The sequence below is a fragment of the Myotis nattereri genome, assembly GCF_964212035.1.
Source record: "Myotis nattereri genome assembly, chromosome: 3".
Classification (NCBI taxonomy): Eukaryota; Metazoa; Chordata; class Mammalia; order Chiroptera; family Vespertilionidae; genus Myotis; species Myotis nattereri.
Window position 1 is genome coordinate 57256562 of NC_138077.1, and position 144179 is coordinate 57400740.

At 49.3% G+C, this 144179-nt stretch overlaps 1 protein-coding gene across 2 annotated transcripts; it reads right to left on the reverse strand.

Moving 5' to 3' along the window:
* Nucleotides 1–18112: 18112 nt before the first annotated feature.
* Nucleotides 18113–103469, reverse strand: PDIA5 (protein disulfide isomerase family A member 5). Of its 2 annotated transcripts, none has more exons than XM_081085282.1 (17): nucleotides 103313–103469; nucleotides 81466–81592; nucleotides 78460–78547; nucleotides 67509–67592; nucleotides 67211–67256; nucleotides 63297–63389; nucleotides 59554–59614; nucleotides 54566–54633; nucleotides 48223–48314; nucleotides 48058–48129; nucleotides 41594–41730; nucleotides 33225–33295; nucleotides 32535–32695; nucleotides 30087–30217; nucleotides 25547–25617; nucleotides 18754–18888; nucleotides 18113–18346 (listed from the first exon to the last, which is right to left on the reverse strand). In XM_081085282.1, the coding sequence occupies exons 1-17, from the start codon at nucleotides 103358–103360 to the stop codon at nucleotides 18266–18268; spliced, it is 1566 nt and encodes a 521-aa protein (XP_080941408.1). In that variant the 5' UTR covers nucleotides 103361–103469; the 3' UTR covers nucleotides 18113–18265. The 2 variants fall into 2 exon arrangements, with proteins under 2 accessions (XP_080941408.1, XP_080941409.1); XM_081085283.1 differs by lacking the exon at nucleotides 103313–103469 and adding an exon at nucleotides 100455–100899.
* Nucleotides 103470–144179: the final 40710 nt, after the last annotated feature.

Here is a 144179-nt window from a genome sequence, read left to right on the forward strand (position 1 = left end):
TGGAGTGTGAAGTTAGGGTGCAGTGAGAGAAGAGAGACCGTGGATGTGAGGAGGTCAGAGCTGAGATGGCTACAACGCCCACAGGCTGATAGAGGCCAGTGATCCAGAGGACTCTGGGTGCCAGTTAGCGCACATCAGAGGGATGGCGGAAGCCAGGGGGCACCAGAGGGAGCACCCCTTTCACACACTCAGCCTCAAGGTCAAGCAGAGAGCGTGTCCTTCTCAGAGTGCTTGCCCAGGTGGCAACAAGAGATGGGAAGGTGAGCTGAAGCAGGATATATAAGGAAGGCCAGGGAGGGAGTACCTGAAGCTACACTTCAGGTGTACAGAAGAGAATGTGCTCAGGAATGTCCACAGTCAGCAATGTTTGTCAGAATAAAAATAAAGTTTAGTCACACAGCAAAACGGATTCATTCACATTCCACTAATCAGCAGCGAGTGAATTAGAGCCACACACAGTAACACAAAAAGAAGTCTCCAAAAACATTAAATTAAAAAGGTAAGTTACAAAAGGATTCTAAGAGTATGATATTATGTATGTAAAGTGTATAACATGCAAAACAACACTATTGTTTTGGATGCATGTGTGAGTAGTAAATGTGTAAATTTCCATAAAAGTGATAAATACAAAATTCAGGTTAATGGTGATTTGGGGTGGAAGAATGGAGGGGAATGAAATCTGAGAAATGCCTTCAACTGTATTAGAAGGTCTTAAGTTGAGGAATAGACAGTGATGCTCTTTATATTATTTCAATGCCTTTTAAATAACTGAAATAAATTATTATTTAAAGAAGAAATTTGGAGGCATGTAGTTTTTTATATTTTTCTGGATTTGAAGTTATTTTCAAATAAATAAAATTTCATATTTTAATATAAACTCTCGATGCATAACTTGTCCTCTTTCGTCACCTATATTTAACTATTCAAATGAATTGAAGAGAAGATGGAATGCAATAGTGATATTATTTGAAAAGTAGTCAACCAAGGCCTCCTATGCTGAGAACTAGAACTTGAAATAAGTTGGTTCAGTCTGGAGTGTTAATAGGATTTAATTATTTATGAGCTAAGTGTCATAAGCGTTCATGATTTTAAAAGAATTAAGCACATTTGAAAGGACATTGAGAACCATATAAATGTAATAAAGTTACATAGTCGAATCATCAGCACGTTATGTGAAAGTCTGTGAGGAAGTGATCTATTTAATATTTGAGAAAGTAGCCCAGACTTTTGCATCAGATTTTGTACAATGTCATTTAATGATCATGGAAAAGAAGCAAATATTTTATACACACACACACACACACACACACACACAACTCCAACATATATTTCATAAGGATACATGCATAGTTAACAATATGTATCAGATACGTTGGTGGAGAGTGAAGATGAATGGGTAAAAATAAAATAAAATGACATAAAATCAGAAACGGGCCCTATATGGACTGATACTGATAATTTACTATGAACCTAGGAGTAAGATTAACCCCATTCTCAACACTTGAGATTAAACAATAACAACATAAACCTGGTTCCTTGTCCTTAAGGTGCTTATAAATTAGAGAGGGAAGAGGATTTTGTAATATAGATGTGATAGGTTGTAAGATGCCAGGAACTTCTGGATTCTTGGCAAAAGACACAGTATGATAATTTCTCACCTCATGAGCTTATGTTCCCTAATGCACTAGTAATTTGGTTACTAAACAATTTATTTCCCAAAAGGGGGAAAAGGCTCTCTTAACATGTTCATTGGAGGTGCATTCTTTATGCATTGATCTCTTTTGAACTGTTGCATTTGGCTACACATGAAGAACCAAGGCATTCAATTTGCAGAGAAGCCATAGGGTGAAAAGCAAGCTCTGCTGAAAGATGTCACATCCCTGGCCTGGGGTGAAAAAAATTTAAGGCAAATATCCATGTGATGCTACACATGAGGACACAGACTGCATAAACATTTGATCCTAGTTACATTACTGGAAGCAGATGATATATACCAAAATTAACGTGATGTGATATCAACCCTCTTGTGGGAGAATTCGGGAATTTTGTGTAAAATACAGTTTGTTTAGACAAGATAGGACAGGCTTGACACAATAAAGGCTTACTTATCACTCATTTCACAGTCTTGTGCCTTGCTTCCTCGGCGGCAACTCTCCAAAGACAACACAGAGCATCCAAGAGAGGAGGGAGCTGGAGAATCAAGCAGGATGTTTTAGGGAGGTAGCTTACCTGGCTTCTCCTCATTTCAGTGGGTAGAAGCCAGCCATGGAGCCTATAAGATAACAGCGAGGAGGCTGGGAAATGTAGTCTTTCCCAGTGCCCAAGAAGAGCAAACAGAATGAGGAACACACCAAATAATTGGTATCAGAAAAATGATTGAAGAAATCAAAAGTTGCTACCTTTTGATGCCGTGACAATAATCAGTACTATGAGATTTATAGACACAAAATGCACATCGGTAAGACAACTAATCCTGATCTTCAGATTGATCTTGACAGCAAATCTAAATGTAAAAGAGCAAAAGTCCAGCCTAATTTTTCCCTTGTTGTGCAAAAGCTCGGTGAAGTTGTTTATAGAATGAATGATGCTCCTGATGAGACAGATCTGATAGTGATGGATAAACCTCATATTCCATTAAGGTTCATTACTTTATATCTCTCAAAATGTGATTTTTTTTAACCCAATGTAATTTCATTTAGTTGAAAAAAAAATCAAAATCCAATTATTTTATTTGGATGTCAATTTTAAAAAGAAGAAAGAAAAGGCAAAAATTAATTGTACATAGTAGCAAAATTGAAAAAAAACATCTACAATTGCCTGGCCTCACTTTGGCCTCTACAAAGCTCAGAGGAAAAAAATAACCAGTATTAGGAATTCAAAATGCCCAGAAAACAGCAACAGCAGCAAAAATTTTCTCTCAACATTTTCTGCAAAAGCCCTGTGAGTTGGGGAGGTATCTTCCTTATCCTCATTTATAGCAACTGACCAAGCTGCAGAGAGAGGACCTTCTAACTGAGAATGGCAGCTCTTAACCTCTTTTGGCATTGTGGGTTCCTCATTACTACTGCCACAAGCACGAATGCCACTATCAGGGCTCCTATCACTAACTTGCATTTATTGAGCTTGCCACGCACCATGCACTGTGCTCTGCACTTAATACACTTTCTACGTTAATGTTCAAAACAACCCAGAATGGAGAATCATCATGAGATCCGTTGTGCAGAAGAAGAAACTAAAGCACAGAGAGGTCAGGTGACTTGCCTAAGGTCACACAGGTTAATAGCACCCTGGAGCAAAGACCTTGACTCAGGTCTGTCAGCAACAGAGCTCTCACTTAAGCCCTTAGCAGCTCTGCCTCACTGGCCCTCGGATGATATATCACAGTAATTATTAATACACTTTATTAGATAATGTCCATTATGAATACTGGTTAACACCAAAAAATAGGAAGAAAGTGAAAATCTCTTGTTATTCTAGTATTGAGAGATAATCATTATTAATTTATTGCTGTATTTTCTTCAAGCCTTTTTCTCATACCATTGGGTCAAAATAGAGGTGTCTTTTTTATTTTATTTTTAAATATAGGAGTAGCTTTCTTTTCTTTTCTTTTTTTTTTTTAAATTAAATCTTTATTGTTCAGATTATTACCGTTGTTCCTCTCCGCCCCCGCATAGCTCTCCTCCACCCAGTTCCCACCCCACCCTCTGCCCTTACCCCTCCCACTGTCCTCATCCATAGGTGTATGATTTTTGTCCAGTCTCTTCCTGCACCCCCACACCCCTTTCCCCCCAAGAATTGTCAGTCCACTCCCTTTCCATGCCCCTGGTTCTATTATATTCACCAGTTTATTCTGTTCACCAGATTTTTTATTCACTTGATTTTTAGATTCACTTGTTGATAGATATGTATTTGCTGTTCATAATTTTTATCTATACCTTTTTCTTCTACCTCTTCTTAAAGAATACCTTTCAGCATTTCATATAATACTGGTTTGGTGGTGATGAACTCCTTTAGCTTTTTCTTATCTGTGAAGCTCTTTATCTGACCTTCAATTCTGAATGATAGCTTTGCTGGGTAAAGTAATCTTGGTTGTAGGTTCTTGCTATTCATCACTTTGAATATTTCTTGCCACTCTCTTCTGGCCTGCATAGTTTCTGTTGAGAAATCAGCTGACAGTCATATGGGTACTCTCTTGTAGGTAACTGACTTTTTTTCTCTTGCTGCTTTTAAGATTCTCTCTTTGTCTTTTGCTCTTGGCATTTTGATTATGATGTGTCTTGGTGTGGTCCTCTTTGGATTCCTTTTGTTTGGGGTTCTCTGCGCTTCCTGGACTTTTAAGTCTATTTCTTTGACCAGGTAGGGGAAGTTTTCTGTCATTATTTCTTCAAATAGGTTTTCAATATCTTGCCCTCTCTCTTCTTCTGGCACCCCCATAATTCGGATGTTGGTATGCTTGAAGTTGTCCCAGAGGCTCCTTGTACTATCGTCATATTTTTAGATTCTTTTTTCTTTTTGCTTTTCCAGTTAGGTATTTTTTGTTTCTTTGTATTTCAAATCTTTGACTTGATTCTTGTGAACCTCTTGTCTGCTGTTGGATCTCTGTATATTATTCTTTATTTCAGTCAGTGTATGCTTAATTTCTAGTTGGTCTTTTTTCATATCCTCCAGGGTCTCACTAAATTTATTGGCGGTTTCCAGAAAATTCTTGAAAAACCTTATAACCGTGGTTTTGAACTCTATATCCAGTCGTTTGCTTTCCTCTATTTCTGTCATTTGTGACCTGTTTCTTTGTCTCCAAATTTTTTACACTTCCTTGTGTTGGTAGAGTGGCTTTGTGTGCTAGGTGTCCTATAGGGCCCAGTCGCTTAGCCTCCCCAATTACCTGAGGTGGACACTCTTGGTGCACCCCTTTGTGGGCTTTGTGCACAGTCTTGTTGTAGTCTTGTTGTAGTTAAGCCTTGATTGTTGTAGTTATCACTGGGAGGAATTGACCTCCAGGCCAATTGGCTGTGAGAATCAGCTGTGTCTGCAGTGGGAGAACTTCTGTGCTGAAGACACCCTTCTGGGGCAAGACTTGCTTCAGTGGGGCTTTGGTGCTCACTGAGTCTGCCCCCTGAGTGTGTCCCTTATGGATCTGAGGAGTTGTAATCTGGATGGTCCCCCTCTGACCACTGGGTGCACTGGCTCTTGGATCTAAGGAGGTACTAATTTAGCCTCTGCCTGAGGCGACCCAACAGGAGCTATGAAGAGATCTGCAGATTCCCCTTCTTTTTTGGGGGTTTGGAGGTGCCCAGATGAGGCCCAGCTGTGAAGCAATGCAAGCTGCTGTGGGGCCTTGGGCCTTCTCTTGGAAGTTCTGGGTCTGTCTGGCCCAGCTGCAATTTGTTAGGTAATTTTCAGATTGTAAAGGACCAGGGCATTCATATGCAAAAGCCTCTGCTGCAGCCTGGGTGGGGCGGGGTCTCACGGAATCAACAGGGCGGAGCAAGCAGCTATGGCTGATCTTCAGCCCTGCCCTAAGGGGTCCCGAGTCTCAGTGTCCCGGTAATTGCTGCAAGCACCTCTGAGAGAAAGCCGCCCTCAAGTTCCAAGTTCCACCTGCTGCCAGACAGTCCAGTTTCTCCCCATATGAGTCCCGGGTCCCCAGAGACTTCCCGGAACTGGAGTTCAGAGCAGTCGGGAGCTTGTGACTCCTTCCCAATTGAAAAAAACAGCCACGTCCTCAGGTGCCAGCCCCTTTCTGCGCACGCTTGAGCCTCCGTACCTCTGCACTTTACTTCCGCAGCTCCTCTGAGTCTCAGTGTGCTGTTCTCTTTCCTTCTAGTTGTAGAATTTCCACTCAGCCAGCCTTCCTGTAGTTCTGGATGATGTTCGTTTTGTCTTTTCGTTGTATTTTTGAAGTTGTTGTGGGAGGCAGCAATTTCTGGTGTTTACTTATGCCGCCATCTTGGTTTCTCAGAGGTGTCTTTTTTTAAACTGCATTATTGAAATATAATTCACATACCATATAATTCACCATTTTAAAGCATATGGATCCAGCAGCTTTTGGTATTTGTAGAGTTGTGCAATCACATTACCATCTAATTCTGGAATAGTTTCATCATTCCAAAAGGAAGGTCCATGTTCATTCTTCCATCTTCCTACATTCTCTGGGCAACCACTAATCTACTTTCTGCCCCTATAGATTTGACAATTGTGGTCATTAATATAAAGAGAATCATACAATATGTGTCATTCGTGACTGGCTTCTTTCACTTAACATGATGTTTTCAAAGTTCATTCATGTTGTAGCATGTGTCAGAACTTTACTCTATTGAATACTATTTCAAGGTATGTATATACCACTTTTGTTTATCTATTCATCTGTTTCCACTTGTTGGTATTATACTGCTTTGAATGTTCATATCTACGATTTTTTAAAATTTTGTATTGATTTTTTTTAAGAGGGGGGGGAGAGAGAGAAACATGAATGTGGGAGAGAGACTCTTCAGTTCATGGGATGATGCTCAACCAACTGAGCCACAATAGCCAGGGCTCATGTATAAGTTTGTGTGTTGCCGTATATTTTCATTTCTCTTAGGAGTGAAATTGTTGACTTATCTGGCAACTCTATGTTTAACTTTTTTAGGAATTTCCAAACTGTTTTCCAAAGCAGATTCACCATGTTACATTTCCACCACAATGAATGAGGGTCTGGGTGCTCCACATCCTCACCAACACTAGCTGTTGTCTGTCTTTGTTGATAGCCAACCTGTAATCAAAGGTGGTATTGCACTTTGGTTTTGAATTGCATTTCCCTAATGACTAGTGATGTTGAGCATCTTTTCTTGTGCTTGTTTGCCATTTGCATATCTGGTTTTAGAGAAATGTCTATCTAAATCCTTTGTCCATTTTAAAAATCAGATCGTCTTTTTACTGTTGAGTTATGTGTTGCTTATATGTTCAGGAAACAAATCACTTAGATATCTGATGTGCATTTATTTCCCTTCATTCTGTGGGTTGTTCTTTTACTTTCTTGGTGGTGTCTCTTGAAGAACAAAAGATTTTCATTTTGATGAAGTCCCATTTATTTCTTTTTCTCTTGTTACTTGTGCTTTTGATGTCATATGTATGAAGGTCAAGCCTTATTTTTAATAAAAATATGTTTAAAAACAGAATTATATTAGATAAAACATGTTTTATCCTGATTTTTTTCCCCATCATATTTTATCAGGAGCATTTTCACCTGTAATTTATTTAAACATTTTCCCCAACATTTTACTTTAAGGTTTGTGTTATCTGGTTATCAAGCCTTCAGAGACATAATGAGATTCCAGAAGCTGCTGGGAAAGAAAAAAATCTAAACTAGCAAATCTCCTATCCAAAAATTTAATACATGTTCATTTTTAAAGTTATATAATCACATTACAAAAATGTAGAAAGTAGAAAAAGAATCAAAAGCACTCATACTCTCATCACCCTAATAGCCCATTACTATTATTTTAATGTATTTTCTTCTGGTACAATTTTTAGCACATTTTTAAGAGTTGCAATCATACAGAGCATATAAATTTGCATTCAGCTGTTAAAAGTTAACCCACCGTAAGATTTCTTCCATGTTTCTCCCTATTTTTCATAACTATCATTTTACCAGCTACAGAATATATCAATGGGTGTACTATAATTTACAAAACTATTTTTATTAGATATTTGGCATTTTTTCAGGGACCTCTCTCACCTTCTTTTTTTTCCTGTTGTGAGTAATGCATAAATGAATATTTTCTTGCTTGTAGCTATTTCCATGCTTGCTGTTATTTCCTTAGGACACATTCCTAGTATTGGAATTAAATTTAAAGTTATAATCTTTTGTGTGCCTCTCAATAATATATTGTCAGATTTGAATGCTATTTCAAATTAAATTAAAATTCCGCTTTAAAATGCTGATTGATGATGATGCTTTGAGTACCATCATTTAAAAAAAAATACTTTGTTAATTTAAGTGAAAAAATAAAAGGCTTCTTGTTTTAGTCTGCATTTCAAATGTATTACCCTGAAGTTAAACATCTCTTCATAGGTGGGACTTCCTAGTTTTATTTCCTTTTAAATTAATTATTAATATGAGAAATATAGTCATACCTGTCATATATTAAGTATGTAGCTATCTCTATTTATAGACATATGAATATAAATTTATATTTCAGGAGATTCGTGACCTTCAAATTTTATTTCAATGATACATTTATGTTTATAACTTGGTCATAGAGAAACAACTCCAGTAAATTTCTTCTGTACCTGCTACAGAAGAAAGGTATATTCGTAAGGTTCCCCCCACCCTGGGCAGAAAGGCAAGTGGGGTGAAAAGATAGTTTTAAAATATTCATTTAAATAAGGTATTATTATGTCTTGATATCGCTCATGTTAAAATTTTACAGTTAAGTTCCCTTCATTTTGTATAATTTAAAATAATTAGAATGTAATTTATTTTAAATATAGTAGCCTATTATGTTAATTATCTCTAATTAAAAGAATTTTTACATATCGATGTGTGTTGAAGCACAATGGAACTTTGAATACCTTCCATTATATAATGCAGTGTCTCTTTCTCTCGTCAAAGTAATTTTATATGTAGGCAGTAAGTCCCAGGGAGCTCCTTTAGATAAGCTATGAATTTTAAACTGGCCCACATTTTTATTTTATTGTGCCACAAAAGTAAGTGTTAAAGGACTTGTCACTGTTTTTGTGTCTTTACTAAGTACTTTTCTTTTACCTGATTTCTCACATGCTGCTTCGATGAATACTAACTACTTCTGTTCGGCATTCCCTTTCACAGCGAGAAGGTGGTTTCGTGCGTCCTAATTATCATTATTATTCCATTATCCAGGTAGTCCTCAGGGTCCGCAAGAATGTGTCCTGCTATTTGCAGTTATGGTCAATCATCACCACCTGGAATTAATGCACAATTAAGACAAGTCATGAATATCCCGATTCAGATGCCTCTCTTAAAAAACTGGAGATATAAGGGCATTTGGGGCATTTCAGAATATATTTTTCCTTTACTGATTTTTAAAAGAGCTCATCAGAGGTTTATAAAATGATATCCATTAACTTACTACTGAACTTTGGATGTTCCCCCCCTAGTCACAGTCTTGTTAATGCATTATTATTATTATAGGACTGATTTAGGAAGCTCTGAAGGTGGGCACTTATTTGAATCAAAATGAGGGAAAAGTTCAACTTATTGAATTTGCAGGCCTTTCTCTTTTCCACTTCTCTGTTACTATCTTCATCTCTCCCTGTGGTTGGTTTTCTTCTTTCTTATCTTATTAACAGTTTTATCTTAATCTCATCAAGGTCCCCATTCCCACCGTATTCCCTCCTTTTGGACGCCCTGTGTTTTGCCTTCTCTTGCCCTTTTTCTGAGCACCACCAAATATCTAGCCACATCTCTAGTGAAGGGGATCTCATTTTTTATATAACTTCTGTTCTTTTTTATAGTGATACTTATTGTCTTGCTTTTCATGTACTATGAAAGTAATTCATGCCCATTTAAAAGCTGCAATAACGTAACAAAGTAGGAAGAAATGAAAACCACCTGTTATTCCAACATCCAGAGGAAGCCACTATTAATTTATTGTTGTATTTCTTTCGTCTTTTTTTAAAATATAAAACTAATTGATACATTTTGTATGAAGCTTTTCTCACTTCACATTTTATCATGAGCATTGTGCCTCTAACTTATCTAAAATTTTAAATACATCATTAAAAGAAATTGGAATATCTAGAAAAGCAAGATGAAGAAAATTAAAATCACCCATAATTTTATCATCCAGAGATAATCACTTATAATATTTTGATCTATTTGTTTCTGTTCTTTTTTTCTTATGCATATTATTATAATGCATATTATTATAAAAACTGGATTGGACTCTACAAAACTGTTGGTAAATATTGAAGTCTGTGTGAAAAGTTTCAACACTACACACAAACGTTCATTGAGCACTCACCATGATGTGGGTGTTAGGCATTATGGAGAAGTAAACAGAAAATGTCTTTGGCCTTGTAGCTTACATTCCACTGAAGAGGAGAGACAATAAGCAAACAAATAAGAACAGATGTGACACCCTCAAAGATTAAGAGCTATGAAATAAAAGAAAGCAGAGCAAGCCCTGGCCAACTGCTCAGTGGTTAGAGCGTTGGCCCTCGGGCCAGGTCCTGGATTCCATTCTGGTCAAGGGCACATACCTCAGTTGCAGGCTCCATCCCCAGTAGGGGGCATGCAGGAGGCATGTGCAGGAGGCAACCAATCGATGTGCTTCTCTCTCTGTCTCTCTCCGGCCCTTCCACTCTCTCTAAAAATCAATGGAAAAAATATCCTCAGGTGAGGATTAACAACAACGACAAAAGAAAGCAGAGCAAAGGGATGAAGATAGAGGAAAGGGGCACTGACTCGCAGTGTATGGTGCTCATCTCTGTGAGGAGATGCCATTTGTACAGACTCCTAAAGAAAAATACACATAGCCCAGCCGGCCTGGCTCAGTGATTGAGCATCAAACTGAACCAGGAGGCCACGGTTCGATTCCAGGCCAGGGCACATGCCTAGGTTGCCGGCTTGATTCCCAGTGGGGGTGGGGGAGGGAAACACCAATGATGTTTCTCTCTCATTGATATTTCTATTTCTCTCCCCCCTCCCTTCTTTTTTGAAAGCAATAAAAAATATATTTAAAAAAGAAAAAGAAATATTAAAAAACCTATTGTTTTTCTGGATTTTGTGTTATTTGTGGTAATTTCAGCTTTTAAAAAATATATTTTTTTATTTATTTCAGATAGCAAGGGAGAGGGAGAGAGAAATAGAAACATCAATGATGAGAGGGAATCATTGATCTGCTGCCTCTTGCACGCCCACTACTGGGGACTGAGCCTGGAACCTGAACAGGTGCCCTTGACCGGAATTGAACCTGGGACCCTTCAGTCTGCAGGCTGACACTCTATCCACTGAGCCAAACCAGCTAGGGCAATTTCAGCTTTTTAAGTGTTTAAATAAATATTTTCCTCTGTCCCTAATTTCATATTATTTTTCTAAAAGGGGGCCCTAAATTGCATGAGCTTCAGTCCTCACAGTTTGCAGCTTATGGCTACCAGCAGTCTCTGTGAGGGAGGCTAGGAGGTATCACCCTTAAGGGAAGAATGGTTGGGAGGCAGTCCTCAGACTCTGTCATGCTGGTGGGTGGTCGGTGGCTCAGCAGATCAGAAGCCCCACGTGGCCGTGGAAAAGCCCAGAAGCAGATTCACATTACAGAACTCTGTGTAGGTGAGGATTTGGAGGCCTCGTGTACATCTGAAAGTGAGGCTGAAAACAAGAGGACAGGTTGAATACATGCATGACAACAAGTCATATCCCCGGATTTCATTGCCAGCCCCCACATTCATCACTCAGCTGAAGACCTCCCTCCCACCCTGGCTGATGGAGCCTGGATCACTCCAATCTGTTCTCTGAGTTATCGCTATCAGCCATTTACTTTCTTCAGACATCTCTTTTATTTTTCAACTTCTGAAAACCCAGTTGTCTGCCTGCATTCAGATAAGCCCCTCTATGCTGTCACATGTTAGTTTATTTCATGACAGGAGAATTTTGAAACCCAGACCAACTTTTTTCCCCCGTGCTGTAGAAAGCAGAAGGCTTGAAAGCAGCCGGATGATGACGGGAATGAATGTCTGAGAGCGCTGAGGCCTCACCATCCTGCTAGAGGAGACTTCTGCTTGGCAGCCTCCCAGCCTAGATGCCGGGCTGGCACCCAGTGATGTGGCAGCATTTGAACGCCATGCTCTGTGAGTACTGCTCACTCTGCGGTCTGGACAAATATAGGGGTTTGTTACTGTGACTTACTTTGCTGTCTTTGAGTCTTAGAGCCAAAATATTTTTACTGCGTGGATCCTGGATGGCAATGATAACGTGGGCAGATTTACATATATAACTTCCTATCGAATGTTTTTTAGAAACAATTTTCAGGAGAGTAAAAGGTAGTAAGAGATCACATGCAACTTATTTACTTAATCCTAACAAAACATCTCAAGGTTTTGAAGAATAATGTTGTTGGAAAAACTTCTTTCCCTTGATTTTTCCCAAGGTTTTCTAGCCTTGCTTCCATATACACAAGTAAGCTCAGCATGGCACGCCAGTGAGTCTGCAGTGCTCTGCCCGCCGTCCTCACTCCACTGCCCATTAGAATAACCTGGAGATCGGTTATTCTGGGATGGGGCTCTGGCCCTGGTTGTTTTTAAAGCTCCCCGGGCGATTAATCATGCAACCAGGACTGAGAACCATCGGACCCGGGAAAAGATGGGCAAGGATGTTGATCTATCCTTTTCCCAGAGAGTGAAATAGCAGACAATCCCGGTGGTGGTAGGGAATTCAGCCTTTGGGTTTTTCCAATGATGAGAGCCCGAGGGCAGCCTTCCTTCCCCTCCCTCATTGCATGGGACTTGGAGCTTGAGACAGGAGGGCAGCTGGGATCTGTGGGCCATAGCTCTCAGCTCAGGCTGTGAAGGTGACTGTCATAGAAAGAATGCCCTCCCTCTAAGCTAAAATACTCAGTGCAGGAGATGTGGCCCAAGAGGATGAGGCAGTCCACGAGAATGAGTTTTTTGACTTTGCGATTGGAAGTGGTCCCGGTGAAAAGGAAAGGAGGACATACATAAAAGAATCTGTGGGGGCTGCCCTGGGGGGAGGAGGGGAGCTCAGACCATAAAGCACAGGAACAAGGAGGGGATGTGTAAATGACCTAGAAGGAGAGCAGCTCGGCTCGCTGAGCCTTGCAGCAAAAAAGCCACAGACAACAAAAAGGGCTGCTTTAATTAAGTCCAGAATGAGAGGTTCCAGGAAGGAGATTTGGGCTCACTGCTCGGAGCCAAGTACATAATGTTGATGGATGAGAAAAGAAAGTGAAAACTCCACAACTTTCATTTCTGTTTACTCCGTCAAAGGGAATGACCGCTGTACTGAAACGAGTAGGATGACCTTTGGTTGGAAGGACATGAAATCTAAGACAAAAAGTTTAACTGGGGAGGAAAAATGCAAAAAAAACCCCCCTAAAAAACTAGTAAAATTATAAAAATTTTAAAAAGTAATTAAAATCGGAATAAAAAAATAAAGTGAGAATACATAGATTAGTAGAACCAGGCAGAAAGTATGACACCCAAACACATTTTGAAATTCACTCTACGGTAAAGGGACATGCAGTGGAGAAAAGACGAATAGTGTTGGCTAGCCATTTTGATAGACAAAAAGCTGGACTTCTTTGTCATTCCTTACATCAAATAAGTTTAAGGTGCATTTTAAAACACCAGGAAAAAAATAAATTTATATGTGATCTTGGAGTGGAAAAGAGTTTTCTGAATCTGTATATCTACATATAGATGTATACACATACACACACACATAAATGGCCCCGCTATATATTTGTTTATGAACAACAACAACAAAAAACCAAAGTGCTTGGAAGGATACACACCAAACTTGACAGTAGTTATCAGTGGGGTGTGAAAATGAAGGGCAGAAAGTGAGATAGTTGCTTTCTCTCTCTACTCACCTGTGTGTGTCTGTGTAGGTACACATTTATATATATATATATATATATATATATATATATATATATATATAAAAACTAACACTAAGTTAATAACTAAGATTATAAATATATAATCTATTTTACGTATATTTAGACATTGGTATGTATTTGTTGGTATTTTTTTTACAGAGAAGGTACATATAGCCCGGCTGGCATGGCTCAGTGGTTGAGCAATGACCTATGAACCAGGAGGTCATGGTTTGATTCCTGGTCAGGGCACATGCCCAGGTTGTGGTCTCGGTCCCCAGCGGGGGGCATGCAGGAAGTAGCTGATCAATGATTCTCTCTCATCATTGATGTTTCTTTCTCTCTCTTCCTCTCCTTTCCTCTCTGAAAGCATTTTTTTTTTTTAAAAAGGTACGTATAACAAAAATAAATTTTAAAAAATCAATATTGGTTAAGAATTTGAAGAACAAACTTGCTTTAAAATAACTTCAGATTTTTTTTGCCCAGACAAATCTCTCCCCAGGGTCCTGAAAGAATGTGAGAACTGGCTAAGTCATAGTCCAGGAAAGGGAAGACTCATTAAGCAGGCATTGTGCTGTTTAGTACAATAATGATTAGCGGAGGCTTGGAAAGGAAGCAACAATCACTAGAGGGAAGCAGAGCCAACTCCAAATTCTGTCACTTGGACAACCTCTGTGACCTTGGACAAGGTACCTAATCTCCCAGAGCCTCAGCCTCTTCATTACAACACCATGGGGTTGTGTGAGCATTGAATGAAATGAGGCTAAAAATGCTTTCGAAGTGTAAAGGGCCATGCACAAATAAAGGTTTGCTATTCTTTTACAGGGTTATTACGTTGATTCATCAGAGGATTGTGGCAGACCCAGTATATCTGTACGCAAAAAAAATATTTGACACATTTCATTGCACATTTTAAGAAAGGTTGGAAAATGTGAGTCAGATGCTGGGATAATTGAGTGGGCTAGGAACTTGCTGAATGATCATTCATTGGAATGCTGAATGAATGGCTTGATGAGAAATTTCTATTGGCCTAATACAGGATTCACTACACTCTGTATTTTACAAAGCTTTAATTTTTATCAAATTTGCAAGTGACATGAAGTTTAAGACAGAAAACTTATGAGAGACAGAAACATAATCTAAAATATCCCAGCAGGCCAGAACAAAGATTATTTTTCAAGATAAAATGTAAATAGGATAATTGTATCTAAATGATATAAAAATTTTGCAAACATTTAAATATTATAATTCCTAGAGTTAGCAGGAGTTTAGAAAACCAGGTAATTTCATATTGTCTTGATAAGAGTATAAATAGGCACACCACCAAAGGAAAATAGACAATGTATAAAATGGGCCTTAAAAATAAGCATATTCTTTGACACAAAAAAACACTTCTGGAAATGCACAAATTGTGTAAAATAACCTAACCAGAGATAGCTATACAAAAGTATTATTAATGGCTGGGAATAACTATCAGTAACATATACATCTAATAGTACAGATTTTATAAGTAAACTAGAGGCCCGATGCATGAAAATTCATGCACTGGAGTGGGGTCCCTCAGGCCGGCCTGCACCCTCTCCAATCTGGGACCCCTCAGGGGATGTCCAACTGCCGGTTTAGGCCGGATCCCTGTGCCTAAACCGGCAGTCAGACATCCCTCTCGCAATCCAGGACTGCTGGCTCCTAACCGCTCACCTGCTTGCCTACCTGCCTGATCACCCCTAACCACTCTGCCTGATGGCCTGCTCACCCCCAACTGCTCCCCCTTGCTGGCCTGATTGCCCCCAACTGCCCCCCACTGCCAGCCTGCTTCCCCCAACTGCCCCCTCTGCCAGTCTGATCACCCCCAACTGCCCTCTCTCCTGGCCTGATCACCCCTAACCATCTCTGCCTTGGCCCCACCACCATAGCTTAGTCTGGAAGGACGTTCAGAAGGTCTCTTGGTCTAATTAGAGTATCACCCTTTTATTAGTATAGATCCGTGGTCGGCAAACCATGGCTTGCGAGCCACATGCGGCTCTTTGGCCCCTTGAGTGTGGCTCTTCCACAAAATACCATGTGGGGGTGCGCACGTACAGTGCGATTGAAACTTTGAGGCCCATGCTCAGAAGTTGGTATTTTGTGGAAGAGCCACACTCAAGGGGCCAAAGAGCTGCATGTGGCTCGTGAGCCACAGTTTGCCGAGCCGCAGTTTGCCAACCACTGGTATAGATGATGGTACTTACATAGCATGAAATACTATTTTGCAATGGTTCTCAGTGGGGGGGGGGGGGTGATTTTGCCACCCCTCCCTCCCAAGGGACAATTGGTAAAGTCTGAAAGCACCCCCCCTGCCCCCTGCCAACAAAGAATCATCTGCCCTCAAATGTCAATAGTGCCAAGAAACAGTCTTGAGAAACTCTACTATATAGTCTTTAAAAATTACGTTGAGGCAGAATAGTTAACGATATAGGGAAATGTTAAAATATCTTGTAAAAAATTTTAAAGTTATGAAATGCTGAGCAATTTCATGTGTGTGTGTGATAACAATGGGCTGCATTCAGTGGTAACTGATGATAGCAGTGTTAGGAGTGATTTTTCTTCTGCATTCTCTTCCGCATTTTTCAAAGTGTCTTATAACATGTATTACCTTGAACTTCAGTGAAGGAAAATATTTGATGAAGATTAATTTTCAAGGGTTGGTCTTTTCCATGAGCCGGGTGAAAAAGTTTTGATGGGTTTTGTTCATAATGAGCCTGCGGTCTTGGGCTAGATTAACCAAGATGCGTCTTATAAAATGTGGAATGAGGGACCTGTGGTCCTCTCCAGCCTGTGCTGGCCAGATCTCGCCTGGACTCTTGTGTTAAAGACTGGGCACCACATTTTATCAGTGTGTAGGAGTTGTATGTTTACACTGCACCTATTTATGCAGAGAAAAATGTGTTTTCTCTTGATTTAATGGAAGTGGTGATCTCAGTCTGACCCAATAAACTGAAAGTTCTCTTTGGGTGACTCTAGGATGACTCCCTAGGTAAATGTCCAGTCTTTCAGAGCTCCCCTCCTCCCTTCCACACAAGGTGTGGACAGTGGTTCACTTGGGACAGTACGGGAGAGAGGACCTAGACCTAGACCCACACCAGCTCCTGCAGATCCTGGCTCCCCCTGCTGGTCAATCCTGCACCCGGAGTGGTGGCAGCTGAGGGGGCAGTCTGTCACTGTCTGCTGCTGAAGCCGGGGGCTCAGCCACCTTCCTTCCTTCTCTAGTCCTGGTTGGGCACTACCTCATTCCTGCTGCTGGTGGATCTCTGGGGTCGGCCGGTGATCTCACACGTCTGTTAAGCTCATCAGCCAGACTCTCAGCCAACTTTGGCACCACTCTGTGGGGACACAGGAAAGCAGTATTGGCCACGCAGGAAGCAGCTCTGCCTAGAGTTGAACTCAGCCCTCCCTGCTAAACTGGGTCACTCAGTTATTTACTTAGGACATGCTCTTTTTCATGTGCAATATTTTCTTTGGGAGGCACTGCTAAGGAAAAGGGTGTTAGGGGGGAAAAGAAAGGCTGAACAGATGTGGGGATTGGAGATTAGGAAGTTGGGACATCGCACAAGAGCTCTCAAAACCTTCCATTTCACTGGACAGAGCCCCAAGCAGTGACACCCCCAGGAACTCCGTGGCTCCAATCCTCCCTCTCCATGAACCTGTCAGTGGGAAGGATGGAGACTATGAGGGAGGGGCCAGTGCAGGAAACAGGGCTGCACATTCCTGCAGGCAGCTCCTCCACAGGCTGCAGGACTGCGCCGGCTGCTCAATACCAGGACCACTGCTGACAACCAAAGTCACGGCAGCGGAGAAACACCGAGTGGACACAGGTGGGGCTCGGGCTCTGGTGCATCACTGGGCACAGGGCTGGTGTTAGCCACACAGCGATGCAGAAAGCAGGACTGGGGATGGTTAGGAAGATGTCACAGAAGCAGGAGGCAGTGAGGCAGTGAGGCACTGGAACAGAGTGCGGGCCTGGGGTGGCACTGTCCGCGGAGAATGGTGTGAAGGTGGGATGTGATTGTGGTTGGGGGCGAGCCGGTTAACAGATCCAACATCTGCACCCTGAGAATACATCACCATGTCCCCCACTCCACCCCTTCCAGGCAGGGTGCAGAGCAAACAGCCTCCAAGTCCCCTCCTCCACTCCACTGAGGGGCTGGAAAAAGGGAGAGAAGATAGAAATAGCTGGAGAAAGAGAAATATGTAAACATTTCCAGGAAAACACACCAAGATTGAAATCACAATGACCCAGAAAAAGCTAATGCTTGCTCATCGTTGGCTTCAGCACCCCATTTTCCCTGCTCATGCTAAGGTATTTCCTTTCAATACTAGTTATTGTCCAACAGGACATTTTGTGGTCCGACTTCCTTATTCTGCTCTTCAATGATTGAATGGGGCCAGCACCCATGCCACCCACTCACCCTGGGTTGTGGCTCTCACCTCCTGGAGGACGTGGAACGGGGGAACACAAGCATCCATTCTTTGTTAGCACAGGCTCCGAGGAAATAACCCACAGCACCAAACAATTGGTTTAATTTTATTTCAAAATTGTACAAAATGGCCATACGTGGCTCTAAAAAACTTTGTCTTCAGACACATGGAAATTCAGAAAGAACAATAAAACAGGTATCATTCACAGTGCAATGGAAAGGCTTTCTCTGAGGCAGAAGTTACAACTCTTCTTTCTTCTTCCCTAGTCTCTCGTGGTCTCCCTCCCGGAGGGTTCGAATAAAATTGGTAAATCCCAATTCCTGTGGGGAAGGGGAGCAGAGGAGGAAAAGAGGAATTTTAACCCCTGATGCAGATGTCATTCTCCCTCTCACTGCCCTTCTCTGACGCTCTGTGTACTCACTCCTCTGGGCAGAGAGACTGGCAGAACCCGCAGGGGCAGCTGGTGATGCAGGGTGGGTCTGCTTGCCTACGGAGAAGCCCTGAGAAGCGGGCGAGGAAACTCTCCCACCCTCTGTCTCCCTCCGGGCTCTGGAGACAGGATTTCTATGACAACCCCCTGAGACCCTCTTCCAGCCAGGCCCAGACCCTTGCCTCTCAGCTCTGATGGGCCAGCTGAGCCTTGAGGACTCCCTTTGCTGCCCCGCAGTGGCTGTTTCCCTGCCCATCAGCACAAAGAGCTCTGGGCAGGTTTCTCTCCCCAACTCACCGTCCGATCGCTGTCATATTTTTCTACAAACTTCCCATAGTGGTAGTAGTGGAAAGTGGGGTAGCCCTTGATGGCCTCCTGCTGACACAGGTCCTGGTTCTTCTCTTTGATGCAGTCAACAGCAGCGCAGCAGATCTACAGGGGAGAGAGGGAGGGTCAGCCCAGGGTCTCCAGTCCTGGAGCTGAGGCCTGGGCCTCCGCACACTGTGGCCCTTCCCCAACCGCAGGGAGGAGCTGCACCAGAGCACCCCCAGCCCGGAGCTCCCCGGAGCCTGGTGGTGCCTGTTTCCTATTTCCCACAGCCGGGTAAAGTTTGAGGGCCCGGCTTGGAGTGCCCTCAGACTGCCTTTTAAAATCAAGAGTACCGCAGCCCATTTGTACCCGCAGGTTTTGCATCTGTGGGGTCAACCAACTACAAATCAAAAATATTTGAACAAAGAAAAATCCCAGGAAGTTTCAAAAAGTGCAACTTGAATTTGCCACGTGCTAAGCTCTACGCTGAACCCACTGGAATGAAGTGATGTGTGGTGATCCCAAGGATACCGAGGGAGACGTCTGTATAATGACCACAAAGGAAACCTTGACGTGAAAGCAGTTGTAAACACGACAGGTTTTATGATACTTTCTGGGAGGCACTGTGGGATTCATTCATTTACCAACTAATATTCCTGAACATCTGCTTGGGAGGCAGTGTAGTTCCAAGGTTAAGAACAAGAGCTTTTTTTGTTTATTTTTAAAAAAGATTTTATTGATTTTTTACAGGGAGGAAGGGAGAGGGATAGAGAGTTAGAAACATCGATGAGAGAGAAACATTAATCAGCTGCCTCCTGCACACCCCCCACTGGGGATGTACCTGCAACCAAGGTACATGCCCTTGATCGGAATCGAACCTGGGACCCCTCGGTCTGCAGGCAGACGCTCGCTCTATCCACTGAGCCAAACCAGTTAGGGCAAGAACAAGAGCTTTGCAGTCCAGTTTCTCAAGTGTAAACCCTGGGTTGGCTGTATATTAAGACTTTAGGAAAATGACCTCACCTCCTGTGTCTCAATTCCCATCAGCACAGGGCCCTGGCACATAGTTAGTGGTCAGTGAATGCCGGCTGTTGTTATATTCACTCCTATGGGCCCCATACACAAGCCCTGTTCCCGCTAGAAGCTCAGTGTCTGTTCAGATAAAGGGAGTCAGAGAGAGACACTCCCAAAGCTAGTTAGGGGGTAGGGTGGAGGTGGTCCCGGGCGCCAAGAGAGTGCCAGCGAGTGGAGCAAAGGCACTGTGCATGGTTGCCATCCGAGCCGGGCCTGAAGGAGGAGGAAAGAAGGTTGGTTCCAGCCAGGAGGGCACAGTCCAGAAACTAGAAAAGAGTTCAGCAGGACCAAAGCAAGCAGAGTTTTGGGTCAGAAAGAGGTTCCCAAATTCCACAAGCTGGGTAGTATTTCCTTATTATTTATTGTTCTTTCAAAACAAGAGAGTCTAAGGCAGACACACAGAACGTTTTCCCCGTTCGGGGTCACAAAGCAGGGCAGGAGGGGAGAGGGCCCAGTGACGGCAACACGAGATACAAAAGCATCGCAGGGGAGCGGGGACCGATTCTGAGGCCAGGCGGCCTTGATCGAAGTCCCGCCATGTGTTCTAGATGCCAGGTCCAGGCTGACCTTGACAAAGTTCAGTCACTGAGCGACTGCTGCTCTCACTGCCAAGAGACACATAATAAGTGAGATCATTTTAGAGCCCAGTGCCTGCTCCGGAGGAATTAAAAGAGGGCGATTTGATAGGACAATAGCCAGAAGGGCTGCTTTTGCCAGATGGCCAAGGAGGCCTTCGCGAGGAGAGAGCATCTGACCTGAGCCCTGAGTGACGAGTGGGCAACCAGCTGCGTGATGAGCACCCAGACAGAGGCCAGCCCACACCAGGACCTGAGAAAGGAATGACCACGGGGTCTCTGAGAACCGAGCCCATTAAGGAATCCAGACTGAACTATCACCACAGCTTGAAGTGTTGAAGAACCACCACTCACACAGTTCTTCGGCTGCTGGCCACTGACATTTGAACGGAGGCTCCCTTTCCAGGTCGCAGAGCCCAGCAGGCCACCGACAGTCACATTTACTGGGTGAAGAGGGAGGTATGGCCTGCACTCTGGTCACCAGTGCGCCACACCTGTCCTCCCTCACCTGCCCTCACCCTGCTCTGCTACCTCTGTGGCTACACAACGTTCTCTACAGTACAACTTAATGGAGCAGAGTTTGCAAACTCACTGCACACAACCCCTATCTGGCTCTCATTCCTGTTCTATTTGGCCCACAGAGAATTTAAAAAAAAAAATCTGAATTAGCTGCCAACCTAAAAAAAGAGCCAAAAGATTTTTATATCAAAGTTTGGCTCGCCAACTTCTCCTTAAAAGCCAGATTTGATGGCACTTGCCCTGCGTTCTCACAGGCAACGCCTGGCTGGAGCAGAGGGCGTCTGTCTCCTTCAGGCGGGTCCAACCTGCCATTCCTGGCATCCACACGGAGCCCGATCCACCGGACCTGCAGGCCGGCCCCGGCAGGCTCCCGAACCCAGCTCACCCTCTTGAGCGCTTTCTGGGTTATTTAGAAACGCGAAGCAGATGCTCCTCTGGCCGGCTCTGGGTTCTGTTTCTCAGGGCAGGCAGGGAAGGGCCCGGCCCAGGGGAGACCCCACACCAGGGCTGGGCAGCTGTCCAGCCCCCCAGCCAGGGACCAGTGCTCCTCGCTATGCTGTGAAAGTGTTTGATGAGCGTTGCTCTGGGCTGCTGCTCTCCCTGCATCCACTTTAAATTATAAATTTAATTTGTATACATGCCCTGGAGCTGTGGGAAATGTAGTGTATGATTTTATAAATCTGCTAAATTAAAAATGTGTTCTCATTCGAAATCACCGAAACTCACTGCCAGCCGCACACACAGAGGGCGGCATCCAGCTGCAAAGGCTCCTCCACACTCAGTTTCCACGGGAGATGAGGGCGGCCCCCTCGGAAGGAAGTGGCATGGACTCTCGGAGGAAGGCAGCAAGCAAGCCTTTCTCATCCCTCCCAACCTCACCTGCCTAACGCCTCCCCCTTCACGCCCACTCAGGATGTGCACCGAACTCACCCGCAGCACCGAACGTACACCTCTAACTTCCAGATCTGCTCCCTGGTAGTTGGCTGTCAGTGCCTGGCTGTGTTCCCTTGGCCCAGCCCTTGCCACTGTCAGAGAGCAGGAAGTAAGGCCAGTGATGGGCAGGGCTGAAGGGCCTATCCCCCTGGCAAGGTCTCTCCAGGGACAGCCTAGTTACCCAAGAGGTAATCTGCTCATTAATGGCCCTGCTCTGGTTCCTTCCGTCTGCTCTCCCTTCCTCTATCCCCTCCCTCAGCAGCTTCCTGAGACCACCTCCCAAATACACCCCCTGCAGTCAAGTCCAGGCCCCCACTGGCTTTTGGGAGAACTCTGACAATTCCTGTTTATTGGATTCTGACTCTGCTTCTATCCGGCTGGGTAACTCTGGGCTAATCACTTAAACTCTCTAAGAGTTGATCTTTGAATGGGAAAGTAATAATACCTAGTTGATTAAGCTACTGTGAGGATTACATGACATACGCTTTTAAAGTATTAATGGGAGGCCCAGCTGGCATGGCTCAGTGGTTGAGTGTCAACCTATGAACCAGGAGGTCACAGTTCAATTCCTGGTTGGGGCACATGCCCGGGTTATGGGCTCGATCCCCAGTAGAGGGCATGTAGGAAGCAGCCTATCAATGATTCTCTGCCATCATTGATGTTTCTATCTCTCTCCTTCTCCCTCTTTGAAATCAATAAAAACATATTTAAAAAAAATAAAGCATTAATGGGCGAGGTACTCCCAAGAAATGTCAAATACATTATAGTTCCTTGATTCAATCAACATTTACAGAGGTCTCAGGAGTAAAGACTGCAGGGAATTCAAGGACAAATGAGGTCCCTGTCCTCAGAGAGCTTTTCCTTCTGATGGGCAGACAGTTTTGTAAACATGGGGTGAGGGGAACTATATACAACAGAGTCACAGCAGCCTCTGAGCCAATCAAGAGGAAGGGATGCCTCCTGGGATGACCCTCATACCTGGCCAAGAGCTGCACTGCGAGCCCTGCTCCACTACCAGGCTGGGCACACCTTGATGTACAGTGAGACGAGGCCCACCTTGCAGCCCAGTGGTCCCCTGACCTCTGCCTGTGTCCACCAACCTTGCACCTCGGATCCCTGTCCTCCATGGCCCCTGCCATAATGCCATCCATCCCAACACTAACAGTGTGCAGCCCTTTCTCCCCTCAGCCTGCCCACTGCTAAAGTCCCCCAGTAAGCTCCTGGGAAGGGGTGGAGGCTCCCCAGCTAAAATATGAGCTGCCTCACATGGCTTTATTGATTCAGTAAAATAAATCTCTGCAGGAGCTAATATTGACTTTGGCTATGAAAATGGAAGTGAGCGACCAGCTGCATATTGATTGGGGAAGAAACAGGGTCCAGCTTCTGGGTGGAAAAAAAATACAATTCTGGCTAAGAGGTGGATGTCAGAAGACCCAGTTCTGGCTGCAATAACCCACTGGGCACTCCACGGCTCCTCTCTGGGCCTTGGCCCCTCATGAGTAGAAGGAGAGAGCTGGACAGACCCGTGGTCATCAAATGCCAGCCTGTGGTCAGCACGAGAGCCAGCGGTTATGAATCACAAGTCCTGGAACCATCCCTAAGAGTCTGATTTGATAGCTCTAGGATGGCGCCCAGCAATAGGGCACCAGTAACATCGGTCCCCCAAGCCAGAGAGACAGATGCTTCCCTGAGGTTACTGAGAGCCACCTCCAGGAGCCCCATGCCTGGAGCAGCCTGGCACAGAGAGGTTACGTGTGCTTCTGAAACGAGGGGATTTCTGGCTTGGAATAAAGGAAGTTGGAAGGAGAGACAGAGGGAATGAGCCCAGAAAAAGGCCAGCAACATCACTGGCCCGCGTGAAGACAACTAAGCAAAAGGTGTATCAGTGTCTCAGAGGAGGAGGGGTCACCATGAAAATGGGGCTCCTGTGCATCAGTAGAGGGGAAAGGGGAAGAGGAGGGCTGGCCCTTGGCCGGCTGTGGGCACAGTCAGCCTGGCCTTGTCACAGACCTGGAGCCATGGAGACCTAAGCAGCCACCCGGGGGTAGGGCAGTGGGGGAGACCTCATATCCCCACCACGCTCCGATGTCCAGAGCACAGATTATTCTCCGGAGAGCAAAGGCTTCCCCATACAACCCAAAGCCCAGAGTGAGGGTGCCCTGCAGGGATGGGCCCTCCAGAGCGGGAGCAGCCATCCTGACGAATGCACAGGCCTCAGTGCAGAAACGGGATAGGTGGTGCGGGCGACGGGAGATGGGAAGCCCTTCCTGCCATGTCCCTCTCAATGCAGGCCAAGTGGCAAGAGCAGGAGAAAATGGTTCTGGTCCTATACCCCCTACGGGAGGGGTGAGGTGTACCTTCAAAGGCACAGCCAGGACTTGTGGGTGACGATGGGACTCCCTGAGTCTAGGGCAGGGTCCTGGGGTCTGAGTCCCCAGTGTGTCCCCACTCTTCACACATGTGCCTGTGCCCCAGCCTGGCTTCCTCTCACTTGCTGTCCCTCTAATCCAGTGGTTCTCAACCTTCTGGCCCTTTAAATATAGTTCCTCAGGTTGTGACCCAACCATAAAATTATTTTTGTTGCTACTTCATAACTGTAATGTTGTTACTGTTATGAATCGTAATGTAAATATCTGATATGCAGGATGGTCTTAGGCGACCCCTGTGAAAGGGTCGTTCGACCGCCAAAGGGGTCGTGACCCACCGGTTGAGAACCGCTGCTCTAAGCTCTCCCCATCCTGTTACTGCCCCTCTCGCAGGGCCGACTCAAGGTGATCCAGGCAGGCATCGGTGTCCAGCAGCCCCCACTTAGCCTGAGGCTTCTACAAGGAAGATGAGGCCCTACGGCAGAGATGCATGACCTTGGATTGGGTGTGTGGGGGTGCGTTTCTGGGACCCACCAGGAGACAGGTTCCTATGACGTTGTCCCAGGCTGGAAATGGTTGTCATGTTCATCTAGACCAGCACGCCAACTTTACAGAGGAGGGAACTCACAGCCTGGAGAGCTGATGGACTTCTCCCAGGTCACGCAGGTTAGCAGCAGCTAAGCTGCACCATCCTGAGTTCCGGGGTCTTCTCCTGGCCACACAACCCCTCGGCCCAGGGCCACACACCACCCTCACCAGGCAGCAGGTGGTAGCTTGTCCTGCCCTGCCTGCTGGAGCTGCTGGGGGGATGTGCCTGGGGGGCCCCCACTCCCCGAACACTAATCCAATCTGCAGGTCTAGCTTGTTAATTTTATGCTTCATCAGTCAGCCGCTGCAGGAGCCTTCCACTGACGAGGCTCCGTAGGCATAGCCTGCTCTCCTCCGCCCTGGATGCCTGTAGTCAACTTTTGTTGAATTTTTTTATTTGTATTTTTGATTATATAAGTAATGCACGACTACAGATCCTACTATAAAAAGGTTCAAGCTCTAAAAAAATAAACAGATAACCCCTCTTCTATCCTCTCCTCCAAGGAAGGGCTGCGACGGCTCAGTGTATCCCTTTTGGTTGATTTTGTAGCATAAATTCAGCGGCTCTATCCTGCCTTATGAAAAGAGAATGTCCCGGTTCCCAGGATCCCCAGGTCTCAGCAGATCCTATCTGGGAAGGGGACTGAATGGAAAGGAGGAAGGTGTGGGAATTGGAGACCGGGCAAAGTTGGAGGCAGGACAAGAGATGAAGAGGAGCACCCATACCTTTCGGTCATCTTTGAAGACGTCCGCAGTGGAGGTGAAGTATGGAATGACCTTCTTACAGTGCGGGCACCCTGTTGAGAGGGAGAGAGAGTGTTACACATGGGGGGCCAAAGCCCTTCCCAGGACCCCCAGAGAGGCCTTCCAGGGAGTGTCTCTCACTTAACAGACTGTGGGGCTCCTCTGACTCCCACCACCTGCACCCCCGACCGTCAGGGCCCATGCATCAACCCTGCCCCTCAAACCACCATCCTGTGTGTCTGCTGTTGGCATGAGGGCTTTGTCGGTGCCCTGTGCAAGCGGCAGGCCCACACCTACCCAGGACCTCCCATCCCACAGTTACCTTAGAGCAGTGGTTCTCAACCTTCCTAATGCAGTTCCTCATGTTGTGGTGACCCCCAATTTCATTGTTACAAATTGAACATAATTAAAGCATAGTGATTCATCACTAAAACAATATGTAATTATATATGTGTTTTCCGATGGTCTTAGGCGACCCCTGTGAAAGGGTCGTTCGACCCCCAAAGGGGTCGCGACCCACAGGTTGAGAACCACTGCCTTAGAAGGTGATGTGTGCTCAGGATTCTCTGAGCCTGTTACAAAGCCCCCTTCTCTTGCAAACCTCTCCATTTCATGACTGAGAAAGTAGGACTGGGAAAGGAAGGGGTGGAGGTGGGGGTGGCACAGGAGTAACCACACTGCCTGAGCCCCTGCTACTTCCGCTTTGGGGCTCACTTCCACATTCTCAGTAACCTCTACCCTCACCCCAGACCGAGCTGCCAAACCAGCTCCTGGTCCTCATGCTGTCCTTCTACCCTTCGCTCTACAATCCACCTGAACCTGGGATCCAGGAACGGGAAAGCCAAGGTCAGGCTAAGAGGACAAGCTGCATGGGGTCCTTAGGTTCCCAACCCCAGGAAGAGGCCCATCATGTAGACAAGGACCTGTGACTCCAGCGGCCCTGCAGGGGACAGGGGCATGCACACAGCCCCCCAGGCTCTGACGACAGCATCTCAGGCATAGACTGCACCTGTGTAGGGCCATTTTGTCCTTCTAGCCCAGTGAATCCAGGGCAGCATCCACTGAGGGGAGAGTCCGGGAAGATGCAGGCACTCTTGCCCAGACTCACTTTCTTGGCCCTTCCCTCAGCACCAGCAGATCAAAACCCAAGCCCACCTCCTCTTTCCACCATTGTCCTGACACTGAACACATGCCGAGAGAGCGAAATGCTTTCAGCGGAAGATCTCCCTGATGGTGGTAATTAATTCTCATCAAAACACAGGTGGGAGAGGCAAGATGCCCTGGCTCCAGCCAACTTCCTGACAGACAGCTGGGCCGGCCCTCCAGCCCGCCCTAGGCCTGGGGGGAGCCAAGGTGGCGAACAGAATGGCTCTGCTCATCTGCTTTCCCTCTTTTAAAAATAAGATAATAATGATTGGCATTTCAAAGGGTTTTGTGAAACCAAATTAAGCCTAAGCTACACTTTAGTCTGCAGTCAGCACTTGAAGGGCTCCCGAGATGGGCAGGACCACCCCTGTGGCCTGGCTGGTGGACTGGCCAGCTCGCCCCAGCACAGTGTGGTCCGTGATAGGGAGGGGGCTTAAAGGGATTTTCCATCCTCTGGACCAGGAGTAGAGAGGAAAGCTAGGCTGGTTATGGGTTACATTAGAACTAAATGAGACGAAGTGCCTAGCACGGCCTAACTCATGGCAGATACTAATAGATGTTTTTTAAATTGCCTCAATGGCAAATACAGGAATACCTCACTAATGTGACTCAACAGAGGTAAGAATAGCTCAAATTCATGAAAATTTCAGATTATGAAGACAGCATACAGTTTTTAAAACATTTATAGAGCTGAATGTATGTGCTGGCGGACAAGGCTTATCCAAGCTCACCTAGGTCACCTAGAGGTCCCTCATGAGCGGCCTGGATGCCTGCTAATAGCATCAGGCTGGCCAGGAATAAGCTACCCTCTTTCCCCAAATCTGGTATCACTAATTGTTCCTTTCTAACTTCTCTGCTTATGGAAAGTACAAAGGTAACTGTCGGCCTAGTGCAAACTCCTATTACCATCAATTTAAAGTCTCTAAGTCTCAGATTAATGGCCTCCTGTTGCATCTAATCTTTTCATTATCCAAGAGAAAGAGCATAGCAATTGAATGGCTGTAAGGGAGGCGGGTTTAGAAAGGGCATAAAGATGCTGCCAGGGTGTCAGGTGGGCGAGAGAAGCACAATTTTTTTGATCTGGATTCTTTTAAAAAAGGCACCACCACTGTATAGCAGGAAACCAGAGAAGTCTCCCAGAGAGAGGGAGAGAAACAAAGACTGAGGACAGAACAGAATTCCAGTTCTGGATACTCAGCCACACCGGCCTGAGAAGGGCAGTCACTGTGGCCAGACCATTCAGAGCAAATGGGGCTTGGCCTAGGGGAGAACAGTGAAACAGCAGGAGGAGGATCTGTGTGGAAGTTGGGGAGGTGGGGGTAGTGAGGGGGATGTGCAGGGAGGAGATGGGGGAGGGATATGGAGGTCAGATTTTGCTTTTTATTTTGTATCTACCTCTATCAGGTGTTTGACCTTTCTGCAGAATTTAGTCTTTGTATATGAATGAGTATATACTATAGACTATATCTATTATAAATAAATGTATAATATTATTATTATTGTTTATCCTCACCTGAGGATATTTTTCCATTGATTTTTAAAGAGAGTGGAAGGGGGAGAGCCACAGAGAAAAAAACATTAATGTGAGAGAGATACATCCATTGATTGCCTCCCACATGCCCCTGAGCTGCAACCAAGGTACATGCCCTTGACTGGAATCGAATCCAGGACGCTTGAGTACAAGGGATGATGCTCTATCCACTGTACCAAACTGGGTATTTTTATTATTAAAAACTAGAGACCCGATGCACGAAATTCATGCAAGGGGCTCGGCCCCCCCCCGCGGCAGCAGCTGCCTTGGCCCTCGCAGCCCTGGCTTCGTCCAGTCTAATTAGCATGTTACGCTTTTATTATTATAGATTGTTAACGGCTTGTTTGTCTTTGGATAGTTCCCCTCCCCCCAATATTGTTTAACCCCCTGATTAAAATGTCTTCGATCTGGAGCAGAGTCCAGAGATTATAGGCACCAAGCCCGTTGCCGCAAGTTGAGTCGCTCAGTGACTCACCCTACGTTTAAAGTTATCTCTTGCCAGGGTGAACTGTGAGTCCTTGAGGCCAGGCAGGGATCACGCCTCCTTCCCTTGCGTTCTGGGTCCAGGACTTCACTCAGCACACAGCTGGTATTTGAGGGAGGTCCTTAGCACCCCAACAGGGTAGGAGTCCCTGCCCCAGAGTCACAGGGTGAGAGGGGTGTTTCCAGGGGTAAGCCTGGTCTTTCTAACATCCACCCAGAGCTGGTCAAGGACTCCAACTTCTACAGCCAGGATGTCACTTGCTGCTGAGAAAGTCCCTACTCTCTGAATTGAATCTGTGACAGAAAAGGAGCATCAGGCTGCAGAACAGCTATCACGAACAAATCACCCATTGAATCTACCAGGACTCCGTTCTGCGCCCTCACTCTGCCTGGAAGGAAGCCGCTAACCTCTTAATCCCCAGTCCTCCAGGCTCACTCTAAGGACAGTGAGGACAGAGACAAGCTGTGTAAGGAACCCAGAGCACAGTCCCCCCCAGCGAGATGCGTTAGCCGCCTGAGGGCGGGGTCTGAGGCTGGGCCCAGGAGGCAGCCCCTTCCAGACAATGAGGGCTGAGGAGAGACCCTGCGGGTGATTGACACTTGACAAGTGGGGGTAGGAGGGGAGCAAACAGGAGGGCTGGCTGCCACCCAGCAGGGTTATGACCAGCTCAAGCTGCTGGCTTCTGCAGAGCCCGGCTTTGTTATCCCCCCCCTACCCCCCATGAAGCTGGGCATAACCTGGCGGAGAGAAGGGCGACAGGAAAGTGGGACGTTCAAGAGCCTGGCCTTTTATGGATCAATTAACTTCCAAATGGGAATACACAAAACCTGAGGTCACAAACACCCATGTTAGCAGGTGTGTCACTTCCTCAGCTCAGCTTAAGCTTTGATTTAAAGGGAATCGCAGGGTCTCAGGAGCTGGAGCGAATGTGGCTGCTTCACCACAGCTTCAAAGCCACTGGGAAGGTAACGCCAAATTCCCAGGTTTGAAGAAGTCAGTGTCGGGAGGGATGGAGGGAGCCGAGGGGCAGAGGGAGGAAGTGGCCGGTGGGAGGCAGCCAGCCTGGAAGATCCCGGGAACATGAGGAGACGGAGTACTCACATGGCACATCCCTGCCACAGCCAGCAGCGGAGGGCTTTAGGACTGATGTGAGGGAGGCTCCCAGGAGGGAGAGAACCTGACAGCTGACCGACACAAGGGGCCCTGGATTTGAAGGGCAGCCTGGAACGAAACTGGGGGCCTTGCTTACCGCAGAGGTGAGCCCCGACTCAACCTGCGGGTGCCCTGGTCCCAGGGGTGTCCTCGTGGTTCCGTCCGGCCCACCCCTCTCTCACCCCCAAGTGAGCACCCCAGCTACTTACAAGGGGCATAGAACATGACCAAGGTGTGTTTCTTCTTCTTCAGCGTCTCCCGGAAGTTGTCCCCCGTCAGATGCAGCACACTGGTCTGCTGCTCTTCCCAGGTGGGCTCTGGGGGTGGGGGGGCCTCGGGGCTGCAGGGAGCCGGGGTGGAGGGGACACAGTCATCAGGAGAGGCTCATGTACATGCAAGTGCTTCCGCCCCTCCCCCTCTCCCCCCACACCACGCAGGGGAGCACGAGAGAAACCCCTTTGCTTCCTTTCTAAAGTTTAATTTAAAACCTCTGTTTAAACATGAAAAAATCTGTACCATCAGCAAAGATTCCCGATTCCCTCGGAAAAGCCTGAGGGGAAGCCACTCTGTGAAGGTGCGGAAGAGCTGAGCCCCTTCAGGGCGGGGCCGCCTCGAGGGTATGGGCCCTCACTCCTGGCCATGGGCATAGCAGCTCCTCCACCCGGCTCCCCTCCCGCCCCGTTTCTTCTGGGACCCTGAAGGCCGCCCACTACTTCCTGTTCCTGAACCTTTGTTCTGGTGGAGAGAGCATGGGCCAAAGAGTGCAGTGGGTCTGGGTTCAAATCCAGATTACTTACCAACAATGTGACCTTAGGCAAGTTACTAACCTTCTCTGAGCTTCCATTTTCTTTTCTGTTAAATGAGTACAATGATACCTACTTCCTGGGATCCTTACAGAGAGCGGAGGGTGCATGTAAAGCACCTAGCCAGCCAAGCAACTAACAGCGGCTGAGAGTCTATATGCTCTGATAAGTGACCGGCACGTAGTGGGTGTTTATAATTTCTCATTCTCTGTCTGTCCACTGGTTCCCTCCCCCTGCCTCTCAAAAGTACAGATAGATCTCCAGGGTCTTTTAAAGCCTCTGTTGCCCTTGCCCCCTTCTCTACAGCCACGTCCTCTCTCCCTTCGCTGAGAAGTGTCTCTGGGGGGAGTTGGGGGGTTGGTCTGCTCCCAGTGCTGACACAGCCCCCTGCATTCTCTCCTTCGCCCCTGTACCCCGACACCCCATGGCCACCCTCACCTTTCAGAAGCTCTCTCTCTCTGGTTCTATGTCTCATCCCCTGCAATGCCCCAAAGCTCCCATTCTGCATAAGCTGGTGTTTCTCAAAACACTGGGGCTGAAGGTCCCACTCACACTTCCTGAATCAAAGCTTCAAGGACAGCAGCCCAGCATCTGCGCTTTAACTCAGCACCTCAACACCAGGTAATGCTGACATATATCCAAGCCTGAGGTTCAAGGTCCTAACAAAGTAACTCCATTCAGATGCTGCTGTTTTGCAGTTCTCGTGTCACTTTGTGACTTTAACTGGTTCCCAAATGGGCATCATTATAACATAGACCAGGGACCTTGCAGAGGCTGGAATAGGTCTTCTTTATCTCGCCCTCAGCAGAAATGAGGAAATAGTCTTGGATATTTAAGGTGTGTGTGTATGTGTGTGTGCGTGCGCACGTGTGTTGGGGGAGGGGTGTAGATAGCAGAAAGGCTCCTCAGTTGTGTCCTAACAATTCCTGCCTCTCAAGCAAGGCCCGAGGCTTCCTCCATTTCCCAGGGCACCTGTGTGACAGCTCAGTTAGTCCTTCACAGGACAGGGAAATGCTAAGAACTGTATGTTCTTAAGTCCTGGGGTGAGTTGGAGGGCCCTTGGGCCTGTAACTGCAAGGCTACTCAGGTTCTCTGGACTTCCTGACTGTTGTGGGAGGGACTGTGTCCCCCCAAGTTCCCATAGTGAAGTCCTAACCTCTAGTACCTCAGACCGTGACTGCATTTGGAGGCAGGGTCTATAGAGGCAATTAAGTTAAAATGAAGTCACGGGGTGGGCCCTACTCCAGTCTTACTGGTGTCCTTTTAAGACAGAAGAGGACACAGGGAGAAGACGGCCAAGGAGAGAGGCCTCAGAAGAAACTAACCCTGGAGACATCTGGTCTTGAACCTCTGGTCTCCATAGGTGTGAGAAAATAAACTACTTGCTCTCTGAAATCTTATTCTCAGCCCCAGAATGGCCCGGGCTGCACTGTGGACACTGAGGAGGTCCCGTGAGCCACCAGCGAACCTGGGTGCAAGTGAGTCCAGCTCTCCATACGAAGAGCCGTGTGTTTCCTTCATCCATTCACAGGGATGGGACAAAGTGCAGATGATGACACCTGGGGCCGAGACCTTGGGAAAGGGGGCGGGGGGGGGGGCGGGGCTCTAGAAAGAGAGTAGAAGGCTTACTGGAGCTGAGAAAACTGCATCCAGAAAGGCTACCAGCGGCCTCCTGGGTGAGGACCGTGGTGAACACACCAGACGTGGCTTTAGGATTGGGGAAGTCAAATTGGTCTTGGCTTGTGGCCCTGAGCCAAGGGCAGTAGCTGCTAAGGTTTAATTCTCCTCCTCAAGGCCGTCTCCGGTGGCCGACAGCCAGGAGTCGGGATGTACTACCAAGACCATCAAACTTACTTTCGAATCCACTCAATAAAGTTCTTCTTCGTTCTGAGCACGGGCACTGCATATTTCTCTCCGTTCTTAAAGTACTTCAGTGTGGGGAACTCGGAGATGTGGAATCTTTCTGCCAGGGCCTTGTTGACAGTGGCATCGACAGCTGCAAGGACACCAGAGCTCTGGGATGGGGGAGAGGCCAACCATGCACGACAGCCTCAGACACGGTGCAGGCAGAACAGAGGAGCCCAGACGACAGCCCCCTGCTCCCCTGCCCCCGGGCCTGCAGGGACTTCACTGTGGGGTGGCTGGCCCCAGGGAATGACCAAACACTGACACGGTCATCATTTCTCCTTATGGGCCGAGATGAGGCTTTTAAATCTGCCCACCAAGCAGGCTGGGCAGACAGACTGTGGCTGTTCCCAATAGCCAGCGACCCAGAGAAAAGAGGGAGAATCCTGGGGCTTCCCCTCAAGGCCATGACCTGACAGAAGCTACCTGGACAGGCTTGGGAATGTAACCCCAGTCTCTCTGCACCCCTCCATCCCTGGTAGGGCCCCACCCATCTGACTCGGAAACGTGGAAGTACTACAGATCTCCAGGGGCCGGGAGAGCTGCTGCAGAGCTGGCAGGGAAAAGCCATTGCAATGATTCATGTCACTGATTCTTCAGACAAGAATGTGGGGGGGAGGTTAGGGGAAGGATGCTTACGTCTGCTTCTCCGTGGAGGACTTCCGCTGCACTCTCAAACTCTGGCTTCATTTTCTTACAGTGTCCACACCCTGCGGGGAACAATCGAGAGAAACCATTCCCATGGCAGGGAGGCTCTGGGGATGTCCCCTGCCGCCACCTCTGCAGGACAGCTCGGCCCTGCTCCCAGGGGCGCCCGGGAGAAAAGAAGAATGAGGACAAAGAAATCGCGCCAAATCCACTGGGGAAGCTTCAGCGCCAACGAACCACCTATTTCTCTTCTATTCACAAAATACTTCTCATTCACATATTTCTATGGCATTGAATTCTGTACTGCCTTATTGTCTTCTGATATTTAGGAGCAGCCAGGGCATCTTTTTAAAACAGAAATCAGATTAAAAACAAACAAACAAAAACCCTGGTTAAACCTTTCCCATGGCAGGTACATTAAAATCCAAACTCCTTACCCCAGCCACAAGCCCACACCACCTGGCCCCTCCCATCTCAACCCCCTCCTGCCCTCTGCTCTGCAGCCGTGACCCCCTTTCTGCTCTCTCACTTCACCTCAGGGCTCTTACGCTGGTGCCTGGGACACGATCTTCCCCCAGGTCTTTGCATGCCTCACCCCTTTATTGCAATCACGCTTCAGTACAAATTTCACGTCTGCAGAGAAATTCCCTGGACACCTAACCCAAAAAAGCCTCACTCCATCATGATCTCTTCCAATGTCCTATTTATTTTCTCAATTGGACTCAAAACAGCTGGAGTCACTGCCTTACTTGTTCCCTGTCCATCCCCCCAACCGGACAGGCCTACCTGTCTGTCCAGCTCACCACCACACCCCTGCTATTAAGGACGGTGTTCCACACACTTTGTGAATGAATTAACCTCATAGCTATATTGTTCAGGCTTACATTTGTGGGTAACAGGATTTAATTGGACTAAATTCTTTTGGGGCAAGTCCTGTCTTATGCCCAAATAGTTGCTAGTTTGATAAACCTCCTCTATTTAGTAGAACTGGCCACCAAGGCAGTTACTGTGCAGGCACTTCCCCTCCCCAGCACCATTTATACATTCCCCTGCTCTTACCAGGTCTAGAACACATCTCTGGAAATCTCCAGCACCCAGGGATGTTGTTCTAAAGTGTCCCACACATACCCTAGCATTGACTTGATACCATGTGATTTTTGCTTCTAGCATTAATTCCCTCTGCTCCCTGAACAAAACACTGAGGCGAAGCAATAAACTTCTGTAGACAGTTTATGACGAGGAGACTGGCCAGGCCCCGAGAGGAGAAAGGGCTGGCTGGCACCCGCCTGTCCTGGGGAGCCGAGCTGTGGGTCATGGGCGGTGCTGGCCTGGACCCCAGCTCCAGCTTCCTGGGCCTGGCCTTCAGGACATCCTGGCGGCGGGAGAGCCCGAGGCGGAGGGTTACACGCCGGCCCGCTGCGTTTTAGTATCCTGATTGTGATTTGATAGGCCATTAAGTTTTATCACCAAACTCCTTGTTGGGTTTTTATCATCTGTGTAAGTGCACTTACGCTGATTTTCATGACCTGGCACAGAGGCTACGCATCAACGCCTCAATCACACTCTTCTCTGGCTGTGGGAATGTTGGCCTCCCATCAACCCCAAGCCTTCAGATGCCTCTGGTCTCCATGCTCTTCAATTACACTTATGATTTTATTATCATGGAGACTTTCCTGGACCCTGGGCCCAGAATTTTCCAGGGGACCAGATTAATTTGGGAAGCCGCCTGGGACCTGAGATTCGAGAGGAGCCTGGATGTTCCTATTCCCATTCCTGCTACCTATGGGAGCAGAAACATTGATGTCTTAACACCGTGAATGTTGTCCCTGCTCCCCCCCCCCCCCCCCGCCCAGCCCCCTGCCGCCAGACACCTGAGAGCTTTTTTGAGGCTTCCAGCTGTATACACACCAAAGCTGACTTGTGCACACTCACAGACACTCTGGGGCAAACCCCACACTGATGGATGCTTCCACCCGTCACATAGCCCTCTTCTTGTGCGAGGAAAGAGTTAGGGTTTTTTTCCTCCTTTATGTTAGTGTAAAACATAGATAACAAGCACTTAAGTATTTTCTTCCAGGCTTCTATCCTAAGGAAATAATCTGACATGTGGACAAATATTGATGATAAAAATGCTCTGTGCAGCATGATTTACAATGGGGAAATACGGTAAACAACTCCAACCTTCAACATAATGATGCTGGTTAAGTGATTTATGGTGCCATTTTACAATGGAATAGTATGTGACCTCAAAAAGCACGTACAAAAAAGCATTTTTAAATAACATTAAGAGAGAACATATAAGATAATGTTAAGAAAAATGAAAAAAAAAAAAAAAAGATATGCACAGGAAAAGGGACTTAAAGAAGTAAAATGAAAGCCCTTCTTTCCACCTGGCCCAACAAGCAAATGAAAAATCCAGATGAATTAAAGAACAAAATATAAAAGCAAAAATATTATAACAAAATACAGGGTGCTATTTTTGTATCTTGGGGGTAGATTTCCCAAGCAGCCCATGAATCCCAGAGATCAGGATGGGAAAAGCAGGCTATGGAAGGCTCACTGCCAAGACTGTGGCCTCTCGGGCTGCAGGGTTTTTAATCCTGCTTCCCTTTTTTGGCTAGGTGGCCTTTGGTGAGTTCCTCAACCTTCTGGTGCCTCCCCTCCCTAACCTGTAAAATGGGGATAATCTTGATATAGTCACAGGTTTTGTTATGAAGGTGAAATGAGTTAATATGTGGAAAGTGCTTAGAACAATGCCTGATTCATACAGTAAGTGCTCAAAAAAATTCTAGCTATTATTTAACGACTAAAACCATAGAGCTTTTGTACAATGAAAGGCACACCCTAAAGAACGTTAAAGCAAGCAACAGACTAGCAGAGAACACCTGCAACATGGATAACAAATAAAGATTAATAGCCCTAACCACAGAGCTCTAGGTCAAGAAGAAAAACAAACAAACTACCCACTAGAAAAATGGGCAAAGGGTATGAACAGGTGGCTGGCAGGAGAAGTGAGGGAAGCTGATAATCACAAGAAAAGAGGCCCGACTTCCCTGGAGTCCAGGGAGCTGCGGGCAAGTGGCCCTTTGGTCCAGGTTGGCAGGGTGAGAAAAGGCTGACAGCATCCATGCTGGCAAAGGTGCAGGCTCTGTCACACACAGTCAGGGGTGTGACACCTTCCTGGAGGGCGAGGTGGCAGGATCTACTGGTATCAAAGCTCAGGCACACATACCCCATGGCCCAGCAACGTCACAAATTTCAAGAATCAGTCATAAATATTTAGTCATATTTCCGAATACATATGTTTACACTTGTTCATTGCAATGCTTGAACAGCGAAAGGCTGGAGACAACCGTCTGTCATCAGGGGAATAGTTTGCAATTTACAGCATCTCTAAATTATAAAACGCTATTCAGTGGTTAAACGGATTGAGATAGATTCATATGCCCACACCTACGGTTACATGGGAAAATCTCTGAGACCTGCTGGTGAGTGAAAAAAAAGCAAATCACAGGAAAATGGACGGGGAATGACCCTATTTACATAAAAAATAAGATCCACTATTTAGGGAAAAGCACAGAAGGAGAAAGATATAGCAACGGTTCACAGCACTCAGCCCGGGAAGGAAGATGGGGTGGGGAGCACTATGTTCTAATGTATCCCCTGAACCTTGCACTGCCAGTAATGCAAACATCATTAATATTATGCTTAAACTATTTGTGCAATTAAAAAAATAAAAGTGATTGCATGAATGATTTTATGGCATGATAGTTATACAAAGCTCTACAGGTGCCAGAAAAGTCAATTTAACTGTATGTAAATATAATAAATAAAAGTTAAAGACAAGGGAAAAATAAAAGAAACTAGCAAGAATGATGCCAAAAAGAGAAATGCAGTTTCCTCTGAATCATGGGATCACAGGTTTGTTCTTCTTTTTTACCTTAGTCATTTATATTTCTCTATGCCTTCTAGATTTTCTACAAAGATCCCATATTACTTTGAGAATAAGATTGAAATAAAGAAACAAAGTCTGGATTCGGACAGGGACCAATGGACTGCCAGCTCCTGGAGGGCAGGCCAGGCGGGCACAGCACACACCTGCTGGTGGTGGGTTGTGGCAACGAGAACATCTCACGGGGCCTGTTGCCCAGGAAAGCGGGGGGTGGGGGGGGGGTGGGGGCCAGGGCAAAGCTGCTGGCTGGCCCCAGGGTCCTGGGAGGGGGCGGCAAGGGGGGGCTCTTGTTCCCCATTGGCTTCTTCTTTGGGGTCCCTGCTTGCCTCTCAGCACCCACAAGGGAGACAAGCTGCTCCCCAATGACACCCTTCCTGGGAAGTCTCACTTTGTCCCTTTTACCATCCCTACACATGGGCTGCTCATTAGGGTAGTGTTATCACAGCATCGAACCCTTCCCCGGCCTAAGACAGGGCTGGACTTACAGGGAGAGGGAGGAGCAGGTGGAGGTTATTGCAGTAAAACAGAAGGGACAAGAACAGAAGAGTGACAGCATATAATCTGACTTCTCCTCAGGAAGCTGCAGAAAGGAATGAAAGGCACCCAGGAGGGGCAGTCAATGTCCTGTTGCCACGCCCCTTCCAGACTCCATCTTTGTCCTCTGTGGGACGGGAGAGCTGGGCCGGGGGCTGCAGCCGCCCTCCCCACCCCCACCCCCCCTCCGAGATGGATGACAAAGGAGGAAGTGCTGAGCAGGGGAGAGGCTGGGGTCCAGGCTCAGGCCTCACTCTTCCTGGTGCACAGGCCCCTCTCAGAACCCACTGCTCACTCAGACTATCCTCCCTGGAGGCCTGGCCGCTCCTGGAGGGCAGGGTCCACGGGGCAAACCTGCTTTAAATTTCAGTTTCCCTGCTTCCCGCTGTGACCTGGGCAGGACTGGAGCTGACCGTGGAGGGCCCGGCACTGTGGCCCAGCCTATGCTCATTCGCTCAGTGACAACTCGGACGTCAAATGCGAGGCTGCAGAAGAATCTGTGGGGTTTCCACCACTGCAGCTGGGGGAGAGCAGAAGGCAGGCGAGGGGGTGAGGGAGAGGCGGAGGGGGAGTAAGGGGCAGGAGATCTAGGAGAGAGACTGAAGCAGGGCCAGTGGAATGTTTGATCATTTCAACAGCCACGGCCGTGCCTGTCCTGCCAAGAACCTCGGAGTGCAGCTCAGCGGGCACACACAGGCTCCAGGCAGAGAGCCCAGGGACTTGCCCGGGCACCCACAGGTGCGGGGAGCTTCCGCCTGGGGAAGGCACAGGTCAGGAGGAAGATGAAGACCCCGGCTCTCCCGGCCTTTCGAAGCTGGACCAGGAAAGAAACAACCATGGGGCACTTACTCTCCATGGAAACAGCCCAGCAGAGAGAGACCACGGCTCTGCCTGGCGTCGCCGTCAGGAGCAACGTTCATTTTCTTTCCGTACTTTCCTAGGCTAACTCTTGCTGACACCTACATGCATTCCGTTGTAATCAGCAAAAAACGCCATAAAAATTAATACAGCGTTTTGGTGTCAGCCCCATCATTGCCGTCCGTTGGGATCCTTTAAAATCTTGGTGCAAAGGAAGACGTGCTAACTCACCCACCTAGAAACAAACCAAGGACACCTGGCAATGCCTCGTAGAATCTACGGTCTTCTATGTCGGCAGAGCCTACCTTGTCTTTCCAAGTCTCCAAATGGTCTGTCTCTAAGCCAATCCCTCTTTGGCCTGGGACTGACACCTGCGATATTGTGATTTCCAGAATTCACCTTTTCTGTACTTGGGACACCTGGGACAGCACTGCCCATCTCTGGCCTCCTGGCATTTGTCCTTTTCTCTGGGTTCCTCAAACACCCCCAAAACGGACCCCTGGTCACTGCAGCAGCTGGTATGATACACAGCTGGGCCCCCAGGGGCGCTCTGCTCTCGGTTCACCCCTGGGCTCCGTGTTCTCTAAACCACATGTGCTCCATCTCAGCCCAGGCTGCGGGCCGTGCTCCTGGACAGGGAAGGAGGACTGTGTAGAGAGATTATTTGATGCAGAGCCACTCCCATCTGATGTGAACTTACACAAGCGGTTCATTAAGAAGCTTTACCTCCTGTTTTAGCCCTGAGCCCTCTCACTCTGCCAGCCCCCTGCCCCCCCGCCCCCACCCACACACACGTGCAGAGCCAGGCACTGACAGACACCTCATGGGGGAATGCAGGGTCCCCAGCTGGCAGACACCCACCAAGAGTTGCCTCTGACAGCTCTATTTGCTAAGTCTGAAATCAGAGCCCCTCAGCGGGGCTCTGCACAGAGCAGCGCATTCGTGGTAATATTCATTAGTAATGACGAATGGGGAAAACAAAAGCTGCCATCTGGCTTCTAGTTCTCACTCTGATTTCTAATTTGGTTCCAGAACAACTTCGTTTGTTCGTTTTCTCATTCCTTAAGCCCTGACTCTATTCTGTGCCTATGGGTGACTTGGGTCGGGGGCAGGGGCAATGAGTGATGTCCTTCCGGTTCAGGAAAGGAACAGAACACATAACAAGGGGGAGGGAAGGTGAGGGGCCCTACAGTCAGGCTCCTGGCCCCAAGACCCTATAAGCATCAGCTACTACAATGGATCCCTCACAACCTATGACTACAAAAAAACAACAGACAAAACAGATCTAGTTTGCAACCAGGGTTGTTAAAAAGAAAGTGCTTCTAACGTATCTGGTACATATTTTTGGATAATTTGCAGGACTCATAGAAGGGGACACCTACTCTTCACGCTGTGATCATAAACCACAAACCACTGCCCAAACCTAACGCAGGTCAGAAATTCCCAGGGGGACTGAACACAGCCAGCTTGCTTCTGCCTTTACTGCAGGGACAGGGATGCAGGCAGGATGATTTCAGCTCTAGCCCCCAGCTACAGGGACACACTCACGGAGGCCCCGGCAGGGCGGGGGGTGACCTGCTTCTAAGGCCGCTAATCAGGAGACTTTTTGAAACAAAGTTTTTTTGGGTTTTTTGCATGTGTCAATTTTTTAGAAATCAAGAAGGAAAAGGGCCAAAGGGAATATTTTTCCTTTGGATTCTCTGAAGAATTTGACACATAAGAAAAAAGGAGTTGGGGAAATCCCCAGTAGTAATCCATGTATGAAAAATTCCCACATAACCACACCCATCAGGGGTCAGCAGTACAAGACTCACAGAGCAGGGAACAATGTGTCACTTCTTTGTGTGTCAGTCTCCACATCTGTAAAATGGGGTTAATCATATTCACACTGTGGATAAGATAAAAGGAGCTGACCCTGCAGGAAGCCACTTTATCACCATAGAATGAAGCCCACTGTTATCATGAGGATTCCTATAACTAAGATGATAATAATATAGTCACTGAATATGGACTGGACAATTACGACACTGATTGGCAGTTATTTTTTGTTCTATTTTTCTCCTCCACAATCTCTTCTTCTCTATCATTGGGCCAAAGAACTGGTGAGAAGCTACAAAAGAAGAGCACCCACCACATATACACCCTGTGTCCTAGGGTGCCAAGGACCTACCTTCTTCACCCATCAGGATGGGCCCGCCCTGAATGGGCCCACCCTCTCCCAGTACTACTCCCAGGAGCTCTGTGCCCCAGGCTGTCATCCCTTGCTCTCACACCGTCCCTGCTCACTTTACAAGAGCAGCCTTCTTCCTCTTGGAAATGAATCACAACCAATTTCCATTCTTCATGGGCATGGGGAGGACACTGGCCTAGGAAAATCCTGAGCTATAGGCCTTCCATCCATATTGCAAACACATTTTACAACTTCATTTGTTCATGTTCTCATTTGTTAAGCCCTTCCTCTATTCTATGCTCATGGGTGACTTGGGTTGGGGGCAGGGGCAATTTCCTTCCTTGATCCCCTGTGGCTGCTTCAGGCTGTGACTGGCCCCAGTGAAGCAGAAGGAAGGCATTCTAGATGCTGGGGGGTCTGAGGCTCTATCCCTGGCCTCACTGTGCCCTCCCAGTTGCTGGGCAACATACGGCCCTCTCGAGGCCTCAGTTTCCCCACCTGTAAGATGAGGGGTGATTACTGTCCTAGGCAATATCTAATGGCCCTTCCGGTCCTAATTCCTCCAGTTCTGGGAAATCCACTTGCATTTCCAGATTCACGCTGACTTGGAGGAAGTGGCTCGGGTCTGCCAGGTGGAACTGAGGGGCACGTGCAGCCCGACTGGGACTTGGGGGATGCAGGTGGGCTGCGTGCACCGTGAAGGCAGGGACCTCGCCTGGCACCAGAGCATCCCCGGCACCGAGGAGGCATCCGATAAGCAGGCGCTCAGTGGACTCGCATCCCAGAGCAGCGCCTCCTACGCTGAAGGGGGAAGGAGATGGTGGGGAGGAGCAAGGCTCCACTCACATGGGGCGTGGAACATGACGAGGACAGAGGAGTGCTCCTTCAGAAACTGGTCAAAGTCTTCGTCGGTCAGGTGATAAACGGAGCCGCCCTCATCTGCCCAGGGAGTCTCGGGGACCTGGGGCTGTGGCGGCTGCGGACTGGAAGACCAAAAACAGGCAGAGCTCAGAGCACGCCCTGGGGCCTGAGCAGCCCGTACAAAATCCAGCCCCTTGGCTCAGAGCCCCCCTGGCTCAGCCTGGCTGGCTGCAGGGCTCACCAGGAATGCCCCTGGTGGCGGAGCGGAGGGGTGAGTGGCCTGGCCCTGCCCACCTCCACTGTCCCCTCAAAGCCCCTCGGAAGTGCTTCGCTGATGTCCCGTCACGAATAGCGGGGTGCAGAGATAGCTCTCTAGGCAGCTCAGGAAATGTCGCTGCCTCCCCTGAATCTGGAGGTTTGTGAGCTTCTCAAGCGCTTTCAAACTTTCAGCAAACTGGCGAGAACAAATAGCACAGCAGAGTGGCCTTTGGAAAGCTTGCTGTCTAGCAGTGCCCCACCAGCAGGGACCCAAAGAGGGAAGACCATAGGGGAGGAGGGTGCACATGGGGCTGAGGAGGAAAGAGAGAGGCTGCCTCCTGGGTGACCAGTGTGGGAGGAGGTCATGGAAAGCAAGAGGGGGGCCCAGCGAACCGGGCTGGGGGTACCCTAAGTATGGCAGCATGTGGTACATCACAAAGCCTTCCGAGAGACCAGGCCAAGCTCGTCTAGTTCTCCCCGAGGCAGAGCTGAAGCAGAAAGAGCCGCTTGGGGCGAGTCCAAATCCCGACGCCACCATCGCTGCCTGCAAAACCTCGGAGCCCCCAGCCTCCGTGGAGCCCGCTTCCGCCCGCCCCGGGTGACTGCGTGCTGGTGTCCACATGGCCAGCTGTCTCCTCTCTGAGCGGGAGGCACTCAGGTGCCCTCCGTGGCTGGTGACGCGAGCTCCCTGGTGCTTCACTGCCACAAGCACCTTAATTGCCGCTTTGAAAAAACCCATTAGGATGACAAATGTGAAAAGACAATCATTGTTTCCTGCGTCTCAGAGCAGATAGTAGAAAAGTGTAAAGTTCCAGGGGCCGGGGCTGAGGATTTATGAGAGCAATGTGGTGGACACAACGGAATCCGCCACCTTACCCCACAGCAGGGCCTGGGTGTGACGCTACCTGCCCCCCTCTCGGAAGGCCTCCTGGTGCTTCTGACCAGGCCCTACTGGCAGCCTCAGTCATCCTGTCCCAAGTAATGGGGAGCAGCAGGGAGATGGCAACCTACTCTCAGCTCTTGTGCATCCAACATCAAATGGGGCTGGTGGCAAAACCAAGCTTCGGAATGTCACCAGCCAGACAAAGGTCTCAGATCAACACAAAGAAACCTAAATTCCTATGCTTGGGATCAAAATACCAACCCCTCCAAACACACCACCAATTCCACTGCAGAGAATTTATCTTTACAATACACTGGCACGCAGTAAAATTATGTGCATTCAAAGGTATTCGTCATAGGCGACTTGTCATAGCAAAGATTGAAAATAGCCCAGTGTCATTGGTGGGAGATGGGTAGGTAGCCTGCAGTCGGTCCACCCGACAGAGGGCTGAGCAGGGCAAAGGACCAGGAAGCTGCTCCACTATCGTGGGCAGACTGCCAGGACACACCGAATAGGCCGTCCCGTGCTAACAAAGCTGGGAGAGATTTAATAAATACTTATTCACATTTGCCTGTGTCTGCATAAAGAAACGAATCAAAGTTGCTACCTCTAGGGCAGAGATGGCGAACCTTTTGAGTTCGGCGTGTCAGCATTTTGAAAAACCCTAACTTAACGCTGGTGCCGTGTCACATATAGAAATTTTTTGATATTTTCAACCATAGTAAAACAAAGATTTACATTTTTGATATTTATTTTATATATTTAAATGCCACTTAACAAAAAAAAAATCAACCAAAAAAATGAGCTTGCGTGTCAGAGGTTCGCCATCACTGCTCTAGGGGGTAAGAGGGAGAAAACAAGTGAAAGCAAGACTTTTCAGTGTATAATTTTTAAATATCTTTTAAAAATTAATTATATGAATGGAATTAATATTAAAATAATGAAAATCCAGCAAAGCCTACACACTGAATGGAGAAGCCATGGCTTAGCAGCAGAAGTATATGCAAACGCCTGAGAAACTTCTAGTTAAACATGGCAGAGGACACACTCCCAAACCACTAAAATAACAGTACAGTTTGTTGTTGTTGTTGTTGTTTGTAAGTATGAACCCACAGGAGCACAAAGAAGGCAGCCGTGAAGAGAGAAAAAAAGGACAGTGCCATTTTAGAAGTTAGAAAAATGACTTAGCCAAACTGAGGGCAGAATGCTGTTGCGGGTGCAGAGGGTACAGGACGGGGGAGGGGGCAAGAGGATGCAGGAACCACACTGATGTGCAAAACTCCAGTGGACTCAGAGGCACCACCCCCTTGAAGGGGGGCTGAAAACAGGAGGCAGCTGAAAGCTTGAGCAGCCAGGCCCTCTCCTGCCCCTGCTCTAGCAGCCAGGTGCACCCCCGCCCCGCTCCCACCCAGCACACAGCAGGAAGCTTATTCTCTGGAGAGGAGGGCAGAGTTGGGCACAGTGGTGAGACTTACTGGGAAGAGGGGGATTGAGTATAGGTCTGAGGTCAAACACTATTCCTGAATTATGCTTTTTACTGTCTGTCTCCTTGGAGACTGGGGCTCCTGCTCCCTCTTATCTCTGTACCCCTGCACCTAACACACAGCAGATTTGCTTTTTGAGTAAATGATGGAACGGGAGAAGATTGGTTAAAGGACCCAGAGAAGACCCAGGAAACACAAAAACTACCTTTGAATATTTCCAACTGCATCAGGGAAAGAAATTAAGGTTTATTCTACATGGCCCCGAAAAGGAGAACCAACACCAACAAATGGAAGCCCCAGCGAAAGAACTGCAGCTCAACAGAAGACAGAACCTTCTATCCGGGAAAGAGAGCTGATCGGGGGTCAGAGGACCTGGGCTGAAGTCCTATTTCCTCCACTCCAGCTCTAGGGGCTCAAGCAACCAACTCGACTTAAAACATCAAAAGACAGCCCAGCCGGTGTGGCTTAAGGGTTGAGTGTCGACCCATGAACCAGGAGGTCGGTTTGACTCTTGGTCAGGGCACATGCAGGGGTTTCTGGGCTTGATTCCCAGTAAGGGGCGTGGAGGAGGCAGCTGATCAATGATTCTCTCTCGTCATTGATGCTTCTCTCTCTCTCTCCCTCTCCCTTCCTCTCTGAAATCAATAAAAATATATTTATTTTAAAAAACTTCTACAAGACAGTATATATGTGAGTTATCTACTCCTCAGGTACATCTAGACAGATAATGGATGTGAGACAGCACTTTGTAAATTTACAAAGTATGACCCAAATGTTCCTAGATGCTCATAACCTCAATCATAAGAATCCTTCAAACAGGAATGGACAGCTTCAAAATGAGCCACAGCCCTGCTCTCCGGGGTGTTTGTGGGGCTGAGGTGACTACATTGATCCTAGAGGTGATGCGGACATTTAAGGGAACTGCTGGGGCAGACTCACTGACACTGACACTCCCTTCCGATCCTGAGACTGGGTTCCCTGGGTGGTTCGCACAGATCCTTGCCTGAGGCAAGTGCCTGAGCCTTGGAAGAGGAGATACAAGTCTAAGTCTCATAAGAAACTCTGCGCTTGTTTTCAGCTCTCTCTGGTGAGTACAAAAAATAAACAGGCAGAAATGGATGGCTAGGCCAAAGGGATTGCCACTTCCGCATACGCCACCTACCGAGCCCTGCGCTTTGGCATGAAATCTGCAGAGGGGCCTGAGAAACAAGCTGTCAGGAGCCAAGAGAGCCCAGCGGCCATCGCCAATGCATCTACCCCACAGCCCTGGCACGCTGGACACCGGGACTCCCTGCCCAGCCTCACACTGTGCCCACCCACCAGCGACACTCGTCAGAGGGCAGGATCTGGGCTTTTCTCCCTGAGCTTCTGAAAGTCATCCAGAGAATTAGCCAGGCTGGACCCACCCTCATCCTCTCCACACTGGGCTGCCCTCGCGGTGGGCCATGGAGAGGCCCAGGGAAGCAGAAGAGGTGGGTCACTGCTACCCACCAGGATTTGAGGGGAAATCTGGTAAAGACTTAAAATACCGGTCCTCAGAGCTGGGTATATGTGTGTGTGTGTGTTGGAGGGGAGGAGAATCTAGAAGGAAGCTCACCAAAATATCAGAACACATCTCATTATCTTTGGGAAGTGTGTGTGTGGGGAGGGGGGCTTTTTTTGTTTTGTTTAACTATATTTTTAAGTTTTTCTAGAACAATATATCTCATTTCAATAGCCTTAAAATCTAATTTTAAAAGAGTTTTAAAAAATTAAGCCAGTTGGCAGCACAGTGGCATTGCTAGTTCTTGCTGGGGGGTGAGGTGAGGCAGCTCACTGGGGTCTTTCCGGAGGTCGCCTCCTTGCCCACTGTGCCGGGGGAGTGGGCTGCGTGTGTCCCCGGACACAGTGAACAAGTGGCTGGACATCTCTGGAGGGGTTGCCAGGGAGACCCAGATGCTACCTGCCTGGAGTTATCCCACCAACCTGGAGACCCAGGGTGAACCGGAAGCTGCTAACAAGGTGGGTGAGGAGAGGGAGGCATCCACCCAGAACACAGACCTGGAGGCAGCCCTGAGGTTCGGGCTCGAGCCGCGATCCGTCAGAAGCTGGGTGGGCAGCGAGCAGGCAGCAGGGGTGGGGACAGAGTGGCAGGCCCCAGGAGGAGATAATAACCCGCCTCAGAAACGCCACGGATATGCTGCCCTTGTCTATGGTTAGCAATTCTCAGTATGTTTTTTTAAAAAACCAAACCTATCCTTTCAAAAAGACATGAGTCTATTTTGAAACCAGAAAAGGTTAGAGAAGGGGAGGGAAGCAGACAGATTTTTATGCTCTGGTGACAAATGAGACTGTTATTTGCCGAAACCTCCCAAAGCAGAGCGCTACGCCTGGCTGCAGGAGCGGGCATGGCTGTTATCGAGTGAAAAAGGAAGATGGGGGCAGCGAAGGCCCAGGTTGAGACAATGAACATGTGTAATGGGCAGCTGCCTTCCTGGGCAGGGGCTGGAAATGAGGTGACAGATGGGGAGAGAGATAGGAAATGCTCCAAGAAATCAAAGACCCTGCATAAACACGATGCTATCGCTGTGTTTCATCTCCCGGGTCCCTGGGCACCGACAGAGGACTCAGAGTTTCGACTTTTAGAATCTAATCGTTTGTTTCTTGTGGGGTTTTTCTTTGGTCCAACATTCATCCTCTTCTCCCTTTCTGAAAGTACTCGTTTTCCACCTCCACATTTTGGTAACTATTCTTTAAGCCTGGGCCCCTAGGGTAATGATGTCAACACATAATCCAACAGGCCGGCAACGGGGGAGGGGCGGACCAGAACTCCCGAAGTGGGAGCTGCTACAAGATGGTGGTGATGGTGGGAGCTGCAGCTGGGTGGGCCCTGGCCCTGCAGCTTATCAGCTGCAGAAGCTAGGACAAGCTTCTTGACCACTGTTCTCAGTTACCTCATTCACACAAGGGTAACAGCCATAGTTTCCTTTCAGGGCTCTTCTGAGAAGAGAATCCACCTAAAGTGCTTAGAACAGTGTCAGCCACAAAGTGGAGCCCCCAAAATGTTAGCTGTGACTATGCAAAAATGACCACACAGCGGTTGTGACTGGTAAGTGCAAACGGATGCCCGGCCAAGCACGAAGCAAGCAGGTGAGCGCTCAGCTGGGCCGGCCTGGAGGCTTCTAGGAGAGGTGGCCTCACCCCAGCTCCCCATCCACACACAGTCAGGGTCCACCCATCACGCCAAAGTCAACGCTGAGCACGAGGGGCCTTCGGGTGAGGGGGTGCTTTGGGGTATTCAGGGCCTAATCACATTACTCAACGGGGCCACACGGCTGCGAAGAAGCAGTGTCTGTGGGAGTGCGGGGTGAACAGCCAAGCGCTCTGCACACCTACGGCATCAGAACATTTCCAGGAGCTGCACAGCTCCTAATATGGTGCTATGTTTGAAATAAGCACGCAAACGACAATTCTATTTTCAGAGAGACCTCCAGTGACAGGTCTCAAACCTGGCATCTGGTGAGAAACACGTCTATCCACGAGACCGATAGTATAAGAGAAAAAACTATCTGAAATGCGATCATCACAGCCAAAGTCACACCAAATCCTCCCAACTCCTGCATCCTAAACTCAGAGCCGCCCACCCTCCCACGGAGATGCAACTCAGAAACAGCTGTGTGGGCAGCCTAACAGGTCCTTCCCTTTCCTCACCCTCGTCCTCAAACCGCAGCCAGAGCCCTAGGACCAGGGACCACCCTGGGGCCTGGCAGAGGCCCCTCCCTCTGGGCACCAGCTCCCCCGCTGCTGCGCCCCGACCCCCGCCTGCAGGTAAATGCCCAACTTACTTCTTCAGCCACTCCACAATGTCCTCGGCGCTGGACCCGTAGTTTTCATACTGGAACAGAAACCGTCCTTTCCTGTAAAACGTGGAAAGACAATGTGGGCTCAAACCGGGGATGCAAATGCCATCGGGGAGGCGGCGGGCATCCGCAGGGAGGTAGGGGACTTACTCGAAGTAGCAGATGGTGGGGTAGCCCCGCACGTTGTACTCCTCCTTGATGTTTTCAAATTCCGAAGGGTAGATGTTCATTCCGGCCAGCACCTCAGATGGAAGGGAGAGCAACCTGTCCACCCTCTGCCCTGCAGACACCTCCCCTTGTCCAGGTGCCTCCTGTCCAGCTGTCCCTCCAAAAACGATGGGGACATAATGAACAGGACAAAGCCCCTGAAACTGAGGTGCAGCCCAGGGCAGCAGGGAGCAGGGCAAGCAGAGCCAGCTGGGAATGGCGGCCGATGCCTCTGGGAGAGGCACCTGGGCTTCAGTGCTGCCCTTCGCACAGGTGTCTTTCACCTGCCCTGTAGGAAGAACATCCCAGAGCAGAAACGAGGCTCTGGGGTTTGAGGAAGACACCTGGCCTTGCTACTAAGTTCAAACAGGTCCGGGGGGGGGGTGCCACCAAGGACAGATTAGGACTCTTCCTTGCCCGTGTCAACTAAGGTTGACCTCTACTCCCAAATGATGGGATCACCACGCAGCCATGTCCTCGGACACCTTCCTGGATACCTATGGCCTGTCCACCGTGGCTCCCTGTGCAACATGATCGGACCTTGCAGCTCCGTGTGGTTCTCATGATGACCCGCCTGCCTAACTCTCCTCTCTCCAGACCCTGCTAGGCCTCCCCAACTCTCTCCCCATGTCTAGGACCATCACCTACTGCCTGACCACCATCTCTGAAGTCTGAACATGCCCTGGGTGCAGGGGTCCACCTACCCAGCACCCCTGCAAGGGAAAGAATTTTAGTGGCTGATATTGATGACAGGGCGGCTCTAAGAACAACCAGGAGCAGGGTCCCCTAAAACATCTTTCCTGGAGCAGAACCATCCTTCTCCAGGGCAGGATCAGGTGCCCAGAAAGAGGACTCTGGATCTGTTCTCATGAGAGAATGTAGATGGAGGGGCCAGACACAGGAAGCAGGTGTCGGAGAGGAGAGGGGAAAGGAAGTCCGAAAAAGCCAGCGGCAGTTACAGAAGAGCAAGAGGAAACCCAGGAAGCTGGGTTTTGGTGAACAATACATAAGGACGCATGGAAAGAGAAAAAGGTAAGCAGCTGTTTCATTGGACAATGAACTTCATTCAGGAGACGGCCTCAACATTGGAGTCATCTGACTTTGGGCCAGTCACTCCCTGTCGCTGAGTGAAGTTCCTTGTCTGGAAGATGCGGGCGATCAGACTATCACAGGGCCCTTAAGAGAACTGAATGAGATGATCCATAGTCGAGATTTTAGCACAAAATTTGTGCTCAATAATCAAATTCTTTATTTCCTGCCAAATCCTCCCAGTGTGGCAGCCACCTGTGCCTCTGACAACTCCATCCCTAGAGGCATCGAAACTCGTCTTTCTGACTGTTTTCAGTACCTCGCACAATGCCTGGCACACAGCGGGCACACAATAAATGTTTGCTAAATCACTGGGGTTTTCCCGCCCAGCCCATTTTGGGATGCTTCAAAAACCATAGGAAAAACAAGCCTGAAACAGAACTTACTCGAAGCCCTGGGACCCTCGAGAAGCCATGCTGCTCATTTCGCCAGACTGATTCAGCAGCCTTTTCCAGTAATAATCGTCTACTTTAAAGTTCTTTCCTTTTTATGTCTAATTGATCTCCCTAGTGTCAGTGCACATTCACCATAAGATTAATCTTCCACATCCTCCTCTTTCATTACATCACTCCCGTGCACAAAACCTTTCAATTCCATTGAGTACAGGCTAAAGTCTAACTTCACACTCAAAGACATACACTCTCCACCTCATTTCTGAGTTATTCTCTCTTACAAAACCCTTTACTGCACACCTGCTAGGGTCTAGACTTTTTTTCTCCCAGGAATGAGACAGGTTGAGATTTCTGCACAGGGAAGAAGTTGGGCCGAGTGCTGCCTAAGGCACCTCGCAGACAAGCAGCGAACCACAGTGGCGAGGAGGAGGCTCAGGGTCAGGAGGCTGGGTTTGAACCCCAACTCCCCACTTAGCAGATGCATTTCCTTGAATAAGTCACAGTTGTCTCTGTGCCTCAATTTCCTCACCTGCGGCCACCTCTTGTGGTTGCTGTGAAGATTAAATGAAATAGTACAAGGATCTACAACACTCAAAATACACTGTATGTTCGGTCTTTTCATTAGGACTGCTAAGAGGCTCAGCAATTCTGGTCTCATCTCCAGAACACACACAGTGCCCCTATTTTGCATCTTCCAATCCCTTGGCTTTTAAGGTGCCCACTTGCCATCTCGGCTCCCACCGGAGACTCATTCAGCCTTAAGGCAAATCAAATCCCACCTTTCCTGGCAGCTTTTTCAAACTACCTTAGCTTATAATGAACTCTAAATTCTCTGAATTTCTGTAGCACTTCTATACCACTTTGGGGACATTTCTTAGTAAAAAAGATACATATTTTTTTAAACAACTACGTACAAACCCTTTAGGAGTTTGTGAAGTTGAATGAGGCAAAACTGGTCTCAACCTAAGGAGAAGCTGGGGCCACAGCACCTGGCACTGAGCCACGCGTGCCTGGGGCCGTTCTGTTGGCACCACACGCTCTTCCTCATGTTTAGCCCACGTTGTGACAGGACCGATCACGGAAGCTCCACAAGGCAAGTGACATGTGAGCTAGAGCCCACAGGAAGGTCAGATTTCCGCAGACATCCCAGAAGATAAAAAGGAGGCAAAACAAAACAAGATTCGGCCCCAGAAACAGGGAACACATCAGTTTATGAACTACAGGACACAGAAGGGCGTGATGAAGGCTGGATGAGTTTGCTGAGGTCACTGGGAGACTTGTATGCCTAAGAAACCAGACTTTATTCAGGAGGTGCTGGAGAGCTACAGAGGGCTTCCCGGGTGCATTTTTTAAGTAGAGAGGTTGAGCTGCCCGGGAAAGTCATAGATCAGGGAGACAAGTCAACGGTCTTCGTTTTGTCAACCACCCCGTGTGAGCGAACCAGGGCCTGACCCAGAATGGGGGCAGGGAGAGGATGGAGGCCGTGAGCGGGAGATGTGTGATGACACCCTGGCACGTTGGCAGAGAAACTGGGGGTACTCAGGAGAGTTGTGAAGAGAAGCGGCCAGTCTGCCAGGCGGGAAGATTCAGATTTTTATTTTAGACATCCTGCATCTGAAACACAGGGAGAAAAATCCAGACCAAGATGTCAAGCAGGCAGTCTGGCACGTGGTACTAGAGGTTAGGGACTCAGGCTGCTTGGAGCTACATTATGTTGAAGCTGTGGAGGTAGATAAGCTCCCTGAGGCAGAGGCCATACCGATACAAGGAAAGTGCAGTGCCAGGCCCTTGCTCCAGTGCGCTACTAAAAAGAGAGGGCGGAAAGCAGCACCATGGGAGCGCCCCCATCTAGTGCGTGAGAGGAACAGCAAGTACCGAGCAGTGGGGTGTCAATCATCTGTATCTGTGAAGTGTCTGTAGTTTACAGACCTGTCTCCACACTCCAGCCCGTTTGCTCCTCACCACACTCCAGTGAGGTGAGCAGGCTTACCGTTATCTCCCCATTTTACAGATGGGGAAATGGAGGCTCCAAGGCTCTTTGCCAAGATCTCCCCGATGGTTAGTGGGAGTCTGATTTGCACAAATCTGTCACCAAGACTGACCCGTTTCACGGTGTTTGCACCTAGAGGGTCCATCATGGCCAAGGTTAACAAGAGACAGTGTAGATGTTGATCTGGCAAGGCTGGGAAGAGAAGGCAGACGGGGACAGGCTCATTTCTGACGGTGACTCTGATCAGGGAGCAGCATCCCCTGCTAACGAGGATGTCAATTAGCAGTAGCTGGACTGACACCGATGATTCACCAGACGTCAGTGACAGAACAAAAGAGGCAGATCTCAGTCTGGAAAATGGCAAAGGCTGCGCATCCCTGACCTGGCCTGGCTTCCGTCTTAGTGATATCATCAGGTTGGATACCTCCCAAGACATCTGAAGAAGAGGCAGATTTATGGCCCTCGACATAGACATGGCCACAAAGGGCTCAAAGATGACAAAGATGAAAAGGAGACAGAGGGCGTTAACCCAGCTGGATTTCAGCAATAGCGAGGGAGCGAGCTTTTGATTCCTGGGGACTGCCAGCCCATCTCCGCCCTGTGTGTGAGGACAGAAAGAAATCCACACCTCTAGTCACCCCGCGTCTGGGGAGCTGTGGCCTCCAGATCCCTCCTACAGTGGGTGGTGTCCATGGTGACCAGCACCCTCCCCCTCTATGGAGCTGGGAAAGGGTGAGACCTTTTCAAAGGAAAGCAAAGATGCTTCCCTAAGAAACTAAGGGGAAACAAAACAAAATAAACCTCAAAGAAGAAAATAGAGAAGCAAGGAAATGGATGAGTTCACATGACACAGATGACTTAGGCCGAGGTAAGTGACACCTGGCCAAACCTGGTACCCGGACAACCCCACTGGCTTTCCTGTAACGCTGTCTAGGGAAGTGGAAGGCTCGCATTTTCTATTTTTCAACCTGGGCCCAGGCAACCTAACAGAAGTAACCTCAGGGCTAGCCTTGCAAAAGAGCCCAGTGTGAACCCAGGGCCACGGGGGAAAGGCCTTCGTCCCAGAAACGTCCTTCCCACTTTGTTTTTGTCCTTAATAACTGATGCTTTGAATTCCTTTAGAAAGGGGAACATTACTTTAATGTACATAAAGAGCTTAAAATAAAATGGACCCAGGAGTAGCAAACCACACCCTCATTCGTTCATTTATCAGCATTGGGTACCTCCTATGAACCTGGCTTATTTCAGTGAGAAACTCATTAGTGTCAACTGGTGAGCAAAGTGATTTAGAACAAAAGCAAAGATGGGCAGACCTGGCCGTGGGTGGCGGGGACAAGCTCTGTGGGCGTGCGGGAGGGGCCGCTGGGTTTGACAGGTAGCTGCAGCAATGGCTGAGAACCTCCCAGGAGGTGCCCGAGACTGGCACCAAGACCTGGCCTGCTTTGAAGGGGCTGGCCAGGTAGTTCGTGACCTGGTTGGGGCTGGAGCTGTTGACCTCCCACTGCACCGGAGTTTGGAAGTTGAGCAGAGCAGTTTTCTGTGTGTATGCGGGGGCAGATAAGGAGAACGCTGTGGGTAATGAAAGTCTTTTCTCCAGGTGAAATAATCTTAAAACACGGTATCTGCGGAGGCCCCACAATGTGAAGGGAAACGTCCCCAGAGTGACGTATGTGTGCCCCACGGCCAAACGTCTCCAGGCAAGTTGCTAAAAATTCACTAGTGAGAAACACGCAGGACCTTGGTATCCCCAGAATGAGGTCAAAAGAGAAGGCTCTTTGCAGCCTGACCTTGCAGCCGCCAGCAGAGCTGTCCCATACCCAGGTGCTGCCACTGAAACTTCTCAAATTGACTTGGAACTAATCACCAACTTAATTTGACCCATAAAGATCACGATGCAGTTTTAAGACCCAGAACGCCCTTAGTGGGACTTTGGCTGGCCCCACGGAGCTAGCTGTTGTTTTTCTGTTGCCACCAAGAAACCTCTCCACCCGCCCCCCACTCTCCCCCCAAACCCCAAACCTCTGTGGCTAAGGGTAAATGGAGAAATGGACAGACACAGGCACAGAAGAGACAAGCCCGGCAGGGTGGGGAACACAGAGCCGGCCAGGACCACCAGTGACTGACCCTCAGCCCTGGGCGAGGCCTGACCGCCCAGCACCCCTCCTCTCTCACTGACCACCCTGGCTGTTCCCACCGCTCCGCAGGCCCGTTTCCTCAGGGCTCCTCTTCCCCCTCAGGTCCCCTCTGGAACACCTTGTGTTCTGTCTGCTCTGCCCTGCACACCCTGCACACGTTCCTTCAAGACCTAGGGCTCCGGCTCCCACCTGGGCTGCCTCCTTTCCACCATTCTCCCGCCTCACAGGGCCCCAGGAGCCCTGGCGGCCTGGGTAGGAGACGGCCTCGGGCACCTGCTTCTGCTTCCGCTGCCACTGGTGTCACTGTGCCCCTTTCTTTGCCACTGGGCTCCCCGTCATCAGGAGCCTTGGCCGCTTTGGAGCCCAGCCCCAGGAATGCCGGACCCCGATGGTCTGCTCTTGGCCACCGGCCTCCCGGCAACACCCCTTGCTGTTTTCTTAGCTATTTTGTTACGGGCCTTTGACAGGTGCTAAACTCTCCTGGTCCCAGCAACTCCATGGCATCAGTTCTCAAGATTCTCCGAAGACAGGTGTCTGAACCATACGCCAGGGCAGCAGGGGCAGCAGCATAGGATAAGTCCCCCTCGCGATTTCAAAACCTGCCCTCCCCCGCCCCTGCTCCACGGCATCTCCCCAGGGGGGAAGCAGCCAGCCCTGCCTGGCCCATGCGCCTCACTTACAACGTGGCCTCGCAGCTGGGTGGCAGCTTTCTGGAAATGCGGCATTATCCTCTTGCACATGCTGCACCCTGGTCACCGGGGGGGGGAGAAAAACCAGACTTGGTTACTATGGGCGCTGGGCCTTGCGCTCCGCCCTCCCTCCCCTCAGGACCACCTCTATCCACAAACATGTACCCAGCCTCCAGGAACACATAGGAACTGGAGGCAGAGGCGCTGGCCCCCAAAGAGCTTACATTCATGAAACAGGACAGAGCCCGGCAGTGACAATACACATGGGAGGGACGAAGCAAATGTGACACAGCTGGAGGAGGGCAAGGCACTGAATCACTGGGAGCCGACAGGGAGCTCAAGAGGAATGCAGGGAACCAGAACCGGTGCCAGGAGAACACCCGCTTCATGCACAGCGGAGAGCCTCCCCTCCCCACCCAGCCAGGGGCTGCAGAGGAACCTGGATCAGATATCATTAGAACAATGCGCAACCACGGACACAAGGACGTTTGGGACTTCTGTGCCTCTTCTCCTGCATTAACAAGGGTAATTGCTCAGTGACTGGAGGCAGGCCTGCCACGAGAAAGCTGGCTGTTGGCCCCATGGGGAGAGCGCCAGGCCAGGATGACACGCCTCGAGTCCCCGTCTTCCCTCCACTTGCTGGATGGCCCTGGACAGGTCACTCGGGGCTGCTGTCCTTCTGGCGAATGAGAAGGTTGGACCGGACAGTTCTGACATTGGAGGATTCTGTGATGTTCTTGGCTCAGCCCTCTCTGGGGTTCTGTGGTCGGCCAGTCACAATCCTCTCCTGGGGTGGTACAGCCCCTGAGACTTGGGGAGCTCAGGGCCAAGACAGCCAGGCCCCAAACATCCACTACTACTTCAGAGTGAACTTGATTAAAGCCCCCTCCTCCCTCCAACCAGAGCGGGCCACATCTCAGTGCGGGTCCTGCAGAACACCAGCACCGTTTCCTCAGATGTGGACGTGCTGACACGCAAGGCTGTCTGACAGCCACTTGGCTGCAAAGCAGGCTTTGAGATGCATCTGAAGGCTGCAGACACCGAAGCTGCCCGGAACCCCACGTCAGGCTAGATCTCATCTCAGCATGGCACGGAGCAGACAGGGCCACACGGCAGCAGGCTGACAAGTCTAATCCGTGTTGAGTGAACGACTTGGTAGGTGTGGACAGAGAGATAGAGACACTGGGGAGCTGTCGGCAGGCTAACTCCCCAGGACCACCCGAACCTCCCAATACCAAGTCTACTGGACAAGGTGCGATGCATGATACTTTGACACAAAACTCTCAAAATGCCCACGACCCCCTCCCTGACATTCCGGCCTGGCAGACAGATGAACCCCCTCACCCCCAGCATATCAGGCCTGGGCTTCAGTTCATGCCATCAGTTCAGGCTCAGACTCAGGGAGACTAGGAGAGCAGAAGCTGTGGCGAGGTCAGGCCGCAGGGTGACCCCAGGCACCTGCCCTCAGAAGACAAGATGTGCTCTCCCCTACCCGGCCGGCATGGCTCAGTGGTTGAGCATCAACCTGTGAACCAGGAGGTCACGGTTTGATTCCTGGTCAGGACACTTTTCCGGGTTGCAGCTGATCAATGATTCTCTCTCACTGGTGTTTCTCTCTCTCTCTCTCTCTCTCTCTCTCTCTCTCTCTCTCTCTCTTTCCTTTCTCCTCTGAGATTAATAAAAATAAACAAACAAAAAAGATGTGCCCTCCCCAGGAGCTGCCACCATAGACAATCCCCACAGCATCATGAAGGAAGCGATATGACACTTGTCAGGGGGCGTAGCAGCTCCCACTGTGGGATTCTGAGGGCAGGACGAAGGCCCACTTCACTGGACACGGTCCTCCACCAGGTGGATGCCACCCAGTGGGTACGACGTGAGGCTGCACGGCAGAGGAAGGAGCACGGCTCTGGGGAGCACCTCCCCTTGACTGTTCCTGCCTATATGGCCCTGGGCTACTGACGTAAGAGGCCTGAGCCTCCGCTTCCCTGCAGTAGGAACAGCACCTGCCCTGCAGGCTGAGGGACAGAGCCAGGCATCCAGCAGAGGAGGCTCAGTCAGCACCGGGCCTGCGGGCTTGCCTTCTGGCCCACGAGGAAAACACTTCCACAGGGGACGGAGGAGGTCATTTCACAACCCAGGGGAGAAAATAGGGGGCACACTTGCAGCCCTTTGTCCACTTTTACTCAGTGACTTGATGAGATAGGAGGACTCTGACACCCAGTGTAGTATACTCATCAGTCAGGAGCCTAATTTATTACCTGTCCCCACAGGTGTGGCCTCTCTCTCCCAGCTCTTCCTGCTGCAGCCTGCAGCAACATTACTACCCAAACCCTCACTGAGTGGTGAGTCAGCCAACTGTCCCCGTGGGTGGAGGCCAGCAGGGGGAAGAAGTTTTGGGGGAAGAGGTCATGCCAATTCCCAAAAAGAGAGCCGGTACCTATCTGAGTTTATCTTCCCACTGATTCAATGGGAGGAGGGGAAGAGATAAGACTCAGTAGCCCTCTCAAACCCTAAAGGTTAGAGCAGTCAGCCTATTATTTTCTCGTTAATGCAGCCAACAAACATTCACTAAATAAACCGTAGGTCCTGGGGATCCAGATTCCTTGTCACAACTAAAGGCTCACACAGCCTCTGAGTTACTTCACCCCAAACACGATCAAAGGGTCGGAGCCCCAAATGGCTCCCCAGTTAGAGAATTGGTCTGTGTACCAGGCATAAGCTCAATTATGAGGCCATGGAAGACCTGAGTGCTAGCGCAGAATAAAAGCACAACTGTGTTTCATTAAAACCAACAGTTAAAGAATCCTGGGGTTCCTCGCCTAGGACCCAGGAGGCCATCTAACCCGACCCCCCACCACAAATCTGAACTTCACAGCTATGCGTTTCCTCCCTTCCTCCCCCACTAACTGCCATGACACCTACAAGGAACCTAACTTTTCCCACCCAGCTTCCCATTTTGTGACGATAATGCCCACGCTGGCCTCGCTGCCCACCGTGATGAGGAGGATGGGCACACTGCCAGACAGCCTGGGAGTGGGTGAGAGGGATGGCACATTCAAGTGCAAACTGCAAGGAACCCACTCTTTGTTAGGGATGAACAGGTGTCATTATACTGATCCCGCGGTTATACCAGGATCCTGCTTGTGACGCGTGCTATCTACTGACATACACTGTTTTAGTCTCGCTTAACCAATGTGTTGAGTCCTGAGGGTTCGGACATGAACCAAAGGAGGGGGTTCATGTTCTCAAGGGGCTGTGTAGGCAGCACAATCCTTAAGCAATTCATAGGTAGGTAGTTAAAAAGACCCCTCCAAGGAGAAACAAAAGGGGGTGAAACCAAGCAGTGAGTGTTATAAAGAGAATGACCTGGGGTTAAAGTACGGAGCACTCTAGGCAGAACCAGGTCTCCTAGGAAAAGAGGCACAGGCAGGCACACCCCTGGGGCCAGCGAGGTGTCTGTGGGGAGGGCAGGTGGGGCCACACAGTGATCAACATGAGCTGAGAGAGGCTGTTGTCATGGTGAACAGCCCCATGTCAGGCAGGACCACCAGAACCCCACAGAAGAGCATCCACTGGGGAGGCATGGTCATCAGGGTGGGAGTGGGAGGGGCCTTTGCTCAAAGAACTTCTCAGGAAGAAGTCAACAGAACCCCAGTGCCACAGCCCATGATACCCAACTGAGCCACAGAACCGCCCAGGCACACCCACCGCCCACTACCCACAGCCCCTCTTTCTCCAGCTGTCAGGCATCTGGCTGTCATGAGGGGCATGTGATGGTCACTGAGTCCCAGCTGTAGGGGCCTCACACAGGCTCTGGTTCATAGTTTCCTAATCGGTGGGTCAGGACCCACTAGACTACAGGGGTGGCCCAGACGGGAGATATCTGAGGCTTTGGGGGACATACTGTCACTACTCAACTCTGCTTGGAAGCAGCCACAGACAATGTGTAAACAAACGGATGTGGCTGTGTTCCAACAAAAATTAATTTACAAAAAAAGGCAGCCAGCCTAGGGGCCAGAGTTTGTTGACCCTTTATTAGAGGGTTATGAAGTAGTTGGAAGAACCTATGATTTCTTTTAAATAAAACAGAATAAAAAAGAAAATATCAGTGGGTACTACATCTGGTAGAGTACGTAGTAAAGGCTAGTATGATTCTGTGAAACTTTTGTTTCAGCTTGTTTACATGTAATTTATGTATACTTATAGTACTGAGTTTCAATGAAAAAATTTTAATGCTGTGAAATACGTCAAAAGTTTGAAGGCCATTGCTCTGATCCAACCCCTTCTTTTCCAAAACTAGAAGCCGAGGAACAGGGAGGTGAAGGACTTGACCAAGTCCCCCAGCTCACTGGCAGTACACCTGGGGTTAAGACCCAGGTCTTCTGGTTGTCATCTTAGTGGTCCTTTGCTATTCCCAGTGGCCTCTTGCTGTATCCAGAGACTGAACCATCTTCTCCCTGGTCCTGACTCCCGTCTCCTCCCAGGTGGCACCAGCAGAGGTGTGCAGGAGCTCGGAGCTGGAGGAGTAGCTGCCCAGCAGCTGCCAGGAGCCAGCAGGGCTCCGGATGGCGAGCCGCGGCAGCACCTTGGAGAGCGCACCGAGACTCCAGCGAGGCTTCACCCGGCACAGAGCTGGCAGGGAAGGGGCTTCAGGCCCCCGGGAGGCAGAGGGGCAGGGGAAGGTATCTGAGAGGAGACCTGAGTTGTGGCTGGGTGGACCTCGGGGTGAAGAGGGCAGAAGAATGCCGTATTTCAGCAAGAGAAAAACTGATGTAGAAGCAGGAGGGAGAAAAGCCAGATGAAATGGTCAAGATGAAGGACAAGAGGCACAGATGCTGAGATGGGATGAGCAGCGTGACTCGGGTTCTAAGTGAGAAACCGGGGGCCTGCTCCCAGTCTCCCCGCCCCACAACCCCCAGCTGCCCCGCCAAGAATCTGAGTAACAAGCTCTGGCCCAAAGGAGAACAGTCACTCACACGGGGCATAAAACATCATCAGCAGCGGCTTCTCTTCCTTCTTCAGGAGCCGTCTGAAGTCCTGAGGCACAAGCAGAGAACACCACAGGTCACACACTCCACCGTAACAGAGGCCCGTCCCCCAGGGACCACAGTGCTGGGCGGGGCAGGCGAGCACTGCAGAAATCCCACTGTCAGATTTGGGGGCTGGGGGTAAGAGTCATGGTGTGTCAGGAGCCGAAAGAACCCCAGAGACCATCTCTTCTGAACCACCCTTGTATATTACAGATGGGGAAACTGAGGTCCTGAGCAGACAAATGGCTTTCCCACGGCCACCTCCTGGGATGAAGGAGTCGGGACCAGGCTACCAGCTTTACTTTCAGGTGGACTGAACAATTAAATGTCTACAGGGAGCTTTTCATGCTGCATGAGGCTGTCGACCAAGCTGCCCCTTCTCACGTGGGCTATAGCGGTTGTGCTGTGATGGGTGGTTGTTTTCACGTAGGCCTGACATGTCAGACAGGGATCTGGAACATGGGGTTAACCCACACCTGCTAATCTATTCCACCGGCCCCAGCCCGGCCCCCACTACCCATGTCCACAGAGCCCGCTGTGAGCATAGGACAAGACATGCCCTCCACCCCCAGGAGGTTACAAGCTACACTGACCATGGGTATTTGTAAAACCGGTAGAGAACAGTGCCCGGCCCACTGTTAGGCAATATAAAATTCTTGGTTGAATAAATACAATCAATGTAAAAAGACGAAGGCACAACAGTGCTAATGGAGAGCCTTCTGCGAGAGCAGGGCAGGAGACCTTTCTTCCCGCGAGAGCCAACGGTGTTCAGGAAAAGGCAAATCTATTAAGGATGGCAAAGAAGCGCCATGACAGAGCATATTTTGATTAAGATAAGCTCCTCTAACCAGTTTCCATAGGAGAAAATTAGAGGTTTTTCTCTTCTGAACAATAAGGAAAATAAGAGGAAATTTCAAAATGCTGCTTTCTGGCAGCAACAAGACGTTAGGTAAATAGATGGTGGTACCACAACAGCACAATAGAATATTGCTGCATCACTGCAAACTATGAAGAGGGGTATTAAATGTCACAATAAGATGTGCATGTTACATTAAGTGGGGTGGGGGAGCAAGTTACAAAACAGCATATAACAGCTAATGAAACTTTTGTTAATATTTATGTACCGCATTATGTTGAAAGCCTAAAAGACTACAGGAAATACCAGCAGTGGTATCTCTAAGGGAAGGGATGGAGTGATATTTTTCTTTCTTTTACCCTTAAGCTATATTTTCTAAAAATTCAACCATGAATACACATTACTTACAATTTTTCAGCTAGATAGAGAAGATTACAAATATTTTATGGGAATTTAAAACATTTTATAATAAATTCTGAAAATGTTTACTCTTGTTTATATAACTAGAGAGCGAAGGCACTCATTTTTTAAATTTTTATTAAATTTATTCAGATGACATTTGTTAATAAGATAAGTTTCACTGTAACCGGTTTGGCTCAGTGGATAGAGTGTCGGCCTGTGGACTGAAGGGTCCCGGGTTCGATTCTGGTCAAGGGCATGTACCTTGGTTGCGGGCACATCACCAGTAGGAGGCATGTAGTAGGCAGCTGATCGATGTTACTCTCTCATCGATGTTTCTAACTCTCTATCTCTCCCCCTTCCTCTCTGTAAAAAATCAATAAAATATATTTTTTTACAAAAAGAAAAGGCAGAGCTATTTCTTAAAAGAAAAAAGAAAAGATAAGTTTCAAGTGTACAATTCTATAATATGTCATCTGTATGTTGCATAGTGTGTTCACCACTCAAAGTCAAGTCTCCTTCCACGACCATACATTGGGCCCCCTTTACTTTTTAAAAAAATATATTTTTATTAATTTCAGAGAGGAAGGGAGGAGAAAGAGATAGAACATCAATGATGAGAGAGAATCATTGACCAGCTGCCTCCTGCATGCCCCCTACTGGAGATCGAGCCCACAACCCGGGCATGTGCCCTTGACTGGAATAGAACCCGGGACCCTGCAGTCAGTAGGCCGACACTCTATCCACTGAGCCGAACTGGCTAGGGCTACTTTTTATTTTTTAATTGATTTTTAGAGAGAGAGGAACGGAGAAGGAGAGAGAGAGAAACATCAATGTGAGAGTGAAGCATCCATTGACTGCCTCTTACACCCCCCCAATGGAGCCCACAACCTGGGCATGAGCCCTAACAGGGAATCAAACCAGCAACCTTTTGTTGCACAAGAAGACATGCAACCAACTGAGCCATACCAGCCAGGGCTGGCCCCCTTTACTCTTTGCTACCTCTCCCCACTCCCCTTTTCCCTGATAAGCACCATACTGTTGTCTGTATCTATGAGCTTTTCCTTTGTTTGTTGCTTTCTGTTTTATATACATGAGTGAAATCATATGGTTCTTGTTTTTCCATCTGACTTATTTCACTGAGCATGATATTCTCAACATTCATCAATGTTGTCAAAAATGGCAGTATTTCATCTTTCCTTATGGCCGAGTAGTATTCCATTGTATATACATATACACCACATATTCTTTATTCACTCATCTATCAAAGGACACTTAGTTTGTTTCCATGTCTGGCCAAAAGGCACTCATTTTAAGACAGAATTTGTAACGCAATCTTTGACCCTGACTTGGGATGGAGGATGCAAACACTTTGAAAATGATCTGGAATCCCTACAGATAAAACCTGGTAAAAGGTCTGAGAAGAAACGTTTTTCTGAGCCTGTCACAATTTGGTTTCATTTCCTGAGTAATAACAAATATTACTTTACATTCAAAGATGCTTAGTTACCTTCAGTAAGGATGGATTACAAGTATGAATCGGCAATTCAACTTGCATTTGGAACTTTTAGTTATTTCATGTGGGGATTTGATTAGCGAAAAAGCAGCTGTATCTATATTTCTACATGAGAGAAGATGGCAGAAAGTATAACAAGAGGACTGTCTACAGACGTGAAAAAATATTTGCTTAATATTTCTAGTCACAGAAGAGCAATCTTAGGAGCCTGAGGACATGCACATCTTGGGGAGGGAGGCACCAGGCTATCACTGGCCAGGGGCTAAAACTGCATATTATCACAAGGTCTACCCAGAAGCAACATCTTTTTGAGCTGTTTGTTGTTGCATAGCTATAGGCACAGGTGCCACCAACTCCTGGCACTTGACATGCTTCTTAAAAAGGAAAGAGAGTCAAGGCTGTATGGAGACGATAAATCAGTACCTCCAACCCCCCCAATCCTGGCCAAACCCAGAAACTGAAGCTTAAAGGGGGTAAACAATTTGTTCAAAGTTACACCATGCCTCAGAATATTAGAGACCTGACCCAAGCCTCTGGAAATATAACCCAAACCTCGCAGATGATTCTTTAAGAACAACAACAAACTCAAACCCACTTTTTTAAAAAGCAAAAAACACAAAGTCGATTCCAGCAGCAACCAGATTACATAACAAGGAGAGGACATTTAAATAGATATTCCTATAAGGAAACTCTAAACATGTTAAAATACATTAAGAAAGAGTCCATGGAGGAAGCTCCCAGGCAGCCTGTGAGGCTGGGGAGGAGCATCGGAGAGGAGGGTCCTGGCCCAGCTCCCCTGGGGAAAGCACAGCTGGTCAAGGACACTCCGCTTCTCAGCTGCGTGGGCACCTGTCCCTGGGAGGCCATGGTTCAGGGGACGCTTCCAGCGACCATCAGAACGGATGGGGAATATGTTACCTTTTCACTGTCAATGTGAACCACATCTTTGGCTCCAGGATCTTCCTCCCACAGCGGGGGCCCTTTCGGATCCTTCAGAAAGGCCACTATGGACTGAGGAAAAGAAGACAGAAGGCAAAACTCAATTTAGCCAGGAAGAGGGAGGTGGGGGAGACGGGAATCTGCCCGTTTCCCTGCCTGGAGACCCAGGTGCCTGGAAGGGAACTGCATGCGGCCTATGGGCATACACTTGGGAGTGTGCCATTCTGTCGCCCACTGACGTCACTGTGAAGGCCCTAAAAATGCACCCCCTCCACCAGGCCATTTTTCAGCCACATGACACTTTACTCTGGATCCATACCTACTGTGCTTCTGCATGGAACCAAACAAGGAAATTTGAGACAATCAGTTGGCTTATTCAAACCAGAGATACATTCTGCTAAATCCCACCTCCTCCAGGAAATCTCCCTGATGGGTTTGAATAAAGGTCTCCAGCCCTGCCCAGAGCAGATACTTTCACTTTCATGCAGCCACTAAAAGCGTTCACCATGTAAGTAGGTAATCACACTTACTTGTAACCTGCCTGGTATTTCGTTATCTCAACTGGGTGAGAGAGCGTCGTTAACCCTGACCCTCCTCTGTGGAGCTTGGGATGGGAAGCCCCAGAGCAGGGGGCCCATCTCTGTGGCCTGGTTGCTGTACTTCTCTCCTTGGACTCCTGTCTAGATGGCCCAGGATTGAAGGCCGGACAAAGAGCTTCAGGTACAGGGCTGAAGTAGCCTCTGTCACGTGGACAACCAACTCAGGTCTCTGCTCCCTTTGGGAAGGACACCATAGGGCGGGGGCCAGGGGGCAGGTCCCTCCACCCGCCTCCGACCTGCCACACGTCACTGGTCCAGGACACCCACAGCATACCCTTTCCCCTGTCACTCTGGGAAATGGTGCTCAAAGTCTGAGAACCAGGAATGGGTACCAGAAACTAGCCAGGCCTCCATCCTTCCACCCTGGAGGGAGCTGCCGGCCTCTGTGGCAACAGACGGAGACCTCAGTATCCCCCAATTTGATGCAAGATTCTGCTGCTCCTGTCCACTCTGCTCAAACTCCAGTGAGCACAGGATGAATTAGGTGTGTCCCTGTGTATGTTGGGGGAGGGAGGGAAGTCTGGGGTGAGACAGGGAAAGACCCTCTCAGGGAGGCTACGTGTGAGGCTCATTTCTGGAAACTGCTATTTCGAAGGAGCTATTATAGGAGAATGGGGCACAGCCAAGACTCGGAAGGATTTCATTCAGGTAATGCTCCCTGTCCATCCAAATGGAGCTCCGAAACACCTCCTGGCAAGAGGAGGGCGTTTCCACCAAAGGCAGATGGCCTTTCCCCAGTCCCTTGTCTAAGCTACACTGCGACAGTACAGGCCAAAATGGAACCGCAGGGCCTTCCCGAGACCCACGCTCACCCGCAGCTGCAGGGGCACCTGTTCACTGGGCCACTGAGAGATGCCGCAGGTTTCCACCTGCGCACTGGTGCAGGGTTCTCAATCTAGGGTGCACGGTGGGCTTCAAGAGCCTGTGAAACCCCAGACTCATGTGAACACACTTACTTTAATGTATGCTCACACTCTGATTGTGAGGAGGTCTGGGACTTTCAGGTGGACTATCAGTGGGCGAGGAACCCAAACTAGGCAGGACTCTGGGGGGCTCCTGTCCCCCACCAGCACGAGCTGAGTTAAAGGGTTAGCGCAGTATCCCATTCCCCTACCCCCTCCTCAGCATCAAGGAAAAACACATGGATGTGACTGGAAAAAGAAATAGCCTCTTTTAATGTATTAATTGAAACATTCACACTTGCAATCTTTTGCTTTCAGGTAGAGATTATTCTCCTTTAACTGAAGTTGAATAATCCCATTCATAGGTTCTCTTCAAATTGTTCTAACCAACAAGAACTTGGGTGGGAAAGTGTGTAGGGAGCAGCCCCTGACCCCACCCTCAGCCGTCTTATTCTGGGTGCTCTGCATCCCCGGAAACGGCCCAACACCGGCACCTTGGTCTTCAGGATGAGTTCATGGCTACAGGGCCTTGAAGAAGGTCATCAGAGAGCCATCTGCATCTCGAGGCACCTTTGGTCCTCACCACTTATACATAGGAAGGATTTTGCTGGACAGACTTCTGACAAGCAGAAGGCCCCTTAAACAAGAAGTTTCCTCTTGGAGTTTCCTGCTCTTTACCCTCATTTATCTGGCCTCTGGCCTCTTCAGGGGCCAGGGTATAGTCGGCATAGTTGCTGTGACCAGGCCTTGTGCAGGAGGACAGCAACAGCAGTCAGAGCATGAGCCGAGCTGTGCCCACCCTACCTCTCTGGGGACAGGGGCCCAGGAGAAGCCCCAAAAGGAGAACCAACCCGTGACCAGGGAGGGCCTTTGTCTCGCCACTCCTGCTTAGAAGCAGAAGCTGTCAGGCAGTCCCTGGAACACTACCCCTGCTCTGGAGAATGTCAGGGGCTCTACCCCAATCCATATGGTCCTGTGGGCTTTGGGGACCCTGGGACCAAGGATTTCATCTCTCCATTAAAAACTGACCCTGTACAAGGCACAGCCCACCTCTCTGGCTTATTGACATAAAAAATCACAGAAGGACAAGATTGCACACACCTAGTCTTTGTAAAGAGGTGGACAAAAGCCAGGACTTGTCCACCCGACCCAGGCCAGCTCAGACCTCCGGGGCTCCTTGCTCCGTTCCTGCTACAATTCTGAGCAGCGGCCATCCCCTAGTACACACTCACAGCGCAGACTTCTCTGAGGCTGGCTAAACATGCTGAACACAACCTCCAGAACAAAACAAAGCCTCCCCTTTCCATCACTGCAGAGGCACCTCCCCACCCCACCGAGCTAAACCTTGCTCCTGGGGAGCACGTGTTCTCTCCAAAGACTTCAGTGGAAGTCTTCACACAGAGTAAGAGGGGTTAAGCAACTCCAGTTGGTAGCATTGTCTCTAAGTGTCTAAGTGGGTGTTAAAATGAGTAATCAGGCTGAGTCTGTGTCAGGGAAGAGCTGCAGCAACTGAAAAGGAAGCAGCATTAGTGGATAAACAAGAGATGGCAGGGAAGTGGGGGGAAGGGGCAGTGGCAGCTGCTCAGACTGGATAGGAAGGGATGGAAGGAGACACCGGTGGAGACAGGCAGAGAGAGAGGAGTACTGGGTCGAATCCAGTCTGGGAAGCAGGAAAGTCAGAATGCATGGAATTGGCAGATTTGGGAACGGGAGAAATGTGTGGCCCCAGCCAGGGCAGGGGATGTGGCCTGGACCACAGGTAGAAGAAGCTGGTTTGAGGAAGGGAATGCGTATGGTGAAGGAGCAGAATCCAAGGGCAGGAGAAGGGCACGGGGCGGGGCAGGGCAGTGGCTTGGTGATCACAGGACAGCACCTGCAGGTCACGGGCTCTCCACACTTATGTTCACTGATGTCTTTCCATCCGCTTCTAAATTGGATTTGGAGCAAGGAAAATCTCGGTGACATCGGCATCTCATCTGGAACAAGCTGCATCAACCCACATGTGCCAGCCTGCTGGTGTCCTGCAGAGCGCGCTAACCTGGGCACGGCCAGCCCCCTCCAGCCCGTGGGCAGCCACTGTCGACACTGCTGCAGAGGTGGGGGAGGGGGCCTTGAGGCCACAGGGAGGGGAGACCAGGCCTCTGGAGGGGAGAAGCTTGATGTCGCTGCTGATGGAGGCACAGACTAGCGGTGCGGCTGGTCGTCCTTATTGTGCTAAGAGCTACAAACTTCCACAGATATTTTGCTGACATGCGCTCGAGAGATAAGACTCCCCCAGGTCCTCCAGAGAGCTATTTGTGCTCTCTGCCCTTCCTTCTCTCAGAGAGAAGCTGCCAGACTTTTGGCATCCATTCAGATACAGCTCTGCTGAGAACGAGAGAGGTAAATTTACCTTAAATGTCACAGCTCGGTTATATTCAGTGTGAAATGCACCGTCCCTGTCAAAAGAGAGAACAAGGTGTTAACTACAGGAATGGTTGTGAAGAGACCTACCTTTGGTTTCCTGCAGCATCTTAATAAGATTCAGCTACTGAACAGAGTTCAAGATGTTTTTAAATGAAATAACTGTAAACAGGAAAAAAAAATCATTCCGGAATAAAATTGATCTACCTGAAATCGCTGTGCACTGAAAATACCAATGAAAGCTTTCAGCACTTACTTGGAAATTGGAAATGACCACGTGTACTTACTGGTAATGGAATAATTCGACCTTTTTGTCCTTTGGGCTCAGGTCAACTTTCATCTTCTTGCACAATTTTCTACTCTCTGTGTCACTGAAAGACACAAACGCCGGGAACCATCGGTGACCTGTGGTCCCCACAGAGGTGTTGACAGAGTAAAATCTGCTGGTAGCCTCAGAATAAGGCAGGTAACTTGGACTTCTCCATAGCGAGAGAGGACCTCACTGGAGACGGATTCTCAGAGAATCGGAGGGAGGAGAGGACCCGATGCAAGGTGGCTGATCAGGAAAGATGGGCCAGCAGGCGGGGAGGCTGTACCACTGGGTGTCAGGGACAACCCAGGGAGGTCCAGGTAAAGGAAGTGCCCCAGAAGCTTACGGGGTGGACAGCCCATTCTAAGAAGAAAAATACACGCAGTATAGATCAGTGGTTCCCAATCCTGGCTGTGCATTACAAGCTCCTGGGGAAGTTTAAAAAATACTGATTTCCTGGGCCTGCCCAGATCATTCCTTCAGAGTCTCTGCCTGGGGCCCAAGTACGTTTGTTTTTCAGCTCTAATGTGTGCCATATGCCACCTGCTACAGACCATCTGACCAGGAAAAGAGGAAAACGTTCCACGATGCTGAAAGCATTATGACATCTGACCAGGTATGGACAAAAGCCAAAAGGAGAGAGAGGAAGCTTCGATGAAGGGCTGGAGTCTGTAATCTCGCCCTCTTGCAATTCTAATAAAAAATGTCTGTTGGGTGCCGTTCACTGTGTACAAAGTGTGCAGGCACCATCTCATCTAGTCTCCCTGCTAGACTCATGGGCCTCAAAATGTGGCCCCTGACCAGCAGCCCAGCCTCACTTAGGAACCTGTTAGAAATACAAACTGTCATCCCCCTCTCAGACCTTCTGAATCAAAACTCTGAGAATACTGGTGTTTCTGGTGTTGTTTTTGTAAAATATTTTTATTGATTTTTAGAGAGGAAGGGAAAGGGAGAGAGAGACATTGATGTGAGAGCAAAACATTGATTGGCTGCCTCCTGCATGCCCCTACCAGGAATTGAGCCCCCATATAAGCATGTGTCCTGACTGGGAATCAAACCAGCAACCTTTCGGTGCACGGGAGGATGCCCAACCAAGGCACACCAGCCTGGGCTGCGTATACTGTTTTAAGGAACCTTCCAGGTGATCTGATGATGCCACCATCCTGCACTGGCTCTTCCTCTCCCCAATCTCCAGGTGTGGCTTCCTGGTGCCCTCCACTAGCCCCCTCAGAGACCTTATCTGCCCTCATACACAACCTCACCACACTCAGCCAAGTGTGCCCAACAGCCAGCCAAAGGCAGCCAGCCACCCCATCCCCGCCCCTGCTCCTTGCTGCAGGGCCCTCTCCTCATTCTGCGTGGAATCAGTGAGGGTATGTTGGTCACCCAACCTCCACTGGTCTCCGCTGACTGTCTATGCTGCATGAGAAACTTTGTTCTGCCAGGTATGACAGCCAGCTGAGGGAAGTCCCTTCACCTCCCACCTGTTTACATACCTCACCACCTTCTACAGCCATCAGCTTCCCACAGCTGTGCACCAGCCCCAGAACAGATGGACTAATGACACCATTCAGCTCAATTCTAAAAGCAACGCTCTTCAATGCACAAGCAGAATTGCGGGGCCTCATTTTAAATGTAAATATATGATCTGCAATTCAGGAAGCATGGCCTTTCCCTCCCCACTCAGTCCTGCCTGTGGCGGCCATCACAGTGGCCACTGCAGCTTGCAGCCACAGGCCTCAGAAATGCATGATGAATCCAAAAAGGAGAGGCTAATGGCATTGCGATGGCTGCTCCTCCAAGGTGGTGAGGGCATTTTAAAACAGGGAGTCCAGAAAGAAGGGATAAACTGGGGTGGGAAGGAGACCCAGAGAGCCAAGGGCATAGCTCAGAAGGCCACTGGAGGGGCAGCCCGCGGCATCCTTGCTGGAAACTCTACCCTAAAGCCCCGTGGGGATGCCATACCCGCCTCCACCCACTATGGCTACCACAGCCTGGTCTGCCCATCCCGCAGGCTGAGGTGAAGCCACGCTGACAGGCAGCAGGTTCGATTGGGAAGAACTGTGTCTGAGGTGCCCTTTCCCTGCCTGAGTTAATTCCCCAGAAGAGAGGGCTCGACTCACGATGCTGACAACTGCTCACTCAGCACTTTCCGAGGCCAGCTTCGTTCTGCTGCGCTCAACTGTCCCTGTGACCACCTACCGTCCACTCAACTGCAACGACAGTCAGGAGCCAAAACCAAGTCCCGGTGGGCCCACCCTGCCGCGCCTGTGGTGGGCACTCAGACTGCAAGGCAGCCTCTGCAGGGGAGAAATGCCACCCCATGCTGGCTCTCTCTTCTGCCAAGTTGGCAGCCTCTTCCTGTGACTTTCATGAAGCAGAGAGAGGAGTGGCAGGGCTCAGAGTCATTGCAACCCAATCCCTGCCTGCCGGGCTGACCCCCTCCCTGGGAAAGTCTGCCGCAGCCTGAGACCCCCGTGAGCCCAGCAGGCTTAGGAGCAATGCTGCCAACCCACCAAACAACGTGGCTGGTGGATGTGGGAGGCCAGCGGTCCTCCAGCCTGTTTCTCAGTGTGGATCCTGCAGCCTGTGGCCCCCACTCCAGTCAAGCCAATCACAGCTCTGTCTGTGCCACAGGACTCCCTGCTGCAGACTCCACACAACCCTCTTCCCTCCTTAGGTTCTAGAGCAGCCGTGGGCAAACTACGGCCCATGGGCCGGATCCGGCCCGTTTGAAATGAATAAAACTAAAAAAAAAAAGACCGTACCCTTTTATGTAATGTTTACTTTGAATTTATATTAGTTCACACAAACACTCCATCCATGCGTTTGTTCCGGCCCTCCGGTCCAGTTGAAGAACCCATTGTGGCCCTCGAGTCAAAAAGTTTGCCCACCCCTGTTCTAGAGACACTGATCAAGGATTCTCTCCTCTCCCCTGTCCCTACACACACACACACACACACACACACACACACACACACACACACACGAATGCAAATGCACACATTCTTAGAGGGGTGACACATTCTTCCTGTCCCCTCTGAGCACCTCTGCCACCCCCTCCAGCACTCCCTTCCCTGCTGTCTCTCTCGGCCATGCATCTCCACATCTGGCAAATGCATCTCCACATCTGGCCAATGTGTGCACTGACTGTCGCCCCATCAAAAATGTTTGCTCCATGAGGGCGAGGGCTTTGTGTATTCAGACTGCTTCCCCAGGGTTACAACAGCAGCTGGCACAGAGCGGGCCCTCTGTAATCACCCGAGTGAACGAGGCCCTGATTGACGCTGTCCTGCCACTGCTGGGAGGAGCCCTGCACTGCTGGCTTCCTGGGCTCTGGGCTCTGTCCGCTGAGCTCCAGGAATCCCGCCAGGTGACACTTCCTGATGGTGCTCTCTCAGGTCGGCTCGCCTCCCTCCAGCAGTTGTTCGTGTGTGTGTGTGTGTGTGTGTGTGTGTGTGTGTGTGTGTGCGCGCGCACACACACACACTAATCGTGCAGTACAGACAATATAAGTCATAAGAGTTCAAGAAGGAGAGAGAAATTACCAACCTCAGGGACTTAGAAGGATCTTGGTTGAGGGATTAGACACAATTAATTGATCTTCTGGCTACCTCCTGCTGTCCCTCTCTTCCCCTGCCAGGGACTGAGCCTCTGGAGTGGGGAGAAGACATGAGCAGGGAGCAAGGGAACAAGATGCTTTGCTGGAATGGAGAGGAAGGCAGAAAACCACCATGCATCGTGGAGAGTGGACTGGCTGTGCAAAGGGCCTCCCCTGCCACTCTGTCTGCTGGGGATGCAGGAGCCCAGCCTCCCTCTGCCCTGGTACTCACCCACCTCCCCTGGCTCTCCTCTACAGAGAATGTGGACAGATTTCAGAGGCCTGTGCACACTTTGCACACTTCCCCCCTAACCCTGGCCCTGACAGATGCGTGCACATAGACATTTCCTTTGGATTTGCTGGGGAGTGGCTGGCTGGGAGTGCGGAGTGGCTGCAGTGGGTGTGTGGAGCCATGCTGATCATCCAGGAGGCTGGCCACGCCCTCTCCTGGGGGTCAGACCCAGAGATGATGGAGGGGTGAGTTAGGCGGGAAGAAATGGGTACTGGAGGCTCAGGAAGGGGGGATGTGGCTTCCACAAGTCGCAGTCTGAGTCCCAGACCCTCCCTGGAGGCAGGCCCACCTGCCAGCTGGAGTGACTGATGGCTTCCAGATCTGGCTCTGCCATTCGCCAGCCTGTGACCTCTGGCAGGGCCTTGGTTTCCCGAGCTGCAAAATGTAGGAGTTGGGCAGGTGAGCTGAATGGAGCCTCTAACTCCTCTATGGAGTCAAGTATTACTGCCTATATTCTGACGGATGAACCAGGAGCTAGGACCCAGGACAGAGGTGGAGACTCAGAAAGATCTGAGCCTCCGTCATCTCTCTCCCAGCCCCCTGACCAGATCCTCACTCCTGCTCATGCCCACACAAAGCCGGGCAGCCTCAGCAGCGGGGAGAAAGCACACCACACTAAGAACCTGGCCTTGGCCCCTGCCTGTCTTGGCCACCGGGTACCCTTGGCTAACGCAGCCTTCCTGGGTTCCATCTCCCCATCAAAGAAAGGGTACATCTCTTTCTCCCATCTACCCCATCTGACATGGCGGGATTCCGAGCAGATGGGCCGGTCACCCCTGAGGTTGGTGGGAGAGGAGAGGTAGAAAGTGCCCTCACTTCAGAGACATAAAAAAATGGAAGCTAAGGAGCAAATGAGCAAGAAATACTGTCAGAGTGACTTCTAGATGCCAAATACCAAGGGCAATATGAACGGATGTAACTGGAGGACACGGGCGGCAGACAGAACAGTCCTGGAACAGCTGGCCTTAACCTTGGGCACACGTTGGTGGCCAGGTAGCGCTCTCTGATGAAGGGGCCTGCTGCATACCGCAGGGATCCTCCCAGGTCTGGCTGTCCCTACCTCAAGAAGGCACAGGGTAAAGTATGAATTACACAGCACAGCTAGCAAAAGTGATGGGAACAGAGGGAGATAAGTGTGCCTTCTCCTCCTCCACCTGCCTCCCCAGCTCCTCAGCGGGGGATGTGCCACCCCAAGGAGTGCCCGCTAACGGGCTGGGAAGTGTCTGAAGACACATCAACACAGCTCTCGCCTGGGAGTCTCCTCTAACGCACAGTAAGTCTCGTTAAACATGCTTACATAGAAAGGAGCAAATGCTAAACTCAAATATTCTTTAGAAGAAAAGCTAAGACTTCAAAATATGTTATGTCCACGGTGGCAGGCCCTAAATCCTGGATCTGGGAAGACAGCGCTGCTCCAGGGGAAATAAGGCAGATGGGAGACAGAGCAGGGGAGAAGGAAACTGTGGTTAGGTAATGACCTTGACCCTCAGAAAAGAAAGCAGTGAGCAGGGAGAGGGCAGCCTCAGCCCGGTGAGAATCCGCCCCAGGAATTAGCATCCCAGGCCCAGCTCCCGCCTGCTGGCCCCGGCTCAGCTGTCCAGACAGCAGCACTCCATGCCAAGGCCGAGCCTGATGCCAGGCTGCGGGGCACAGAGAGAATACCAACTCTCTCTCTCTCTCTCTCTCTCTCTCTCTCTCTCACACACACACACACACACACACACACACACACACACACACACTTAGCCAGACAACCACCAGCAGCCAACCCGAGCGTGGCTGCTGAGGCCTGAGCCAGGAGGTGGAGTGAGGGGCAGGGAGAGCTGACAGATTCCTGGACAGAAGCCACACACCCTACAGACACCTCACAGCAACAAGTTGCTGGGGCTGGGAGAGGACCCACCGGGAGGGCTATGTGTGCCTGCAGGCACGTAGGCACCGGTTGAGAGGAAAGCGCCAGAAAAGTGAGAAAAAGAGGGAAAGAAACATCCACACGGAGAAGAGAGGAGGAAAAAGGTCAAAAGAATGGGCAGCAGGGACCAGAGCAGGGAAGAGGTGGCAGAAACTAGTAAGGGACAGAGAACAAAGCAGGAGATGGGAGAGACGCTCAGAAGGAAGGATTGGAAAGGTTTAAGGGGGAGATACCCAGAATGGGGAGAGACGCAAAGGAAAAAAAGGCCCCCAAAGACCGGAAGACAAAAGACTTACACACACACACACACACACACACACACACACACACACACACCCTGCACACCAAATCTGGCAGCTTCTGGGAGATTCTGAACTCGGCTATTTAGGGATGAGCCCGGACTCCAAGGCAGGCCTCCTGACCTGCAGGTGCACAAATTCCACTGCACCCGGCACTTCCTCAGGGTTGGAGCCAAGCACCCACGAGCCGGGGCTGACTCTCAAGCCCAAAACTTCCTTCAGAGGCACCCTCACAACCACCAAAGGCTCCTCACCCAAGAAAAGGCTGCTGAGGAACAAACACACCGCTTCCCCCTCCAGCTTCTTGCAAGTCCTGAACAGTCCTGCCCAGATGAAAAGTAACTATAGCAGCACAGGGTCTCTCCTCTCAGTTCTATTCCGGAAAGAGCTTCCATGGAACCAGGAAAAAGAAAGAATTATTGTCCCATTTCATAGACGAGGAAATGGACCCAGGGTAACTGTCCTACTCAAAGTCATGGAGCTAAGAAGCAGCAAAGCCGACCCTTCCACCAGCCTCTGCCATTGTGCCACGCCCGTCCTGACACCTCTCACCAGAGTTCTGTCTTCCCTCACCCTCGAATGCCCCTGTTCCCTTCACCTGCTGTTTAGGGGGGAAAAGCAGAGGAGGCTGTTCCCTCCTGACCTTCCTGTCACCCCACTCCAGGCCCTGGTGTCCCCATCCCAGCCTCTGAGACCTCGCTGGCAGGGCAGGAGGCAGAGCCGGAGAGGACGGGGGCGGGGAACCTCGGAGGGCCTGCGGGAGGGAGGGGCGCTCTGGCTGCCCACCTGCTAGTTAACAGCTGCCGAGATAAAAAGCGAGCAGACGTTGGCTTGGCTCCGTTCCACCTACTTACTCCACTGCAGACGGCAACAGAAAGCGTTCCTGAGCCGCGTCTGCCCAGCCCCAGAGCGTCTCTTTCAGATTCATAAACACAGACTGAACGCATTTAGGCCAACAGCGAGAGCTGTCATCGCAGGGCCCAGGAGTTATATGGTCGGATCCTCTAATGATTTACGGGGCACGTTCGGAAGTCTAGGAGCGGGGGTGGCTGAGCAGGAGGGCAGAGCCAGCTGGTGCCCTGGGAGTCTCATGTGACACCGGTCCATGAGAAGTGACGCCCAGGGTGGCCTGCGAGGACCAGAGCCAAGTTCTGTCCGTGGGCTGTTCTGGGGAGATGTAGCCATACTCTGCCTCTGATTTCAAACAGATACTCCTGCTTCCAACATAATCCATTATAGCTCCTCAATCCACTTACTTCTCTAAACCATTTTAAAAGCTATTTAACATTTCAGTTTATACTCCCTCCTACAGGGATACGTGGAGTGGCAACTACGTGCATGAAACAATCTATCCCTTTGTCTTAAGGTTACCTTTTAAGCTCTAAGGCGCCCTCTCCTCCTGTTTTCATTTAGCACATCAGTCACAGGATTCTTTCTCCCATTGGCACTTATACACGTCTCCGCGTGAGGCCTGCGTTCTAATCGCCTCCGTCTCTCTCCACACACTAGTCCGGCCCCATTTAGTCTTGCCCATCCAGGGAGCAGAGCAGGACTGTGCCTGCCCGGCCACCAGTCAGATGACCCCAGGCAGTGCTGGGCCCACACCATACCTGCGGGGAAAGCCAGGGCACTTTAAAGACCTGACACTCTGAGGTATTTGCCCCAAACTTGAACTCTACCTCCTCTGTGAAGCTTTCTCAGCCTTTCCAGACAAAATTAAGTGACAACACAGATAGCCTCCATTTACAGCACCTTTCACCTGGACTGTAGTCTGCCTCCTCCTGGCACAGAGGACACTGCTATTCTTGAGGGGGGGCGGGGCGGGGGACACGATACTATGTGCCTCAAAGCACACAGTAAGTGCTCGGGAATGTCTGCTGAGTGGACCCAGGTGGATGGAGCAACATCAAAGCTCTTCTGCCCACTTCTGCCACCTGCAAGCCTCACAAGACCCCCGTGATAAGGCCTCATTGGGCAAAACTGGCATCATCTTCAGCTGTGGAGCGTCCGAAGCACCTGTCCTCTCTAATAGGCTTTGGCGCTTTGCCAGTCATGGAGTGCACGCCTGTCGAGCTACTGGAGACAGCGACACACCTGGAAGACGGAAACACTTCCAGACCAGGGATGGACTAGAATTCACCAATGGCTACAATCTCACCAATAGAGCAGTGGTTTTCAACCTTGGCTGCACATTAGAATCACCTGGGAATCTTTTTAAAATCCTGATTTCTGGGCCTCATCCTCCGGAAATTCTGTTTCTTTGTTATGGGGTGGGGCCACAACATTAGTAACAAAGAAACAGAATTTCCGGGGAATGAGGCCCAGAAATCAGGATTTTAAAAAGATTCCCAGGTGATTCTAATGTGCAGCCAAGGTTGAGAACCACTGGTCTAGAGGGCAGTCTCGTCCATTGAGTTGGTGCTTCAGTAAACCTGGAGGTGTGAGGCCAGGCATGCGTGCATGCGCACATACACACATGGCTTCAGCAAACACGGCTGGGCTAACAGTCGGCGGGTCTTACCCGGTGCTCTGTCAAAATATGAATCTCCTTCAGTCCTCTCCAGCCATTGAGGCCATGAAGTTCATTTGCCAAACAGCCATTATAGACTCAGATTGCAGGGGAAGAAGATTGCACTGGAGGGGAGCCCATGAAAGCTCACTTAACCCACAGGGTAGTAGCAAGGCTGTGACTCAGGCAGGGCCAGCTACATCCAAGGCTAAAGACCTTTATGGGCCACCCAGGACAAGAGCTGCCTCTTTCCAGCAGAACCCCACCTCTTCCCCAAACGAACTAACCGGAGTACAACACCCTTGAGTACGATTCTCCTTTCCCCTCCTCTTCCCAACTCCACGCTCCTGACAAACCCAAAGTCCAGGTGAGCAGTGGCTGGACAAAGAGGCTCTGGAGACACCTCTTGTCCTCAGTCAGAAGGACATGGAAACGCTGCTACCTGCCAAGTGCAGCACAGTGCCTTGCATACCGCTGGCGCTCAATAAACGTGTAAAGGGAAAGCCTGCTCTTAGCTATCTGTTTTCCTATGTTCATTCACTCTCTGTGTGTCTTTCTGTGCTTCTGCCAATCTACGCCAACTTGGGAGCTAATGATATGACAAGAGGTGTGTATAAATATAGTCCCAGCAGCAAAGCACTGAACACAGAGAGATGTGGAAATTACTCCTAATGATGGGGAGGGAAGGGAAGCTGAGCACACCCTGCACTCCAGCTTCCAAACTCAAGAGAATCAGGGGAATTCCACCAACAGGCCCTTCCCCACCCTAAGAAGGAGCCTCTTTCCATGGGCTCCTTCCCGGGGGCTGCACTCGATTCCGACAAGAAAATCCCTGAGAGGAGGGAGGTCAGGATGGAGGAGGAGGAGGGTGGGAGTAGGAGGGAGAGGAGGTCACGGCACTGGGACAGGTGGGGTAGGGGTGGAGACACAGCTAGAGGAGAGAGCTGGAAGGGCTAAGCCACTTGATTCATCTAATAGCATCACCTTGGAAGCCAAGGCAGCAAGCAGGTCGGCCAGCTGATTCCACCACCTTGGGCCGCAGGGAGAGGAGACCTCTGTTACCGGCCTGGACGGGGGTAAAGCCCAGGTTCTTGCTGCCGAACACCCTCCCCCACTGCCGGGAGCCGGTCCATCCTTGCTGTTTCAAGGGACCTGGCATATATAGCATACTGTTCTTAATATGTTTGCTCCCCTTAGCGCTGTGTGTTTTAACCAAGGTCACCTCTCCGAGAAAGGTTGTTTCCCCAGGTAGGAATTTTTCCCTGAAGTCAGGGAGGGGATGCCTCTCCTAGAAAGGTTGTTTCCCCAGGTAGGAATTTTTCCCTGAAGTTAGGGAGGGAATAAAACCCCTCAACTAAGTGCCAGGCGGGTAATTAATCACTTTAACTATGAACAATCATGCTTAAGCTACATAATCTTTACTCCCTGGAATGGAGATAAGAAACGCCCTAACCTTTGTAATAGAGATTGACAGGATTAAAATCAACTGGTATAAATACAGATGTAATAAGACAGCAAGACACAGAACTTAGGAGACAGAAAGAAGACAGCACCTACACAGAACCTACAGACAGAAGAACTTCGCTGGAGAGAACATGGCAAAAGATCCTGGACTGAACGTGACTACAGAAATTGGCAAGAGAACCTGACTAGAACCTGGTGACTGAACTTGGCTGGAGAACCTGGACAGAACCTGGCTGGAGAACCTAGCGAGGGAACATGGCTACAGAACCTGGCTGGAGAATCTGGAGAACCTGGCTGGAGAACCTAGCAAGAGAACATGGACACAGAACCTGGCTGGAGATCCTAGCCAGAACTTCGCTGGAGATCCAGACCAGAACTTGGCAGGAGACCCTGACAAGAGAACCCGGCTATGATGATCAACTGAACGCTGCCTCCGTGTCATTCCTTCTTCGCCGACTCCGTCCACACCTTTGGGGACCCCTGGACCCGCTGGGGTTGGACCCCGGCACCCCACAAGCAGGCTTGTGGGTCACCCTGAAAATCACCTTGCTTCTCTAGGTACCAAGGCCCCATCTATAAAACAAGGCCCCCTCTGCCACCAACAAAATCAAGTGACACAGTAAAACATAAAAGCTCTCTGGAAGAAGGGAAGACGGACAGACAGAGGAAGAGCCAGAACTGCCTCCTCCAGGCCACAGGTGACCCTGCCAGGCTGCCAGGGAGGTCTTTCTGCAGCATCTCTCCATCCCATCCTCTCTTCAGAGTATTAATCAGGGACAAGTCCCGGCCCCACTGGCCACAGCCTCCGAGCCCCCTGCCCTCCAGCCACGTGCCATGTCCCCAGAACATACCCACAGTCCACCCAGCAGATGGTGCCTTGTCCTTTCACTGCCTGGGCCACAGTGGACAGTAACCTGAGATGACTTTCAGCTGCAGCCTCTGTAAAAAACAACAACCAAATATTAAACATCTGTGCCCAAGGACACCAGGCCATCCTGCCATCTTCTCTTGGGGGCAGGGAAGGAAGGAAGAAAGGAGACCAGTCCAGAACCCCTGTTAAAATATCGTCCTGGTGACCAACAGTTCTGGGAGGACCGCCCCGCTCATTCATTCCAGGAACCCCTGCTCCCGCCACATTCCTGGGCCCTTCCTCATGGACAGAGAACCCCCACGTAAGCCACGCCTCCTGTAAGCCACCCCTCACCCCTCACTCCTCTGAGCAAAATAGGTAACTCCCGGGAGAGTCTCTGACTCACTACCTTTCTGGGACAAATTTTGAAAATTTTATAACCACATAATGACAATTCTGTAACTGAAGTGGGAAATGAGTTTGCCAATTCCACCCTTGTCTGTCCTTGGACCTGATGAGGGCAGGGGCCCAATCCTTCCTTCCTTTGTCCATCACACACGCATCTAGGGGCCCTCGGTACAACCTCGCGATCAGATGAAGTTTACATGTGACACTAGTCTCCGACAGACCAATGCCAAGTGTACCCACGTCAGATGTCATAGCCCACTTCCCAGGAAATGGCAGGGGAGGAACTGGGCCGGGCTGTACCTCAGGTGTCAGCTGCAGGACCGCAGACCAGGCCTTGGGCAGGATGGAGTGGACATGAGAAAGGAAGAGTGCTTTGCTGGGCCAGGTGTCAACTCCTGTGGGTCTGGGCAAAGCACCTGGACTCTATTGTAGGAGGGCAGGTTCTTGGGGACGGAGCCTCTGTGGCCAGGATTTAGCACCGCCAGCCTGCAAGGTCCCACTGCCGAGTGGCTGTGGCCAGTGTGTCACCTCCCCCTGCCGTACCTGTGAGCGCACGTGCAAGGCCTGCCAGGCAGACACTGGTGGGGAGAGCAGTCTGCTGCCTTCCCCCTCCGATACGTTCCAAAGCCAAGCAGACATGGTGTCTGAATTATTTGCCTCCGCAGATCTCCTTTTCTAGTGCGGAGAATGGTAGCTGTTGTGAACACAAAGCATGCGGAGCCTTTACGGGAGTGAACAAAAAGCATCATTCTAGAACCGTGCCAGGAACCCCGCCAGGGCACCAGGAGGCGGGCGCGGCGGAGGGGGAAAGGCCATCGCTCAGCAGGCAGATGGGCTCTGGGGAGCGGGGAAGGGAAACTGGAGTAGAGGGATAGGCAGCACCCCGCCCCTAGCCCTGCGGAAAGGGAGCCCTGCCTGGAAGGACGGGAGGGGAGAAACCCAGTTACTGTGCTGCCCTGAAAGCCCACACACAGTCACAAGTCTAGTGACAGGCCTGGGGGGGAGGCAGGAAGGCAGGAAAACCGCCCACGGCCACTGCCAACGCAGGGAGGAGCCGGCACGCGGGAAGCATGAGACCACGCTTGGGAGAGAAAATAAGACCTCTGGGCCCTGCCTCCTGCCCTGCAAGCCCCATCTGGAGACCCCATCCACCTTCCCACCCTCTAACTAACCAAAACCTTTTCCTGGTGGCAGAGCCCTCCCGTCCCTGCAGAGGTAACACATCGCTTCCTCCCTCCAGCACAAGAAACAAGCAGAGGGGGAGCAGGGACCAGCTCGACTGACCAGCTTGAACAGCGTCTACCGTCTACCAGCTGCGAGGCCTCAGACAAGTCAGCTGCTCTCTCCCAGCTTCAGCTCCTCCCTCATCACCTGGACCTTATCTGACAACCTGCGCTGCCTCCCTCCTGCGCTGCCTCCCTTTCCCCCGTCCTGCAGAAGGTCCTCGAGGCGTCCTTGTACGATGATGAGCTTCCGTGGCGGGACGGACCCAGAGAGGAGCCAAGCGTGCTCCCACGCCGACAGCCGCCAGCTCCAGGAGCACCCACGGGGTGAGCCACGCTTATCAGGGCCCTACACCAGGAGGGTAGGTGTAGGCCCTACACCTACATCAGGAGCAGCTCTGCTTCTCCCTGGCCTCCGTTTACCCGTTCCTGACAGCAGAGAAATGTTAGTCACATGCTGGGCTCCCAACAACAACCTCAGAGGGCATCTGCCAGGCTGCAGAAGAGCAAGGAGCAGCGTGTGCCAGGGTGCTGGGAGAGTGCGGGCTCCAGGAGGGACACACGTCCAAAACATCCATCAGCCCCAGTGTAAATGAGCGTCAAGGATGAGCTGCAGGGAGAGCTGTGCCCGGAGCTGGCCCAGCCACTGGCTACTGCTTCTCCAGGGCACGGAGAACTTGGCATCCTCAGGAGCAGCGAAAACACTTAACTGTGCTGGAATAGTATCAACAGTCTGATGTTCAAAGTCACAGCCAAGAGCCGAGCAAACCTCTCTCCATCCACTCTGCCCTCGCCAGTCCCAAGGTCAGAGGAGGCAAGCTGCTGCTCCCACCCGCCCCCCCCCCCCCCCCCCCGTGAAGCCGCCCTGAGTCCAGTCCAAACTCAGCCTTGTGTTCCAATCCCAGAGTAGGACAGATGGGGGCCAGGCAGGGTCAGAGCTGCCAGCCTGGGTGCATGTCCCCAAGCCTGGGACCAACTCAGCTGGCGACGGGCCAGACCAGGCTGTTCGTCAGCAGCCCTGGAGAAGCGTGCCCTGGCAGGGCTGGCCCGTGCCCGTCCAGGAAGTCAGAATGTCCACCCCAGTGTCCTCAGTCCTCTGTCCTCCTTCACACTCATGCCCTCTCCTGAGGCAATGAGGCTTTTTCTAAGAAACACTGATAGGAAGGAAGTGAATGAGCTCTCAGGGATCCCAGATCAGCAGAACTAACGCCCCTCCGGGCCTTTGCCGTCTCCCGTGGAAAGCGGACAAACACGGTGTCCCTAGGACCCTCCCTGCCTGGCTGTTGGTCCTAAGGTCTCCGTCTCCACCTCTGGCCCCTCTCATTCCCTTCCTATCGCATGCCCTCCCCAACGGGTGACCCCAGGCGGGCACTCACCGGATTTGGAGTAAAGCACCAATACATTATTCCGGGTCCTGAGAAGTTTTTTCAAGTCCTTGGGGTCAGAGATCCTCTCGATGAGCGAGGAGACCTTTGTGGAGGACAGCCATCCTGGCAGGACAACCTGCAAATGAAGCAGACAAGGACGGTGAGCCCCGGGTCCCGGCCAGGCCTGAGGAAGAACAGGTGCCCACAGAACTACAGCTTATCTTTCTTCAGAGGGATGAGGGCACACCAACCCTTCTCAGGAGACTAGAGCTGCTCTTCACCTCATCCCCTCGCCAAGTCACCACACACCCCAAGACACTTCCCTGTCCACTTCCAGTCTCCACATCACTCTCTTCTCCATGCACTTCCATAACGCTGCACGGACTGCGTACAACACAAGCATGCGTGTGGACGTACCTGCCACCCCCTCAATGAAGACCTCACTGGGAGGCCAGTGTCTACATGCTACACTGCATCACACACCGGAGCAATGCGAAGACTCCATCCCACTCGGAAGCACCGAAACACAAAATCCACAGAGAAATAAGATCACCTCTGAGGTTCAGGATGGGAATGGATGGTGAGGGTGTTTCTGCTTGCCCTACTCAGCCAACGATCGCAGGAAACAAGCCAACAAAAATGAGCGGATTGTCCCCAAGAAGCCTGCAAACCTTGGGTTACTGGAGATACCAGGCACCTCCACAGGCATGTGTAAGATGAAAGCAGTGTGTGTGTGTGTGTGTGTGTGTGTGTGTGTGTGTGTGTGTGTGTTAAATACATGAATAAGGAGAAGTCACATAGCAGATCCCCTCACCCAGCCCACACAGCTGGCCAACAGCCCCTTGCCTGGTTGGCAGAAGGCACAGGGGTTACTACATGTCCGCTAAAATAAGGAAAGCTCTGCGGGGAGACACCAGACAGAGGGTGGGAGTGTGGCCCTGAGAGAAAAGAGGAGATTAAGGGAAGTCTATGAACTAAACCTTGAGATCAACCATCCACATGGGCCCCATCCCCTAGCACCCCTGGTTCCAGAATGCTGCCAGTCTTGTTCCCCCAGGCAGGAGATAAGAGAATTTTTCTCTGGGTAAACTGAGAAGCCCAAGAAAAACAATCTAAAGACAGTGGCTTGGAAATCCTGCCATGGGACAGCTGAATCCCCACTCCAATCCCTACTGTGAGGTGCTCTCAGTAAACAAGTGCCCTCACCCCTCCCCACACTCAGTCTGGGATCATGTGCTAGTGAGTGCCTTGCTCTTCAATACACACAGATAACGAGGTTCACCAGATATCTGAGGAAAGCCCTTAACATAAAAGGGGCGAAAACAGACCAATGGAAAGATGAAACTAAAACTAAAAACAGCCAAATTAAAGCACAAACAGCCACATTAAAGGAACTCCAGAAACAGAAGAAAACAGACAGGAAATTATCAAAGAAATAATTTGAGAAAATACCCCAGAATTGAAGGATGCGAGCTTTTCAGTTGAGAGGGCTCAGCATCAAGAATAAAATTAACTCTCACCAAAATACATCTGTGCAAACATGCAGAACACTGCTGACAAAGAGCAGATGTGTGTTTCAAAGAAAAAAACACACACCACATATAGCAGACCAGGAGTCAGCGCTGGCGTAAGGCTGGTCATCAGCACACTGGAAGGCAACGAAGCATCGCCTTTGCGATGATCAGGCAATGTGGTTTCCAACTGGAATTCTATCACCAGCCAAACTGTCAATGGTGAATACAAATTTACTCAGACTTTAGATCTCAGATGTGCACGATTTACCACCAATGCACTCTTTCTCAGAAAGCTACTAGAACTCATGCTCTACCAAAACAAGATGTAAATAAAAAATGACAAAGACATGGAATCTGGGAAACAAAGGATCCAAGAGAGGAAAGAGGCAAGAAGAACTACCATACTGAGGGTAAAGAGAAGTCCGGGACAACTGTCCAACAGCCGACAGAGCAACCAGCCCAGAATGGAGCAAGGACAGAGAAATATGGAGGAATGTGGTCAATAAAAAGAGGCAACTGTAGATTGCCTGGTACGCTTAATCATATTGATCAGGGAAATTGTCTGACCAAAGTTACACAGCTAATGAAAAGCAGGGCCAGGACCCGAACCCCAGTCTCTCTTTGATCCCATGCCCTCTCAGTCCACTGCCTCTTTGCAGCCAGAAGTCTTGAGTTGAGTCTGAGCTCTGCCACTCAATAGCTAAGATGGCTAAGCAACATCCCTCAACCTTCCAGAGGCTTAATGCCTCTCACATCTGACATGGAGATAATAACACCGCCCTCATGGGACTGCTGGAAGGATAAAATGGGATAACTTATCGAACATACTTTATAAATCATAAAGCACTCCAATAGCATCGTTACCATAATACGTAATACAAATTTCTATCTCAGCAGAACAGAAGACAGAAATGTAGCCACATTCTAGTGTTTCTAAATATAATCTGCCATTAGGTTTCAAGGTTCCTTCTCCCCAGGGTGAAACCATCCAGGAGGAGGAGTTGAGGAATGATCTCTCCCTCATTCTGCCCGGCCAGAGCTCTGGACAAGGCCTACAGACCACTGCCCTTAGGCAGCCCACCTTGAGAGCTCACCAAAAGGTTAATTCCACTTTATTGTTACGTGTTATTTAGTTTACTGCTCCCAGAGAACGAATGGACTTCAGACTAAAGAGTTCATAGCTCAATGCACGTGACTAAAGGAAAAAAGAAAAAAAAAAATCTGTTGGAAAAACACACTGACTCTGCTCTGGTTTTAATCCTCAGATAATCTGCAGTGAAGAAAAACAACTACCTTTGCCCAGTGCCTGGGGATTCTGACCTGTGGACCAGCCCTCCTGAAACTGGTAGGCATCTGTGCTCTGGAACTGGAGAGAAGGAAAAGTGGGGGGGGGTGCGGGACAGCCCAGTGCCCGCCTGCCCAGGCAGCATAGTGGCGTAGCTGGGCGCAGCGACAGCCGAGTCTACAACAGAAACCACAAGAGCCGACCCACAGCTTCCTTCCTATAAAACTCAGAGAGTCCCTCAGGTCATCTAAACATCAGCCACCCCCAGAGTAAACAAACCACGGCCCAGGCCCAGCCAGCCACCAAAACCTCTGACCCAGTGCTCACCCTCACACAGCAGAGAGCTTAAGCTCAATGAGAGACACATCAAGTAATTGCCTCTGCTCGAACACCATCACCGGGCATGACACTGGGGCTTACACGGGCACTGCCCATAGCCGGTCTTCATGGAGGGTCTGTCTCCTCCCCACCTCCCCATTCCTACCCCGTCCCCTAGACTAGAGCTAGTTCTGGAGGTCAGGGCCCAGAACAGCACCTGGCCCCTTGCAAGCCACAGGAACTGTTCGTCCAGCATAATAAACATGACAAGGCACACTGGTTACCATCCTGGCCTCTGCAGAGATCACCGCTAGGAGCACATTACACAGTGAGTCCATGGCAGCTCTCGGGAGACCTGGAAGGGACCGCTGACACCGGGCCGACCACAGCACAGACAGTGAGGGCCTGGGTGGGGGCACGGCGGGCGGCGGGAGAGGGCGGGTGGGGCCAGGCTATGGGTCTTGAAAGCCTGGCTCCTAGAGAACTGCATTTGGCCATGACCTCAGACTGGGCAGCCACTAGGAAGCTGGAGGTGGAGGGACCCGCTGGGTGGCTGCCCAAGTGGAAAGAAATGGGTCAATCCAAGAGTCTTGGGGAAAAACAGCCCAGAACTCAATGACTATTCCTATGTAAGCAAGGAAGAGAGAAGAGGCTAAAATGACCCCAAGGATTCTGGGCTAGGAGCCGAACAACAGCCAAAAATGGAAGAATTGAGAAGCAGCAGGGGCTTTTGTCTGTCGGATGCCGGATGCCGAGGAAGGTGATAATGAGCTCAGGCATGAACATGTGGACAATAAGGCACCCCATTCAGGCTGGGGAGTCAGTCTGGGGTCGAGGCTCAGCGGGAGAAGCCCAGAGGAAGGACAGGAGGACAGTCAGAAGGAAAAGGTGAGAAGTGCTCTGTCAACACAGACCAAAGAGGAGACACACAGAAAGGCGGTGATTGATCCGCAGGCACAGTCCACGGCAGAGTCCCAGGACAATCTGAGATGATCTCAGTAGCTGAGTGGGAAGCGAGTGCTTTAAAGAGACAGCACGCCCAGCGCAGGAGCTGGGTGACCCTGCAGGGTCGGGAGATGGGCTGTCTCCGTTGCCCATGTGTGGGCACAGGAGAGGCAGCGTCTGGAGATTTGGGAGTGACAGGGGAACACAGGCCTATAGCCAGTTCCAGGGGAGACCTGCGAGGCTTCCTTAGCATCTCTGAGATTGGGGAGGATGAAAAGCCTGTGTCTGCCTCAGACCCGCACCTTAGCAGGCAAACCACAGGGGCAGCCAGGAGGGCCGCCCTCACTCCCTCCCCTAAGCCCCAGGGGATGCTGCTCCAGCCACTTAACATTCTCCTTCTCCTCCCCTTCAGTCTATTTTAACCTTTGCAATGTGCACGCTCCCTTCTTTCCTTAAGATGCAGCTCCAGTGAACGCTGGATCACCTCCCAGGGCCATCCTGCAGATTTCTTAAGCCATGACCCACAAACCTTGATAACGACAGTAACTACGGCAACAATAACAGTGTTAATGATGCACAGACCCTCTGCTTGGTCAGGCCCCCAGGGGAGAGAGCAGTGCCAACCTCCCAACAGCTCCTGGGCTCAGCGGGCTCTTTATGGTCTAAGCCATTCCCTTTAGAAGTAGAAGAGAGAGAAAATCCCCTCTGTTCACCATGCAAACTCCTAATGGGCTGCAATAATTGCTTTCTTTCTGCTCCTCGACCCACAGCTTTAACAGGATTTATATCAGGGCTGGGCTGCCCGTGGGCTGGGCTGAGACCCATAAGCCATTCTCCCGGTGCGGAGCAAAGCAAAGCTTGGGAAGGATGGCCACCTTTTGCTGCTGCTGGGGATACAGGCCCCCAAAGGTCCCACTGGCATCAGAGAGCCAGTGCCCACCCATCAGAGTGCCCCCAGCGCCTGTCACAGTAGCACCTCGCTTAGAACACCAGGCCTCCATCCTCAAGCCCCTTTCCCCCAGCAGAGTACAAGGCCCTCTTCAGAGCCAGCAGCCCCCGGGTCTGTGTTGCATGAGTCCTCACCCCAACTCCACCAAGGTGGGAGGCAATAGGGTCGAGGAAACTGGGTTCCTTCCTCATCTTCCGACTCGGCAGTGTCCTCCTAACAGTGACCCTCCAGCCTACACACCCCAGGGTTGAACACCTGGACAGAGCACTGCTTCTGGAGTCAGACCCGGGTTCAAACGCAGGCGCCCTCATTCATAGCAAGACGATCTCAGATGTCACTATACCTCTCAGGGTCATTTCCCCACCTACAGAGCGGAGGGGGAAATGCTGACACCTGCCTTGCGGGGTTGGCTGAGGATTAAACGAGAGGAGAGGAGGGGAAGTACACAGAGAACCTAACATAATGCTTGGCAAACAGAAGTACATAATAATCGTAATTATCTGTAGTAGTACCATTAGCGAGACTAATCAGCGACAGAGCAAGGACAACAGTAAAATGGGCACCACCTCTTCCTCTCCAGGGCCCAGGCTGCAATCAGGCAAAATAGCACATCAGGCAGGAAGACGCATGCACGTACACACACTCAGCATCATAAAACCCGGGGCAAAACCCATCTGCACAGCGACCCAGGCCAGAGGCCAGGCAGCACCTGCAGAACGTGCTCTCCAGGTCCCGTGCCCATTTGCCCCTCACAAAACCCGATGAGTGGGCACTGGCCTCCTCCTGCAGAGAGGAAATTGAGGCTCAGAGAGGCTAAATTACTCATCAAGGCCGCCCAGTAGGTAAGCAGTAGAGCTAGGACCAGAGCTTAGGTCGCCCAGCTCCTGCCCAGAGGAGGTGGTCTGCTTCTCTCAACCCAAGCTCCCTGGACCAGGGCAACCTCCTTCCCAGGACGGGCCCATCAAAACCGCCAGGAGAAGCCCTCCTCTTCCAGAATCCCATGGCAAGGAGGGTCCCAGCAGAGACTTCCATGAGCCCTCTGCTTCCTGCCAGCCCATAGCACCGGGGTCTGCCCCAATTATCAGGGTCCTGGGGCCATTAGGCCAGGCCTGCTGTTAATCAGATCTCATACAGAAGTCTGTTCCTCTTCCACCACCCTCTCGCTCTAACACACAGCTCACACAAGCTCCCCTCTCTCCTCGTAAGCTCACCCACTAGCGCCACAGAACTACAGAGATAAAGAGTCATACAATTCTGGAAAATAATCGGGAGAACAGTACTTGTCACATCACACCCTCGGCTTTAAAAAGCTCTAGATCGCTGGGGCGCGTGCCACCACCCTCATGGTCTCTATCGCCAGGCAGGCTGTCTGCCCTCATAGATTCATTACTCAATGCAGAGCACGAAGCCAGAGCACTCAATTATGTAACGGCAGCTTGCTAAAGGAAAAAGATTTAAGGACAGAAGTTTAATATTTAGGGGAAAGGGTGGAGGTGGGACTTGACCTTTTTGGCTTTGTCACCTGAAAAAAAATACCCTTCTGATGTTGGGAAGAAACTAGTTAAATGTGGTGTAACCCACATTTTGCTCAAAATGGTTGTGAAATGTGAGAATCTAAAAGTCTCGATTCTTAAGAAGCTGGTGGTAAAGGGATCCAGGAAAAAGGTTAAGAGCAGATGACCTGAGCCCAAGGTCAGAGAACGTGAGCTGGCTGAGAAGTTGGAGCTGGAGGTTTGGTGGAAGGAGCCGAGAAGCCCAATTGTTGTGCTGCCCTGGATGTCTACGGGCTGTGTGACCTTGGACAAGTCCTCTCTCCTTCTCTAAGTACCGGTGTCTTCCTCTGTAAATGAAGGAGCTCAGGGTGATTTCCAAAGTCCATTCTCACTGTGGCATTTGGCAAACCTATTCCCACGACCCCTGCCGGAGAAGTACCAGGACGTCGCTACACCTTCTCAAGCGGAGCTTCTCTGGACACGCGGCCGCCCACAGTGAAAGCCACACCTCTCCGCTTCCCTTGCAGCAACTGTGGCTATGGGACTAAATTTCAGCCCCGGGAATGCAAGCAGGAGTGTTATAGGAACTTTTAGGAACTGTCCCTAACAGACGTCTGGTATAAGTCTTCTTGGTCCCCTCCTCCTTCCTGTCAGTCCAGCGGAGACAAGGAGGAAAACGCACTTGCCAAAGGTGTGCGGTAACAAGAGAGAAGACACCTGGGTCCCAGTGATATACGGGCCCCAGAACCCCTTTTCCAGGCTTCTCCACTAGTGAATAACTGCTCTTCTTAAGCACTGTCATTCTGTGTTTTCTAGCACACACACAAACAGATTTTGAGTACCAACTGCAACAGAAGCTTTAACTAGAAAGAAATATTAACAGCTGCTCCAGTTGGGATATTTCAAAGTATCACAGGCATTAAGCCATGCATTACACTTCTGATACATTGTAATAAGGAAAGAGACAGAGAGAATATCAAGGGTTTGATTTACTATGTGCCTGCCATGTACGCAGGTTTCACCTTGCCTGTTCTTATCGGGTATCTTGGTCATCTGGTGCCAGCTACCCACAAATAAGAGGACATTTAGCTAGTAACGCTCCTATTTCCCTAAAGACTCAGCCCTTTGCTAGTAAGGGGACCAGAAGGCTGGGACATCACTGGCAGCCCCCAGGCTGTAGTTGGGCTGGCTGGTTGGTTCCCCAATACAGGACTCCTCAACATTCTTCATATTCCAGCCTCCAGGTAGCCCCCTAGAGCCAAGGACTCAAACTCTCCTGAAGCTGCTCAACCTAGTGGGGCCTGCTCAGGGAGGTGGGGGAACTAAACATGTTCATACACAGAAGTCCCAGGCCTCCATTTTACCTTTTCATCTTGGATAGCTCCCGTCATTAGAAAGTTCACCTCCCACCCCATTCTGTCAGCTTATCACACTCTGAAGATAGCCAACACATTCCCTCCTAGGACTCTGTAGGTGAAATATCCCAACCCCTCAGGTGTGCGTGCCTTCAAGTCCCACACTGTCGCAAATGACCTGCCCTAGACACAGCCATGTTCCTGACTCTCAGAGCTAACCCAAAGCTGGGAGCAGCGAGTCAGAGCCTGAAAAGATGAATGTGCTACATGACACTATAATTTATTTTGGGAAATAAATACCTATGCTTTCATAATTCAAAATAACGGGAAATTAATCTCAACGCAAATCTTGACTGGTGGGCCACAGTTTTAAAAAATAAGAAAGCTGAGCCCGGCCGGCATGGCTCAGTGGTTGAGCGTCAACCTATGAACCAGGAGTTCACAGTTCGATTCCCGGTCAAGGGCACATGCTCAGGTTGCAGGCTCAATCCCCAGTGGGGGGCATGCAGGAGGCAGCGGATCAATGATTCTCTCTCATCATTGATGTTTCTAGCTCTCTCTCCCTCTCCCTTCCTGTCTGAAATCAATAAAAAATATATGGATAAAATTAAAATGTTGAGAAACACCATTAGTGAATCTCTTAAAATATGGCGCTCAACTGTCTGTCACACAGTGCTGGCAAAAGCCTGAACTAGTACAGTTCTTTTGGAAAGCTACTTGGCACAATTTATCAAGTATCTTAACAGTATTTATGCTCCTTGACTGGGTAATTCCACTTCTGGGAATGTGTCCTGAGGAAATGAGGGGGGGGGTCTGACACAGATATGACTCACATGGTCCTGCTCACAGGAGACAAGCATTGTAAACAGCCTAAGCATCCAACAGTGGAGGAATGGCTATTTAGAGTAAGCCACTAGACAGAATAATAGAGTCATTTAAATGATGTTTCCAAAGACTGTGCAATGAAAAAAAACACTTGTTTTAATGTTAAGTTTTAAAAGACAGAATTCAAAATATGCCTGGTATGAATACAACTATATGCAAAATTATGCTCAGAAAAAGACTGGAAGGAAAAAAAAATGCACCAAAGTAAGACTGTCCTTGGAGAGATTTTTATTCTCCCCCTTTGTCTATTTTTCTAACTCGCTATAATAGGCATGTCCAGTTTTAATATTTAAAGAAAAAAATTACCTCCATTTGGCCACCATCGTGGAAATAATTAACAATCTCAAAGTCTCTCCCCACATGAAAATGTAACTGCACAGTGGAGAAGCCTTGACCAAGGAATCAACACTAACATCACCAGGAATGGGTCAAATGGACCTCATACGCCTCCTGACAGAATGAGCTAAAGAGAAACATCGTCAAAAACCAAAGGAGGGGACATTCTTAAAAAGTGTTAAGGTCACAGAAGACAGAGACTGAGAAACTGGTCCAGCTTAAAGGAGATGAAAGAGCTCAGACAATGCCGAAACCAGCCGAAACCGGTTTGGCTCAGTGGATAGAGCATCGGCCTGTGGACTGAAAGGTCCCAGGTTCGATTCCGGTCAAGGGCATGTACCTGGGTTGCGGGCATATCCCCAGTAGGAGATGTGCAGGAAGCAGCTGATCGATGTTTCTCTCTCATCAATGTTTCTAACTCTCTATCTCTCTCCCTTCCTCTCTGTAAAAAATCAATATATTTTAAAAAAAAAAAGAGCTTAGACAATTAAATTCAACGTGAGGTTCTGTACTGAGTCCTGAGCCAAAACACCACATTCCTGATTTTTGTCACTGTGGTATGGTTATGTAAGAGAATGTCCTTGCCTTTTAAGAAACACTGAAGGCCCTGGCTGGTGTGGCTCAGATGGTTGGGCATCACCTTGTGCACCGAAAGGCTGCTGGTTCGATTTCCTGTTGGGGTACATGCCTGGGTTGAAGGCTCAATCTCTGGTAGGGGGTGTGCAGGAGGCAGCCAATTGATGTTTTACTCTCACTTTGATGTTTCTCTCTCTCACCCTCTCCCTTCTTCTCTCTATAAAAATCAACAAAAAGATCTTTAAGAAAAAGAGAAACACTGAAGTATCACAGGGAGCAAAGGAACATCATCTCCGTACACTGCATATACGTAGAGGGAAAGTATCATAAAACAAATGAGATGACATGTTAGTATTGTGGAATATGGGTAAAGGGCAGACAGGAATCCTTTGTATTCTTGCAACTCTTCTATCAGTCGGAAATTATTTCGAAATTAGAGCGAGGAAAAAAAAAAGTTACCTAGAGACAAAAACAGAGATGCCAAGAACACCTTCCACGGGCCTTTGGTAAAGGCCCACCACCCCACAGAGCTCACGGCACTCTCCACGCCAGAGCAGTGCTGGCCTGCCTGAACTCACGTCCGGCTGCCGGCTGCTCCTCGGCGCCCCTCCCATTATGTAGTTTTTATAAGAAGCATCATATGGAATCTGCAAAGTATGTGCATACAACACAAACCTAGAATGTCTTGGGCAAGAGAGAGACATATACAAAAGAACACTGATTTTAAAATATGAGTAATTTATGCCCCTTGAAAGGGCAAAGGTTGGGCATCTGTCTCCAACCACTGTGGCTAAACACCATTCTTTACAAGGAGTGAGGCCTAACCTCAAACCAAGTTTGGGGATTTCACCAGCAATGCTTCCCAGTGTTCAAATGTCTACCCAGCAGCCTTCAAAATAAAACTATCACCATAAGTCCCTGAGTGGCAAGTGTGTGTGTGTGTGTGTGTGTGAGAGAGAGAGAGAGAGAGAGAAAGACAAAGAGAGAGAGAGAGAGAGAAAGACAAAGAGAGAGAGAGAGAACCAGACTGACCCTGGGATGTGGGACCCCTCACTAGCTGAGGGAGCTACATGTGCTTATCCTATCTAATAAAGAGGAAACATGCAAATTGAACATCACTCCAACACACAAGATGTCCACCCCCATGTGGTCAAAGATGGCCACCACAAGATGGCCAGCAGGGGAGGTCAGGTGGGGAGGACCCAGGCCTGCAGGGGAGGTCAGGTGGGGAGGACCTAGGCCTGCAGGGGAGGGCAGTTGGGAGGGACAAGGCCTGCAGGGGAGGAAAGTTAGGGGCAACCAGGCTGGCAAGGGAGGGCAGTTAGGGGCAATCGGGCCGGCAGGGGAGCAGTTAGGCATCGATCAGACTGGCAGGGGAGTGGTTAGGGGGAATCAGGAAGGCAGGCAGGCAAGCGGTTGGGAGCGAGCAGTCCTGGATTGTGAGAGGGATGTCCCAGATTGGAGAGGGTGCAGGCTGGGCTGAGGGACACACACACACACCCCACCTGGAATTTTGTGCATTGGGCCTCTACTCCTATATAATAAAAAGGTTAATATGCAAATCGACCGAATGGCAGAACGACTGGTCACTATGATATGCACTGACCACCAGGGGGCAGATGCTCAATGCAGGAGCTGCCCCCTGGTGGTCAGTGTGTCAGCCAGAAGCCGGGTTCACGGCTGGCGAGTGCAGCAGCGGTGGTGGGAGCCTCTCTGCCCCTGTGGCAGTGCTAAGGATGTCCAACTGATGGCTTAGGCCAGTTCCCCATCAGTCAGACCTCCCCCAAGGGCTCCTAAACTGCGAGAGGGTGCAGGCCGGGCTGAGGGACATGCCTTCTTCCCCCCCCCTCCCGCCCCCGAGTGCGTGAATTCCAGGACACTGGGCCTCTAGTTAAGAATAAGAGAAATGGGGAAGTAGTTAGCAAGGAATAGAACCTAAGAGCAGATTCTTTTTTCTTTTTTTAAAAATATATTTTATTGATTTTTTACAGAGAGGAAGGGAAAAGGATAGAGAGTTAGAAACATCGATGAGAGAGAAACATCAATCAGCTGCCTTCTGCACACTCCTCACTGGGTATGTGCCCACAACCAAGGTACATGCCCTTGACCGGAATCGAACCTGGGACCCTTGAGTCCCTAGGCCAATGCTCTATCCCAGGGGTGGGCAAACTTTTTGACTGGAGGGCCACAATGGGTTCTTAAACTGGACCGGAGGGCCGGAACAAAAGCATGGATGGAGTGTTTGTGTGAACTAATATAAATTCAAAGTAAACATCATTACATAAAAGGGTACGGTCTTTTTTTTCAATAGTTTTATTCATTTCAAACGGGCCGGATCCGGCCCGCGGGCCGTAGTTTGCCCACGGCTGCTCTATCCACTGAGCAAAACCGGTTAGGGCAAGAGCAGATTCTTTCATTTCAAAATCCAGGGCCTAGCAATCAGCCCAGGATCATGGTAACAGCTGAAGTACAGAGTGCTTATTGTGTCACCAGGAGCAAGCTAAGCAGCTCACATGATTATCTAATATAATTACCTTGGCAGGTGAATGAAGTAGGCACCTCTGCGATCCCTATTTTATAGAGAAGGAAACGGAGACTGAGGGGTGTTTAGAAACTTGCTCGGCATCACACAGCACGTAGGGCGAGAGCTGTGACTCAGACCCGAGTCTGACAGACGCCGGCACGCGAGTGGAGCACAAAGACAGCAGAGTCCTGGAGCCACGCACCTCTGGCTGCCAGCTCCTGTAAGTTCAGGGTGTCCCCCAAAATGTACTCACTCTTTGAATAATTATTAATTCCAATGGGTTACATCTGAAAAGAGAGAAACATCCATTGAGCCGGTGGTTCTCAACCTTCTGGCCCTTTAAATACAGTTCCTCACGTTGTGACCCAACCATAAAATTATTTTCGTTGCTACTTCATAACTGTAATGTTGCTACTGTTATGAATCGTCATGTAAATATCTGATATGCAGGATGGTCTTAGGCGACCCCTGTGAAAGGGTCGTTCGACCGCCAAAGGGGTTGTGACCCACAGGTTGAGAACTGCTGCTTGAGCTATGAGCTGTTAAAGTGTGTGTACATTTTGGGGGGACACCCTGCACAAAGCCAGCTATCCTTTTTATATTTTTGCTTCCTTTAAAAACCACATTGTATACACACAGTATGGTCCCCCCGACCCCATAGTCCCTGCAGCACAAATGTGGCTGTCAACAAGGGACAAGGGGGCAGGGGGGCAGGACAACTGATCGGAGAGCTTATAAAAACAGGTTTTCTTATCCTGAAATTGCAACCGCAGTGCATTTAACCAGGACTTAGGCCCTAAAGCCCTGATGTTTTGGAAAAACCTCTCTGAGAGCCAAGAGGGCTTGGCTCGCTGCCAGCCTGGGCACATGTGACACAGGCTAACGAGAAAGGGCTGGTAGCAACAGTGCATCAGGCAGCAGGAAGGGAGAAAGAGCAGGTGAATTCTCACTCCGGAAATCCAGCTCTGCCTCAAAGCTCCGATCGTTGATAAGAAAACAATTCAGGTGCTCATGACCCATGTGTACATCGAGCTTTTACACACATTATCGCCTTCAATCCTTCAGCGTTGAGAGCCTCAACCAGCGTTTTCCCCCCCGCAGGCCTTAACCCAAGCGCCGAGTCATAAAATCAATTCCGTGAGTTACCACCTGCATTTTTTAATGACATTAAATAGAAACATCAGTGTGTGCCACAGGTGGCAAATACTAAGTATTCAGTGAAATGTACCTGTTATATTTATATACATATGCACTTGGCTATAATGATTAAATGTATAATTATTCTTGCAGGGGTTGTAGTAAACATGTTTGAAAAACAACTAGAAATAATCAGTGTGGGATGTGGTACTATCCAGGGGTGGGCAAACTTTTTGACTCGAGGGCCACAATGGGTTCTTAAACTGGACCGGAGGGCCGGAACAAAAGCATGGATGGAGTGTTTGTGTGAACTAATATAAATTCAAAGTAAACATCATTGCATAAAAGGGTACGATCGTTTTTGTTTTTGTTTTTTTAGTTTTATTCATTTCAAACTGCCGGATCCGGCCCGCGGGCCGTAGTTTGCCCACGGCTGTGTAACTATCCCCACTTTGGAGATGTGAAAACCCAGGCTCAAAGGAGTTAAGGGACGGGCCTTGGGTGAAGCCTAAATGGCAGCACCAGGACTCAGGGTGTTGTGAGCACCGCTCCCATGCTCTTCTCTTTGCCCATCCATGTGAATACTTCCCATTGGTGCCCTCGAGCTCCCTCCCACTCCCTACAGCTGCATCCAGAACAAGACCCAGAGGCCAGGAAGTCCGCTTTCCCTTCCCATCTAGCTGCTGGATGTGAGCTCCTGAAAAGCGCTGCGATGACAACCTGATGCATATTTCCTCTCCGCCTGCAAGCCCGCAATTCCCCACGTGCCTTCAGAGAGAAGCGAAAACCGCTCATGCTCAGGCAAGTGATGCCTCACAGTATCACGTGTGTGTGTGGCCCGAGACATGGGCAGAACTTGGGCTACACCACTCGGTGGAGCGCAGCAACCGTGGCTACCCAAGTATTACCCATCCCGTAAACTGAATGCTGTTAACTTACCAATGTGTCTGGTTGGTAGCTGCACAACAGGCTTTTCAGAAATACAGATTCCTGAGCCTTATCCTGGAAGTAAATCCATGTTTAGACACGCTCCCTTATGCTGGTTTGGATCCACAGCCAGGTTGGAAAACCTCTAACCACTGGCCCGTCTTTTAAAAAACCACTTTCTGGTCCCCAGGCCACTCTTTCCTTCACAGCCAGAATTTCCCACCTCCCGTTCTCTCCTACCCACCCTTCATCCCTCTCAGATCGGCCCCACCACCAAAACAGTTCTCGATGGGGGTTCAACAATAACCGCCACACGGATAACCCTACAGGATCCTCCAGTTCCCGGTTTGTTCAACCTCTTGAACCTGGAGGAACACTCTTAGTTCCCCTTCTACCTCTCCAGCCACCCTTCCTGTCTTCTTTGGGAACCCTCGTCTCCCTAGCCTTTAAATGTGGAGGGTCCCTGGGGCTCACGCAGTCCACCTTCTCCTTCCTCTCTGCCCTCTCCCCCGATCTGGCCACCTCCTAGGCAGCACCCCTAAATTCATATCTCCAGCCCAGGCCTCCCTTCTGGCACCACACCCTCACATCCTATATTGAGCATATTTCAAAGTGTTATTGAACTCTTTCATAAGGGACCCACAAAAATAAAAGTTACATCAAAAGAGGATATAAGAAAAGGTTAAAAAAAGATTTTTAAAAAAGAAGTTATAAGAAAGTAATATGCATGACTGATTTTTAAAAAAGGATCCGGATACAAGACTGCTAAATTAGACACCAAACTGGTGAGTGTCCTGCAGGGCGGTAACTGGCAGGTCTCTCTTCTGTACCAAACAGAAATCATTTGCATCTTCTCTAAGTCACGGAGGCTGGATTCTAAAGGATAGTAAGCGAAGTTACATTCTCCAGAGCACCTGAGGGGGCTCCTGAGACAAGGCTGAAGCGTGACATTAAAAAGTCACTAAATCATCTTTTATTTCCAAAATTTGGGATAATTTTCCTTTTCCCTGGGGTCTATGAATTTGGATGGGGAAACATAACATCTTCATTTTCCTTCACGATGCATGTAGGTAACAAACAGTACCTGTGGCTTTGCCATGAACAGAAATCACATCTTCTTGTTACATTACAGTTGGTGCAGATGTCTTGAAACACTATTTATGCTACTTAAAATTATAGAATTTAGCAAACCCAACACTAGATCTTCTCATATGATATAAACAAAGAAATAGAAATGTTCTTTTACCACGTATTTGCTATGTTTTGATAACCTTATTTCAGCATCTCTGGTTTCCTTTATAACCTATGCGTTGTTTTACAGGTTATTCTAAGAAAGGGCCCACAAGTCCTCAGAGAAGCCTTTCCTGACTCCCTGTCACACTTTCTCTTCCCACCTCAGGCTTCCTCCTTCCAGCACTTTCTACCTGAATTAAATAACAAATCAGTGGTTCTCCCACTAAGGCTTAGTGACTAAGCAATGGGACAAAGGGATGGTGTCCATCTTATTTATCATCGTGTCCCCAATGCCTTAGCATGGTAGGTCTGACTCCTAAGAGACTCCCAAGAAATACCTGTTTTTTTTAAAAAAAAGAAAGACCTGTAGAATGAATGAGGATCTGTGACATGCGGAGCATGCAGACCGTGGCACACATTCCTTTCAAATAAGGACCCAAGGTGAGACCCTCATAGAGCAAACCGGCTTGTTCCCCAGAGCCTGCCCTACTTGGCCCAATAGCAGAGCTTCCAGCCAAGCCCATGTCTCGGCTCAGGCACTAAATCATCTTTATGTGTAAGCCCCAGCTTAGAGCCCTCGACCTGGATCTCCGTTAATACCTTCCAAGGCAAGGATTAAAGGATCTGCTCATGAATTAAAGACATCTGCTCAGGCCAGGGGGTTGGAGGAGCCGTAGGATTCTTGCGGGGGATGGATTCCTGCTCCCATCCCAGCCAGCTATAATGAGTTGGAAACGCCGAAGCCAGGCCCAGGCTCACCATCAGGCCATCTGGGAAAAGAGTGCACATCAAACTGGGGACCCAGTATGACCCTGGGGAACCCAAAGGCTCTTCTAACTCTGCACTCAGTGTGAGTGTGTAGCCCGTACCACATGACTACAAAGCGAATTACTTAGAGGTGGTTGCACACTGGCGTGTGGGAAGAGGCCCTGTGGACCTAAGGTGGTCAGAGGGAACCGCAAACTGGAGCTGAGAAGGGAGTGATGAGAAAGGTGGGACGACTGTCCAGCTGGCGGCCCGTCCAGCTGGCAGCCTCTGCTCCCCTACTTAGGCCATCAGGGAGCTAAAGAGCAGGTTTCAGGGACACCCCAGGAAAATGGCTGGTGTTGCTATTTCAGAAAACAGCACCTAGCAACCCGGCTGCTTAATCACTCAGGTGAGCCCCTGAGAACTATTGCTGTGTCTCAACCCTCTGTCTACCCCTCCACCTTCCAGCCCACACCCCCACTCTTGTCTGATGCTCTATCTCCTCCCACCTCTCTGTCCACCCACCCATCCCTCTTCTCTACGGGGAATAGCATTTAATCCCCTTATCTCCCCCAGTTAACATGGGAATCAAGACTACACAGACGTGAAATATGTGGAAATGCTTGCACACTCGAAAGCCTTCCTCAAATGTACCAGGTTTTGAGGAACCTCCATACCAGGGTGCCTATGGAAAACGGAAAATCCTCAAATGTACGGCTCCAGTCAGTGCTGCAGGCTGGGCCAGGTGATGGGCCAGGCAATGGGGAGCATTGCACTCCTCCCCTTCCCCACTGGGACCTAGGATGCCAGGTGTGGGGGGGAAAAAAAGGGAAGAAGGGGGGGGGTAGGGCGCGCGGGGGAGTGGGGGGCAAATAAACCATCAAAGTCTGGGTAATGTAAGAGAACTTAGGCTGTCCTTATAGCCCATGCATCACTCTCAGGCCCACTGTGATTCAGACAGCCTACAAAACCTACCACAATGGCCAAGCAAGACACAAGAGCCCTACAGAACAAAACCACAATGCTGGGCGAACCCTCTAGGGAGGCAGTGTGGTTGGTCTATCCATTCTCAAGAGAGGCTCCACTTTCAGAAGAAAGGAGAGAGGAAAAAAAGAGCACTTAAATCCTTAACCCCTCTGCAATCCCCCCCCCCCCCGCCCCCGCTCCCCCCACCAGGGGCAAGGAGCGAGGCAAGAGCCAGCTCCAAGGAACTGTGATAGAAAGAATGCCAGCAGCACAGGGCGTCCCCACTCACATCTCTCTGCTCCCACCCGTTCTGGCCATTCACTGTCCACCACCTCCTCCTAACTGGCTTTTCCAGCACCTTCTCTGGCAACTTGAGATGAAAGCTATGGCTCCCACTTATTGGGCTCCCAGGGCCCAGCGCTGTGCTGGGTGCTTCCTGTGTTACTTCTGACCCTTTCAACCCTGCGAGATGGATAGTATGACCACCATTTACAAACAGGAAAACTGAGGCAGGGCCAAGGTCACACCGCCCCCGAGTGTCCACTGGCTAAAAGCCCACGGTCTTTCCACTCCGTCACACTAGACAACAGAGACGTAAGAGGAATAAAGTGTTGTTCTGGGAAAGTTAATCCGCTCTCTCCCATTCCAACCCTTGCTATTCAAAGGGCAGCTTTCATCATGTCTCTCCATTATCTGCAGAATGGAGTCCCCAAAGTCGGCATTTAAGCTTCTTTACGATCCACTCTCGCAGTCTTATTCCCCAATTCCCAGACTCAAATCCCTCCGACCAGCCAGCCAGGCCCACCTCGCCTCTGCCCACATTACTGTCTGGAAAGGTTTCCTTCCTCTGTGGGCAACACGGATTCCTTCAACCAAGCATGGACTGGGGAGGACTGCATGCCAGGGCCTGGGCTGGGTGCTGGGGACACAACAGCCGGGACAGGGAGGATCCACTGCCACGGAGCTCGGAGTCTGCCCTCCTTGTGAGGCGTGAGCTGGGGGCATTCAGCGCCCCACAGCCTGGCCTTTGCCCGAATCCACAGCACTCAGTGTTTGCCACTCATACGGCAGTCGGCCATTCCTCCGACTTACATGCCAGTTCTGCTTCAAATCTCCCTCTGTAATGTGTTTATTTCCGTGGGAAAAGTGCACTCCAGGTTCCAAACAGCATTATAAATGGCAATTAGGTGCCAGGCCAGCCCACAGAAGCCTATTAAATATATAATGTTGACTCTAAATACGTGCACATGAAAAGCTCTGCAGGAGAGACGGGGCAAACATCTCCTGCTTCCTGCACCTCCGCCCACCAGGTTCTGAGCTTCAGGCCACCATCAGGGAAGAGGTCTCAGCAGTGGCTTTGGAGGAGGGAAGCAGGTGGGGGGCCTGGGATGACAGAGATGGAGTGGGCAGAACCCTGATTTATAAGCAGGAGCCTGGCTCTAATCCCAGCTCTGCCTTTAGAAATGGGGTGGCCTTGAGTGAGTCCCTTCCCTCTAGAAGCCTCACTTTTCTTTTACAAAATGAGAGAGCTGGGTGAGATCAGCAGTTTTCAGACTTTCAAATCTCACAGCCTGGCAGGATATGTTTTAATGTATATGTATATATGTATATGTTTAAACATAATGTGTAATTTCTTGTTTCTATAAACAAGAAAAGACTTTTTAAAAAATCCCAATATACCAGCACAACTTTCATTTTTCAAAAGGATACTGTAAACCACTCCCTATCCCCAAATATGGACATCACCTCAGGAGAATGAACAAGTTTTTAAACTGAAAATATTTGGATTCATGAAAAAAACCACTCACCATTGTCATTTTTCCAACTTGTCTTTGGACCAGTGAAAACGTCATCACAGCCCAGCTCCAGGGCTTGGCCAGCTGCAGCAGGGAGCTGAGCTGGACAGCAGGAGGGGTCAGTCCGCCGCAGGCATGAGGACAGAACAGCTCAGCCGCCTCAGCTGCAGGCCCTGAGGGCAGAGACACCCAGCCAGGAAGGGCTGGAAGCCACTTGTCCCAAGTGCTGACTGTGACTCCTTCTACCCCGATATTCTTCTGGAAGGCTGAGGCTCCCACAAGAACCTTTTCAAAATGTTCCCTTTTCTGAGCAGAAACTAATCTATATTCATGTGCAACACTTGGAAAACGCAGAGAAGCATAAGCAAAGAAGCAAAAGCCACCCACAACTCCACCTTCCAGACCAGCCACTGTTCACTTTGCTGCACTGCTAATTCCTCCAACACTTATGTAGCCATCTTCAGCCACCTGGGATTTGGCTCTGCATCTGCTTTCCCCTTCCTATCACACTAGGAAACTTTCCCATACCCTTAGACATCCTTTATTAGCATCACAGAATTTTCATAATAAACATAGCACTCTAGTAAATATAAATATTCTTCATAAACATGACTTCCCATGAGATGGACAGGGCCAAAAGCCATTTAACCATGCCACTACTGTTGAGCATGTATGCCATTTCCATATTTTTGCTATTAAAACATGTGGTGGGTGTACATCCTGTCCATGAAACTCTACAGACTCCTTTATACTTCTTTATATGGCTCAGGTCACAGTCCAGTGCTGTGCTCATATCAGCCCTCAGTAAATATTGAGTGAACAAAGAAACTCGATCCACTCCCCGGATCTGGAAGCCCTTGCCAGAGGGACACACAGTTTAGATTGACAGAAGCTCACCCTCGTGTCCACCAGCCACTCCCCACTGACGGTGCACCTGTGTCTCACACCTGCTAAGCCAAGGGCTTCGGGAAAGGAGAAAACGGCAATTCCTTGCTGAGGATCCCCAGGTTCTCGTGTTCTCAGCAAACCTAACCGCTCTTCTGAACCCCTGGGTGGAAGGCACCTGCAGACCTCAACGCTGACTCCCACACGCCCTCCAGGCTGTTCACCCACTGCCTCAGGAAAGCCATGGCCGACCCTCCCTCTGAATGAATGGATGGCTCCCCTTCAGGGGAAGCTCCCAGCCCATCGGATATTAGCATTCACTATCCTGTCTTTATTTGCTCACAGGACTGACTCCTCTGCCGACCCACGGAAACACAGGATGGCAGGGACAATGTGTATTTTGCTCTCCACCCAAAATCCAATCCAGAGCCCAATGATGTGGTTGATAAATATTTGTTGAATAAAACTTCTTTCCAGTCACATTCCCAAGCCCTTTATTTCCACAGGAGGGAGGGGGGAAGGGAGAAGGGAGGAAAGCAGGACCTCCTGAAACAGCCCAAGTGCAAAGACCTCACAGGAAATCCCACCAGAGATGGTCCCCTCTGCCCCCTCCTGGGGTCCTGCCTGTCCCAGAGGCCGGCCAGGGCCAGCAGGCTCCAGGGAACAGAATGCAAGCGATGGTCAAACACAAGGAGATATGGGTGAAGTGATCTGCCCCACGCCAGCCTGGTTCTCCCCCAGAGGGAGAATGGTCGGACTAGGGGTAGGGAGCTTCCAGAAGAAGGGCCACGCCCCACTGGGGATCCCAAAAGGGCAGGGCATTGGGAGATGGAAGTACTGAAACCAGTTCAAGCCGCACGCTTTTTTTCTCCTCCTGTTTGCCCAGCATCCTTGCCACACCCAAAAGAGGAGAGAGAAAAAAAAAAAAAACAACTTGAAAACTCCGGGTTGGAGAGGGTGCCGGCCGCAGGAAGTTCCTTGAAACTTCAGGAAAAAAGAAGCCAAGATGGTCTTAAAATAAGGGAGACCAGGAGTCATGGGAAAAGGTGGAAGGGGGCCCGCACATGATCCCACCGCACAGTCACAGGAACACCAGGCAACACCAAGGCCAACCCTGGCAGCTCTGGACCCTGCGGGCACCCCCGTTCAGACCTCTCCCAGGGATGTCTTGGAGGCGGCACCCACACGGAGCAAACTCCTCTCGGGGAGCCCGCCACTCCCAGCACCGGGACCACCCCACCCCTCCTCCACTCTTCTGTGATGTTGCAGTTTACGGAGCTTCCTCCTCGGATTTCTCATCCGACCCCCGGGGCAACCTTGCGAGGTGGGTATCTTTAACGTTCCCATTTCAAGGGTGAGGAGACTAAATCAGATACATGAAATGATACATGAAACGATACACGCGTCACACGGCCAGAAAGTGGCCGGGGTTGGTCCAGCCTCAGTCGGGTGTAAGGGCAGAACTCCCCGCGGGCGGGGGCCAGGTGCGGGCCGGCGGTTTCCCAGCCGCCCAGGGCTGACACCAAGAAGCAGGTGACCCTAACACCAGGTTTCCGCCAGTGCGGGGGCGGGGGGGGGGAGCACCCCGATCCCACACGGCACTCACACAGGTGCAGGGCCCGGAGTCTGGGGCGCGGCGCACCCTCCCCCAACCCGCGGGCGACCCGCCCCAGCCGGCGGCCGCCCCCTGACCTGCACCCCCGCAAAGTTGTGTCCCCCGCGCTAACACCCTGCGAGGGATCGCCCCGCGCCTTGGGGATCCCTCCAGCCCCCGTGGCCCGGAGCAATCTGAGGGGAGGACACGGCGCCAGCCCCGCTGCCTCTCCTGTAGCCTCGGGTCCCCGCCGGCCCGGGACACACGCCCCGACCCCAGTAGCAGGAGGCAGCTCCCCGCGCGTCCAGGATGGGCCGGCAGGAGGGCGCGCGGACCCGCACGCTGGGCGCACGTGCTGGCCCCGGCCCGGAGCCCTGTGCCAAAGCCTCACCCAGATCGCCAGCAGCAGCAGCAGCCACGCCGCCCCGGCCCGCGCCATCCCAGCCGCCGCTGCCCACGGCCGGCTCCGGTCTCCACTGGGGCTCCCGCGCCCGCAGCTCCGCCGGGTCCAAATGCCACCGCCACTTCCCAAATGCACCCCGCCTCCGAGTTCCCGGTGCCACGTCTGCCAAAGCATGCGCACCCGGCGGGGAGAGGCGTCCAGGAAGCAGTGCTTGCTGGGAGCTGTAGTTTGCAACAAGGCTGGGCTGTAAGACCCGTAGGTGTGAAGTTGGCCCCGAGGCCAAGAAGGAGCTTGAGTGGATTATGAAATGGCAAGGTCCGGGAAGGCAATTGATTTGGGACATCACTCTGTGCCTAGAACTTCAGAAACGGCCTCATTCAGCTCACAGAGGTCACTCCCCCCCCCCCCCCCCCCACACACACACACACTTTGAGATGAGATGAAGAGTCAGCCCAGAGTCATTCAGCAGAACACACCGTCTGCAAACGGCACGGTCCAGTGCTGCTTGTAGAGGATCCCCAAAGCCCTCTTCCCTGCCCCCCAGGCTTCCACCTAACTTTTCTTTTCTTTTCTTTTTTCATTTGGAGAATACTTTATTGAGCTGTTGGAAAACAGTTTGGCAGCTCCTCAAAAAGTTAAACATATGACCCAGCAATTCCACTCCTGCTTATATACCCAAATGAGCTGAAAACAGGTATTCAAACAAATAATTATACATCGATGTTCATAGCAGCATTATTCACAATAGCCAAGAGGTGGAAACAACCACCCATTGAGGGATGAATGTCTAAACAACAATAGAATATTTTCCAGCCACACTACACTGTGGCTAAAAACCAAGAATATTATGCTATTAAAATGTTATGCTAAAAAGGAGCCAGACACAAGATCACATATTGTATGATTATATGTTTATAAACCATCTACAAATGGGTAAATCCATAGGTACAGAAGGCAGATTAGTGGTTTCCTGAGGTTGGGGGGAGGAGAGAATGGGAACACTGCTCAGTGGGTAGAAGATCTCCTTTGTGGGTGATGAAAATATTTTGGAAGTAGACAGAAGTGATGGTTGCACAACATGGTAAATGTACTAAATGCCACTGAATTATACATTTTTAAATGGTTAATTCTGTTGTGTGAAGTTTACTTCCATTGAAACATTCCAAAAAAAACTCGTACTGAGCTTATTCCATATGCTAAAACATTCATACATGCAATTAGTTATTCATTCTAGAACATTTATTGAACACCTACTACACCCTGAGGCACAAGATGTACAGTAATAAGATGGACAAGGGAGTGCCCAGTCTATGGTTGGTAGGTAATACCTGAAAAATCCAAAGCTCAAAACCTAGAAGTCATTCTTGACTCACCCTCACTTCTCAGCAGGCCCACCCAACCCATCACCATGTTCTGTCAGTTCCACCTCCAAAATCTCTTCTGCCCCTTCCTGAATCCAAGTCACTTCATGTCTCCCCGAGGCAAGGGTAAAATCTCAGAAAGCATTTGCCCGCTTCTTCTTCCTTGCACCCCAAATGATACATTTGTTAATGTCACTTGGATGTTGGTTATCACTCCCCTAAAATCCTACAATGGCTTCTCATTGCTCTCTCCAACTCCTCCCTGTGACCTGAGAGCCCAACATGGTATGGACCTGGCCCTCTAGACCTCATCTCCTGCCTCTCCTCTGCCCTTGTCCACTCAGATCCAGTCACAGAGACAGTTATTCCCTGTCTTCACCCCTCCACCCGTCTCTCCCATCCCCCCCCCCCCACCACCACCAAGCTGCCTGTGCTTCAGGGCTCGTATTCTTCCTGTTCTTCCTGCCTCAACACTTTCCTTGGCCCGTGGTCTGACTGGCACCTTCTAACCCTCCAGGACTTTCTGTATGTCGCCTTTCAGAGAGGTCCTTCAGAGCAACCCATCAAAAGGAAATTTTACTCTCCCCACCCCCAAACCAATTATTCTGTTGTTGAAGTTCCATTCATTCCTTACCCAGCACTTAACCACAATCTGTAATTACTTGCTTAGTTGTGTGTGTTCATTGCCTGCTGCTGCAGCTGGAATTTAGGTTTTACATTGTTCTTGTTTGTCACCTAACTTTAGAGCCTAGCACCTGACCTGAACCTCAGTGGTTCTCTGTGTTCTTGTTGATGAACAATTGAAAGATTGGATGAGGCGATGTGTTGAGGAGTTTCAGCAATTCCCGAAGCAGGTTTGGGACGGGCTTCCTTTGCATGCTCTGCCCTGTAACCTCCAGCTCATGATCTGCATATGGGAAAGTGGGACTTTCAGCTCCTCTCTGCTTCTCATTCTGGGTCTGTTTCTCACCTGCAAAATGAAATGGCCAGTGAGGCTGTAGAGCAACTGTACTTCCCTGCATTGCTGATGGGAATGTATATTGGTTCAACCACTTTGGACAATGATACCTGTGCAAAATATATACACACATGTTTATAGCAGCTTTATTCATAGTAGCTGTTATGGACTGAATGTGTCTCCTCCAAAGCTCTTATGGTGAAGCCCTAGAATGTCCCTCAGAATGTGGCTGTAGTTGGAGATGAGGCTTTTAAAGAAGGTTAAATGAGGTAATTGGGGTGAACCCTAATCTAATGTGACAGAGAGAAGATACAAGCCAAGGAGAGTGGTCTTCAGAAGAAACCAACCCTGCCAACATCTTGATCTTGGACTTCTAGCTTCCAGAATCATGAGAAAAATAAATTTCTGTTGTTGTTGAAGTCCCCCCATCTGTGGTATTTTATTATGGCAGCCCTAACAAACTAAATCAGCAGCCAAAACTGGAAACAATCCAAATGTTCTCAAAAAGAAAGATAGATAAATAGCATATTCTGCAATAAAAAAAAAAATCCACTACCGATACACACAATATGGATGAATCTCAAAACCATGATGTTGAGCCAAAGTAGTCAAACACAAAAAAAGTATGTATGATGTATTATTCCATTTATCTCAAATTCAAGATCAGGCAAGCATGATCAATGGTGACAGATGAGAAATAGGGGTTGTCATGGTGGCAGAGGTAAAGGGAGGAAGAGAGATCAACAGGGGAAAGGTATGAATAAACTTTCTGGGTGTTCAATGTAGAAATATTCTATATCTTGATTCAATGATGATTACATAACATTCTATATATGTCGAAATTAACACAACTATTGAGCTGAATTATTTGAGCTATGTGCTAAGATTTATATGCTTTACTGTATGTACGTCATATCTCAATGTTTTAAAAGTCCCAAAACTGAAGGGTAGGGTGAATCAACTAATCTACGGGATCCTTAGTAACTCTTGTCTCTTCTCAGTCCAACACTGGCTAAATCCGGAGGAGGGCTGAACTCTGCAGAAATGTAACAGCCAAAAGGGGAAAGCGCCGGGGAGCGGAAGGAAGGAAGGAAGCCATGCGCCTGTGAGCCAGAGAACTAGAGGAAAAGGGACTGCGAGGGAAATAAAAATTGCCAAGAAAACAGGCCATTTCGTTCTGCAATTGAAAGTAGCTAAAATAGGATTTATGGCCCTCCTGGGAATGTTTAACAATTCTAAGCGTCACTCTCCTTGAAATATGAGGGGAACAGCAGAGGGCAAGTGCTGTCCCTCCACATTACAGCCCTCAGTGGGCGCCATCCACTCCCAGCAGCAGCCTGCAGGGCCAGGCCAGAGAAACTTCTTGCTCTGTGGTTTACTGTGAATTGTGCCCCCGCCTAATATTTGTGTAGCCAGCTTCTCTCCGTCATCTGGGCTGGGATGAGGACTGGCACCATGATCATTCTCTGACATTCAGAGGTGGATGAGAATTGGCCAAACCAAAGAGGAGCCAGGAGTGTAGTCTGTATGATCCCAAGGTACAAAATGGCAAACGTTATCTATTTTGTTAGAAGTCGGGCAGTGGCTACCTTGAGTGAAAGGGGTGTCTGGAGGTGCTGGGGCTCTATGACTCCATCGGTGTCCAGGGCACCTGGGTATGCTCACTTGTGAAAATTCATCACACACATTCGTGGATTTTGCTGTGCAAGCATGTCAAACCCCGGCTGTGAGTTTGACATGCTTGCTATAGTAAGAAATTTACAATTTTAAAAGAAGAGGAAAGAAAGTCAGCTCTGAACAGGAGAAGTGAAAGGAGGAATGAATTCCAAAGAAGAGATAGTTGGAAAACCACTCGGTGATCCCTGGCCCAACCCAAGAGAGACAGCATGGCCACTCACAGTGCTTAGAACACTGTGTGGCTCACAGGCCTGTGCTTCTGCTCAGCAAGTCTGCACCTGCAGCTGCACCCACTCCACCCACACTCCCCTGCCGGGCTGACACCCATACAGCAGGGGCACACCTCCTCCAAAAGCCTCTTCCGACACTCAGCAACACCCCCAAGAGTCTGGGCTTACGTGTCCCTTCTCTGTGCCCCCACAATTTCCCAGGTGTAATGTGGTTCTTAAGAGCATGAACTGTGACAAATTCATAGACACAGAAAGTAGAGCAGTGGTTTCCAGAGGCTGGGGGGCGGGGGGCGGGTGATAAGGTGGGGGTAGAGGAGAATGAGAAGTATTGTTTAATGGGCACGGAACTTCAGCAGGATGATGAAAATGGTAAAGACAGCAAATTTTATGTTATGTATATTTTACCATGTGTTTTTTAATTAAAACTATAAAAAAGGAATTGTGAAAATTTCAAAATAAATAAAGAACAAGACTTCAGTTTTCTTTAAAAAAGGTGGTTAAATGGTAAATTTTAGGACATATATACATATATATATGTGTATATATATATATATACATATATATATATATATATACACACACACACATATATATATCTTACCACAATAATAATTTTAAAAAAAAGAACTGTGACCTTAGAAAGTCATGAACTTGAGTCCTGTCTCTGCCACTTACCAGCTGAGTGACTTTAGAGGAGTCACATGACCTCAGATCCCCATTCTATAAAATGGGGATAATAACATTGCTTTCTTCACAAGGTTATATTGAGGATTAAGTGAGAATATATACCCAAAATATCCAGCCAATGATTGTACTGAATGAATATTTTCCTCTTCTTTGATAGCCCTGTTCACAGTACTGGTTGGGGCAAAAGTAGATTTACAGTTGTTTGTATGGAAAATAATACACTGGTTGATCTAATCTAATAAAAGAGAAACATGCAAGTTGACCATACCCCTGCTATGCCCCAAGCCATGCCCACCAGCCATTCAGAGTGACTATATGCAAATTAACCCAACCAAGATGGCAGCCATGGAGCTGGAGCAAGCAGGAGGCTTGGTTGCCTGGGCGATGGAGGAAGCCAAGCTTCCCACCTGCCCTGGCCGGCTGTGGCCTCCGCTGAAGGCAACAAAGTTTCAATTATAGAAGATAAATAAATCCCAGATACCTGCTTCCACCCAGCCTGGGAGCTTGGGTGGCTGGAGGCCGTGGCCAGCCTGCAAACAGCCATCAGCCCTTCACCCAGACTGGCCAGGCACCCCAGCAGGACACCCACCCTGAAGGGGGTGTGGCCAGCCTGAAAACGGCCCTCAGCCCCTCACTCAGGCTGGCCAGGCATCCCAATGGGACCCCAACCCTGATCCGGGACACCCTTCAGGGCAAACCAGCCAGCCCCCACCCATGCACCAGGCCTCTATCCTATATAATAAAAGGGTAATATGCAATTGACCCTAACAGCAGAATGACTGGGAATGACTGGTCACTATGACACACACTGACCACCAGGGGGTAGATGCTCAATGCAGGAGCTGCCCCCTGGGGGACCCATAGGGGGAGCTCTGCTCAGCCACAAGCCAGGCTGACGGCTGCCAGTACAGCGGTGGTGGTGGGAGCCTCTCCGCCTCCTCAGCAGCACTAAGGATGTCCGACTGCAGCTTAGGCCTGCTCCCTGCTGGCAAGTGGGCATCCCCTGAGGGCTCCCGGGATGCCACAGGGATGTCTGACTGCCAGCTTAGGCCCAACCCCCTGGGGAACGGGCCTAAGCCAGCAGGTGGTCATACCCGAGGGGTCCCAGACTGCAAGAGGGCACAGGCCGGGCTGAGGGACCCCCCGAGTTCACAAATTTTTGTGCATTAGGCCTCTAGTAAATAATAATACAAGAATAAGCTCTGTACTTGGACAACTCACAACTGTAAACATACTTTTGTTTATTACAATTCTCTATAGTGTCCAATTTCTCAACCATCCTAACCCCTCTCTCTCAACACCCCCCTGTCATACACACACACACACACCCCGTAGATGTGTTTCCTTGCTTTTCGTTGTATCCTCCAGTGATCAGGCCAGCGCCTGGCACATAGTGGGAGCTCATTGAATGTTTGAAATGAACTTCAGCAAGAGGGTTTGACAAAAGAAAACCTTCCCAACACGAATATGGACAAACAACAGAATAGGCTGTTCAAGTAATGTTAAGACAATGAAAGAATCCTCACAGACCTGGGTTAGAGTATGTTCCTCCAAAAACAGGGGTATAGAAGGGAGAGCTCCAGGGAGTCCCTGCCAGCCCCTGTTTCTATGGTAGGCTGGGAAAGAGTGTGGTTGCTTATTGAATAATAATTAGCTACTCATTATTGGACATTGATTCAGCTTCATCATAGACTCATTTGCAGGACTTCCTCCGACGTTTCATTAAGAAAACATCACATTAAAAAGCCCAGTTCTCAAGTTAGTAGGAGCACTTTCTGCCTCTCCTCTCTGGCATTGATCTTCATCTCTTCTGACTATCTCCCCCTCCTTCCCACCTGCATGTCCTGGCTCCAGCTAGCACAGTGGTTCTCAACCTTGGCTGCACATTAGAATCACCTGGGAATCTTTTTAAAAACCTGATTTCTGGGATTCTTATGGGGTGGGGCCACAACATTAGTAACAAAGAAACAGAATTTCCGGAGGATGAGGCCCAGAAATCAGGATTTTAAAAAGATTCCCAGGTGATTCTAATGTGCAGCCAAAGTTGAGAACCACTGAGCTAGCAGGCTGCATAAACTGGCTAGGCCAAGCCCTTAGCCTTCAGTTAGAACAAATCATCTTCCCCAACTTACTCCCTCCCCCCAACCCAGCTCCACCCTCCACCGCCCCCCAGCCAGGCCCCTCTAGCCTGTGCTTTTAGGCCTCTTTAGAAAGCCTGGACCATGGGTGAGACCACAGCACCCCGAAGCCATGCATTCTGACTTCTGTGTCCTGGTCAGAGGATCTTCTAGAGAATTATCTCCCTGACATCTCCGTATGTTTTTTTCATTTTCTCTTTTTTCCCCTCAGAATTTAGCTCTCTAACTGGCTTCACCTACAGGGCCCAGGCTTTATTTAGCTCATTAAAAAATTTTTTTTTGGCTTGACTAAAACTAAGTCCAGAGTTGACCTCAGATGATACCATTTTCTTCCTTAACTATAACATTCACATTACTACACATTTTGAGTTTATATTTAAAGCCCAGTGTCAAAATATCTTCATATCTTCTATGATACCTGTGAGATCGCCCTTCTGGAGGTAGGTGGAGGTGGGCAAAGCGGGCGGGGGGTGGGGGTGTAAGTGGGGATGGAAAGAGACTTTGCTTTGGGCGGTGGGCGCTGATGCAATGTGCAGATGATGTTTTGTTGAGTTGTACACTTGAAACCTGTATGGTGTTGTGAATCAATGTCACCCCAATAAATCCAATAAAAAAAACACACAATAATCCAAGAAAATTTCCCAGAACAAAAGATAAATAAATGTCTCAAAACCTCACCCCGAATATGAAGGGAAAGCCAGTACCACCCCCCACCAGATACCTCTGGAGAATCTTGGGGACAGTCAGGGATGGGCTTTCGGGAAGTCTCAAGGATGAGAGCCCCAATATCTGGTTTCCACGGAAGCATTGGACTCTGACTGGTACTTTGGTTTCTCTCCACCTTGTGATATGGCCCCCTTTTCCTTTGAGTCTCTAAGGCAGTGGTTCTCAACCTTCCTAATGCCGCGACCCTTTAATTCAGTTCCTCATGTTGTGGTGACCCCCAATTTCATTGTTACAAATTGAACATAAAGCATAGTGATTAATCACAAAAACAATCTGTAATTATATATGTGTTTTCTGATGGTCTTAGGCGACCCCTGTGAAAGGGTCGTTCGACCCTCAAAGGGGTCGTGACCCACAAGTTGAGAACCGCTGCTCTAAGGCAAGCACAAGCACAAGAATACAGCAGAGTTTGATTGAAGAATTGACTGATTACAGGAGGAAGTTACATCATCACGCAACTACCTGACAACACACAAATGGCAAATGACATGGGTTAAATAATAAAAGCATGGCATTTCATCCCAAGGACCTCCTCACTGGCTATGGCTTCTCCTCGGCCCCACCTCCACCCCATCACAGTGCTGAGTCACCACCTCTCTCTGGAGCTGTCCTATAATAACAAAAGTATATGTGGTCTCTGTCCCTGGACCCAGGCCCAGAGCTCCCGAGCCCCTTAGAATTTCCTGAGTGATGACAGGAGTGTCTTCTGACTCAGTTTACAGTAGTGGTTCTCAACCTTCCTAATGCCGTGACCCTTTAATTCAGTTCCTCATGTTGTGGTGACCCCCAACCATACAATTATTTTCATTGCTACTTCATAACTGTAATGTTGCTACTGTTATGAATCGTAATGTAAATATCTGATATGCAGGATGTATCGTCATTGTTACAAATTGAACATAATTAAAGCATAGTGATTTATCACAAAAACAATATGTAATTATATATTCAATATGTGTTTTCTGATGGTCTTAGGCGACCCCTGTGAAAGGGTTGTTTGACCCCCAAAGGGGTCACGACCCACAGGTTGAGAACCGCTGGTTTGCAGTAATGAGTGACTCAGGGTGGGGCCTCTCGATAGCTTCTTGGTGGGACCTGTCACCAGAAAGATCAAGCCCTTGATTAGAGGGTGGAATTTATAGGCCCCTCCATCTCTGGGGAGGGGTAGAGAGCTGGAGATTAAGAGATAAAAACTCTTGAATAATAAGATTCGGAGAGCTCCTGGGTATGTGAACACAGCGATGTTCTGGGAAGGTGGTGCACCTATAGAGGCCTTGGAACCTCTGCATGCCCCGACCCCAGATACCAGCCAATTTAGCTGTTTCTGAGTGGTATCCCTTCTAATAAGCCAGTAAGCAGAAGTAAAGTGCTTTCCTGTGTTCTGCGAATCACTCCAGCGAATTATCGAATGTGTGGGGGATTGTGGGAACCCCCAAACTTGTAGTCAGCTGAACACATGTGTGAGCCGCCTGGAGACTCCATTTGTGGCTGGCATTTGAAGTGGGGACAGACTTCTGGGACTGAGCCCTTAACTTATCGGGTCTACGCTAACTCCAGGAGTTAGTGTCAGAACTTCCCTCAGAGAACCAGACAGGAATCCTGTGTGGGCCTTGCTCTTGTGTGTTGTGTGAGTTTGGGAGACCTACAACTATCTCAATGGGAGTCTAGATCCTGTTTCATATTACAAAAGCCCAAAAAACTTTTAACAGGTAGGGTCTGGGCACCATGATCCAAGTCAGTCAACCAGCTACTTAGGCCAGTGATTCTTGTCTTTGGAGCAAGTGATACAAAAAAAGTAGTAACTGTTTACCAGAGGAGCAACTCCTGCCTGGGCAGCAAGGTCTGCAGTGTCCACCCCTGTGCTTCTGTTCCCTGGGATGACCTTGGCTGGGATACTGGATATCCAGCTTCCAGCCTATTTTTCAAATCTAGTTCTCCAATTTCCTTGCAGTGGTTTTCATTAAAAAATATGTGCACAAATTCTGCCCTAGCAAGTTTGGCTCAGTGAATAGAGTGCCAGCCCAGGAATTTAAGGGTCACAGGTTCTGTCAAGGGCATTTACCTCAGTTGCAGGCTTGATCCCTGGCCCCAGTCAGGGCATGTGCAGGAGGCACCGATCTATGTGTCTCTCTCACATCGATGTTTCTCTCTCTGTATCTCTCCCCCTCCCTTCCACTCTCTCTAAAAATCAATGGGAAAAATATCCTTGGGTAAGGATTAACAAAAAAATAATATGTCCAAAAATTCTTTGACAGTTCTTTCTTCAAGAGCTGGGGCTTCACTCCCCACTGGTACCCTGTCTTTACATCTTCTCCTTCTACCCCCAGCCCACAGTCCCATCCTCCTACCCTCGGCCCCTTTCTCAGGCAGCACAGTTCAGGCGCAGATTTCTCATGATCTTGCCAGCACATCCAGGTTCTGTCCTGAAGGCTTCACGTTTCTCACTCAGACAGGCTGTGCAGAGAGTTTCCTAGTTGGAAAATCACCCTCACCGCTCCCCGAGAAGGCAAAAGCAGCTGCAGACTGCTGTGGCATTCAATTACTCGCAGCCCTCCTCTCCCCAAAGCTGTGCCTTCTGTCTTCTACCCTCCTCACCCACTCACTGGTCCCTGGGGGTTTCCCCTGGTCTCTTCCTCTGGGAGTTAAATTGCCTAGTCTCACACTCCTGAGAACCAGCCGCCTGTGGCCTGTCTGCCGTTTGGAAACCATTCACCTCGATCGACGTCTGAAAACTGTCTCCTTCCTCGATTTCTTCAACGTTGCACAGGTTGGGCCTGCCTTTCCTCTCAGCTGCTCTCTCTCTCTGCTTTTCATTCCCTCACTTCCTGAGTAAGGTGCCTCCTGCCTTTTCTTCCTGAATGTTCTCTTTCAACTGCCTTGGCCTTGGCCCAGGCCGGTGCGGTTCAGTTGGTTGGGCATTGTCCTGCGCACTGAAGGGTTGATGGTTCGATTCCCAGCAGTGTTACAGGCTTGATCCCTGATAGGGGGGCATGCAGGAGGCAGCTGATCGATGTTCTGCTCTCACATGGATGCTTCTTTCTCTCTCTTTCTCCCTCTCTTTCTAAACATCAATTTGTAAAAAAAACAAAAACAAAAACAAAACTGCCTTGGCCTCTCTGCGGTCTCCAGCTCTCAGCTGAGGGTAATCCCCCAGTCTCTGCTTCTACAGCCGTCTCCTCTCCTGAATGCCAGGACACACTCCTTCCCATTCAGTCACTCTAATTAGCTCTCTCCCTGGTACCTCAGCTCAGCATCGGGGTGTGAGAGCCGGCTCATCTCCTCCCCTGCCTTCCCTCCTTCTATTAATGCTCTCATCCTTCCTCTGGAACTCAGGCTCAAATTTCCAGTTCTCTTTGCCAGCCTCTTCTCCTTCTCGCCCATACCTCCTCAGTTTCTCAGTCCCACCATGTCTCTTCCCTCCGTATCCCCCACATCTCTCTGGTCACTCGGGTCCTGCTCACCTCTCATACTGGCCTCCGTGGGTACCTCTCTATTATTATCCACACTCTCCCACTAATCTCTACTACACACAGACTCCAGAGCAACATGCCTAAGGAATAGTCCCCATTCTATTTACTGCTTGGCTTAAAAACCTTCCATTATATTCAACAGCACTGAGTTCCTACTGTGTGTGTATTATTTATGATTCTTTGCACGCAACCTACTGAAACCCCCGTGTGCCACTTTAAACTGACAATGGGGGTTGGTTACATGGATACGGGGAGATCTCACACAGCCAAGGGCAGGAATGCAGCCAAGCCTCAGAAGGGGAGAGGTTAGGAGTCCATGGCCTCCTCTCTCCATGCCCTCTCTGCCTCTCCCAGCATCCGATTCTCCATCTCCCCTGCAGACTCCAGCTCTCTCTCCACACCCGGACCCTTGCAGAAGATTGCTGCCTCATAGAAGCCAAGGTTTGTTTTTATCCCCACCACCCAGGAGACCACACACAACGGCAATGGAGCCTTTCAGTCCCGGTTTCCAATGTGAAGGCGAGCTAGTCAGGAATCTTCTGCTTGCAGAGGATGGACACCCAACATAACAGGCTTGGACAAAAGCACAAGGAGTCCTGCTCCTGTCACATGTTAGAGAACACTGGTGACACCTGATAAATTTTGCCCCCAGAGAAGGCTGGCTCTACTCCACAACTCCAATTTAAGAAAAACCTTTACAGTGGACGCCAATGGATCTAGCTTGGGCCACGTCTCCATCCTGGGGTAGATGAGAGGGGAACTTGACAAGGGTAGAGAATAGAACGTAGACTGGTGTCAGATTGCCTGGGTTTAACTTCTGGCGCTGTTACTTATCAGCTGTGTTACACTTGGCATTTAACCTTTCTGTGTCTCAGTTTCCTTGTCTATAAAATCCGGGTAGCAATAGGACCCATCTCATACATTATTATTAAAATTAAATTTGGAGTGCTTAGAATAGTGCCTTCCACCAAGTAAGGCTCTGTAAGTTTTAGTAATGATGATGATGGTGGTGGTGGTGGTGATGGTAGTGATGGTAATGATGGTGGTGACAGCTACAGCTGGTCCCTGGAGGGAGGAGAGGAGTGGAGTACACTCTTCTTGAACCATATGCTTGAGAGGGGAGGAGAGGCTCACCAAAAGGAGTGTGTATTAGTTTCCTAGGGATGCTGTAACAATATACCACAAACTGTGTAGCTTAGAACAGAAAGTCATTTTCTCAGTTCCAGAATGTAGAAGTCTAAAGTCAAGATGAGGGCAAGGTAGTTCCTTTGGAGGGCTATGGGGAAGAATCTGTTCCAGGCCTCCCTCCTAGCTTTTGGTAGCCTTACATATGACTTGGCTTATAGATTTAGATTTTCCCAGTTTCTTCACACTAGCGTTCCTTTGTACATGTCTGTCCCTGGTTTCCTCTTTCTACAAAGACACCAGTTGTATTGGATTAGGGTCTACCCTAATGACCTCATCTTAACTTGGTCATTTGCATAGATTCTATTTCCAAATAAGGTCACATTGTTTGGTTGGGGAGCGGGCACAATTCAACCCATAACAGAGGGGATGAGGCAGTGCTGGCCAGACTAACAGCAAATGTCCCCTCCCTTTCTAATTCACTGAATATTCTGCTCAGCCCAGTTTGGGTCAATTGCTCACTCCCAGTCCTATCAACAGTACCTGGAGGGGGTAGCAGGGTCAGGGAGTCATGCTGCATCACATAATTGCTGGGGACAGTGGGCTACTCTGAGAAAGGGCTGGGATGTGGGTCACCTGCTGGACAAACATGTCAGGCATTGTCTACTCCAGTGCGCAGTATGTCAGCCACTCACCGGGAGGTTCCTGGAGATGAATAAGAAGATGTTTATACTACGGCAAAGGAGAATGTCCTGCGCAAAAGCACTAACGGCAGAGCAGGTGCCATAGAATAAGTGCTCAGTGGAAGCACACACAGAGCACTGAGAGAGTGCTAGGGGGCACTGAGAAGCTCCACGCTGGGAGGAGGGGAACAGGGACCAGTAAAAGCCTCTCTGGGAGAGTGACAGTAGAGTTACCCTAAGAGAGAAGAAAAGAATTTGGATGAGTAAAGAAGTCATAGGGGTGAGAGGGGAAGACGAGGGTCAGGGAATGATGAGGAGATAAGCTATTGTGTCCGGGTAGTCAAGTGAAAAATGAGAAGTGATAGCAAACATTCATTGAATGCTAACTGGGTGCCTAACACTGCTTTATGCCTTCCACGTGCATAAACTCTGCTCTCTTCACCGCGATCTTGGAACATCACCATCACTCCTACTTTACAGGTGAGGTTCACTGACTTGGCCAAGGTCATGTAGCCAACAGATGGTAGAGCCCAGGGTCGTACGCTACCTCCTCTATGAAAGGTTAGATTGGAATGTGGCCGGATTTGCCAAGGAATCTGGAGTTTATTCTAGAGGCAACAAGAAGCCAGTGAGGAAGTGTAGGCAGGGGAGGGCCTGGCTGTGCCTTTATTTCAGGATGACAGCTCAGCGGCAGCGTGGAGGAGGCTGTGGAGCAGGGAGAGATTCCAGGGCAGCCAACACCTACCATCTCCCACTCCATGGGGAAAGAAAAGAATAAGCCATCATCCTGCTATAGAAGACAGCACCAGGAGCCCGGGAACTGTTTGCTAGCTTGTTCATTTTAATTTAATTTTTATTGAAGCATAACCTACATACAAGAAAGTGCACAAATCATAAGTATGGCTTGATAGATTTTTCCATTGGATGAATGCATCTCACAGATTGAATCTTTACATAACGACCCCAAATCCTCCCCTATCAGGCCCACCCCTGAAGCTACCAGTCTGACTACCTCGTCCATCCTTCTGTGGAAAATCTCCTGCTGCCTAACTATGGCTCCACACTTTCTCTCAGAACAATGCATTGTCTTTGGAGAGCCCAAGCCACCCTGCCCAGCCGGGCAGTCTCCCTCTTGCACTCAATGTGGCCTCAGGCAAGTTAACTTCCCTTAGCTCTGGAGGGCCCAGGGTCTCCATCTGTAAAATGGAGTCAATAAAGTTTAGCTTCTTTTTCACAAGTTTAAGAATAAATTCATTATAAATAAATTAACAATTTGTAGAAATTTGTATATATTTACATAGTCCTATATAATAAAAGAGAAACATGTAAATTGACCATCCCTCTGCTATGCTCACCAGCCAAATGGAAGTGAGTATGCAAATTAACCTGACAAAGATGGTGGGCTAATTTGCACGCACAGGCGCAAGGCAAAGAGCAGAGTGGGAGAGCCGGTGGCTTGGGGGGACATGGCTCCCTTGGTCACTCCCCCCAAGTTGCCAGGTGAAGAGCAGAGCAGGAGAGCCAGAGGCTTGGGGGGACATGGCTCCCTCTGTGAGCATGAGGAGCACCAGGAATGCTGGGAATCATAGTTCTGGTCGGAGACAGATCTTCTAGACCAGCTGTGGGCAAACTATGGCCTGCGGGCTGGATCCGGCCCATTTGAAATGAATAAAACTAAAAAAAAAAAAAAAAAGACCGTAACCTTTTATGTAATGATGTTTACTTTGAATTTATATTAGTTCACACAAACACTCCATCCATGCTTTTGTTCCGGCCCTCCGGTCCAGTTTAAGAACCCATTGTGGCCCTCCAGTCAAAAAGTTTGCCCACCCCTGTCCTAGACACTAGAGCAAAGTGAGCCGGGAGCAAGTCACTGTTGTGGTGGGGGATGGAGGGAAAGCAAAGGTGAAAGACATAAGTAAAATCAGAGTGTCTAGGAAAAATTAAAGGGAAGATTTCCTAAAACTTCCAGGAAATCTCCACCAATGAAGCAAAGAAAAAAAATGCCTCTATTATTCTGTGAGCAGCAAACCATAGTGAGTTGGGGTCTCAGACAATTTGCTCATATGATTACAAAGACAGACAGAAACTCCCGGATTGGAGAGGGCTCCCCTGAGGGCTCCCAGATTGGAGAGGGTGCAGGTTGGACTGAGGGACCTCCACACACCCAGTGCACAAATGTCATGCACCGGGCCTCTAGTATTTATATATTTACTAGAGGCCTGGTGGACAGATTCATGCACCAGTGGGGTCCCTCGGCCCAGCCTGTACCCTCTTGCAATCCAGGACCCCTCGGGGAAGGTTGGACTGCGGGTTTCAGCCCAATCCCTGCAGGCCAGGCTGAGGGACCCCACTGTGCATGAATCCATGCACCAGGCCTCTAGTATGCATATAAGATCTTTGGTTAATCTCTGTCTGCCCTCCCCCCTTCCCCTCCCCTCTGAGATTCATCAGTCTGTTCCATATATCCATGCCTGTGCATTGAGAATCTGCCCCCTGGTCGTCAGTGCTCACCATAACTACCAGTCGAATGGTCGCTTAAGTTTTTATATATACTGTATAGATATCATCATAAAATATATAATTTTATATTATATAATATGTAATTTATAATGTGTATAAAATTCATAAATAAATTAGGGAAATGAACAGATGTCTGCCATCACCATCTCTGATGGTGTGTGCTTCACTTACTTGGGTATGTTTACAGAGGAGTTTTATGCCGCCAGCAGGCAAGGTGCTGCAGAGGACACAGAGGTGGAGAAGATGCATCTGTCCCATGTTCCCGAGCACTCTAGATGTCGGGGGAGAGGTGAAGAGGATGCAGTGTGGAAGCCAGGTACACAAATGACCTTTAGAAGATTCTCTCTGCAGGTGTGGTGTTTTATGGGACTCTGGGGGAGTTTGAGCTATTTTCTTCTCTCTCTTTCCTGCTTTGAATGGCTCTGCCCCAGGCCTGGGGAATTCAGGCCCAGACTCAGGCAGTGATTGGTGGTTAACCCTTTACTACTAGAATTTGATGGGGTTGGGCTACCTGAAGTGCTACTGGAAAGCTTCATGCTACGTGTTGCATGTTTAGTTACCAATGATTGTATTTCCTCCTCTTTTCACACACACTTCCATCCAGTTCACCTTCTCTCCTCTGTTCAACTCACACCCTGGTAGGCAGAGGAACCATAATCATAGAGCTTCAAGGAGGGCCCTGCTTGCCTCTTAGGCCTCATCTCTGCCACCGACTTCCCAGAGGGTGAGCTACCCAGCTCTTCACCACCACCCCTGTCTGCTCTGAGACCCAGGTCCTGGACACCCTTCTCTGCCTACCCAGGGCTCCAGTGTGTGTGTGTGTGTGTGGGGGGGGGGTGTGTAAGCAAACTGTTATATATCTATTTGACATGAAAATATGTTTGTATTGATTATTAGAGAGAAAGGAAGGGAGAGGGAGGGAGAGGTAAAAACATTAATGTGAGAGAGAAACAGATTGGTTGTCTCTCATACGTGTCCCACCAGGGTGGAACCTGCTGGCCATGGGGGTGGGGGAATGGGGAAAGGCAGGAAAAGCCATGGCAAATGGAAATCAGTGTTCCTGGAACATCAGAATCCTGCTCCTTCGGGATTTGGGATTTATTTCTGAAGTATGAAATTATAGGAAAGGGGTCAGAGGCTGGAAATCAGAGTCTTGGACTCAGCTTCTCACTAGTCCTAATGTCGCCCTTGCTATTTCTTTATTTCTTTGAGCTTCAGTTTCTTTGTCTAGAAAATGGGAAAAATACTGACCCAACTCACCTCAAAAGAGATAGTGGAAGCGCTTTTAGAAGCTGCAATGTTCTTTAAGAAATGTACAAGATTATTATTCTTACTATTGTTGTCTCTTTTCCCTGCCCCTCTGCTTTTGGCAGACCTTATAATATTCTTTTAAAAATAAAATGGAAAATAATAAATGCTTGAAACACACAATACAAGTCATAGAGAAGGGCCTGAGGTGAACAGTTCAACTTCCCTTCATTCTCCCCACTCCTACGTCTTCAACATTCTTCAGGCCACACTCCTACTCATTTCTTTCTTTCTTTCTTTCTTTCTTTCTTTCTTTCTTTCTTTCTTTCTTTCTTTCTTTCTTTTTAATGCTGTTTTATTGATTAGAAAGAAAGAGGAAGAGAGAGGGAGAGAGAGAGGGAAACATCGATGTGAGAAACATCAATTGGTTGCCTCCCATGCTTGCCCCCACCAGGGATCAAACCTGCAATCTAGGTATGTGTCATGACTGGGAATCAAACCACAGCATTTGGTGTACAGGACAATATTCCAACCCTGAGCCAGATGGCCAGGGCCTACTCATTTCTTATGTATCTTTTCAGACACCTTTTGGGCACATGCAGGTAAATCTCCATGCAATGGGTTGTTTTACCTCCACATTCTCTACCTCTCTTCTGCACGTCTTTCATTCAGCATTTGAAGAGCTTTTCATTTTAGCACAATCGCTTTAATGGCTGCATAACAATCCATGATATGAACATACTATGAACGTCCCTCACAGTTGGGCATTTGGGATTCCCATCTTTTTAAGGCCCCTCAGGCTGCCAGTTTGGAGTCTCCACAGTTGTCCCTGGCACTGTGCTCCTCAGCATTTCCTCCTCACAGGAAATCCTGGGCCTCTGAAGCCAGAGCCGTGGGAGCTGGATGCAGCCAGTCACATCCGGCCTCAGGATGGGAGGAGCAGTGGGAGACACGCAGGCACCCATGGCTTGAGGGATCCCTGGGCCACAGGAAGCAGAGAAGGAAGTCGGCCTGGGGACATCACTTAGCCTCTGTTGACCTCCTCAGCCTCTCTGCCTGCCTGGGTCCATGCAAGAGAGCTTGCTGGCCTGTTAGAATCACCTAGAAAACTACAATCTCAGAGCTGAACCACACCCCAGGCCAATTACACCAGATTCTCTGGGAACCAGCCCAAGACATTAGCAGTTTGCTAAGTATTTCAGGTGATTCTATTGTGTAGCCCCAGGAATTAAAGCCAAGAAGCCTGGAGGCCTTTACTGTCTTCCTCTCATGTCAACCATATGAGAAAGATAGGGCTATCTCCCAGCATTCAACCCCGAATGTATTTACCAGCATGCATACCTGATGCATATGGGAAGGGTTCTTATTTAATTCCTTGCTAACATTTTATTTGGTAACCTTTTGGGTTCCTATTCAAAATTGTTTATGTAAATTGGTAAGAAGTTTTTAGCAGGCAATTTGGCAATACTTATCAAGAGCCATAAAGCTGTTCAGAATCATTGGCCTACTTATACCACTGTTGGAAGCTATCCTAGAGAAATAACATAAATATGTGGGGAAGCTATATGCGTAAGATGTTCATTGCAGCATTATTTATATTAATGGGCCTAAATGCAGAGGCCTAAATGTCCAATGATACAGGAATGGGTAAGCAAACCGTGATATGTCTATTTGGTAGAAAATTAAGTAATCATTAAAATCATGGCTATGAAGACAGAGCAATATCATGGAAAATGCTTGTGCCATTAAGTTAAATGAAAACACAAGATACAAGATTGTGGGAATACACTAGAATCACAATTGCCTGCAGAGTAAAATAAATGAAAGGGAAAAAATAGAAAGGGAAAGAACAAAATGCTAACATAGATTGCATTGGGATGGTGGGGCTAATTTCTTCTTTTCCGTACTTCCAGGGTTTTGTAATATGATTAGATTACTACTGAGATAAAAATAAATAGTAAGAAAATTCTGCCTTGTATTTTTTCACATGTCTGTCTGAGACTGGGGGTACCCTTGTGTTAAGGTGGCTTCATACTATGCTGAGGCCACTGGACAACACCAGATGCTTCGGGCTTTGCCCAGCACCTCAGCCAGCACCAAAGACCTGATTAGAATGAATCCGAGGTCAGAGGATCTGGTTTTTAGCCCCAGCCCCAATTCTACAGTATGACCTTGAGCAAATTCCTCCTTTCTGAGCCTCTATTTCCTCATCTGTGCAACAATGGGTTCAAGTAAAAGGGTGCTCAAGAGCCTTCTGGTTCTGAAATGTGATGAGCATGATATTGATGACAAGGAAGATGATGCTCATGAAGCCCAAGTGCATTCAGACTCATTAAATGGGAAACTAGGAGGCAGCAAAGCAACCCCTCGGAAATGTTTGCCGCAGACCCCCTCTGCTCCTGCCGTCTACATGCGGCATTGCTCCCCTCCCCGCCCTGCAGTGAAATCTTGGAAAGCATAACTGAATAAATGTAAGGCACATCACACCTCTGTTCAATATTTGGTCATTTCTCTCCACATCACTCACGTGCGGTCCTGATGACTTGTAAATATAACAGCCTTCAGAATATGCAACAGAGCGCGTGGAGCCCAACAGGAGGCCCTGCTCCACCCCCACCACTGACTTCTCATCTTGATAAAGTGATTTTCCTCAACAGGCAGAGGACCGGGAGTCATAAATCAGTGACAGCACAGCTCCTTGGGGTGGGTGCCGCCCTCCACTTGGGAGAGATGGCTCTCTTATGCGATGTGGCTGCAGCAGCCTGGGGCTACAGAATAACAGGGAGCAAGGTCTGGGGCTGTTATGAGCAGAATCATTCTGATGGGAAGGGAAATTGAAACCCCAGGATTTAAAGAGAGCAATAAAGGTGATGATGGGAAACGTAAGGCCCACGGATACACAGCTATGCCTCGCTCAGCTGGCAGGAGGGATTAGGCTGTTGGGATTAGTGCATTTTCCACATGACTAAAGTTTAACTGTGGAAGTGACCTTTAACCCCATGAAGATGTGTCTACTTTCCGAGTGTCTAAATAAGACATAATTTAGCCTTTTTCTAATAACCCAAGGGAAAGAGACTGAAAGTTATATAGTTATTTGGGTGATTATTATTTTTTTAAAATATGTTTTTATTGATTTCAGAGAGGAAGGGAAAGGGAGAGAGAGATGGAAACATCAATGATGAGAGAGAATCATTGATTGGCTGCCTCCTGCATGCCCTCTACTGGGATGGAGCCTGCAACCTGGGCATGTGCCCTTGACCGGAATCGAACCCGGGACCCTTCAGTCCGCAGGCTGACGCTCTACCCACTGAGCCAAACCGGCCAGGGCTTGGTGATTTTTTTGAAATGCCTGTATTCCTCACTGGGCTGTAAGCGCCATGAGGATGGAGAGTGTGTATCTCAGCACCTGGGACAGGCCTGGCACCGAGCAGGCACTCAAGACACGCTTGTTAAATGCGTGAGGGAGAACCTCCTGTTGTATGATGCCCTATATTAAGAAGGGCTCCCTTGGTTGTGCTGGAAAAGGACTTTTGCTGAGCTAGACAAAAATGGAGATGTATCAGAGGCATTTCTGGGGTCTCTAATTGAGTCCAAGCACTGGGAATTGACTGGGACCAGGCTGGAGCCCTGGGATTGGGGGCGTCCTGGGAAAGTTCCTTCTTCTCCTCTCTGCTGATCTTTGGGCTCCTCCTTCCTTATTTTCCTTTATGCTGACAATCTTTTTCTGCTCTGCAGACGGAGCAATCTTCATATCTTCAATTTATTGGGCCTCAGTTTCAGTATGAGACTAGTCCTTCTCTCTAGGTTGTTTCAGTTCCTAAACTTCCCTGGATAGGACTCTAGTTGGCCTCGTTTTGTGGTTGTGCATCTTGGACCAATCTGCTGTGGCCAAGGGTCAGGGGTCATGGTACCATTAGGATGACGGCCCTGGAAACCTTGCAGGTGGAATGAGGGCATGGTCTCCAGATAAAGGGATATGAATCCACAAATCTACTTCACCTTATCTCCTTTATTCCGTAAAATAATCTTCTGAGGCAGGTGGGTCTGTTATCTGCTTTTTTAAAAAATAAAATATATTATTGATTTCAGAGAGGAAAGGAGAGGGAGAGAGAGAAACATCAATGATGAGAGAGAATCATTGATCGGCTGCCTCCTGTCTCCCCCCCTTCCCCCCTCCCCCTGGGATCGAGCCCACAACCCTGGCATATGCCCTGACCTGGAATCAAACTGTGACCTCCTGGTTCATAGGTTGCTCAACTACTGAGCCACACCAGCCGGGCTATTATCTGCTTTTTACAAGTAGAAAAATGAAGGTCGAAAAAGGATAAGGAACTTGCCCGAAGTCACACGACTAAGGACAGGTGGAGACAGGAGGCAGGAGTGGTAGGAGATAGGTGGCATCAGAGTCTGGGGTGTCCCCGCATGTCATGTACTCTCCGGTCAGCCTCCCCAGCACCAGCCGTCAGCTTGCACAGCAGTGCTTGTGGCAGACAGGATGGCTTGTGGGGATGAATGGCCACTGACCCCGGAAACACTCTGCAAATGGCTCTCTTGGAAGAGCCCCAACGTCAGCTTGCTTTTTGGTTCTTTGCTTCTTTCTCGTAAAGTGAAGCGAAGGTTGTATCCTGTCTGCTCTTGGGGGCAAGGTACTGTAAGTCACCTTTCTGAAAAATTAATTAGCCAATTAAAGGTCAGAGCTGCCTTCTCTCCAGCATCACTGGGTCCTACAGAACAGCTTCTTCTTCTTCGCTGTGGCCTTCCATGCCTTTTAACCCCCGGCAGCCATGGAAACCGTATCAGTTATTTCTGCATCTCTGCCGCCATTAACTAGACTGGGACCCCCCCCCCCCCGCCCCCCGCCGCCATGCCTTCATGTGGAGGAGGCTTGTGTTTGGATGTGAAGGAAGGTTACCTTTTGCCATCGCCGAGAGATTGTGCGGGAGTGTTTCGGCACCAATGTATTCAAAACATCGTTGACATGATCATTCTCCTCCTCCTGGGGTGACATGTCTCTTCAAATACGCTTCTAGTCGTGATGTCCTCAAGTTCTTTTGAATGTTTGACTTCTGTGACAGACTCTCGGGCCCAAGCAGTGTGAAAGCCACCTCTTTAATACTGTCATAAGGCTGAAGAAATCCTCTGTAGTATCTACATGATAGAGCAGCTTGCTCATGACATTTGTTTTGTAATAATACCTCATATTCAGAATATCCCCCTGGTCCACAGGTCAGATCAGGGAAGTAACACAGAACGGGGAGGGTGACGGGCGATGGCAGGAAGCTGGTAAAAATATTATCAGACCATAACCTCGGGGAGCATTTTATAATTACCTGGTAATAGGACAGCTTTGCTTACCTAGGGAGTTCTGTGGTCTCAAGCAATTTTTCATGTAAGGTTCAAAAGGATGTTAGGGAAAAATATCTTTGTCTAAAAGAAAATGGTACCATATGTTTGAAAGATTCGTTCTGTGAAATTTATAAAAGGAGATTGCAAACTCCCCGGGGAAAAGGCTTTCAAATAATAGAAAACAACTTAAAATGACTGAAGTACTAAAGAGACTTACCATGAATTCACCTAACAAAAAGGCGAGAGTAGAGGTAAGGCAGTTTTAGGGTTTTCAGTTAATTGGCTTAACCTTATTGATGGTCCAAGTTCTATCCTCCCTTTCTGCCACCCCAAGCACACTGGCCAGCTTTCTTCATAGTCACAAGACAGCTGCACTGTCTCCAGGCATCACATCCTCATACACTGCCACCCAGAGGCAGAAAAGGGGCACCCTCTGTCTTGTGTTTCTGTTTAAGACTAAGAAACCTCTCTTGGAATTCTGCCCAGCGATGGGCACTACGATCCCCCTGGACAGAATTCAGTCACAAGTCCTTTTCAAAGCCGATCACTAGCAAAATAAATAGAATTCTTTGGGATGACTAAGACTGTCTGTTGGAATGGGACTGAGGTGACCCACCCCTGAGATAGGACTGCCTGACATCTGAACAGTACACATATTCTATTAGCAGTGAAGTGATGGTTGGCGTGGGGAGGGCTGTGGGGCAGGACACCAACAATGTCTGTTACAGGGCTCAATGCACATTTCTTGATTTTAATCTGTTTTCTTCTGCTTACATCCCAGGATATTTGACTCACCTACTGGGATAGAGGTCATTAAGCCTCACATAATAACAAACAAGTTTCAGAAACACTATAAAACCACTCAAGAGAGACAGTATTGGGAAAAGATTTCCTTGAAAAGGCCACAGAATGGGTCTACAGCTTCATGAAAAGTGATTTGTTTTCACTAATTTGGTATAACCTAATTCCGTAGCTCATTTGGAAATTCCAAAGCAGCCCTTCAGAAAATGCACGACTCCACCCCTCACTGCGCGTTCAAATCCATTTGCCATCTCAAGTGACACTGGGCCAGAGAGAGGATGATCATGCAATCTAAGGTATAAAAATATCCCTATCTACCCCATATGCCGGGCAATCTCTCTACCTTCCTACCTGCCACCTTTTATAACTCTCCATATCCCACAGAAGCTGAGATGTGCTCTGTGACATTTTCATTAGTGGAACTGGTCATCCCTCTGATAGGATGACACTTGTCACATCGCCAGCTCTGCTCTGGCACATACAGTTTCCCTCCACTTTGACTTAGGATCTTCCCATTGCAAACAGGAGATATTGGCAGTGGCTACTTCACATAGAAAAGAAATTTATTTGAAGGACTTGGGGGTGCCCATAGAATCAAGGAAAGTTCCAGAGATCGGGCAGAGGAGCTGATCGCAGTTGCTGGGATGAATGAACTCCAGCATGCCAGTCCTGTCCTCAAGGTCTGAAGTCTGGAGATAAAGTCCAATTGGCTTAGCTTGGGCACATGTCCTTGTCTTAGGGCACCTTGATTAACATGCCTCCCCAAACTGCAGCACCCGGGAGGAGTCATTACTCACAGAGAAATCCGGTGCTGCTACCAGAGGGGGCGGGTTGCTGGGTAGCAACAGCTGAGCACTGCCTGAAACAATACCCAATTAGTAAACAGTACTCATAGGAGGGAGTAAAAAAAACACAACAGTTTGTTCTCTGCTTCCCCTGTCTCTTTAAACCTGCTTAGGGGAGGAAATCTATTCCCTGTCCCTGACTGTATAAACTCTACTCACTTTTAAATAAAAAACCGTCTATGCTCCCTTTTAGATGATGCAGACACAATCTTAAATTCAGGAATAGAATGTTAATTCTATTAACACTTCAATTCTTATCTTTCATTCACAGATAAGACTTTTCCCCCATTCTCCCAATGGGATCAGTTGCAGGCAAGCTGTCTGCCTTTGGCAATGAGAGTAGCCAGCCTGTTTTTCCTTCTTCTCACTTCCTGCTGCTTCTCATCCCTTTGTGGCCACAGCAGGAGAAGGAGTGGGATGGAGGAAAAGAAAGTTTTGATTTTTTTAACTGACACTGACATGCAATGGGCTTGTGCTGTCACAGCACAGTAAATATTTAAAGCTGCCCCTTTCTCTTGGGGGCACTTTCATGTATTTTTTCGAGACTTCCCTGCTGTGTCTCTTTGAGGGCAACACTCTCACTCTCAACCCTGAGTGGTCCTGTTGAATCCCCTTCACTGGGCTGGAGTGGAGGACCGGCACTGGCATCCCACCCTAGTGGTGTGTGTGTGTGTGTGTGTGTGTGTGTGTGTGTGTGTGTGAGTGTATGTGTGTCTCAGCACAACTCTCCCCAAAGAAATCCTCTTAGAAGAATCCTTTCCTCCCCAGTCACCATCCCCTCAATTTCATTTATATCTTTATAGAATGTGAAGGGTTCAAGAATTGTAAATAATTTCAGCTACAGGTGACAATGGTGTTTTGTTTTCATTTCCATTTCTTTCTTTCTTTCTTTCTTTTTAAAAAAATATTTTTATTGCCTTCAGAGAAGAAAGGAGAGGGAGAGATGGAAACATCAAGGCTGAGAGAGAATCATTGATCAGCTGCCTCCTGCACGCCCCCTACTGGAGATCAAACCTGCAATCCGGGTAGGTACACCATCAGGAATCTGAACTGTGACCTCCTGATTCATAGGTCGATGCTCAACCACTGAGCCACACAGGCCAGGCGCCATTTCTTTAGGTATTAATGGATGTACCAATTTTTCATATGCCCTGTAGATATAGCTAATAACAGAAATAACACACATTGAGCTCTTACTATGTAGCAGCTTCTCCATCTATGCTAACTCATTTAATCCTGGCATGCACCTGGGAAAGTAGCTACTATTACTATGTCCAAGGTCACATAGCTAGTGGGTAAGTTCCCTAGTGCTCCTGCCTGATGTTTGCACGTTTCCTGTTACGGTCCTCTACTTCCTGCCCCATTTCTTTTCCTTCTTCTCTGTATTTCCTTGGATCCTTCCTTTTCCCAGGAAGCATTTTGAACTTACTAGCTGACATTAACCTGTTCAGTTCAGTTCAGCTCAACACTGATAAGGAACATTTTGCACAGGCCAAACACTTTATTGGGGGCTGAGGGACAATTACAACCCCAGTGTGACCTGAAGTGGTCAGCTCATAGGGGAGTTATGCATTGCACATGTACCGCTCATCATGGTTTCCCAAGCATGTTCACAGTTCTCTCACCACAGGGCTTGTCTCAGAGACGCTGCATAACTTGTCCAAGGTCATACAACTAAGAAGTGGGAGAAGAGAGAAAAAAAATATAAGGGCACCTGGCATACAGACCAAGTGGCCTCAGTGTGAGCTCTTCAGACCTTTTCCACTTTTACTGTTTCACTGTCACCTCCATGTCCAGGGACTACTTGCCATTTGAAATAGTTTTCATCTCCATTTGGGGGCTATTCCTGAAACGCAAAGCTCCGGTTAATTGAGGTGTTGCTATGGCAACAAGGACAATAAAAACCAGAATAGCAGGTACAAATTTCACATCCAGAGACTATGATGTGCAAACATGCGACTTCATTCCCTTATAACTCAAGTTAATATCTGACCTTGAGCCCCTATTCTGCTTGGTGAAATAAATATATTCTAGTCACTTTCAAATAAACTCAATAAAATGCAGTATTTCTTAGCCATTTTTATGTAAAACTTAGTCAATTCATGATGATTTTCCCTTTCCCCTTGGGACTGGTACTGAATTCCTGGAGGAAGATGGGATTCTGCAAATGCTCCCCCAGGAGTGTTGTAGGGGGAGGTGGTGTCTGTTTGCAGCTTTTATGGGCCTCATGGTTGGCACTGGCCCAGGTAAGGGTAGGTCTTCCTTTGAATGGAGACTGGTGAGGCGGATCCCTGAGTTGTGGTCACATCCCCATCAGATTTGCTGGGGAGACAGTCCAGACCACATCCCTGTGATGCATGTCTCCTTATTCTAACTGAGCCATCCCTTCCAGCTCTCTCTCTCTCCTCCACCCCCACTCATAGAAACTGGATGTACCTTCTTGTGCCACTCCCAAGGTCTAGAAAATCCAGGGGGCTTTCTTTTCCTTTGCCCTGAGGTCAGAATGAGATGGAGAAAATGAAAAAGAGAAGAAAAAACACCGTGGTTAACATCCCAAACATCATTCTGTGGCATCAGTACAAATTGCTTTCTTCAAAGCAGTACTATTTTTCCCTTCCAAGTTCAAATTTACTGACATATCTCTTTTGTTGCCTTTTAACCAGCTTTGTACTTTCTTCTCAGATTGATCAAAGAAACCTCGAGCACTTCTATCCCAGGAACTCCCACGGATGGGCCTCTTTGGTCTCCATCCAAACACACAACCTGTGACACAGTCATCCACTGACGCAGGGCCCTGCACCTGGACCTGCCACTCTGTTCCCAGCCTCGCTTTTCACTCTCTTCTTTCCTGACCCACATGAACCCAACCCAACGTTGATAGCTCTATGCTTCCTTTCCTTCCTTTCTTATACATAAATGTGTGTTTTCTAACTTTGTTACTTGCCTTCAGTTCTCTTTGGAAATAGATGATGTCTAAAGTAAAACCGTAATAAATAAAATCCTCGTGGAGCCTTTTAAGGTTTAGTGAGTTAGAAACCTTAGGCCAGACGTGGAGGCACCATAATTTTCCTGACTCCAAATTGCTTTCATTTTGAATCAATTTCTTTGTATGAACCCTTTGATGTCCCCCCCTCCCCCTTCTAAGTGATCCTATAAGGCAAAAGAAAGAGAAGGAATTACTGTGTTGAGTTATCTCTGCTGTCCCGGGCTCTATGCTGGACACGTTCACCTACATGATCTCATTGCAGGCACCCTAGATGTATAGGGTCCTAGTTGGAGCATACGCCATGTTTACCGGAAGGTTCAGACACGTCCATCTACCTGGCAGCTGCAGGGAGAATGAGGTGGGCAAGGATGCAGGGAATGATTTGAGCCTCCTGGGGAAAATTAATTGTCTAAGTTTGAAGAAAGAATCCACTGGAAGAGAGAAATTTGCCCACTAATTCGTTTAATAAATATTTGTTGAGCGTCTACAATGTACCCAACGCTGTGTGAGGCACAGGGGATACCGTCGTGAGAAATTCAAGGGCAAAGAACTTTGGAGTAGAGGGTGGATTCTAGTGCGCCGGGGAGTGTACCACTCGGACTGCCCTGTAACCCAGACCCCAGTCCTAAGGCATGGAAGCTGCAGAACAGAACAAACAAATGCCAAATGTTACTCTGGTTCCATTTCCAAGAAACAATAGAAAAGAACAATGAGAGAAAGCCGGGGCCAGCAGTTTCTGCATCCTGGGAGATCATCCTTCTGCGAAACTTGGAGATATTGTTGGACACCAGGAAGGCATTCACATGGGACATGAGTGGAAGCTGGGACATTACCCAAACAACCACAGTGAGGAGAAGGAATAAAACAGGGGCAGCTGACAGGGTTGTGCCAGGACTTGGCTGAGATTTATGCTGGAGCTACCTGGGGAGAATTTGGGGAAAGCTACAACTGCACAGAGCTGAAGGGGGTGGAGCCTTGCAACTGCTGCCTCGTCTTACTTTTACCCTCAAACTAATGTGGCTGGGGGAGGCTTCTGTGACTTCACAGAGGCTCAGAGGGGCCAAGACACTTGCTCAAGGTTATTGATTTAGCGCAAGGTCTTTCTCCACAGTCCTTCCCAGTCCCAGTCCATCATGACGTGTAGTGGCAAAGCCTCAGGATTCTCATCTCTTCTCTGTTGTTAATGTGTTATGGGGCCTTGGGGGGAGTGAATTTATCTCCTTGAGCTCATTTTTTTTTTTTTTATTCTTCCGATTAAAGGAAGGGGTTGGACTAGAAGAGCTACAACATTTTGTGATGTTTGGACTGATTTTAGCTCCTCAGCACTGGTTCTGGATACTCTTTTTTAAAATATATTTTTTATTGATTTCAGAGAGGAAGGGAGAGGGACAGAGAGAAAGAAATGTCAATGATGAGAAAGAATCATGGATTGGCTGCCTCCTGCATGCCCCCTACTGGAGATCCAGCCTGCGACCCAGGCATGTGCCCTGACTAGGAATCAAACCGTGACCTCCTGGTTCATAGGTCCATGCTCAGTCAGTTGGGCAGTTCTGGATACTCTTAATAATCTAACCCAGTCTTTCGTATTCAGATAAGCCTCCCCTTCTTCCTCACATGGCACATTTGCTCCTGCCAAACCAGTGTTCTCACTGTCCCCAAACATAGCCCATTCATATTCATTCCTGACCTTCTGCCAAATCCCTCCATAGGGACGCTAAGAAAATTGGAATGCACATCCTGGTCAGGCCACGGTCTCTCCAGGAAAGGACATGGCCACTGCCTTCCCTGATCCCGACCTGCAGGCGGACATATGTCAGCTCCCCCGGGAATCCATTTACATCTCTGACATGAATTTGGCCAGGCCCTGTGAATTCATTTATATTTCCCTCAGGTGCTACACTGTGGAGCAATGTGTTTCACAAGTTTATTACCCATTTCTTTTATTTGTTCTGACTGTTCCCCGCTCATCTTCCCCTCCAGCGAGTGTTTGGGTTAAATAAGTCCTTGTGTACCTTCTCCTGGTTATTGATGAGTTTATTGTGTCCTTTTTCAGTCTGGAGAATTCTAACCTTTACCGCCTGCCTCCCTTCTGTAGCTGGGACTCACCACAGATCAATGAGGGGAGGGGTATCGTGTTTAGAGAAACGCAAGGGCGGCATGGACTCAGTTATTTCGTCTCCCCAACCCCTTGCTGATGCCTGATGTGTTTGCTTGGCCTTTGGAGCAAAACAGTACTTCAAACACATGAACTGGAAGGGAAAATACTTCCTAAGACACGAGCCCTTTCCCTGCTATGATAGAGATGTTAGTCACAAAGTTTGGATTTGTTTATTTTTAAACATATTTGCACATGCCATGTGAAATTCATCTGTCCCTTTTCTGCCAATTTAAGCAAACTCAGTTGATAGCAAAAATAATTAACATTTAGCGAGCTCTTAAAATGCCTTTGGCACTGTGCAAAATGTGCAGTATTTTTCTTAATCCTCTCTGCACCCCTTTGAGGTAGGGATTATTATTACCCAATTTCGAAGACAAGAATATTAAGAAACAGAGAAATTCAGTAACCCGATCATCAAACAGCTGGCAAATGGCAGAGCCTAGACCCCAGCCAGGGAGACTGAGATTTTCAGCCTTGATGCTCTGCAGTTACTAGTAACTCTGGCTATAGATTTGAATCATCTGAGAGTTTTGGAAAAAAAAACAAAAAAAACCCCAAAAAACCACCCTCCAGGCCCCTCCCCAAGGCAGCTAAATCAGACTCTCTGGAGGCTGAGGTCCTGAACCAGACACCTTTAAAAGCTCCCCCAGGCAATGCTACTGTCTATCCAGGGCTGAGGACCACTGCTCTGGTGCCTCCTACTGTCAACGCCTGCCAGTTGATGTGTATTGCAACCAGGAGAATGTGTTTAGTCATCTGTAATAGGAGGTTTGCCATGTGACTTTCCCCTCTAGCACATGTATAAGGGTGCTAAATCTGATCAATCTGGCCATAGATTCTGTTGTTGTTGTGGTGGAGAGGGTGGTGGTAATGTATACATAATATAGCATTTAGCATGTTAACTATTTAAAAAAAATACCTACTTTTAAATATATAAACTGGATCATCCTACAGATATTGTGTTTTTCCTCTTTTAAAAATATATTTTTAATATTGATTTCAGAGAGGAAGGAAGAGGGAGAGAGAGATAGAAACATCAATGATGAGAGAGAATCATTGATTGGCTGCCTCCTGCACACCCTACACTGGGGAATGAGCCTGCAACCTGGGAATCTAACCGTGACCTCCTGGTTCATAGGTCGATGCTTAACCACTGAGCAACATCAGCTGGGCATATTGTTTCTTTTTAATTGTGGTTAAATACACAGATAACATAACATGTACAATCTTCCTGATTTTTAAGTCTACATTTCAGTGGCATTAAGTACATTCATGTTGTGCAACCACCACTATTATCCATCTCCAAAACTGTTTCATCATCCCAAACTGAAACTCTATCCTCATTAAATGCTATCTCCCCATTATCCAATCACCTTAGTCCCTGACAACCACCTTTCTACTCTATTTCTCTATAAATTTGACTATTCTAGGTACTGCATATAAGTCGAATCATACAATGCTTGTCCTTTTCTGACTGGCTTATTTCACTCAGCATAATGTCTTCAAGGTTCATCCATACTGTAGCATGTGCCAGAATTTCATTCCTTTCCCAAGCTACATAATATCCCACTATATGTTTATGCCACATTTTGTTCACCCATTCATGGCATCAATTCATGAGGACGGAGTTTTAACAGTGCACCATCTAGAGAAGCCAAAATTTGCTCCTACTTTTTTTTTTTAACTGCTACCTTTTGTTTTCTAAGACATTTGCTAATCTTGATAACAGACACCATCATCCCCTCCTTTAGCCCCATAGTGACTTACCCTTTTAAAAGAGCTTTTTAAAGAGAACTTTGTCAAAGCTTTTTAAAAGTCTAAGTATATTGTACTTGTTTCTCCCTTATATCTTTTTTTTTTTTTTTTTTTTTACTTTCTCAAAGACCTCTACCAAATATGTCTCTTCCCTCCCCTGTGCCTGTTCACTCCTACATTTTCTGGGTAGTCCACGGCAATTCCCACCTCCTTCAGGAAGCCTTCCTGAACCTGGCCCATGTGACTCAGTTGGTTGGGCATCCTAGGTGCATGGAGAGGTCACAGGTTAGATTCCGGGTCAGAGCTCATGCCCAGATTGCAGTAGGGGGGTGTGCAGGAGGCAGCCAACCAATGTTTCTCTCTCTTTCCCTCTCCATTCCTCTCTCTCTAAAATCAATAAAAGCATTTTTTTTTTTTTTAAAGAAGAAGCCTTCCTGGACACAGTTCTGTGGACACCCCCACTCTTGAATTTGTGTGGTGTTTATTGCCTGGAGCAGCTGGTTTGGCATTTACCTGTTATTTACTTCTTGTATGCACCTCACATTCCCAATGAGATATTTGTCCTTTAAGCACTGCCCATCTTCTATCTGTGTCCTCTCTAGCCTCAGTGCAGACCGAGCAAATAACAGAGGTGGAAAAATTTGTATTTAATTGAAATGAAGGAGCCCGCTGCCTCTCCCTGAGAATTGGTACTTCTCAGCTAATGTCTGAGAACCGAGCTGCCTGCAGCAGCAGCACCAGAATGTGTTCAGGGCACATCCATCCCCCTCCATTTCTCAGACTTGGGGCAACATTATTAGGGAGCAACATTTTCCTCATCAAGAGAATTCTCTTCATCAAGCCTTCTCTTATTACTCACTTGGCTCACCCCCCCAACTGTTCTAGGCACCCATATTCCTGCTCTTATGTTTTTTACTCCTCTCCACCTCAGGTGCCTATTCTGTATTCCAATCCCATAGGTTTCTACCTCATGTTGCTAAAGTAGACAATGAGTTTTCATTATTTTTGTCATTGTTGCCCTCACCAAGGTCTCAGTGAGTTGTAGGGGTGGTTGTAACAGTCTTCTCACTCAAGTGCACCCACTGCCACCCATCTCACCCCGTCAGGCTCCGGCTCCAAACCTCAGATGACGCTCCTTGCCTGGCCTGTAGGATAAAATCCAACCCCCACTCCATAACATTTGAGGCCTCTCTAATCTGGCCTGCTCTCAGTCTAGCATCATCCATTCCCTCCCGTATCCCTTCAATGTATTAGCCAATAAGAATGTGTTGAGCCATAACCGGTTTGGCTCAGTGGATAGAGCGTTGGCCTGCAGACTGAAAGGTCCCAGGTTTGATTCCAGTCAAGGTCATGTACCTTGGTTGCGGGCACATCCCCAGTAGGAGGTGTGCAGGAGGCAGCTGATCGATGTTTCTAACTCTATCCCTCTCCCTTCCTCTCTGTAAAAAATCAATAAAATATTTTTTTTAAAAAAGAATGTGTTGAATGATTCCTCTCCATGGGCTGGAGCTCTGGGTGTGTTGCGTGGTTCTGTTATACTGGTGTGCTCACTAGATAATTTGGAGGGAATTACTGTTATTTCCCCACTCCTGCTAAGGTGCAGTTAATATATAGATTGCTTGTCTAAATCAGGCATTATGCTTACCTATTGTTCCCCCTCTGTGAGGATTTCAGGGGCAGTGACACACCTGAGGAGAGACATGTTGTCCAGGACAAAGGAGTCTTTCTGGACCTCTCAACCATGTTAGTGGGCTTCTCCCCTGATTCGGGCAGCAGGATCTCCTGCAGATTCCTCCTTGCCTCCTGTTCCGAGGTCCGGCCCTGCTCCAGTCCACCAAGTTACAACTTGGGATCTTCTTGGTTACAACCTGGGATCTTCTTAACAGGATTCTGGGGACACTGCCTCAGGTTTCCTTGGCCAACACCCGTCCAGATCCATCCAGAACCTCTGTGGCTTCAGCCTGGTCCTGGGAGAGAATCATAGGTCTCTTGTTTTCAAATGTCTTCCAGAAGGTGACCACGCCTTGTTCTTCTTTGGGTCCAAATGTCCTGAGAGTGACCCCTCTCTCCTGGCCTAGAATGGAGCACTTGACTTGGCCTTTATCTAACTCATCTACCAGGAAGCCTGGTGTCATCTGCTGGACCAGCTGTGCTTCCTTCTGATCTTCATACCCCTCCCATACCTCACTTCCTCCTGACTCATCCTCACCCCTTGTCTGACCGTGTTTGCCAGAACAACAGGAAAGAGGGAGGTGGAGAGGCACTGAATGAATGAGGAAAGATGTGTGATTACTCCTGGGTGTCAGCCCAAGGGCAGGCTGCAAATCCAACCTTCCTTCTCTCATCACACCCCTGGTTTCAGAGATGTGAAAGTGGTGTGTGTGTGTGTGTGTGTGTGTGTGTGTGTGTGCGCGCGCATGCGTATGTGTACATTTATTTACACATATTGCCAGAGATAACATGTGAGGATAAATACGTGAAGGCCTGAAAGGAACTTTTTTTTTTCAGGAATCAAGAAAAAAACACACTAGAACTGTAACAAGAAACAAAGATGCCGCCAGGATGAACGTGCACTGTGGTGACCACTTTAAACATTCGGGTTTTCAGAGCTAACTCTTCACTCTGTTGTGATTTGCAGAATTGCTGTGTGGGTCAGGGTCCCATGTGTTTAATTGGGTGGGAAAGATTTAGTAGTTGTTTTGTGCTAATATGCATTTTCTATTAAAACGTTTTTAAAATGCAAGTATAGAGATTGATGAATAACCACTTGGAGAAAATAGTTTGATATGGAAAACTAAGTTTAAATCTCAGCTCTAAAAATGACCAATTGTGTCAGTGTGCCTCAGTTTCCCTATCTGTAAAATGGGAAGGATAGTAATACTTTGCTCATTAAATCATTACTGTGCACTTCCTTTTACCAAGCACTATTCTGTGGGCTGGGATTATAGCAAAGAACAAAACAGGCAGTCTCTACTTCCATGGAGCGTGACAGGGGTTTGTAATTTTTTAAAGGATCATAATGCCTCGCTAATGAACTGATATTTGAGCAGAGACTGAAGGAACGACCTGTGTGGACATCTGAACGAAGAGCTTTCCCAGCAGAGAAAAACATCAAGTACAGCGGCCCTGAGGTGGCCTTAGGTGTTTGGGAAACTAGAGAATCTGGTGAGGCTAAAGAGAGGCGAAGGAAGGTAGATGGTCCAGGTGATATAAGAAACGTCCTGATAGACTTGGTGAGGATGTAGCTTTTCCTCTATTGGGCTGGGGAGCCATAGAAGGCTTTTGAGCACAGGAGTGACAGGCTCTGACTTAGGACGGCTTCTGTGTGGAGAAAAGACTGTACGTATAAAGGCAGAAGCAGGCAAAGCAGACACCCAGGTGAGAGAAGAGAGTGGTTTGAATTGGGGTGCTGGTGGAGGAGCTGGTGAGAAGATTCTGAAAACATTTCACAGATAGAGACCATGGGATTTATTGATGGTTTACACGTGGAGGGTGGGATGGCTTCAAGATTTTGACCTTGAGAAATTTGAAGAATGGGGTTTTTGTTTGCTAGGATGGAGGAGTCAGAAGGAAAAGCTAGTTTGGGGAAAGAATCAAAAGTGAAGTGTTGGACATACTAAGTTTGAGTTGCCTATTGGATGTGCATGTGGAGAGCAGCAGGCAGTTGGTTCTCTGCACCTGGTTTCAAGAAAGAGGTCAGAGCTGAAGATACAACCTTGGATGTCATCAGGATAGAGATGGTGCTTATAGCCACGGGCTGCACAAGGTCATCTAGGACAGCAGTGTAGCGATCTTCACAGGGGTGTAAAGGTCAAAAGATATTGTATGGAAAAGACTTTTGTAAACTGCAAAATGTTATACACGTGGAAAGGACTACGTGCATAAATATGGTAAAGAACATGACGTAAAGAAGTATCCGTGGGAAGAGTTAGGGTGATAGAACGTGCGTGCAGGAGGACCTCAGACACCAGTTGATCAAGCCCTCTCATCCATGAGGAACTGAGGTCAGAGAGGGTAAGTGCTCATTCAAGGACACCCAGCTGGCCAGTGGCCAAGCTGGTCCCAGAACTGAGAAGCCCCAACTGCTGGTGCGGTGCTCTTTCCACCACATGATGCACCTGCTCACACTTACCGCTTCGGCTCTCCAAATCGGTTAACCAGGGCCAAGCAATTATTCCAAAACAGAAATCTAATGATATCACTTGGTGCTTTCATACATGCTATTTCCTCTGCCTCCTCCCACTTCTCTGTCTGGCAAATGCCTGCCCTTGTCTCCATTCCCAGCTAGAAGGCCCTTTGCTGTGAAGACTTCCTTGCCCTGTTGGATAGAGCAAGTCATCGCCTGCCCACTTTGCTGGATTTTATGTCTGCCTCTCCTGCCTGCCTCGGAGGCTCTGGCTTTCTCTTCCTATGACCTCTCCACCTGGTAGAGTGAGTGGCACTTAAATGTTTGGGGAGGAAGGAAGGAAGGAAGTTCTCTTCTCTCACATTAGCTCAGGACAATGGCAGAGCTGCCGTTTAGTGACACTTCAGTTCCTCTGACCTAAGTGTGCTTTTGGTTCACAGGTTGACAATGACTCCTGGAGTGGGAATTTTCTTTTTTCTTTCCCATCCCCAGCCACAATGGGCAGATAGTTCAAAAATTATAAATGATTGCTGCCTTCTTCTTTTCAGTTCTCTCTATCCTATTCTATACAAGTGGATGGTGTTTGTGTGCCTTTTGCTGCCTGGCCAAACTTGTGTTTGTGCTTGGGCTCTGCACAGGCATGCATGAGCACGCGCGTGCACACACACACACACACATACACACACACACACACTCCTGGGAGAGGCTGCACTCTTGTTTTTCAGAGGCAGCCAGATCTCCTAGAAAATGCCCTCTGGTGGAGGCAGGAGAGGTCAGGTTTGTCACCCTGAAGCATAAGAGTTTGGGCTTACTTCTTAACCCCTTAGCACCTTAGTTCAAGATAAGTTTGGAATTTCTAGGTCAAGAGTGAATTCTAAGAACTCTTTCCCACCCGTTTTTGCTATTCTTTAGCATGTTTGTTTTGGATAATTCTGTGTTAATTATGGTATGTACATTCTGCTTAATTAACACTATTCCAGTAGGTGGAGAACTGCTCCTAATAGAAGTAATCATTGCACAGGTTATTGCAAAGGTTTAAAGAAGGCGACAGAAAGTGGTGGTGACACTGTCCTGATGGGGTCAGCGCTCCAGGTTTTCTCCAGATGATTCAGAGATTCTCATGAGGCCGGGCTTGCCAAATTCTAGGGGTGCCTGAAGTGGTGGCGAGCCAGGCTAGTAAAGCAACGGTCCCTTCCTGAGGGCTGGACTTCAGAAGCTGTCTTGCACTGAGAGCTCTTGAGTAATCACTCTTAATCAATACAATACTGTGGGATGCAATTAGGATTAATTAGCCCAGCATCCCAGGCAGCTCTGCTCCTCCGTCTGTGTCTCCTCGGGTGTGTCTCCCCTTCTTGGCTCCTGCTTCCCCTGAAAAGGGAGGATTCCTTGCCTGTGTCCCCAGACTGGGGTCTGGTGTCTTCTCTTCCTGAACCAAGACCCTCCCACAGTCATTGATAATGGGGAGGAGAGCCAGGACGGGGCAGGAAATGACGGTGGGAAGAGAAGAAAGAGAAAACCATCAAGGCATGGTGGAAAAGAGAAGGAGGCTGAGAGAATAGGATGAAAAATGGAGAGGATTTTTATTGTCTTCCAAGAGAGAGCTGCTGCTAACAGAACAACTCAGAAGGCATTTTATCTATGCTGCCAACTAGACAAATGGGAAACTCTCATGTCTCTGTATTAATTAAGAGGTGTCTATTTATCTCACGCACTTATATTGTTGCAATGGCAAAAGCAGTCCCCACGGTTCTGTAGGGAATGGGGATGAGGAAGGGAGACAGCACTCATAGCCCTGCTCCCACCCCAGCCTGGGACTCTGGGAGAATTGCTTCCCCTCTTTAGGTCTCATTGCCCTTGTCTGTAAAATGATATGTTTGGACTGGATGCCCTGGATTTACCTCTTCCAACTTGATTTCTACCCTTAATTAAATGTTTGGGCTGCCAGAGTGGTATGCCCCCCCACACCCATTTCCTTCTTTTTATCCTCTTCTCTACATCTCTCTCCTCTGGGCCAGAGCGTGTCTTATCTTTGCAAGTTTCTTTCCATTCTGCACATTATGAGTTTCAGCATTTCTGTTGCCCTAGAAAGTCTTTATTTCTGAGATTGTGCACTGTTTCCCTTTTTAGAACATCTCATAAACTCCCTTCTTGCTTTTCCATCATCCTGGCCAAACTGCTCTCACCTTGGTTCAGAGGGGAGTGTGAGTGTGTGTGTGTGTGTGTGAGTGTGTGTATGTGTGTGAGTGTGTGTGAGTGTGTGTGTGTGTGAGAGAGAGTGTGAGTGTGTGTGTGTGTGTGAGTGTGTGTGTGTGTGTGTGTGTGAGAGAGTGTGAGTGTGTGTGTGTGTGTGTGAGTGTGTGTGTGTGTGTGTGTGAGAGAGAGAGTGTGAGTGTGTGTGTGTGTGAGTGTGTGTGTGTGTAGGGGAAGTTGCTTCTCTGGGATTCGTGCTGTCTCCATTCCTCAGCTTTATCTGGAAATTTCTTTACCTAGAATTTTGTTATGTAAAATGCTTTACTCTACTTCTTCAATTTCTGCATACACTAGAAAGTCTTTTTAATGTCTTCCTTCTTCCAACATATCTATTTTTATTTCATAATTCTCTTTGTTTATCTCTTAAAATCATACTTCTGGAGGCTTAATTTTTTCAGGTCCTTGGTCTTTCTCCTTCATTCTTTGTTTTGTTTTCCCCCAACCTCTCCCCCCCCCCCGCCCCCCCCACACACACACTTAGGTCACCTTTTTTATTTTAAATACCTTTTTTTCTTCACCAGAGGGCTCCCTTCCCCTCCCTCTCGCAGCTCGGGCACAGGATTTGAAGCTTGCCCCTCGCCTTCCCTCCGCTTTCTCGCCACCAGAAACACTCACATTAAACTTGTCAACAATGCAGCCTTCCTCCGCTTGATCGCTAAGCCTCCTCCTCAGCTCCGAGCGCTCGCCGGCTGCCTCCCGGAACCGCTAATCTCTTGGGTGCCCTCCCAGCGTTCCTGGTGCTATTTTACTCACTGTAGCCCCCTCCTTGGTCTTCAGATTGTTCTGAACGGTAGGCATTGCCCACCCTGACTTATAGGGGAGGAAACTGAGGCTTGGAGAGGTTCACTGAAGGTCGCCCGCTTGTCAGCCCTAATGCGGCCAGCTCTGGCTTTCCAGCCCAGCCCGGCGGCCTCGCCGCCTCTCTTCTACAGCAGTTCACACCAGATTTCCTCTGTGCTGCACGCGGTTCTTCCGCCTTCAAATCCACAGGCAGGAAGACCGTCCCTAGCAAACTGGGCAGGGGAATTTGGGAACGGGGGACAAGGGAGACGTTCTTCAGGCCCCAAGTTTTGGGTGGGCAGGGTGAGGGTGGGAGGAGGCCCCGGGAGGAAGTCAGGTTCCAGATGGGGATTCATGAAAACGGGTGGGCAGGACGTAGCAAAAGGCGGCAAGTGCTCGGGGACTTGGGTCTCACCGCTCCAAAGGCGACTGCTGAACGGGACTTCAACCCCCCACCCCTACGCCCGGGTGACGCACCCTTGGCAGGCCAGGGGCGAGGGTCGGGCCGGGTCGGGGACGCGGAGGTGCAGGGCGCCCCCTCGCGCTCTGGCGCCCGCCTCGGGACTGGCGACAGACGCGCGCGCCGCGGCTGGTCCTCTCCACCCCCTCCTCCGTTTCGCTCCAGCTCCCCTCCTCTTCTCCCCTCGCTCTCAACTCCTCCCCCACTGCCGATCCCTCCGTCCCTCCCCCTCCAGCTGCCTCCGTCCCCTCCTCCCCGTGCTCACCCGCGCGCCGGGTCGGGAGCTAGTTGGAGCGCGAGGACTGCCGCCAGCGCCCAGCGCCGCGGAGCCGGGCGGGTCGGCCGCGCGTCCAGCGGCGGCTAGAGGAGCCCGAGCCTAGCGGGCGCGGGCCCGGCTCGGGACAGCATCGGAGCGCCGAGCCCAGAGTCGGAGGCCGTTCCGCGCGGCGGCCCAATCCCCAGACCGGCCGCCAGCCCTCCGGGTTCGCCTCCGCCTCTCCCGGAGCCGGGAGCCACCGGGGACCGGGCACCTGCGCCCGAAACCCGGAGGTGAGTCCCGGGAACCGCGGGCGCTGCCCGTGCGCGGGCTGGGGCTGCAAGTTTCAAACTTCAGCAACTCGGCGGGGAGAGGGGTAGGGGCCAGGGACGCGGGCAAGTTGGAACCAGGTGGCAGAGGCGTCGGGCCGGCGAAGAGGGGGTCCTCAGGCTTCCGCGCCGCCCGCAGACACCTCCGCTTGGGCGCCCTCCGCGCTGCCTTTCCCCCCGCCGCCCGCTCGCTCCGGGCCTGGCTGTACGGGGTCCTCGCCCGGCCGGGGTCGGCGCGTCTGGGCTGCCTGAGGGGGACCCGGGGGACGGCCTGTAGGAAGGGGACGGTGGAATGAATGGCGGGGAGAGAGCGGGGCGGAGGCTCTGAGACCCGCGGAGATGGAGGTTCAGAGAGGGCGGGCGAGTAATCCCGGCGCAGGGAGCGAGCGGGCGGGCGAGGTGCGTGGGGACCCGTGGCCCACGCGGAGTGTAAAATCTGTTGCTCGGGGACGTTCCCGCTCCATTGCCACCTTCGGGGCCCCCGCCCTGGTTGTTCCAGGACCTTTGCCCGGGCCCGGCCCTGCGGGGCCCAAACTCTGCCCTGCCAGGCCCCGGACGCAGCGGCCGGAGAGCCCCGCGTTCCCGCCTGGGCCAGCGGAGAGGGGTGCGGCGGCGGGAACCGGGGCGCGAACGGCGATTTCTCGATGTATTGGTCTCATGGTAATTTGTCTTTGTGGTCGGGCTGCCCATTCACTTTCCGCTCACGTCTTGTCGGAGATCCAGCGCGGAGGGAGGGAGCGGGGGCGCGGGCACTGGGGAGGGATGGAGACCGGAGAGGGGATCCGGGACCCGAGCGGGGCGGGGGACCCGAGGGGAGTGGCCGCCGGACGCGCCGAGGGTGAGGGGAGGCTGAGTTGATCCGGCCGAGCCGCGGGCGCCGGCTGCAGAGGGCGGACGGAGTCGGTTCCTTCGCCTGCTGCAAACTTTAAACTACGAGGAGGAGCCACCTGAAGCGCCGATCTCGCCTTCTTCCCATACCCGGTGGCCCAGTCCTCCGGTCGTACCGCCCGCCCCCCGCGCCCGGCCGCAGCGGGCCCGAGTTTGGACGGGGAGCGGTGACCGCCGGACTCTGCCCCACCCTGCGATCCTCCCCAGGCGTCCGCGATGGGAACCCGAGCGGCTGGAGCGGGAGCGGAGCCGGCCCTCGGGATGCGCTCGCCCCCCCCTCCCCCTCCCCGCCCTGTGCTGGAGCCTACGCAACTGCGATGGGGGCGGGGAAGGGGGGCCTGGAAGCCGGCCTGCGTCTGGACCCCAGCATGATCCCACCTTCCCCGGCCCCACCCGCCATAGTGCCCCCTCAGCCCTAGAAAATCCAGTCTCCTCCCACATTTCTCAGCCCCCCACCCCTCGGCTTCCCACTTCGGCCTCATTCTGCTCCCTAGGGCTAGGCAGAGACTCCGTCTCCAGCGCCCCCTGCACTACCCCGCCAAGCCCGCCTCCCAGTCCTCCCACCCCCTTTCCCCTCATCTTTTAGGCTATTCTCTTCCCTTCCTTCTCCTCACTTACCCCGACCCCCTCCCCATTTCTTCTTGACATTAAAAAGTGGCCTCGCCTTTTCTGATCCGGGATAGATGACCTTGAGGAAGGGGCAGAGGGGAACTTGAGTTTGAGAACTGGACCTCACTAGAAAAAGGGAGCCAGATGAAGCAGCAGCTTGGGAAAAGCTGCAGTACCCTGCCCCAATCTAGATTCCCAACCAAGAAGGAAGGGAGAAGGCAGGCGGATAAAATATCAAAGAGAGAGAGGGCAGAACCAGCAGGAAGAACCCTTTTGGGAGATCACTCAGGAAGAAGGGCTGCCCCTGGTTGTGCCATGTGGGGGAAGGTGTGTGTGTGTGTGTTGGGGGGAGGTGAGGGGGGGGGCAATTTCTTTCTTCTGGGCCCATCTCTGTTCTCTTTCCAGGGAGTCAGGCCCTTTCCAGGGAGTTAGTTCCTCCT

What these genes read in the sequence shown, in the direction of transcription:
- PDIA5 (XM_081085282.1), bottom strand. Translation starts at nt 103,360, where the DNA reads ATGGCGCGGGCCGGGGCGGCGTGGCTGCTGCTGCTGCTGGCGATCTGG. An exon ending in GATGATGTTTTATGCCCCGT is followed by an intron (nt 54,634 to 59,553) that starts GTGAGTGACTGT and finishes CCCGGTGACCAG; the next exon opens with GGTGCAGCATGTGCAAGAGG. An exon ending in ATTGTGGAGTGGCTGAAGAA is followed by an intron (nt 41,731 to 48,057) that starts GTAAGTTGGGCA and finishes TTGGTCTTCCAG; the next exon opens with TCCGCAGCCGCCACAGCCCC.